Source organism: Lissotriton helveticus, chromosome 3_1 (genome assembly GCF_964261635.1).
Source record: "Lissotriton helveticus chromosome 3_1, aLisHel1.1, whole genome shotgun sequence".
NCBI classification, from domain to species: Eukaryota; Metazoa; Chordata; class Amphibia; order Caudata; family Salamandridae; genus Lissotriton; species Lissotriton helveticus.
In genome coordinates, this window is record NC_136061.1 from 1,274,613,790 (window position 1) to 1,274,757,968 (window position 144,179).

General features: G+C 45.1%; 1 pseudogene; it reads left to right on the forward strand.

Annotated features, from left to right (window-relative positions):
- The first annotated feature begins 20,208 nt into the window (after nt 1-20,208).
- LOC144824241 (large ribosomal subunit protein uL14 pseudogene) lies at nt 20,209-63,728 on the forward strand (annotated as a pseudogene).
- The last annotated feature ends 80,451 nt before the right edge of the window (nt 63,729-144,179 follow it).

Consider the following 144,179-nt stretch of genomic DNA (forward strand, 5'->3'; position numbering starts at 1 on the left):
AGGCTTACTTTTGCACATCTTTCACTCCATCACCAGCAAGGTTTTCCAAATATTTAATGATTTTCTTTTAATCTTCTTCTTTAAGCACATCTATGAATTCATCGAACGTTTCAATCCATGCAGCCCACCCGGCACCAATGTTCTGGTTCTCCGCTATGTTGAATGGCGGTGGTGGTTTCAGAAACACAGCAGCATCGTACTTTGCGCTCCCTTCTGTCACCATTGAGAGCACGTGCTGTTCAGAAAGCGTCTTTGAATGAAGCAGGCTTGCAACCTCTCCACAGTACACCCCCTTTGCTTGAGCCTGTTATCTCATCCGATTCTGAGGTCGTATAGCACTTCACTCACTTGTGCTGGTACGTACATTTCTGTTTTAGTACCTGGTTGTCACTGTCTTTAGTGTTTGCTTCGTATGGATGATGGCTGTGTGTTATGGGATGGCACAGGCTATCTCCTTTCAGCCTTACCAGAGGGTTCTGGTGGACTTTTTAAATGTGCTCCTCTGCAGGGCCTTCAACTTCTTCAATGACTGTGTATAGGCTGAAGCGGGGCTTTGACTCCACATACACCAACCGCAGACTTATTTGCATCGATTTGGGGCGCATGTGGCATGCACGAGCAGTTTGCTGTACCATTGAAAACTCTGAAGAAGGGCAGACTTGTTTCTTTGGAGCATGGATTGCTTACTTGTCACTAGTTGTAGGGTCTTCCCCAGCCCTTGAGCTTGCAAATCAACATGCCACACACAGAGCTCTGCAACAGACGTCTTTATTCCTCAACGTACGATCAAACACTCCACACGTATTACATCATAACGTGAATAACCACACCTTAACACCTCCCGACATACTACGTAATTCCTGTTTGGAGTCCGCCTAGAACTGCGAGAGTCCTTGTGCTGATAATATCACAGAATCTACATCTCTCCCTTTGTTAAATAAAAAGTACAGAACACATTAGCATCATGTTTCCTAAATGAGACACTAAGGCGCTCAATCTGGTGTGCCAGATTGGGTGGTAGACGATAGTTGAGATGCACCTTGATTGGGCACCGATTGTAGGAGGATGGATATCTGACTATGGTTACCACAGATTTTTTGCCTAGTGTTTAGCTGGTTTTCGACTTAGTTGGCCTGGGATCCTGCTAATCAGGGCCCCAGGCTATCTGCTCTCTCTATAAAATGGACTCCATGTACCTTAGGTACATACCTAATTGGATATTGGGTCACCTTGTGAGCCCCTGTATAGTGTACCATAGGTACCCAGGGCATAGGTGCATCCAAGGCCTACCAGGGGCTGCAGCATGAATTATGCCACCCCTGGCTGGCCATCCAAATTGACAGAACTGGCTGATCACTCAGCTGGGGCAAGGTTGTGTAATCACCCCTTGCTTAGATATAGTATTCCTATATCTAACCTTATATCTAGACAAATATACACCTATAAGTCACTCCTATGGCAGGCCTTAACAATCCTGGAGGCAGAGTGCTTGGTTTTATGTGAGATGAGGCTCTAGCATGAGCTGAGCCTGTCTGCAACTTTCGGAACCATGTCCTTATAGCTGTTCTAGGATATAGCCACACCATATACTCTTAAGTGCATTATGAACCTCGCGGTTAAATGCTAACTCTGGTTTGGCTTCATCAAAACATGTCGTGTAAGGTGTCATGCGCTTTGGAATACTACCCCCTTGCCAGTTCTGGTGATGGGGGTAGCATTCCACCCTTCTAGAGGGAGAAGACATGTTGTTCCTGTTAAGTTAACCAGAGCCTTAGCATCACAAAATGGATGCTGCTGCCACAGATACAAGTCTGACCTCCTGCTGCTGGGAGTCCTTCCAGCGAGGAAGGCTTGGACAATAGGTTTCCTGTCTTGGGAAGTGCTAGCACCACCCCAGACAGGCCATAGTGTATTGGGGCAGGGAGGACTGAATGAAATGAGACACTGCATGGGGCACACAAGGTGTCCCATGCATAGCCCGGTTCAAACCAGTTGCTGGGGCACTCCAGCCCCAGATCTGGTGCGAAACTGGACACAGGGAAAGGGGTGTAAGCACCCCCTTCCCTAGTCCCACCCATAGGAGGGACCTAGCAGGTAACCCAGCCCCTTAGATTGGTATAAAGGTAGGAGCTGAGTCAAGAGACTTTAGAATTATCCTGAACTGAAACTTGAAATGAAACTCTGGACCTTCAACATTCTATTGCAACTAGAAGACTGAGGAATCTCCCTTGTGGTCAAGGAGTGACCACCCTGTACCTACAGGCACCATTTAGAGATCTGCAGTTTACTTTGTCAATGCTCCTGCCGGAGCCCGAGCACAGAGTCCATCGAGTTCCAGACTTTCAGACTTCTTTGACCCTGATCCACAGCCCCAGCAAAGCTGAGACCCGTGGAGGCGACGCGAGACGTGGGACCGGCCATCTTGAAAAGCCTGCTCTTTGCTACTTGTGCAGCTTCTGAGGAATCCTTGAAGTTGTGCATTGGGGATTGAGAAGCCTCAGCCCCGAGCACCTTTTGCACCGACGCACAGCCCTTCACACTCCACGAGTGCCGCGTGGGGCCTGCTGGTGTTTTTGTGCTTGGTGCGTCTGTCCGGTTACTTGCTCGTTGGCTAGTGGCCTCTGTGACAATGAACCTTTGAATCTACACCACTGGCCTGGTTGCTCCAGGCTGCCCCCTGCTTCCCTGAAAAGGAGAAGCCCCCCAGACCTTGCTGGTCTGCAACAGAAGCCATCTTTGATTCCTGCATGGGTTGCCTTTGCCAAAGCTTGTTGACTCCAATCCGGAAGCCGGCACTGCCGACAGTGAGAGCTTTTGTGGGACAGTTTGTATCCAGCTCCTGGTCATCGTTGACACCTCCTGGTCCACGTGGCTGCAAAGACAAGCTTCATGACATCACCTGATTGCTTCACGACATCGCCTGGTTCCTTCCTGGTTCCTTCCTGGTCACTGGCTAGTGATCCAGACTATGTCCCCTCTGCTTTCAGGTACTCTTCATCCTCGATCCGCCCTTGGATCCAACCGGACACTTCTCTCCTGGTCGCTTGTAGCATCTTTTTACAGGTCTCCATAGGAATCAGCGACGAAACCCGACACTTTGACACCTATGCACCCGGCTCCTGTGGGTGAGGTAACGCGAGTACTTCAGTGCTCCTGTGGGTATTGACTATCCTAGTGTCCTAGTTTTAAGTAGCTTTTTCCTAGTCCATCCGGAAGTGTCCTAAAAGAACTAGTTTCCAATTCTTTCATTCCCATTGTATCCCTATGGTAACTCGCGTGTGTGAATAGACACTGCACACGCATCCCGTGGGCCTCCTGCTTCCTAACTCTTGGTAGTACAGCGTAGCCCCAGCGATTCCCTAGGCCCTAGGCCTACTCCCTGTTCGTGACGTGGTTCTTATACCACTATTTTAATACATGGTTTTACGTGCCCCTAGGACCCAACTGTATTTTGTGCAACTTATTGTATGAAAATTAAGTATCTTGTTATGTGCTTGTGCCTCTGACCTCATAAAGAGTTCAGAGGGTTGTGTTAGTAATAAATACATATATATTTTATATATAACCTGTGTGGTGTCCTTTCATTTGGTATTCAAGGGGTTAAACATGGTAAAACAGCTTGCTTCACATGCTCTCTGAAGTTTTAGCCTAAGACTGCTTGTCCATGCTACCTCTAGGATAGCTGGTCTATAAGGTTGACTTTACAACCATCACCATAAGGGTTGTTTGAACTGGTGCAAGGTGCTCACAAGAATAGCGAACATCATATACCTGGCCAACTTCTCACACCGATGACATACGCTCAGATGTTTGATCTGGACATTCAGGTGGGGTCGCCTCACTTGTGATCTCAGGAGCTGACAAAGATTGAGGTAGGTGTTTTAAAGTTTGACAATTCCCGTGTGTTGGACTTTCTGGGACGATACACTGTCACCATGTGACAACCCTAAACGGGTCAACAGCAAATAGAGTGTCCACTTTCCGCTACTGTTTTTGTTTGACCAGTACCCAGTCCCCTTTATCGAAGACTGTTTCCTAAGTGTGTCGTTGCTGATCAGCATATATTTTCCTTTTGCACGTTCGAGCATAAAGTAATTAGTTATGTTACAAGTCACAGGAAAACAGCCAGGAAGGGTAGCAAAGGTAGAGACACTGCTCCAGGACTTTGATTTTTGTATACACCAATACCTCTCAGGGATTTCCAACATGTACATAGGACTACATAACATAAACAGCACACAGCATGTAGTGTATGGTGTCAGCAGTATTACATACTAGAATACCCCAAGATTTCGCATCACTCTAGGCTACATAAGTGCTTGATTCACAGCGTGGTTCCCAGAAGAGCTCCAGGTGGAGAATGGGTAGAGAAGGTGTAAGCCATGAGGAGCGATAATCTGGAAAACAGGAGAGGCTAGAGATTATAGTAGTTTAAAAGTAGTAGTAGGATTAAGCAAAAGTGAAGAACCCAGAGAGGAGAAACAAAACAGCGAAGGAAATCTGATGCTAGAAAAGGAACTTGAATGCAGAGATACAGCCCAGCAAGATGAAGGCAGTGTGTAAATAAAGCACCCATAGCCGGCATCTGCCTGTGTGAGGAGGCTGTATACCATTTAGGAATGAGGAACCACATATTTCAACCCAATGGAAGACCCACTATATTTAAGTAACAAAAACGCTGATCTGAGTTGGAGCAGTCACCATTGCCGCACACAGAGGTTCTTATCGACTCAGTGTCCAGCCAATGGATTCCACAGGCACCATGTGCTCTGCCTGTGCTGTGGCCTTCCTGCATTCCACCGGTCCCGATCATTCAACAATCTGTCAAGCAGGACTAGATAGATACAGTTTGCTTCTTTTTCTATTATGTTGGGCTTATGTGTTGTTCAGGAAGTCATTAAATGAAGCCAAGGTAGCAACTCATTTTCCAAGAATTAAAAATCAAAAGAATTCCTCTCATGTGTATGATCAAACAACAGTTCACTTATTAATTGTGAATGCTCCTCTGTAAAGTGTCTTTATGAAAAGGTGGGACGATTCGCTGGTATAAGGTTTTAACCAGGGCTTAATTTGAGCCTGTGGTTGCAGTTGGGTCCGACAGGCACCCGTTTTTGGGGATGGTACTTAATTTTCTTCATTAGTCTTTGACCCAGAGCAAGAGAGAGAGAAACAAAAGAAGAAGAAAGGACGGGGAAAAGAAAGGCGGCTAATCATTAATGTTGACTCATTAATGTTCTTCTTCGGTTTCGGCTTCTGGGGCGGGCTCGTTCACCTCTTAGATGAGTGCTTCTGGAATTCTAACAGTCCCTACAGGACGTGGTGGGGGTGGAGGAGGAGAACACAGAGGTATCAATGGTAGAGTGAGCCTGCAACAAGCAACTATCGAACACAGGGAGGATTGCCCAGGGGGAAGTCCAGGGTAAATGCACAGCAACAAGACTGGTAACATTGGAGTTGCAGAAGGGCCCCCATAAATCAACTTTTGAATTTCACGATAGCCAAGGAGAAATAGGAAACACGTCTATAACCACACAGAATTGGCATTCGTGTGTTTTTAGCGCTCGGACTCCTCCCCAGTGAAACTGGGAGGAGTTTCGAGAACTAATGTTAAAGGAGAAAAAAAAGAAGTATCTCCTAGGGCCTTGGTGAGAGGAATTCCACACATTCCTTAGCGTTTTCTGTCATCTGGTCAGTGATTCGTCTTCCCTGTGCTGTGTATGTAGTAGCCTTGAAGTGATAGGCTGTAAGTAATTTACGCGTGCCCGATGTGGCATTTTGTGTGCGAGAACGAGCATGGCAGAGTGATTAATCTTAATTACGAGCTGTCAGAGTGCCCGTGTAATGCAAGCCAGATGGTGCGAGCGCGTACACCATTGCATGCAACAGAACAGTGACACGGTAAGCTCGCAGATGTCCTCCCTCTCTCCTCAGCGCCCCTCCCACCCCCTCTGAGTCGGGAAGCATGGCCTGTGTGTACTGGGTGTACGCAGGGGCGACGAGGGACCCCCCCCCCCCACGTCCTCCTTTTCAAATTCCTTTCTAGCTGAGCGGAGCCTGCGACTGCGGACTGCGAGCATGAGCTGCTCCTCCCGGCCCCAGCCCCTCCTCTCCTGTGAACTCTGGAGTCTGCAGATTGCACCGGCGGCCGTCCCCAGCAACTTTAAAGGTGAGTGTTGTGTCCTCATGAAACGTAACTGGTGCTCTGTAAAGCGCTCTGATACCCGATTCGGGTCAAGTTAGCGCTATTTAAAACTCGGCAAAAAAAAAACGGACGTCAGTGATTTCTTGTAGAGAAGCGAAGACTTCACACGAAAACCTACAAGCCACTGCAGAACTCCAGTCCTGGTGGAGAAACTCTGCACCCTCCTCCCCACAACAGACACACCCGGTCTTCCTTCAGCCCCAGTCTATGTATTAGGGAGTCCAATATACACTGAGTGTGGCCGTAGTAGATTAGACGCCACTGACTGCTTGGGCGGGAGCACATCCGTTTGTGGACAGCAATGGGCCAATATTTCATCTGTCAAGGGACCTAAACCTGCCCCCACGCTGATGCTGCGGAGTTACCTCTAAATGCATTTTGGGTTTTGCCGCCTTGTATAATAGGGTAATACAGTTTCTGTAGAATGCGTTGTTTACAGCAATTTTTAAAGGTTCCTGTGAGGTTCGGTGTCAGTTGTGTGCTCGCCGTGTGGAGCGAGTGAAGTGAGCACGCCCAACTCCTATATTTCGAGGGGCCGAATGAAATCCATTGCAGCGCTATCTCTACCTCTATTATTCCCCGAACTCGTGCCAACCGAGAGTGTCGTACCTCTTGGGGTTCCATTACAGCGCAGCAAGAATCTACTAAATGCAGTATTCTCTAATGACTCGAGGCGTGCATTCCTCCCCGGGGCCAAGGTAATTAATTTTATAGAACCTTGTTACGCTGTAACGCTTTAATAACATGCCGGTAGTTTCATGCATTTGGGGCGCCCTGGGCAAATGTATTTATGGGGTCCTTGTGCGGAAAGTTGGAGTTCTGATAGTTTCAAGATTTATCAAGTTCTTTGCAGAAACAGAAGTGTGAAATCGAGCCGGAGGGAAGTGTGCAGGCCCACCCAGTTGGAAAATATTTCTTGGCAACAGGAATTTTTATTGCATTTATATTCTAATGAGAAACAGATTTTTACCTTGTAATGTGACAGAGGTAGCTGCACTTTTCTGAGAGGAATAGAATTCGGGCCTTGTTCACATTGAAAACGGAATAAATCCCTTCTGCCTGGAACAAAGTAAACGTTTCAGAGCGATATTTGTCTTTTATTAATAAGCGCTGGTGGGCAGATAGTTATCCAGGCCCTGTGTGTTTCATCATTTGCGCTTCATTCACAGATTAATGATCGGAGTGGGCATTTCAGCTGCATTTGAATTCCATTTGATTATGTACATATAATGTGCATTTAGGCGACTTTTAACAAATCTCTGTTGGTAGGTTCATTTGCTAATTGTGTCGCTTGTGTGCCTTTTGGTTTGTATGTCTTGCACTTATTTTGTGCTCTTTGGAGTTTATTTAATTTACTTGTATATCTGTTAACTAGTTTCTGTCTCCTCTTTGGTATTATGTAGTACGTTTGAGTTTTTGGTGCATGGGTGTTGTCATTTGGGTAGATGTGTACAGTTTCGTTTGTACGTATAGCATTTATTGTGTTTGCTGCTTATCTTTATATTACAGACGGTACATGTGTGTATGTTTGTGCCAGTTGTCCTTTATACCATTTAATATGTATGTGACATTTAGCGTGTTGGAGTGTGTGACGATTTCTTTATTGGGCCTGCCGTTAGTTTTTAATTTTATGTCCACGCTCTGCTTGCTGCTGAGTGTGTGTGTGTGTGGTATTTCGAGTAGAGTAGTGAGTAGTGAGTAGTGAGTAGAGTAGTGAGTAGTGAGTAGAGTAGTGAGTAGAGTAGTGAGTAGAGTAGTGAGTAGTGAGTAGAGTAGTGAGTAGTGAGTAGAGTAGTGAGTAGTGAGTAAAGTAAAGTAAAGTCCACATTTGTAAAGCGCACAAGCACCCGTAAGGGTCTCTAGGCGCTGGGGGCCGTAGGGGAGATTAAGCGAGCTATTGCCCAGAGTCACATGGTGCTGGGCTAACCTGCCGCCGGAGCCGGGGATCGAACCGTGGTCCCCAGATTCCAGCGTCAGTCGCCCTGGCCGCGGCGCCACACCTAGAGTAGTGAGTAGTGAGTAGAGTAGTGAGTAGAGTAGTGAGTAGAGTAGTGAGTAGAGTAGTGAGTAGTGAGTGCAGAGTAGTGAGTAGTGAGTGCAGAGTAGTGAGTAGTGAGTGCAGAGTAGTGAGTGCAGAGTAGTGAGTAGTGAGTAGAGTAGTGAGTAGTGAGTAGAGTAGTGAGTAGTGAGTAGAGTAGTGAGTAGAGTAGTGAGTAGAGTAGTGACTAGTGAGTAGAGTAGTGAGTAGAGTAGTGAGTAGAGTAGTGAGTAGAGTAGTGAGTAGAGTAGTGAGTAGTGAGTGCAGAGTAGTGAGTAGTGAGTGCAGAGTAGTGAGTAGTGAGTGCAGAGTAGTGAGTGCAGAGTAGTGAATAGTGAGTAGAGTAGTGAGTAGTGAGTGCAGAGTAGTGAGTAGTGAGTGCAGAGTAGTGAGTAGTGAGTGCAGAGTAGTGAGTGCAGAGTAGTGAGTAGTGAGTGCAGAGTAGTGAGTAGTGAGTGCAGAGTAGTGAGTGCAGAGTAGTGAGTAGTGAGTAGTGAGTGCAGAGTAGTGAGTAGTGAGTGCAGAGTAGTGAGTAGTGAGTAGTGAGTAGTGAGTAGTGAGTAGAGTAGTGAGTAGTGAGTAGAGTAGTGAGTAGTGAGTAGAGTAGTGAGTAGTGAGTAGTGAGTAGAGTAGTGACTAGTGAGTAGAGTAGTGAGTAGAGTAGTGAGTAGAGTAGTGAGTAGTGAGTGCAGAGTAGTGAGTGCAGAGTAGTGAGTAGTGAGTGCAGAGTAGTGAGTGCAGAGTAGTGAATAGTGAGTGCAGAGTAGTGAGTGCAGAGTAGTGAGTAGTGAGTGCAGAGTAGTGAATAGTGAGTAGAGTAGTGAATAGTGAGTAGAGTAGTGAGTAGTGAGTAGAGTAGTGAATAGTGAGTAGAGTAGTGAGTAGAGTAGTGAGTAGTGAGTGCAGAGTAGTGAGTAGTGAGTGCAGAGTAGTGAGTAGTGAGTGCAGAGTAGTGAGTGCAGAGTAGTGAATAGTGAGTAGAGTAGTGAGTAGTGAGTGCAGAGTAGGGAGTAGTGTGTGCAGAGTAGTGAGTAGTGAGTGCAGAGTAGTGAATAGTGAGTAGAGTAGTGAGTAGTGAGTGCAGAGTAGTGAGTGCAGAGTAGTGAATAGTGAGTAGAGTAGTGAGTAGTGAGTGCAGAGTAGTGAGTGCAGAGTAGTGAGTAGTGAGTGCAGAGTAGTGAGTAGTGAGTGCAGAGTAGTGAGTAGTGAGTGCAGAGTAGTGAGTAGTGAGTGCAGAGTAGTGAATAGTGAGTAGAGTAGTGAATAGTGAGTAGAGTAGTGAGTAGTGAGTAGAGTAGTGAATAGTGAGTAGAGTAGTGAGTAGAGTAGTGAGTAGAGTAGTGAGTAGAGTAGTGAGTAGTGAGTAGAGTAGTGAGTAGAGTAGTTAGTAGTGAGTACAGTAGTGACTAGTGAGTACAGTAGTGAGTAGAGTAGTGAGTAGAGTAGTGAGTAGAGTAGTGAGTAGAGTAGTGAGTGCAGAGTAGTGAGTAGTGAGTGCAGAGTAGTGAGTAGTGAGTGCAGAGTAGTGAGTGCAGAGTAGTGAATAGTGAGTAGAGTAGTGAGTAGTGAGTGCAGAGTAGGGAGTAGTGTGTGCAGAGTAGTGAGTAGTGAGTGCAGAGTAGTGAGTAGTGAGTGCAGAGTAGTGAGTAGTGAGTGCAGAGTAGTGAATAGTGAGTAGAGTAGTGAGTAGTGAGTGCAGAGTAGTGAGTGCAGAGTAGTGAGTAGTGAGTGCAGAGTAGTGAGTAGTGAGTGCAGAGTAGTGAGTAGTGAGTGCAGAGTAGTGAGTAGTGAGTGCAGAGTAGTGAGTGCAGAGTAGTGAGTAGTGAGTAGTGAGTGCAGAGTAGTGAGTAGTGAGTGCAGAGTAGTGAGTAGTGAGTAGTGAGTAGTGAGTAGTGAGTAGTGAGTAGAGTAGTGAGTAGTGAGTAGAGTAGTGAGTAGTGAGTAGAGTAGTGAGTAGTGAGTAGAGTAGTGACTAGTGAGTAGAGTAGTGAGTAGAGTAGTGAGTAGAGTAGTGAGTAGAGTAGTGAGTAGTGAGTGCAGAGTAGTGAGTAGTGAGTGCAGAGTAGTGAGTAGTGAGTGCAGAGTAGTGAGTAGTGAGTGCAGAGTAGTGAATAGTGAGTAGAGTAGTGAATAGTGAGTAGAGTAGTGAGTAGTGAGTAGAGTAGTGAATAGTGAGTAGAGTAGTGAGTAGTGAATAGAGTAGTGAATAGTGAGTAGAGTAGTGAGTAGAGTAGTGAGTAGAGTAGTGAGTAGAGTAGTGAGTAGAGTAGTGAGTAGAGTAGTGAGTAGAGTAGTGAGTGCAGAGTAGAGTAGTGAGTAGGACATCACAGGCAGCAGCTGTGCAAGCTTCTTACACTCACAAGGAGACCACAGGCAGCTGAGGTGCAATCTTCTCACACTCACAAGAACGACATCACAGGCAGCAGCAGTGCAAGCTTCTTACACTCACAAGAAGGACATCACAGGCAGCACCAGTGCAAAGTTCTTACACTCACAAGGAGACATGCCAGCAGAGGTGCAAGCTTCTCACACTCAGAAGAAGGACATCACAGGCAGTAACGGTGCAATATTCTCACACTCACAAGGAGATCACTGGCAGTACACACCACATGAACACACTCCACAACACATAGCAACAATACATTGGCATTTATAATGCCATTAGCTCAAACTCAAATAAATCCGAGCCCGATTGCATTTCTAATGCTTGTTTTATATGGCTTTTGCTGCTTATAAGTGAGTAATAACAATCTTGTGCATGTCCTGAAATATCTGTACTAGACCTTTGTCGAAGAACAGACCTATTAGGGCCAGTGAAAGAAAACATTCAAAAGTAAACATCCAAAGGTGAAAACCTTAAGTGAAGTAGAAAGGAAACATTTTTAGTACTAAATCGTTTTTATTGACGGCGTATAATGCAGAGAACAACATTGAGGTGCCTACAACCCAGTGGGCCGGCTAAGCATAGACTGGATATACATATCATGTTACAATACAAATATGAGTTCCGATTGTTAAACACAGCAAGCCGCCTACAACCCAACGGGGCCGGCCGCGTCTGAAAGACTGTAGCAAGCAGTAACCGCTGTTAAAGGCTTTCAATAAAGCAGTTGAGAAGCAAGGCGGCTCTGGAGCTGCGTGAAGTTCCCCGGCCTATTACAATGTGCCTGGAAACATTTTTAGAGAGCCATGTAGGAAGTTATTGTCCTTAAAATTAGCTACCAAATCGCTTTTGATTATTACATCACTACCTTTTGTATTCGTTGGATGTTTAGTATGTATGTGAAAAATATAAATATATGTTGGAAATTCAAACTGGGGGCAGAATCGTGAATGATAAATGAACTATATGAGTTGTCCGGTGACCCATAGGTAGGGAGTAATTTATTGTTCTCTCTGCAGGACTTATTTTGGATCTTTTCCTACACATCTTGCGTTTTGCTTGTTCATAAGGGAAATGATCAGCAGAAATTACTGTCCTTGTTAGTATCAACCGCAGATTTAAAAAACCTGTAGAAGTAAACAATCTGTGGTGTGGACAATAACTGAAGGAACCTAAGCCCACTATCTTGTAGCAAAGGCATGATATAAAGCTTTTTATGAATGTCACAAAATCGCTGAAAAAGTAAAAAAGGCTAAAATGTTTGGATAGATTATCAGTCATAGGGGCATAAATCTTACACATTCGTTACAAAAAAAGTGGGGCAGATTCAGTAAATGATGTGCTCTGCCGATTTAAAATATGGCCTGCAGATAACATTCAAAAGAATGATCCACTAGCTTTCAGTAAGGTTCCAATTCAATTCAATATACTCTATTCGAATACACGTTTTACTCGTAAATGTGCAGTGCAAAGCATTTAAATACATACAATAAAAGATTTAAAAAGGTTAAAAACAAATACGTATAAAAGCATCCAATGGTTAAAATTACACCACCCCAGCAAAAGTGCATAAAAGAAACACAGAGTCCGCAGTTAAAGACCATACTGGTGACCTATGGAGTGTTCATTGTGCAACGGGCCCTGACAGCTGCTTTTAAAAATGCACCCAAAGGAATAGCTTCCTCCTCATCCACCGAGTTAAAAAAAATATTCCGTGCATCCCTCAAGTTCTTAATGCATCCTTTCCTTAGGAAGGGAATCAGCAAGTGCTTTGGGTATATAACATGAAAACCACAGAAAAATGTTAAGTGCAACATTGTTTGACCTGAGTTTCCATCACAGGGACGTGGTAAAAATCGAGACCAGTGTTAAAGCCCATTATGAAGCACAGCAACTATTTCACTGTGCCAGCCCTATACCAGAACAGGAGGCTCCTTTCCCATCAACCCCTAACTCTAGTCAGATACCCTGTGATTTTTTCCGCGGGTGCTGCTACCATGTAGATTGCCATGCCTGCCTTATGGCTCACCAAACGCATTCTCTCTGAAGCAGTCTGATCATATAAAGCCTTACGTAACTGTTTTTTATTGATGTGTAAATTATTGATTGCGTCAATATAGACTTGTACTAAGTTGACAGAGCGGATGCTAGAAGCGATGCTGGCAAGCCATGGAATCTCAGTGCCCTTTTCACAACTAAGGCAATCCAGGGTTATATCCCTGGTTAAACAGGCCTCCTATTTTTCCTGATAGATAGCCGTAATAGAATGGATCATGCTGCGGGCGACCCCCATCCAGGCTGCCATATAGTGCACTGTCCTGTGCATCCATAGTAGCCTGTGCGGCCACGAGGCGCCACCTGCCATCTTGGCGTCTTTCCCTGGCCCTCACTTGGAATCTACCTGCAATACCTGGGCCGCTCCGGGCAACTTCCCGTGGCACAACAGAGAATGAGCCCTGCTGCCGAAGACTGCAACAGACCCTGTGGGTTCAGGGACCCAGCACAACATGACGGCTCATCGTCCCATGCTGCCCACAATAGACTTCGCATCAAACTCAGTAGGGCTCAACTTGCCACCCCTGGCCCATCCCTCTGGCCCAAAAGACATTCTAGATTTGACCAGGCACAGCTCCCTACTGCACCCAAACGGCCCAAATCCTGGTGACTTGGCAGATCCTTGGAGGTCCATGATGGAGGGAGAGATTCTGAGATGTTTCGGAAGGTAGTTCCAGGTCATCCTCAGAAAGGAAATTACTGAACTAGGCCTGGTGGATGAATGCTGTCACTTACACCCGATTGCCAGAGACTACTCCTACTACTCCCTTGTACACTATTCATATTCTTGAATCAATCACCTGCTTATGTCTCACTCGCTTCTGCAATGCATGGGCTCCGTGGCGATGTTATACATCTCTATATCAGACCACGTCGATATGAAGCTGGCCTGGTCACTGGACCTCGCCCCTCTGGGGTCAGACGCAATGGCGTCTGAAACCCAACATCTTTTGAGACCCATTTGTAAGAAATTGGGTTGTTGGTTGACTGGGAGTGAGCCCTTGTCACGCAGCAACCACAATCCTGGTCAGGGTGAGGCACACGCTAACCCTAAATTAACCCGTGCTCTGCCCTCTGGTAGCTTGGCACAGAGCATTCAGGCTTAACTTAGAGGCAATGTGTAAAGTTTTTGTGCAGTGCTTCACACAGTTATGTTATGAAATGCTTTATTCGATTTTGTTTTTTAAAATCATAAAAGCGTACAAAAAAAGACAATCATTGAAAATAAATATGTACATTCAAGACTAACATAACTTCAATTTCAAAGAAGACATGACCCCATCCTCAGAATTCAGTAGTGTAACATATTATTCAAGGGGTTTGTCCCTATCTGGAGTGAAGATACACGGGTTTGTCCTTTAAGATGAGTAGACTCAAAAGTTACGACAGTTGTACAATGGATCAAATCTGTTGGAAACAAAAAGACTAATACCACTGGGTACCTGGACTTCCCCCCCCAACGCGTGGTGGTAGGCTATTGTAGGTCCCAACCGGGGGATATTTGGCATACAGGGATAAAAATCAAATAGATCCCAAATATGTATTGGGCCATCCCCTTCTTGGGGCGGACAAGATCTTAAGTATGGTGCGATGTTCCGGTCCTGAATCTAACCAGTACCAAGTCCCCTGAAATGTTTTTTGGTAGTGGACCCAACCAGCCCACCCTTCTCACACTCAGGATTCCGCCGTCTTTGTCCGGTGGTAGGGGTCTATTTCTTCCCATCCAGAATATAACTTTGTTCAATAGGTCCTGCTGTCTTTCAGCTTTTCCCATCGCAAGTGCTGGTACTCCTGAGAGGACGGACACCATATGGCGCGGCTTCTGGCGGGAGATGTATGTGTGGTACTTTGCGTACTGTCTTGACCTCTGAGGGCCTTGGTATAACAGATTTGAAAGGAGCTTTGGAAGTAGTTGAATCAGGGATTTTAGGGGAATGTAGAGTGACTTGCATGCTTTTGTGGATGGCAGTTGGCTTAGCTGATAGGAGAGTGGTAGATGGCTGGGGTCGGTTTGATGTTACTGAATTATCGATGGGTTTCAAGATAGCCGTGATTTTATTCTCTAGACCCAAGAGCCTTTCTCCTATGGCGTTGATTTTTTCTGTTAGTGGGGAAATGATGGTTTTAACAAGCTGTTCAATCTGAGTCAGTAGAGGGATCTGGGAATAAGATATTGATTCATCCAGTTTGACATCAGTCTCCATGGTGATAGGGAGATTATGAACAGACCGTGCGGGACTTACAGATGGTTTATGGAATTTGGATTGAGTCCTTTCGGCATTGTCCTCATCATGCTTTCTTTTGACGGGTAATAGCCATAGAAGTACAGAGGCTTGTGTATTAACTTTGTTCAATAAAAAGGGGGATTCCTGTGTACTGCCTTTAGTATTTATAGTACCGGTACCTTTGGCAAGAGAGGGTGCATCCAAACTGACATACTTTGTTTTGCATAGACTGTTTAGTTCATCCCACAGGGACAGAATATGCACTCCAGGAGAGTTTAATGGAGCAGATAACGTACTAGATGGAGAGTAACAAGGACAGTTTATGTCTATCACATGAGCAATAGACAGAGAGCTTGTGGTAATCGTTTGGTGCATTTGCGCAGCTGAGCTTGTTCCCCCCGTGCAGGGCATGATCAGAGTGGAGATAGTAATTTTACAGAAGAAAATCAAAATAATGTGTGTACACTATATCTCCTTTAGCAGAAGATACAAGCGGGGAGGCCCGTCCCGTCCTAATCGGTCCTCTGAGGGCCTCAGAGGGCCCGCCCTTTGCCCGGGCTTAGCCCGGCGCTCCCGCGCGCTCCCGCGCGCTCCCGCGCGCTCCCGCGACGCGGGACTGCTGAGGGACTTAGTAGCGCCTCCTGGCGTGGAAGTTAGGTCTCGCGGCTTCCTGCCGCAAGGCAGGCTGGGGATTGTAGTCTCCCCCGCTCGGCGGCCGCAGCACGATGTCAGGGGCTGCGGCGGCGGGGGGAGACAGGTGGCAGGGTCCCGCTGGGAAATAGAGGTGATGCAAGCCACACCGGGCTTCTCTGGTCCGATTTCAAACGGCCGCCCGCTCCCCTGGGACTGCTGAGGGACTTAGTAGCGCCTCCTGGCGCGGAAGTTAGGTCTCGCGGCTTCCTGCCGCAAGGCAGGCTGGGGATTGTAGTCTCCCCCGCTCGGCGGCCGCAGCACGATGTCAGGGGCTGCGGCGGCGGGGGGAGACAGGTGGCAGGGTCCCGCTGGGAAATAGAGGTGATGCAAGCCACACCGGGCTTCTCTGGTCCGATTTCAAACGGCCGCCCACACAGTAATAAAGTGCAAACACCGCACAAAATGGTTTCCACACCAAGTTAGAAAAATAGCTCTTTCAGTAGAACCGGAGTTATGCAATTTAAAAGATTTTAGTGAAAATAGTGCCAAAAAGCACAAAGCACCAACTGTGGATATCTGGTTGTGCCTGGCTGGGACAACGTCACAAATTCAGGCCAACCACAATGGAGAGCGAGCTGGCTACAGGGACCCAGTTAGGCCCGCTGAACAAAGTACCTTAAATCCTGGTTTGCGGAGTGTTAACAAGGATTCCTGTCGAAGATGCGTTGTGCAGCTGAAGCAATGCATCGGTTCCAAGATGCGGCGAGGCTGCAATGCGAGGACCTGCATCATCACTGAGGATCCCTTCAATGGGGTTAGTGATGCGAAGTCCGGCACCGAGGTTGCAATAAACAGTCGGGAGGAGAGGTCTCAGTTCCGCTGGATTCACAGAGGCAGGCGCAGTACCTTGTGCCCACTTCCAAGTGTCCAGGAGAGGGGTGGCACCACTTAGCAGGGTAGACTTACAAATAGCCGAGTCCAGGTGAGAGTACAAGGTTGTTGGAAGCCTGTTGTGTCCCTGAGGCTTCAGATCAGGACTCAGGATGCCAGCTAACCAGAACTAGCACTTGGAGTCACTCTGGGTTCCAGGTTCAAGAGATGCAAGTCCAGTCTTTCTCACCCAGGCATAAGGCAGCAGGCCAGCACAGCAGGGCATCAGTCCTTTAGATCGGCAGTCCAGGAATGTGGCAGTCCTTTCAGCAGCACAGCAGTCCTTCTTCCTGGCAGAGGTTCCACAGGTCCAGCAATGTACTAAAGTGGTGGTGTCTGAGGTCCAGTATTTATACCCAGTTGTGCCTTTGAAGTAGGGAGAAGCTTCTAGAAGCATGCCTTTTCCAGACTAACTACTGGGGGCATGCAGCCCTTTATGTGGAAACATGACACAGCCTATTCAAATGTAAGTGGGGCTAGGCCTTGCTTCTCCCTCCCATCCTGCCAGTGATGGTCCAATCAGTCATGCCTAAGCTCCCCATTGTGTGTGACTGCCTAGGAGGAATACACATAGCCCAGTTGTCTACTATACAAACTCATGTTACCCAGAGACAGGCTGCAGGTTCCAAATGGCTACGGCAAGAAAATGCCAACTTTCTAAAAGTGTAATGCACAAAAGGCCAACCCAGTATACCCTTGTGGACTTAGGTATCTATGATTAAGTAAGGTAAGATGCCCACAAGGGACTAATTTGGAGTAAAATAAAAGTACTTAGATTATTTAGCAATGTCCTAAAATGACATCCGGCACTCAATTATTTACACTTCTTATAATAATAAGAAGGTAAATAAATCAAATGCTTTTACAGATTGTATTAAAATCAAACAAATAAGGAATGAAGGCGTTCAAAGTAAATGATGTCATATAGTACATTGACAATGTGAATGTCCATCTTAGCATTAAGACCCTGGGGGGGGGGGGAGATGGGCTATACATCAACGTTTCGATCTCATACAGTAAATTTCCATGAGATCATCATCAGGACTTTAACGTTTTTGCCAAGATGTAAATAGGACCCGACTCTAAACAATAAAAAAGGATCAAACCTATCATAAGTCAAACACAAATGCTTGTTTGCAGCATTATACACCTGTCATGGATGGAGCAGCAAGGAAAACCTGCTATTGCATTCCTAAAAGCTATGAAGAAAGAAACCATCATGAAAATAAATTTAAAACTGATTAAAACAACATGCAACTTGGAGGAAGTTCCCTTTTTTTTCTTTTTTTTCCCTTTAGTTTTTTCTTCCCCTTCCCCACACCCCCCCCTTCCCACCACCCCAAAACTCCCTCCCCTGAACCCTCCCCCTTTACCCCTCTCCCCCTTGCGTAGGCATTCAGACTCTACCAGAGTCTGTGTGATGTAGTTGCTGCACTTCTACTGAGCTACCGCTTCCCAACATGAAAAGACTAGTGGAAATTAAGCAAAAAAAATATATATAAACCATGACCAAAGTGGCCTCTTATATCTTACACAACATCTACGTAAATCTCAGCACATGCCTAACAATTATTACGAAAATACCCACATATGTGTTACATAATGCAATCAATCATGGTTAAATGTTGTTCTTTTCCTAAGCATGTACAGGTTATTACTAGCAGCACCTATACATTTTCCTAAGATTATCTAAGATAGTTCATCAAGATAGGCTTTTGCTTCCATTTCAGACTGAAAAAACTTTGTCTGACCACCATGTACAATTTTGAGTTTAGCGGGATTGTTCAAGAATGCCAGGGCTCCCTTATCTTGGAATGGTTTAATCAATAGGCGCAACCGCCATCGTCTTTCCACGGTTGCGTGAAAAAAATCGGGCCTTGAAAAAAATTAAAAATCCCTGAAAGATAATTTGCGATCAGGTCTCGCTTTCTCAGACACCACCTGCCGTAGCAAAAAATTTCCAAAGTATACTAAAATAGCACGGGGGTACACCCCTGGTTTCGGTGGTAGGTTGAATGGGACTCGATGGGCCCGTTGTATCTCCACATCCCAATTCCAGTTTTGAACTTCAGGCATAGATTCACTAAGAAGTTTAATAATGAAAGCTCGCATATTCTCCCCCTCCATCTTCTCCGGAACTCCTAAAATACGCAAGTTATTGCGCCGCTGCCTATTTTCGAAGTCCTCAAGCTTCCATTTGATATCCATGAGCTCTGCCTCCTGCAGCTTAATTTTCTCAGAGTTCTCAGAGGAGTCTTTTTCAGCCGACATCACCCTCACTTCCATTTCTGTGACTCTTTCGCCTATATGATTACAAGTTTTTGAAAGCTTCTTGACAACCCCTTGCATTTTGCGCAAAGCTGCCCGAGATCTTTTGCTATCCAGAGCGATCTCTTCTTTATGTGCTGCTATAGCCTGTAAAATAGTCTCAACCGCCATGGGAGGCATCTCCGAGATGCCAGAGCTGGCACCATGGCTGGCATCAGGGCGCTCTTTGGCTAGACCACAGTGCATGACTCTAGACCCTACTTTAGTCTTGGCTTTAACAGTATTAACATTCTGTCTTCCTTCCCCATAACTATCTTCTGAGGAATTAGGAAGAGGTTCCGACTCCTCGTCCTCCTCCTCCTCCGTAGACTCATAGCTCTCCGACCATTCCCCCACGACATCAGCTCCAACCTCTCCGGTCTCGTCAGAAAAGGAATAAAACTCACTAAGGTCTTTTTCACCCTCCGGGAGCTGAGCGGTTTGTAGCAAGCTTGCATTAGTTATTAGCACATTGATACATTCATTTACTGCAGTCCGCCCCGGGGAGCTGCCAGGATGCATAAGTGGGGGTATGGACAATAGTTCTTCTGAGGCAGCTGAGTGTGGAGTAGGTGGTGTAGATATGGTCTGGTTTGTAGCTAACGCAGCCTCCGTAGTCAAATTACCTAGCTCACTTTGTACCCCTAATATGTTTCCACCAGGGCCTGTGAACGACATAGCGCGCCCCTCCACACCTCGGATCTCGCCAGCTTCTAGCCCCTCTGCCAACTCGCTAGATTGTAAAAGTTCAGAAGTCTCAATGATAGTCAAATTGCTAGTGATAACCATATCTGTGGGGTGGAGGTTGGTGGCAGCACATGGGGGATCAGATGCTCCATTGTTTAAGCCCATAATGTTATTTGTTTGAGACATGGAGAGAGCTGAGGAGCCCTCGACCACTAAGCTGTTCTGACCATCATTTGAAGGTGTAGTTAATAGTAACTCAGCCTCAACCTGAGGACTAGCCTGGGCCAGTTGTTTCTTCAAAAATAAATCAAGTACTGTGACCCCCCCCGTAGTACTTAGCTTTCTTCGTGAGGCGAGGACCTCCTGTCTTGGAGTATTGTTCATGGGCATAGTCGCTTGTAGCTTCTTCGCTTTGCTTCTCACCGTTTTGGCCGAGATGCTGTCAGACTCTTCCCCGTCCAATGAGCCCTCTCGTTGTTGCCTTTCCGCCTCCTTGCGTAGCACTCTGGCTGCCTTCGCGACCCGTGCTCTGGTCGCGGCGGCTGAAGCAATCTACGGTGGCATTGCTGGTATTTTCGGAGAGCTCCGCGGATTTCTCCGCACACACGGTTGTATTCGCAAAGCAAAGCTGCCACACACTACAAAGCCGGAGTTCTGTAGCGACGGCTGCACCGCCTGAGATATCCACCGAAGCACGGTTACTGCAGCAGGCTGGAGTCTGTTTGAAGCGTTGCTGTGAGGGAGAGCCATGGACCTCCGCGTATGCCCAGGTAAGTTCAGACGTCTTTCGCGGCTTTCCCTGTGTTTTCTATACTGTAGTAACCCCTGTACCATAACGCCATGTAGATAAAGAGCAAAGAGCAAAAAGCGGGAATACAGATTAGGCGTAGACACAGGTTAAAAAATGCACAATTTTCCTCAACTTCCACGATTCTCAGCGATCAGCCAGCATCCATCATCGTTCAGCGATAGTTGGTAGTCGGCAGTCAGCAGTCATTTACAAGCTCTATTCAATCGAAAAATGAGCGATATAAACTTGGGTCATCTCCGGTCTGGTCACAGTGAAGCGGAGCTCAGTGAAGTGCTGCAGTCTGGTCTAGCGCTAGACCGCCATCTTGCCTCCACTTGGAGGAAGTTCCCAAGGAGAAAGAAAAAAAAAAAAGGGGTGTGCCCAGACAAGAAACTTTGAAAAAAGGGGTTTGGGCGGGAGGGTGTCAAACCTTTCCCAAGTAAAATCAAAATACCTCATGAGAAAGACTGAGGAACTTCTGATGATGTGGTGTTGAATATTTATTTCTACACATGAGTCTATATGATATATTAACAGAGGAACAAGTGAAATCAATCATAATGGTGCTTACTTAGGTGCTCTCTCTTAGGACTAAAAAGCAGTCACTTACTGAGATAAACTAAATAGCGAATGGGCTCCTAAATCATAGGAGTGGTTCAACGAAACAACATCGATGTAAAAAATATCGATGTAAAAAATATTGAGTAAAAAATATATACAACAAAAATATCGACTCCTATACTTAAACAGGTGAGTACAAAAATATTGTATCAAAAATATCAATTTTAAAAATATGTACGTTAAAAATATTCATTTAAATATATGTATAAAATAAAATACTATATATCAAATATATTAAATATTATTTTTAACAAAAAAATGTAATATACATTTTTACAAAATTTTACGAATAAACTTAATAAAAACCTACACAATCATAATAATTTATTTATATATATTTACTTTAAAATAATTAATGAACTATTATCTTTAATTTATTTTAAAACATTAAAATTATATAAAAATATAATATATATATATAAAAAATTAAAATATAAAAATAACATTCTAGATTAAATTAAAACGTTAAACTATAAATAAATATGTAAACTTAAATTGCCCAAGTGCAACAGTAGAAAAAGGGTTGGATAGCAAAATAATTAAATGTTCTATTCCAACTCGAGTGAGTGCAACAGTAGGGAAAGTGTTGGATAGCGGAGGGGTAAAAATTACTATTCCCACTCCAAACAGTGCAACAGTAGGGAAAGTGTTGGATAGAGGAGGGGAAAAATTACTATTCCTAATCCAGTGACTACAACAGAAGGGAAAGTGTTGGCTAGTGGAGTGGTAAAAATTGCTATTCCCACTCCAGTAAGAGCAACAGTAGGGAAAGTGTTGAATAGCGGAGGGGTAAAAATTACTATTCCCACTCCAGTGAGTGCAACAGTAGGGAAAACGCTGGATAGCGAAGGGGTAAAAATTACTATTTCAACTCCCGTAAGAGCAACAGTAGGGAAAGTGTTGGATAGCGGAGGGGTAAAAATTACTATTCCCACTCCAATTAGTGCAACAGTAGGATAAGTGTTGGATAGCGGAGAGGCAACAATTACTATTCCCACTCCAGTGAGTACAACAGTAGGGAAAGTGTTGGATAGCCGAGGGGTAAAAATTGCTATTCCAACTCTAGTGAGTGCAACAGTAGGGAAAGTGTTGGATAGCAGAGGGGGGACATTTACTATTCCCACTCCAAACAGTGCAACAGTAGGGAAAATATCGGATAGCGGAGGGGTAACAATTAGTATTCCCACTCCACTCAATGCAACCGTAGGATAGGTGTTGGATAGCGGAGGGGTAAATATTTGTGAGTGCAACAGTTGGGAAAGTGTTGGATAGCGGAGGGGTAAAAATTACTATTTCCACTCCAGAGAGTGCAACAGTAGGGAAAATGCTGGATAGCAGAGAGGTAAAAATTACTATTCCAACTCCAGTGAGTGCAACAGTAGGGAAAGTGCAGGATAGCGGAGGGGTAAACATTACTCTTCCAACTCCAGTAAGAGCAACTGTCGGGAAAATGTTGGATAGCGGAGGGGTAATTATTACTATTCCCACTCTAATGTGTGCAACAGTAGGATAAGTGTTGAATAGCGGAGAGGCAAAAATTACTATTCCCACTCCAGTGTGTACCACAGTAGGTAAAGTGCTGGATAGCTAAGGGGTAAAAAATACTATTCCAACTGCAATAAATGCAAGAGTAAGGAAAGTGTTGGATAGCAGAGGGGTAACATTTACTATTCCCACTCCAGTGAGAGCAACAGTAGGGAAAGTGTTGGATAGCAGAGGGGCAAAAAATACTATTCCCACTCCATAGAGTGCAACAGCAGGGAAAATGTTCGATAGTGGAGGGGTAAACATTAGTATTCCCACTCCACTCAATGCAACAGTAGGATAAGTGTTGGATAGCGGAGGGGTAAAAAAATATATTCCCACTCCAGTGAGTGCAACAGTATTGAAAGTGTTGGATAGCTGAGAGGTAAAAAATTCCCACTCCAGGGAGTGCAACAGTAGGGAAAATCTGGATAGCGGAGGGGTAAAAATGACTATTCCCACTCCAGTGAATGCCACAGTAGGGAAAGTGTTGGATAACGGAGAAAAAAAAATACTATTCACACTCAAAAACTTAGAAAAAAAATCTATTAAAAATGTAAAAAATAATATTTCAAACAATTAAAAATAACACATATTGTAATACTAATTTCTTATAACAAAAGCCTACAAATATTATATAAATAAAATAATAAATACATTTACAAATAAATCATTCTTTTAAACTAGAAATGATTTACAAACCAAAAGTTTAATCAAACATAAATGTATTTATTTATTTCCTACCCTATAACACCACACCAATAACAAAACACTTCAACATTTTTCATTAAATGTATTTACATAATTAACGTAATTAATAATGAATTAAAAAATATTATTAATAAAAAATAAATAAACAATAATTGACTACACACACTTTAACACTACAATATCCACAACACACACCTGAATTAAACTATGAAATAATAAAACACAATTAAAACTTATTGTATTTTTATTTGTTTATTTATTTTCTCTGTGGCAAATCCATCATGGCCGACTTAATTCTCCCCCTCCTTTTTCCGATTTGAGCACCTGCGGGGTTTCTTAATATTGACATCTTTTGGGTTCTTAGTTATTTGTTTCACATTCAGTGATAGTATTTACAGTACTTTTTTAGGGCTTTATATTTTTATTCTTTTCTTATTTTTATCTCTTTCTTTTATTCCGGTATGTTTATGTAAGATTCAATATGGCCGACAGCTTTGGCTTTGGCACACATTGATATTGCTGTCTAGCTTTTCAATCGCGTTTTCCAACATGGCCAACAGCTTTTGCAGATCGACGGAGTCAGATCCCGCTCTAGCCTTTACCAGAGAGCGCATGTGCCCCGCATTTCCGGATGTAGATCCCGGGAACTTTTTTTATTTATAGGGCTTGGACACCCTCAGTCTGTCCATTGGCAGGATCTGTGGGGGAAATATTTTTTGCGGCACGGTCGACCAGCATTGGAAGTAAGTACTATTCTTTCTGACCTACCGCACTCTCTCACCTCCTGCTTTCCTTTATCAGTTATTGGTAGTCCCCTAAATTACTTGTTATTGTTTGTTCTGATCCCCTCTAGATTACTGTTATTTACTTTGGCACTTTTTTGCATTGTCGTTCCTGAGGCCTTTTTAGGGATGATTCCTGGATAAAAATCAATACAGGTATTCTGTTGTATCAAGACCTTTTGATGTTACTCTTTATTTGTCTCTACATATAGTTTTTGATATTTGCTTCATTTGTTTTTTGCCTGTAGATACCTTGGTCCCTAGTGACACCATGGAGATATCTCCAGTTCAGCAATTTTAAATGACTGAATGCTGAAGCGAGTTTTTATTGGATTAGCTGTGATTGTGAGTATTGGCTCACGTTTCCCCTATGTCCTTCTTTATGCATCTGTTGCAACAGGCTCTTTTTATAGCCCATGGTTCTGTTTTATTTTCTGCACAGATATGTTTTCCTGTTTGGACACACCCCTCCCTGTTCTTCTGTAATTCCAGTGTGGCCCCAGTTTTAGACTTTTAGATCCTTTCCTTCATAGATATGTGCTTTTTCTTATTTGTCCATATTTTTTCTGCTCTGTTGTTTGTCAGTTACCATTTTTTATTTTTTACCGTTACATATATCTTATCTCTTTGTTTTCCATGTTCTCAGATATCTCAGCTGTACCTTCATGTTGCATGCTCTTTATGCCATTCTCCTCATGTCCCTTGCTATATATTGACGCTTAGGCTCATATTCCTGATCTATTTTCCTCTGGGTGACTATGTCTGTCTTCAGTCTTTGGGTTTTTAAGGTTGTTTGATTTGGATTTATGCAAGTGGTCTTTGTCCATGATTTTGCATTTTTTGGGTGTTCCACCTTTATTTATTGGTGTTTGTTTCATTTTCGACTAGATTCGAGTTTCTTTCTCATGTTGACTAGTCTAGCAGTTCTTATCTTTTTTTATCTCATGTGTTGCCTATTTGTCCCCACTGACGGTTTTTATAGCCTTGCACATACACTATACATTGTGTATCTTGATTGTTGATGGCTTTCACCTGGCTAAAAACAAAAATGATGAAGTCTGCGCCCTGATGAAGGAAGTCTCAAGCAGTAGCATTTCCGAAACACGCGTCGGCTCTTTCTCACCTTTGTCGTTATATTTGTGATGTTTTGGTTATGCACTTTCGGTATAATGTTTCTCTTTTTGTCTTGTTATGTAAGTTTTCTAGTTTTGCATTGATGCATTTATGTCATTTAGTTATGGTTTATTTGTTAGCTAGTTGGTCCTTTGTATAGAGTTGTCAATTTTTTCTCCTTTCGAGAACTTGTTCTGTCTTGCAAATCATTTGCCTGTTGTACATATGAATGTTGTTATTTATTGTGTATTCACATTTAGTCACTAAAAATATTTATGGATTTGTTTTTTACACAAATAGTAATGAATTAAAAAAAATATGATGAATAAATAACTGTGATTCCAGTTATTCTGTGGGTGACATTATTACATATGAGCTACTGCCCATTCAAATTTAAGATAGTGGGGGTATTCATTCACGTTTCTCATTGTACTTTTCCTGCTTGGAATGTCCTCCAGTACTAGATTTTTATTTTTATTTTAAAGGTTTTATATAGTGCTGGCTAGACCTGGCGGTATCAGAGCACTTTACATGAGTATCAGACCATAATTGCAGGTTACATCATTACAAAGGTTACACAGTTATTAGAGCCTGGCAACATAGTGACAAGTACGGTCGAGACAAACAAAAAGGACATATACGTAAGGGAAAAATCAGGCAAGGGGAGAGATTCAGGGGCGGGGGTAAGAGCAGGGGAAGTAGACAGAGAATGGAGGAGGGGAAGAGGAGGGGAGGGTGAGAGACACAGCATGGAAAGAGGAGGGGGAGGGTGACGGGGACACAAACTGTTAGACGAGTCAGAGCTGCGTCCAAAGTCCACTAAGCTGTGATCCCAGGGGAAGTGGTATTATTACCCCATCTCTGTTGCGAGAGGCTCCCTATATGCAGTGGACTCTCTCAGAGGGGTCGCGGAGACTCCAAGGCCTACATCCTGGACCCTTTCTCAAAAAGGGGAGAGGGAGAGCTTTGGCAAGGGGTGCCATACCATACCCCAACAGTGAGTGGCTCCCTAGGTGCTGTGGACTCTCACAGCGGGTTCGCAGAGACTCCAGAGTATAAATATTGGATCTTTCCCCAACAAGGGGAGAAGGAGTGCTTGGTCAAAGGGCACAAAAGGACAGGGGGCTAGGTGGTGTAGCGGTCAAGGGGAAAGTTTCAGGTGAGAGGGGATAGGAGCAAAGGAAGTAAGACAAAGAAAGAAAGAGTGCTAAATCGGAACCGATAGATAGATAGGAGACAAGGAAAAAGCAGAGTTACAGAAATACGATGGGGGAGTGAGCGAGACAGGGAAACAGGGAGAAAAACTGTGCCCAAAGTCCGGCTGGGTAGGTGATGGTCCGGGGATGAACCAAGGCTGATCTCCTCAATAGATAAACAGAGCTAGTGTTCTCAGGGCCCCTCTTATGTTTCTTTGCTATAGTTCCCGGCACGTTGCCGTGAGGGTTGTAGGTTCTCTGGTCTTTGGAGCAAGATACTTCTTTCTGTCTTCACTTTGGTTGTGTTTGTCTGTTTTATTTTTCTATTTCTGGTGTCACTTAATCCTTTCGACCTATCTGTACTTATTGGAGCTCATAACTCCTAGTTCCATTTCTCCAGGTTTTCAGTGGGTGGTTCCCATTATGGGGAGCATAAAAACTTTAGGGTTCACAGATGACGACTTTACTAGATTTCTTGGACAAAATTCTTCCTCAGATCGTCCTTTCTCTCTTAATAAAGGGATTAATGATGTGTGGTTAAAACTTCTCAATCTAAAAAAAAAAGGCTAGGAGAACTGAATCTCATGCTGAATTTATGATTGAATATCTCAAAGCAGGAGTTATTCCTAATGGCCTGAGGATAAGGAATATCCCAGGCCTATTTGTTGAGATTCGTACATTTTTAGAAAGATGGTCCCTTAGAGCTAATAGGTGTTCCAGGGACCTTTTGGTGCTTATTATTGAGACCGCCAGAGAGGTTGTTGCCACCCTCCTTAAAGAAATATCTGAGATTGAAGAAGCGTTAAAGAAAAACAATCCCATAGAGGATGCAAAGAAAAAACTTGATGAAGTCAATCTGGAGCTGAATTCTTTCAGTGACTACCTCATGAAGAAAAAAACGGACAAATTGAGAAAAGATATTCGTTATTTCTCCGAGGAGAAAGTGTATCCTTACCTGGGTGCCCAATATTATTTCTCTAGGGACCCATCTCAGCAAGGAGACCACCAACATTGGTCCAATAGAAGGATAATCACCTTTTCAGAAACGTCCGAATCAGACAACGAAGGAGGATCTAGCACCTCTGAGGGATTTGTTAACAGACATGCACCATTCGAGGACCCCCAATGGTATATTAGTTTTTTAGCCAATCGCTGGGGGACTACCTGAGTCAGGTTCAGACCACAGGAGAGGGGTCGCTACCAGCACACAGAGAATCACCCTCAGTATCTGCAAACAAGGAGGAACCAATACTGGAGGGAGTAACACAACTGGCCCATACTGATCCCATTCCTATTTTGAATTTGTCTAAGAAATCTTTGGATGAATCTACCATCAATTTACTTTCTTGTGGACTGTTGTTTGTACCTAGTACCTTTTTTTAACTAATTTGAATGGGACACGCTGATTCTCGGACTGACTGCCGTGAGGGGAACGGCTCCATTATATTCACTGCTTAGACCTTACCTGCTCTCCTTGGGGGCCAACCGCTTCGCTGCGAAGCACCGCACCGCCGTGAGGGGAACAGCTAGGCGGGTGCAGCCTACAACATCCAGCAGGCTTTGCAGGGCACACACTGAGGACATCACCAGACGTCACCAGAGGGCGCCGGAGGTCCTCTTTGGCAGTGCAGCCCTCCCGCAGCGCGGGACTTGCGCGGGCATGCCCGGGCCAAGGGTGGGCCCGTCCATGCCCGTCAGAGCCCGATAGAGGCTGGGCTGGGCCCCCCTCTAACACCTCCTAAATGGGTAAGCGCAAATATGTGGGTAATAGGGAGCTGGAGGGTTTAAAGGCAAAATTTCCTAGAAAGACTCATTCTAAGACTCCCTCAATTATCTCATATTTGACGTCTGCTGTGGGAGAACTAAACAAAGAGATTGCTAACGCAGAAAAGGAGATGGGGCTGGGGCTAGGTACAAGTAAAACTTGCGGTGAGGGGATTCCGCCTACTGATCATCATGTATCTGCCCCTGTACCTTTGGAACCGGTGACCTTGATCAAAACCTCAAATACAAGGTGAGTAGCTCAAGCTCCCAAATCTATTAGGTCCGAGACTGGTGCTGGGAGACTTCACCCTGTATTACGGACCGTCCCACAATGTGTTTATCTGGGGCCCCTGAGGGGAAAAGGGGTCTCAATAGGGAAATTGGAAAGTGACAAAAATCTGTTAAAAAAGGTCCCTCTAAATCGAGTTTTAAGCTTGATGAGAATATTGAACTGACTCTATGGACTTTAATAGAGGAGATCTTTAGCGAACGGTTTGAGTCTATATTAACTGGTATTGCCAAAGATATCATTGATACTCTTAACACTTGTGTTGGTGACCTCAAGAAAAAATGTGAGAGGCTTGATTCCTTTTTAATGGAAATATACCATGGAAGCTGTTCGCAATGAAGGTTTGCTGTCTAATCCCACTTTAGTGAGGGTTATTAATTCTTCAGAGAAACACCTGGGTTATTAACTATATCCATCCTAAGGGGGTAGGGTTAATCCTAACCTGGAGGGGGAAGCAGGGGGTAATCAAAAACCAGTAAACCCTTGCAAAGTATTCATAGCTCTGTCAATTTACTATCCTCTGGTCTGGCAGTGACAGACATTGAGAAATATGCACCCCAAAGTGCTAAGGCAAACTATAATGGTGATAGAATCAATCTCCCCCCGAAGCAACCCCTTTGGTTGCGGTTTTAGTTGGAGTTCCTCCTATGAGGGATCCCGAAGGTGAAACCACGTTGGCCCTTATTCGAAAGACAAAACATTGGTGTGCTCAAAATTGCTCGGGCCGACCTGGGATTTCGTCACATATTATGATTGCAAGGAGGGTGGCTTGGGTTGGAAATGGTCCCAAAGAAGTATCCGGTGACTGTATCATAGTCAATTTCGATAAACAGGATGTTGCAGATAGGTTGTTCTGGGTCTCCTCCCCGTAATTGGAGACGACATTAGGGCACCCTCTTTGGGTTTCTTTTACCCTCCTCCAAAAACCTCTATAAGAGATGGAGTTGGAGTAAGAGGCACGGATTCTTGGAGTGGTCCCAACCCAATAATAAGTAACACTACCAGAGGCTGCGCTAAGCCAGTCTCAGAGAACAATATGAGGGAAGTATATGCACCGTCATATCTGGCCTACTGTCCGCCCCGGTTGGGTGAGGGGGATTTATCACTTTCAAACAGTTTTTTACCCCTAGCACAACTGGATGAAAATGATTGACTGGTTGACAAGGAGGGTGATGGTGTTGCCTCTTCTCCGAGGTCCTGTTATTATTAATGCTCGAGGCAAAACTTTACAAAACTGAAATATCTTTAGTTGGAATATTGCGGGATTAAGGTAAAAAAGAACTGACCCTTTATGGCAGGATTTTATTAAATCCCATGACATAATAGTGCTACAGGAAACATGGGATACAGAGGCAAACTTTTGGGTGGATGTGTATAGGTCTTTTTTCCAACCTGCTCGCCCTCCTGTAGCAGGAAGAGCAATAGGAGGGCTAATGTTCCTGCTTTCTCTCAGAATAGAGGGTACCCTTAAAATGGTAGAGGCTGATTCCCCAAACTGTTTAGCGGTAGAGGTAACCCTACCTAGCCGTTCAAAATTATTATTGGTAAATCTGTATAATTCTGTAGAATCGGACTTCAGGAATCAACACTTGTGTTTTCTTAAATCCTTTTTAGACGATTACAGGTTAAAACAGTCCACGTCTTATTATATCTTATTAATGGGCAATTTTAATATACACCCCTGTGACTTAAACTGTCTTATAAATGATCCTCTTGGACACAATAACTCGGAAATACCGCATTTTGAACATTCACCCCATGGGGAGCCCTTGGAGGATCTTCTGGCCGATTCAGACCTCTTTAAACCCGGCTTTTTTAGCCAGTCTGAGCAGTGTCCCACTTTTAAACACAGAAATAAAGACACTATTATTGACTACATATTTCTGTCCTCCAGGTGGCCACATAAAGTAGTTTCTTACGATGCCAGGTTGTCACCATATAGTGATCACAATCCAGTTATTTTAGTATTGGATGGTGGGTCTGGCATTCTGGGCCTGGGCGGGGGTAATTGTTAAGCAAAAAGTTGGGTAAAATGTGACCAGGGGAGGAGGCTTAAATGGTCTAAAGTAACCCCCGATACGTTCTTTGCAGATTTGTGTGCAAAGGCTGAAGTGAATCTTGCTTTGTCTATTGACGCCTCTAACCCATAGGTCCTGATCCGCAAAGCTTTTGAGGGTATATGTAGCCAGATTGCTGCAGATTTTAGGATTAGCACAAAGCCGAAAAGGCCTCAGGGTACTAGATTGTTTGATAATACTTGCTTGAGAGTCCATCGACTACTAATCTTAGCATTGAAAAGTGTCCCACTAGATAGGGTCTTCGTGGGGAGCTTACGTAAGCAGTATAAGCGAGCGGTGCATGCTCGGAAAACAGAAATCAAATCCGAGGCCTGGAATGCTCTTTTATCAGTAGATATCTTGAAAGACAGTGCAAAATTTTGGTCCATTATTAATGCCCCATTTTTTTCTTCCACTGAGAATGACGTGCAGGAATACAACATAACAGAGGCTCAGTGGCTAGTGCATTTTGGGGCAGTTTATAAGTCCACTAGCTCACTGACCCCCTCTGCCAGCCTTCCTTCGCAATTGGGAATAGACCCTTTTGTGTTCAGAGAGTCTGATACTGAGAAAGCTATAAAGGAGACCGCTGGGAATTAAGCCCCAGGTCCCGATTGTGTTCCGGGCGGACCTTTATAAATGCGACCCTAAATTTTGGTCCAAAATATTGACTAATGTTTTCAATGCCTCTGGTTCGCAGGGGTTTTCGACTTCCTGGAGTCAATCCATCATTATTCCCATTTTTAAGAAAGGTCAGAGAGCGGACCCTCAATGCTATAGACCCATATCGCTGATTGATTCAGCGGTTAAGATTCTTGGAAAAGTGGTCTTAGCTAAGATTTCTGACTGGATAAATGAAAACAAGATTTTATCAAACCTGCAGTATGGCTTCAGGCATGGAAGAGATACTATGGACCAGTGCCTCAACTTACATTTATTAATTGGCAAGTATACTGTGGCCAAAGTGGGCATATTGCACATGGCTTTCATGGACTTATACTCAGCCTTTGACCTGGTTAACAGGTCTAGGCTGTGGAGTATACTGCTAGAAATTGGCCTGGAGCCATGTCTAGTTCACTTCCTAGCCGATCTTCACCGGGACCTGTACGCGGCAGTTAGGACTTCCCAGGACAGCAGATGTACCAGATCCTTTAAGTCGGATCGGGGCGTTCGCCAAGGGTGTATATTGGCACCTTTATTGTTCACTCTCTATATTAAGCTCTTGACAAATCCTTGATGGAGACCAGTCTGGACAACCCGCGTGTAGGAGAACATTTAATACCTGTTCTCCTATACGCGGATGATGCCGTCCTTATAGCGCGTACTGCGTTGGGTCTCCAGAAACTTCTGGATGCTTTTGGGTCCTATATGCAGTCCTTAGATCTGGTCGTGAACAACGGGAAGTCGCACACAATGTCTATTGGTAAAAATACCAGGAAAGTGAAGTCATTCTTGTGTTATGGTGAGGAAGTGTCCAGGGTTACTTCTTTTACTTATCTTGGCGTACTACTCGATGATAAAGGTTCCTGGGTCACCCAAGATAAAGTAAAGAGACTGGCTGTTAGCAGGTCAACAGCAGCCTTCTCAAGGTTTGTTCAACGCCTGGGGACCAAGCCATTCGCGGCAATTCTGAAAATATATAGTTCAAAGTGCCTGGCTATTGCCTCATATGGTTCCTCCATTTGGGGTTTTAAACAACAGATAGGGATTCAGACAGTCGAAAATAGATTCCTTCGAAGCCTTTTGTCTGTCCCTCATTCAACAACTACTTACGGAATTCATCAGGAAATGGGGCAGGGCTCTGTCTCAGATATTTTGAGCTTAGCTCCACTTCTGTGCTGGGTCAAAACATGGTTTAACCCAGAATTGATATTGAATCAGTTGATTCTCCGAGATATTATCAATCTGGATAAAGCCAATAGAATTAAGTAGCTGACATATTTAAAAATGTGTTTCTTAAATTAGGCTGGCCAGAATTATTTGAGTTTCCTGATAGGATCTGTAAGGAAGATTTAAAGTGGGTCAAAATAAATTTTTTGAACACAGTAATGATGGAAAGGGAAGAGCGGGAGTTGCAGAAACCTTCAGCAAGGGATCATTGTCTGACTAAAACCACCATGTCAATTGAACCTTACCCGATAACGGTATCTAAACCTTTTCACCGTTGGCTGCTGACAAGATTCCGTTTCAATTTGATCCACTTGGTTTTGGATGATTTCCAGGGGTGGTGTAAGCCAGAGGAGGCTGAACCCTGCCATTGTGATAATTTTTCTATACAGAATACGTTACATTTTATGATGTTCTGTGATTGTTACAATGTTATTAGGAGGAAGTCCATAATGCCATTATTGAAGGGTAAGGGTTTTGTACAAGTCAGACTGGCCTTACTCTATCTCCAAATGTTGAGCAACCCCTGGGATACCTTTAAAGTTGCTTGTTTTCTTGATGCTGCTGTCTGTTTGAGCAACAAAAGATATCTTGGTTCAGACAGTGCATCATTCGCATTGGCAACGTTTTATGGATTAACAACTCGGATACTCGCCTTTTTTAATTTTTACAGATTTAGTGTACCTTGTGATGATTTTAATGTTTTTTTAAAGGATGTGTTGTTGTCTTTGTATTTGTATGTATGTACTTTTATGATTTTAACAAAAATTGAATAAAGTGGATCGATTGATTGAACTAATTTGAACTAAACAGAGATATTCAATCGTTCTTCCGTAAAATTAGAATTCTTCTCAGGACAAGACATCATGCCTAGTAACAACAAAACAGGTTTCCACTCTACCTCTGTATTTACACCCACGTTGGACTAAGTGGGGCCGGAAGTAGGTATTTTTGAGAAAGTAGTATATTCTAAAATACAAAATATGACCACATTTGTCCCAAGACTTTCATTCAATCTTAATTATGACGAATATGAAGCCCTTAAAAAGGTGTCTATGGACCACACTCCTACCATCAAACCTAGTTACAGGGGGGGTGGGATCGTGGTTTTAGACAGTATTGAACATAAAGAACAAATACTGACAATGCTCAATGTTCCAGAGCATTACTGCCGCGTCACTACGTACCCCTATGAAAAAATTCAAACTGAGATACTTGAGGTTACCCAGAAGCAGGGCCGGACTGGGAAAGTGCTCGGCCGCTCCCTCTCCCCCCTTGGGGGGGGGGGGTTGGAGGTGCCGCCGAGTGCTTTGATAGGGCTGGTTTTTGGCCAATGTTGTTGCAGGGACGATTTTGCAGCTATGCTGCAAAAACGGCCCCTGTAACAAAATCGGACCCAGGGGCTCAAAACCGCCCCCACCCTTGCGGCGCACCGGGGGATTGCCCGGTGCCCGCTGTGGCCAGTCCAGGCCTGCCCAGAAGGCCTTGGAGTGTGGCTCCATTTGCAAACAGGAATTTGAATATCTCAATAAATCTTTCTTCAAGATTCCAGTTCTATACATGGTCCCTAAAACACATTAAAACACCCTTACACCCCCCTTTAGGCCTATCCTGTCCACTATAAGCTCCTTACGGAGCCTCAATCTAAATATATGGATGCGTTTCTGCTACCATTATTCCTTAAACTTCTAGCCTATCTCCGAGACACGGGCTATTTGATTAGCAAAATTGAGGGCCTCAACTTCAATGCCAACATTGATATACTGGTCTCAATGGACATTTAAGCTTTGTATACTAACATTCCTCAATGTGGGGCAATGGAGGCAGTCAAAAGTGCCCTCCAAGAACAAGATTGTCATCTTGACAACTTATTTATTCTGGAATGTTTAGCCATTGTGCTAAAAGAAAACTTTTTCGAATTTGACAGAACCATCTATAAGCAGGTCCGAGGCATCAGCATGGGCGCTGCCTGTGCGCCCAATCTAGCTAATACCTACATGGACTGTTTTGAGAACAGATTAATCTATAATGAGGTAGCCCAATTCTATGAAAATATTTTCCATTGGCACTGATTTATAGATGACATCATCTTCATTTGGAAAGGCCCCAAAGAGCAACTTATGGAGTTTTTGTCCTGGATCAACTTGTGTTACCCTCATTTGAGATTTAGTCCTAACATCAGTAAAACTAAAATTGAATTATTGGAAGTATGGATTCAGGTTACTAATCAAATCATTGAGGTGGCTTTAAATACCAAACCCACCGCTCGTAATACTCTTTTGTATTATGAAAGTTATGATCCTCAGAGCCAAAAGAATAGCATACCTTTTAGCCAATTCTTGATGCTCCGTAGAAATTGTATTAGCATCAGTGACTTTGAATTTCATGCCTCCCAGTTTAAAATAAAGTTTCTTAATAGAGGCTACCCTCACAGATTGGTCAAAGAATCCTACAAAAGGGCTAAATATTTCAACAGAGAAGCTCTTCTCTGTTCCAACAAGAAGAAAGAAGATACCAAATTGGTAATGGTTACAACCCACTCTAATTTTAATGATAAACTTCGGCAAATCATTAACTCGCAATGGCACATTTTGAACACAGAAAAAACTGTTGAACTCTTGAAAAAGCTCTCTTTGAGTTCCGGCGGAGCAAAAACCTTAAAAACTTGTTGGTCAGAGCTTCTGTAACGCAAAGTAGTGGTTTTGTTCAGAAATCCATTACAGGGTTTAACCCTATATGTGGGACACACAGATGTGGTAATTGTCAGGCATGTGATGCAGCCATCGTCACCTCTGAACTTGAATGGGGAAAGTAAAAATTCCCCCTAAAGGAGTTGACCAACTGTTGTATGGCCAGTGTTATATACCTCGTCCTTTGTCCCTGCAATAGAGGCTATGTTGGTGAAACCAGCAGAGAGTTTAAAATACGTTTCAGCAAACACAAATCCTCTATCCGCAACCAAAGGGCAGGAGCACCATTGGTTGCTCATTGGCTGAAAAAACAATATAATGTCAATGAACTAAAATGGTTCATTTTGGAACGGGTGCACAAACTGAAAGATGGCAACATGGATGCACAGAGGCTGAAAAGAGAAGTCTTCTGGATTTGTACCCTTCAGATTTCAAGCACTGGCCTTAATGAATGCCTCTCCTGGGAAAATGCCATTATTTAATTAGGGTAGGCGTTCCACACCCTGTCACCATTGTTGTTGTTTCCCCCCCCCCCAGGCTATTTTAGGGGGACCGTAGATTGTGTCTTGATTGTTTCATTTCTATTTTTATGTTTATAGTTTTTGGCTTCTACGATTCTTCCTTTTTACTGATCCCACCGGTCATTTTATTGTCTTTTTATTTGTTTATTTGTTTTCTCGGTGGCCATTCCATCATGCCGACTTAATTTCCCCCCTCCTTTTTCTGATTTGAGCACCTGCTGGGTTTCTTAATATTGACATCTTTTGGGTTCTTGGATATTTGTTTCACATTCAGTGATAGTATTTACAGTACTTTTTTAGGGCCTTAAATTTTTAATATTTTCTTATTTTTGTCTCTTTCTCTTATTCCGGTATGTTTATGTAAAATTCAATATGGCCGACAGCTTTGGCTTTGGCACGCTTTGAGATCGCTGTCTAGCTTTTCAAGCGCAGTTTCCAACATGGCCGACAGCTTTTGCTGATCGACGGAGTCAGGTCCCTCTCTAGCCTTTACCAGCGAGCGCATGTGCCCCGAATTTCCGGATGTAGATCCCTGGGAACTTTTTGTATTTATAGGGCTTGAACACCCTCAGTCTTTCCATCGACAGGATCCGTGGGGGAGATATTTTTGGCAGCACGGTCGACCAGCATAAGAAGTAAATACTATTCTTTCTGACCTACCAGACTCTCTCACCTCCTGATTTCCTTTATTGGTTGTTGTTAGTCCCCTAAATGACTTGCTATTTTTTGTTCCTATGCCTCTAGATTACGGTTATTTACTTTGGCACTTCGTTGCAATCTCGTTCCTGGGGCCTTTTTGGGGATGATTCCTGGAAGAAAAAAAACTACAGGTATTCTGTTGTATCAAGACCTTTTGATGTTACTCTTTATTTGTCCCTACATATAGTCTTTGATACTTGCTTTGTTCGTTTTTTGCCTGTAGATACCTTGGTCCCTAGTAACACCATGGAGATATCTCCAGTTCAGCAATTTTAAATGACTGAATGCTGAAGCGAGTTTTATTGGATTAGCTGTGATTGTGAATATTGGCTCACGTTTCCCCCATGTCCTTCTTTCTGCATCCGTTGCAACAGGCTCTTTTTATAGCACATGGTTCTGTTTTATTTTCTGCACAGATATGAGTTCCTGTTTCGACACACACCTCCCTGTTCTTCTGTAATTCCAGTGTGGCCCCAGTTTTAGGCCTTTGGATCCTTTCCTTCATACGTAGGTGCTTTTTTTTATTTGTCCATCATTTTTTTGCTCAATTGTTTGTCAGTTACCATCTTTAGTTTTTTATCGTCACATATATCTTACCTCTTTGTTTTCCATGTTCTCAGGTATCTCAGCTCTGGGTGCTATTCCAGTGTACCATCATGTTGCATGCTCTTTATGCCATTCTCCTCATGTCCCTTGCTATATATTGACGCTTAGGCTCAAATACCTAATCTATTTTCCTCTGGGTGACTGTCTGTCTTCACTCTTTGGGTTTTTAAGGTTGTTTTATTTGGATTTATGCAGGTGGACTTTGTCCACTATTATGCACTTTTTGGGTGATCCACCTTTATGTATTGGTGTTGGTTTCCTTTTCGATTAGATTCAAGTTTCTTGCTCTTGTTGACTAGTCTAGCAGTTCTTATCTTTTTATCTCATGTGTTGCCTATTTGTCCCCACAGACAGTTTTTATAGCTCTGCCTGTACACCATACATTTTGTATATTGATTGTTGATGGCTTTCACCTGGCCACAAACCAAAATGATGAAGTCTGCGCCCTGATGAAGTAAGTCTCAAGCAGTGGCAATTCCGAAACGTGCGTCGGTATCTTTCTCACCTTTATCCTTATATTTGTGATATGTGATGTTTTCGTTATGCCTTTTCTGTATAATGTTTCTCTTTTTTGTCTTGTTATGTAAGTATTCTAGTTTCGCATTGATGCATATATGTCATTTAGTTATGGTACATTTGTTAGTTAGTTGGTACTTTGCATAGGGTCGTCATTTTTCCTCCTTTCTAGGGCTTGTTCTGTCTTGCGATCATTTGCTTGTTGTACATATGAATGTTGTTATTTATTGTGTATTCACATTTATTCACTAAAAATATTTATGGAAAAATTGTTTTACAAAAAAGTAATGAATTTTAAAACATATGATGAATAAATAACTGTGATTCCAGTTATTCTGTGGGTGACATTATTATATATGGAGCTACTGCCCATTCAAATGTAAGATAGTGGGGGTATTCATTCACGTTTCTCATTGTACTTTTCCTGGCTTGGGAATTTACCCCAGAACTAGTGTTCTCTGGGCCCCTCGTATGTTTCTTTGCTACAGAACACTCTTACACACATACCCACACAGCACCCTAATGAGGTGCTACGGGTACCCAGCCGGTCAATGGATAACACCCTGCATTCTCCATGGTCCCAGCCTCCCTCTACCCTCTGGTTCGCCTAGATTGCCCTACATCCCTGGATGGAAGATAACCAGTCCCGCTTCCCAGATACTAGGCCGTAAATGGCCGAAGTCACTTAGTCTGGGTCCTCGGGAAGCAGATGGGGATATGTAGCAAGTTTTAATTAGGAATTAGGACGTAAACAAGGGGAGTTTAGCAGCCACTCAGGAAGTTCACCCAAAGGTTCTCAAAACACAATAGAGTCACAGAGTCTCTTGACTCACTTCCGAACTGTCTCAGAAGCGTTCCTTCAACCCAGTCAATCTCACTCACTACTAACTGCAACCAAGATGTCTTCAGGAGGGGCCAGGTGTGGAGGGGGCAGTTGGTCTACCGAGATGAGAGTCAAAAAGGAACAACCGATGAATGGGAGTAACACAGGGTAGCCTCTCCGTATGATGAGGCACCATGAGCGATACACAATGGTTAGGGTCGTGCCCTGACAATCCAGGCACAGTGGCTGATACATGAAGATGTGGGTCACCCTAGACACTTCAGGTCTCCAAAACGAAGAGTTGCAAATTCCGTACCTCCCTGGAAAGGAGGCACAACGTCCGGTGCACAATGATACAAGTTGCACCAGACTAGATTGGTCAAACACATATAGGAAACATCATTAGGCTGCCTTATTGAAATCCATTATTGCAGCCCGAAGTAACGTCAACTACTTCCCCATGTTAGCATATGGGAAGAGCAAGCCTCATAGGTAGTGGAAACACACAGAGGTACTTCTCCCTTCCTGGGTGCACATGCACTAGTGCGCACACAGACCTGCATTGGCAGGTCGGACACATAGTCCCTAGCACCAGGTTTGCAAGTGCACCTGCCCGAGTCTTCAATAGCAGACGGGACAGGGGTTTAACTAAAACGGTGTCAGTGCGGACACACCAGCCTGCGATGGTAGGTGGCACACACAGTCAGGGGCACCATCAGTGCGGGTGCGCACCTACCGCAGTGTGCAATGGTAGGCTGGTCATGAGTTTACCACGATAGACACTCACCGGCCGACAATGACCGACAGGGCCCATGTTTGAGCATATCAAGTCAATGCCACTTCCCAACACAGATAGGAAAGGAGCACGCACTTTCACACTGTATTTACAGGGGGCAACATAAGGGATTCAGCAAAACCCAGGAGAAAAGAGCCACAAGTATCTGGTCCAACACATCCACACACACTAAAGCAAATTACATGACTTTACCTCAGGGGAGTGAAACCATGCATCTCCAATAAGCTGTTACTACTCCCGCTTGGGGAAGATTGGCTGTACTGAGGAACAGTGTCTTAACCTGTATATGACCATTTGTAAATATACTGTTGCTGCTAGGGGGGCAATCCATCTGGCATTTATGGACTTGTCCACAGCGTTCGACCTAGTCAATAGGTCGAAACTGTGGACAATACTTTTGGAGATGGGTTTGGACCCTGCTTTGGTTAACTTCCTGGCCTATTTGCACAGTGATCTGACCGCCTCAGTGCGTATGTCATCCGATGGTAAATGCACTGCTGGGTTTAGATCAGCCAGAGGGGTAAGACAAGGGTGCATTTTTGCACCCATGTTATTTTCACTGTATATAAATTCACTGTATTCAGCTCTATCAACAGTCACACCGGATATACCTAGTATGGGTGGGTCCCCTCTGCCCCTACTGATGTATGCCGATGATACGGTCCTCATTGCCAGAACCCCCAATGGACTACAGTTACTCCTTGACACTTTTGGGGCCTTTATGCAGAAATTGGATCTGGTTGTTAACATGGAAAAGTCCCACGTTATGTCAATTGGGAAAGGCAAGGATAATACAAAAATCTTGAGATGTAACGGTGTGACATTGTCTAAAGTAAAGACATTTACTTACCTCGGTGTAATTTTTGATAATTTAGTCACCTGGACCCCCCAGATTGCTAACAAAGCGATAGCTGTACGAAGATCTTTTGCAGCCATACTAAGTTTCGCCAAGAGGTTGGGAGGGAAACCTATTGAAGCCATTCTTTCCCTATATAGAGCAAAAACTCTGGCTCTGGCCAGATATGGGGCCGGGATTTGGGGTTATAAGAACTTAGCCCCAATTCAAAAAGAGGAGAACAGATCTATGCGTTCTCTATTGGGTTTACCACAGTCCACTCCTTCGTTCTCTGCCCACTTGGAATTGGGGCAAGGTCATATTGAGGATCTCCTTAACTTGGCTCCACTATTGCTATGGGTGAAAGTATGGCTGAACCCTACTCTGTCATTGAATCGAAAAATTATCACCGACTGCATGGGGAGAGATAGAGCAATGGACATTAAATGGCTGAAACATATTAAATTCTTAGCTACACAATTAGGTCGTCCAGAATTGTACTGTAACCCTGAAAGACTCAGTAAAGATGATGTTAAATGGATGAAAGCCCAATTTTTAAACCATAGAAATACTAACCGGGAAGCTATGGAAATTGAAAAAATTACAGTAAGGGCTCACTATATGGTAATTTCTATCTTGACCATCCAGCCATACTTAACTGTAGTCAATAGACCATATCATCGTTGGCTATTGACGAAATTCCGGTTTAATCAGATGCATCTTCTTTTGGGTGAATACCTGAAATGGAATAAGCCAAGGGACAATGCCCCGTGTAAATGTGATGCCTTTAATGACCAAGACTTGACGCACTTTGTATTTTTCTGTCCCTTTTTTGTCGAAGGGAGGAAAAAATATATTTTACCACTACTGAGGGACAAGGGATTTATGCAAGTGAAACCCGCGTTGTTGTTTTTACAGGTTATGGAGACCCCTATTGTAATGTTTGGGGTTGCCAACTTTCTAGTAGCGGCGTTGCGTGCCAAACGTAAAAGATTGTTGAACACCACAATGATGGAATGTGTTTTGGAGTAGCTAAAGTTTGGTCTGATTAATTTTTACCATCATGAGCGGTTCATTTTCATTTTTTCCCTGCTTGTTCACACCGTCAATAAGAAGTAACAAGATAATGAAATTAGTTATATAATCAATCTGATGGTTTACAGGGTATTATAAATTTTAAACTGTGCCTGATTACCTCCCACACAACTGTTTCAACTGTTTTTAACTGCTTTTTAACAATTGTTTGTGACTTTTAATGTTTTATCTGTGAATTTATGTTGATTATTTATAAATATGTGTGTAGCATACTTTTATGATTTTAATTAATCGAATAAAGTATTTTTGACTCTGACTCTACAGGGGGCAACATAAGGGATTCAGCAAAACCCAGGAGAAAAGAGCCACAAGTATCTGGTCCAACACATCCACACACACTAAAGCAAATTACATGACTTTACCTCAGGGGAGTGAAACCATGCATCTCCAATAAGCTGTTACTACTCCCGCTTGGGGAAGATTGGCCTTCCCTAACTTCAAATATTATTGTCGGCACACCTCTGATTTATTTCAGAATAGACAAGTTGGGAATCTGAAAAAATGGCTGCACAGGTACCGCTTGAATGTATATCGGTCAGTATGGGACCTGGCATGGCTGCAGAAACAGCCATGCCCACCTGAACCATCCTCGAGTTTTGGGACCATGTGGCCACTAAGAAGGGACTCAACCTTTACCTCACCTAACACCCCCCCTCTTTTGCAACCCAGATATCTCACTGGGCTTTGGCCCCAGAGCATTGGTGCATTGTCAGAGGAGGGTTGTAGGATGCCGTAGGGACCTATTGCAGGGCTCCCTTATCAAATCCTTTGAGCAATGGAAACACAACTATCAGATCCCGAAGACCTCCTGCCTCCAATGCTGTCAATTGCTGCATTGGGCCTCGTACCCCCCGAACATCCAGGCAGCAATGTGTACACTAACTGCCTTTAGCAGGGCTGGTCTGGTTTTTTAATGGCACCAAAGCATTAATTTCACTTGTTAAAGATTGCAGGAATCTGTTAGCATGAGCTGAAAGCCATTTTGTACTTTGCAGCCATTTTAGTTAGCCATGTGCTTACTCCCTCTGCCAGAACCTTGCACATGCTCAGACAGGCCTAGCTAGTAGAATGCACCTGCTCCTAGTATAGAACTGTCAGGCTATTCTTGCTGATGTAAGGAGGAATGTCTCTCCTCCCACTTTGTTGAGCAAGCACATTTTGTATAGCCATATTAGTCAGTAACCTTGTATGTGCCAGGACCTCCCCTTGGTTTTATGCTGACTATGTAACCTATGCATATATAAGGCCCCTGTTCTCTGTACTCCTTAGAATGCTTCCTTCAGTGGCCAGAGGGTACTGTGTGATGCAATCTCCCTCATCTGAGGTCAATAAATGCATTATATTTATATTACAGCTTCTGTGGCAATCTCTTCTTTGTTGGTTAAAAGGACCAGGTATAGCAGTGAACCCCTTAGGAGGCTTATATTTTTTCAAATGGAGCCCGAAACTTGGACCTCATCAGACAAGCGGCTATCCAAGGGAGTGGTCTTGACAGGAGACAGGAATCTACTGAGGAGGACAGGACAGGACTCTACTAAGGAGGTACCCTGCGCACTGAGATTCTCTATCTCTGCAGCCCAGCATATTTCTGGTCTTCCTGATTTGATCCTCCAAATGTTTACCGCTCCTGACTGAGAACCCTTTTGGCGTGAGTATTCTAAAACGGCTGTTAGGTCACTCAGAACGTGTTGGTGAGAGGTTGGAGATTTGTGCTCGGTAAGGTCGTTTGCTGTGACGCTTTTTGGATTTGGAATTGTATGGAAATTGGCCAATATTTGGAATTTGGATATATATGAATTACAATTTATATAGACAGGTAATGAGGAGACTTTTTTCTACTTTTTATAAAACGTGCACGGCACACATTGAGATAAGTGCTACTTTGTGTATGATATTGTATATGCTGCAATATTTTTGGCATGCTTGTTCTTAGCACACATCATAGAAAGTATTGCTTTGTTTTGGAGGTACCAGTATGGAACTAGAATGGAATCAGCCGGCTCCCCTAGAGGGATACTTAAATAGGTTTAGGTATAAAAACATATTTCTTCCTTGGTGACTACATACCCCATGGAATTAAATATGTACATAAAAAAGGAACCTGATTTGTGCACTTTAAACTTTTTTAAGTAGTGATATGCAGAGCACGTTCTGAGTGTTCTGCCAGCCAAAACTAGCAAATTTGGTGTATTTTGGCTTCTTGAACATGGAACAGTCTTTGGGCTGTTTTTTTGCTGTCTTTTGGGCTACTTTTGAGAAACATTCCTTGTAAATATGACTTACAATTAGTATTTACAAATGGTTTGGTTTCAGTACAGTTTGTGGGCTGTATTGGTTCTGTCCTAAGTGTTGATTTGTGGGTTAATTATGTGTTTAAATGTCTACGTGGTTTGTGATTTGACATCGGTGGTGCTTGTGTGAGTAAGTAGCGATTGCGTTTTTGTATAAGAATGGCTAGCCTTAAGCACGCTGTATTGTGTGTTCTGAGTATATGACCCCCTTCTGTAAATGTCTGGAATGAGCTCAATGTGTTTGTTTCTTTTTTGTCATTATTCTGTTATGAAAAATGTCCTTTAATTAATTATACGTTAAATAAAAAATCCAGAAATGACTTTTGTAACATATGGTAAATAGCTGCATGCTACCAATGAAATTGACAAAGTAAGACACTATAGATAAGTGCAAATTGCCACAATGCTACAGATAAAATTAGAATTCACATTCAATAGGATTAAAATACACCTCATACAGAGGAAGAAAAACGAAATTGTGTGCTTTGCGATAATTAGGACTAAAATGCAAAATGGTACTGCATTTTCCTTAGATACATTGTATTAGATATTAAAAGGTATTCACATCATCGGAGTGAATTGGTTGTTGCTGAACTAAACATGACATTATCAAAACGATTTTGACTCTCTTGAAATGTCAGACTTTTAAATAGACTGTCACCGTGCTTACATTTCAACACTAGAAAAAATCTTTCCAACAGCTGTGTTTTAGCTGTCTCACTGAGAAGAAGCTGTTTGACACAACAAATGGGGATTACACTCTGTCAGGACATTACAAATACAGAAAAAGGTTTTTATCTCCTGAGAAAGGCGTGAGAATTTGACGCCTGCTAGTCGCAGCAACAGCTGCGTCAATAGTACATGTCTATTCCTGACCGCAAGCCACAAAGAAACTGCTGAGTCAACTAGATTTTAAGTTAGGGTAAACCTGGTATAAACCCTTAAACCCTGCATTACAGACTAATCTTAAAAGTTACAGAAAACAGTTTCTTCATTTAGGATAACAGAAATAAAAAATTGAAAGTAGGGATTTTCCTTTCTTTTTTTTTTCACAACAGATTTTATTGAATAAATCAAGCAAGGCAATCAATGTGGCACCCCACAATCAGGGGAAACCACCAAGCATTTGGATACATTATATATTGCAGGATCTAAGTCCGATCTAGAATCATTGCAAAACATATATATTAGAAACTACCCCCCACCCCATCCCCACCCCAAACTCCCACCACCCGCAGCCCATCCCACCCCGTTACCCCTCCCTAACCCTGTGCACGTGTGAAGAGGAAACCATGTTGTGTGAGCATAATGTGTCAGGCATGGCGCAAGTCACAGGCCCATGCAAAGGAGGAAGTCTAGAGCTCCTCCTCAGGTTCGACTGGGGGATCCAGTGGCAAGTCCCTATATTCAGCCCACTTTTTCCATATCTTAAAGTGCTTGGGATTTTCCTTTCTTAATGCCTTTTTACATAAGCACATCCGTGGTTTTGATGTTAAATTATAACTGTCCTTTACAAAGTTGCGCATAATTTTCATGTTTCATGTAAGGCTTCTGTGCTTAGGGTTATAAATTAATACATATTAAGGCAAGAAGGAATAAGGCTTGTTTTCATATGTGCATCCATCAACAGGTTTGGTGTTATTAGAAATAATAATAATAAAATAGGGGAATTTTAACGATATGAAAAAAAAAATGTTCATTAAAAATAAGTGCACTAAAAAGTTTTTTGATCTCTGTATTGCCTAATTATCATACTGTGAACTCCTAGCATCAAAGTTGAATTTAAGCAGCGTTTTACCGCAATGGGGGTAACTAAAATGGAAAATGTCACTTTACCCAGGCGTACAAAACTCATTTTTATAAGAGTGAACCTTATACAGTTCTGATCCCCCATCTCTGGGATATGTAGAGGACATTCTCGGGATGACTAAAATGCCAAAACATTGTAGGTTATTCCTATTTAAGTGCCCCAAACACCAACGTCTAAATTGGACAAAATTCACTGTTTAAAAGCAGTTCTGCCACTCAGAGCAGCTTTCAAACTGATCTTAGGCTTCAGTAAATGCACACATTTAAGTATGACACAAATAGCTGACCTCTATACTGCTAGAAAAGCACACCGCACACTGCACACAAATGAAAGTAAATATAAAAAACCAGCAGAAGTTATTAAGCGTACATCTAAATTACTGGCAAACAGGAATGGAATAGGACTGCTTTCCAGCTATCGGTCTCCAGGGTCACTTTGAATTGGAAAAACCGCATGGAAAGCCTTGCACACAAATAGAACAGCTGGTAAGGGTTAAAGGTCGAGTTCTGCATTTAGCAGCCTAGCAGGGCTCGGAGCAAGGTTTGCTTTGACACTTCGGCCTCTGAAACTTTTTGAAAGACGAGATGGCAGCGCAGGGAGAGAAAGAAAAGTTTTGCTTATTATTTTTGGCAAAAGTAAGTTTTTGTGCACTCATATGAACAGAAGGAAATATAATGGTATATGTGAGCTCTAATCAGGAGAATAGCTTTTCCATGTACATAGCACTAATGCTTTTAGTTTGAAGATTACTGTGCATGGGTTGAGATAAGGAGGCAATGGGATTTCGTTTGAATTCATGTGCCCTCATGTTACAACTAGTACACTTGCTAAAGGAATTGGTGGTGGTTATTAATGTTTTCTAGATAGCTACATGGGTAAACAATGTTTACCGCGAATTTTTCTCCCCGCAAGGAATCACAACGCAGTTGTTACAACGACCATGTTGTGATTCCGCATACCATTACTCCGCAAGTCGGAACACCGACTTGCGGAGGGGGGGAGGTATTAGATTTAAAATCCAACACCTTCCCTAGTGTCCGCAATGACTGGAGTTGGAATAGTAAATTATACTATTCCAACAACCAGCGTCACACTCCGCAAGTCGTTCTTCCGACTTACGGAGTAATGGTATGCGGAATCACAATGCGGTCGTTGTAACGACTGCGTTGTGATTCCCTGCGGGGAGAAATACCGCGGCAATACGTCACACATTCGGCTACATGTGCTATATACCTCCTACAAGTGTATTTGTACCTAGCTGCCACAAATAGAAGTAGATAGTGTCGATAGAAGTGGAACCTGTTTCAGGTTTTCTAATGTCGAAATAGGGGAAGGAGGCTAGCTCCTCTACAAATTAAGGGTAGGCAAATTTATGTTTTCTCTCTCTTTTTCTCAATCTCTTTTGAGCCTGTCTAAGCTGTCTGTGAAACAACCATGAGACATTTAATTGGCTATTCAGTAATACTGTTTTAAAAATTGTTCGCATTAATAAAATGAATAAATATATATATGCTATGTTACTGCCCATCCTGTCTGATGAAATTATGAAAAGGATGAGTAGTCTAGATTGCTGTTCCCTTATTTGACCTTTAAGGGGAACAAGATGTGGGTAGTTTTTGTTCTAAAATTCTCAGGTGGTAACACCATTATTATTAGCTAGTCTGTGTAAATAAACTGACAGTCCTTATTAGAGCTGATGTTGCATAGTTTGGATCGTGAAAAGTAGAATGCAGGAAAGACGCCCCTGTGAGCCTTAGCAAACATTTTTGAAAGGAAAATATTGTTTTATAGAAGTTTGTTTGTCACAACATGTTCTGCTGGAGAAATTTATGTACCCACTATGTTGAAGTTTTTTTTAGTTCTTTATGTAATAAGAATCCCTGTGTAAATTAGCAGTTTTAGATTTATCTGCTGCACCTATAACATGAGAGCATGGTCCTAAGCTTACAATGTAGGTGTTTTTATTGAGAGAAATCATTTTAGAAGTGCCTGCAGTCCTGTACAGGTATTGCAAAGTCTATGAGTAAAAGTGTAGAACATTTCCTTTTTTCTTGACGATTTTTAGATAAATAATATTGGAATAGACAGATGTAAGGATTTAGAGTATGTCTGTATTGTTTTTCTCTTTTCCTCAGAATTTAGTAAATGAACACAGACTTCCTTAGCTGCTTCAAATAGAGTAATAGGTCCAGGTTTTTTTTACTCTCAGATAGATGAAGTGGGTTTTCTGTGTCTTGCTAATATATGGGGTGTCCCACGACTGGGAAGTATTCTGAGACTATCTTCTCCGTTGATAGATTATTTCTGTGCCTTGTCTAAAGACCTTTTGTTCTGCCCACCAATAGATATTTACTGCCTTACAACCATTGCCAGAGGGGCACAGACATCAGATACAGCCTGGGGAGTCAGCACCAGTCCAGCTTGAAGCTAAGGTGAAGGTAAACAGCACAGGCGTTGCTGGCAACTAGTAGTTCAGTGAAGGCGGAAGCACTGGGATGGGACGTGTGTACCCCTGCCACTGTCTTGGGCGAAAGACGGGGTCACAAATCAGAAAGGAGAAATCGTGGATCAAGTTTTTAATGCCCAGCTGAGAGTCACAGACCGACCAGAATGGCGAGGAATGTTTTTATTGCTTGAGGTGACCCCTTTTGAAACGAGGGTTGCTTCAGAGATCCCAACATCAGGCCTCTGAATCCTGGTCCCAAAGTGAATGCAAGTTTGCACCTTTGTGTGTTGATCAAGAGTGCCTGGGCATACTGGATCATTTGTGGCCCCAACAAAGGAGCAGTGCGCCAGCAGAGCAATACAGAAGTTAGGGAAGGACTTGAGTCCAGGGTACAGGTGCTGTGTTTCTGGTGCGTGTTAGATTGATGTGAAGAAAACTGGTACACTGACGGAGACACTGGACAGGATAGTTGAGGGCATTTGCCCTGGGGGGGTGATTGCCCTATCCTGAAAGAAAGACTTCTTTTCCTTCTTAAAATGGGCTGTGATTCCTGATTTGCGAGTTGTGCAGCTCCACCGTGGGAACAACAAGAGCCTGCCTGTGAGGCTCAAATGGACACAGAGAGAAGACTCCCCTCTGGCTGGTTGTACAGCAGCTTCAATTTCCCAAGGACTTCTTTTTGTTAGTAATGCGACTTTGCCCTCCTCCTAAAAATATATTGATTGACACTCTAGCCCTTATAAAAGGAATACTGGAAAATTCTATTGAAATGTTCTTTACATACAATTGGACTAAATGGTTCTAGGATTTGCTTTTTGCTTAGGGCTAGAAAAATTGATAATTCTGTTTGTGATGATAGTCATTAATCTCTCCTGCTATCTGTATGACCCAATGCTTTGTTCCCTTTGTACTCCTGCTTATACCTTATATATACCCGCTTAATGAAATGTTTAGAATAAAAATGCCCACCTAGCAATGGATTAGGATATTGATAAATTTATGAGAATAAATGTGCAAAATATTTTCTATGTTCTTATTAGATCATAGGAATGTCTTTAGCTCATGCTTAATGGACCATCTGTTAAAGATTGCAGGAATCTGTTAGCATGAGCTGAAAGCCAGTTTGTACTTGGCAGCCATTTTAGTTGGCCATGTGCTTGCCATGTGCTTTCTCCCTCTTCCAGAGCCTTGCACATGCTCAGAAAGGCCTAGCTAGTAGAATGCACCTGCTCCTAGTGTAGAACTGTCAGGCTATTCTTGCTGATGTGAGGAGAAATGTCTCTCCTCCCACTTTGTTGAGCAAGCACATTTTGAATAGCCATATTAGTCAGTAAGTATTCTTGTATGTGCCAGGACCTCCCCTTGGTTTTATGATGACTATGTAACCTATAAGATGCAATACCAATCGATTAACATCGATCTTTGGGGGCCTGTGTTAGCACGAGTACTTTGGGCTTGCTGCGCAGAAGGGTTGTTGCCTACGTGGGGCGAGTCTATTATTGTACCAATCTTTAAAAAAGGAGACTGCCTCAGCCCAGCATGTTACAGACCCATTGCTTTGCTTTATTCTCTCGTTAATGGTGATAGGGCAAATTATTTTAAAAAGACTACAGGACTGGGCAGATTCACAAAATATTTAGTCTGATTTGCAATATGGCTTCTGCACGGGGATTGGGACAATAGAACAGAGCCTCAATCTAAATATGCTAATCGGAAAGTATGTTGATATTAAAATGGGAAATTTAAGCTTAGCATCTGTCAACTGATCATCAGCTTTTGATTGTGTTATACACGCTAAGCTCTGCCAAAAAAATGAAAGAAATGGGGGTGGAGGCACAAGTTATCAGGGTATTGAGGGATTTATACTCAGGATGCAAATCCAGGGTCAGATTCGGTAAAAGGGGAGAATGCACTAAAGCATTTAGCATGGAGAGAGGGGTGAGACAGGGTTGTGTTATGGGCCCCTTACTGTTTTCATTATATATTAACAGTGTAGGACATCTATTAAAGATCTACCACAAATTGGAACGTGCCCTGTCTTGGCCCTCCTCTACGCAGACGATGCCGTCCTTATGGCTCGTACACCCCTAGCTCTTCAGGCCCTGCTGTCGAATTTCGCAGAATATATGAAGGGCCTTGGACTCCTAATTAATCTAGGGAAAACATTCATCATGAAATGTGGTAGGACAAGCAAAAAGTGTAGAGACTTAAGAATAGATGATACTACCATTGGCTTTACCAGCACCTTCAGTTACTTGGGGATTTTATTTGATAGAGATGGCCTCTGGAACAAATCCATCGCTAATAGGAAACTACAATTTAGTAAATCCTGCATGGCCCTTGGGAACTTTATGAAACGTTTGGGTACAAATCCCCCTGAGGTGATGATGAAAATGTATAAAGCCAAATGCCTCAGTATAGCTACGTATGGGACAGGACTGTGGGGCACAGAAACTGTGCAGACATTCAAACGGTGGAAAATGAGTTTTTTAGATACCTACTTGCTATCCCTAAAAGCATATCAGTTTATGTTTGCCATGCCAAATTGGGGCACAACATGTCAGTGATGTAATTAAATTACAACCGATTCTCCTTTGGCACAAGATTTGGACATCGGAATACACAGTGCTTAATCGAGCAAATACTGAGGAATGTCTTAAACTAAGTTTACACTTAAGAATCTCATGGTTAGCCTTTGTTCAACATTTCATTAGCGACATGGGCTACCCTGGGTACTTCAAAAGACCGGAAACATTACATACAATTAGCAGCAAGGCCCTGAAAGAGAATGGTATGAGGCTCTTAGACGATGTTCGATGGCTACTTGAAGCCCCCAAACCAAGTGTATTAAAGAATCAATAATTTAACTATTTTTAACATGCAACCATATCTTATATCAGTATTGAACTGCTGGCATAGATTTGTTTTGACCCGTCTACAACCAGATATATTTCATTGACTAGTCAGCTTCCCAAATATGAATGACTGGTCAGTAAATTTGATTAATTGTCCGTGTGACAACATGATGCCACAGGGCACTATCCATGGGGTCCTCTTATGTAAGTTTTATAGCCACCTACTGAAAAGATATATTTAATCGACAATCAAACCTCACTGTTTTACCCAATTTCGCCAGGCATACTTATATTTGCAATCATTGCCCACCTTAGAAATATGCTGTAGAATGTCGTCATTTCTATTGTCAGCACTTTATATCAGAAAGAGTATGGTATTAACCGTATGACTGGACTATACCACGCATTGAAACACTTTTATATTTTTAGGAAACCTGATATAAGTAACTAATGGAAATAAGGTCCCGACCAAGATTGTGCAATATACTCTTTTTTATATATATTTAATTTGAGTAGAATTGTGCAATATTTTGTATCCTTCTATTTTAACTAGATCAGATTAGTGCACATGCTGTCTGTACTAACTGGAGGGCATGAGGGACCAGGCCCTATAACATTATCGTTCCACTGTCTACTTCCACGTTCAACCATACGTTTCAGCATAGACACATGGTATGAGAGATAACTCTTTTGTGCTGTTCCTTTATTTTCTCCAGTATTTGACGATTTGGGCACTTCTATTAACATGTATGCAGTTTATGATTGCAAAACACACAAGATGATGGACGGAATGTTGCACAATGTTAAAAAATTCACCCCCAGTCACAGATCTGGGTTTAATCCATCGTTATTTTGCTCACCAAGCCACCCCAGTTCAGACATGGCCATATGCAAATCAGTCTTGACCCTGTTCCTCATGGGAACAGTCCAGCCCGAACTGCCAAGCCATGTCTTCCCTGGACAGGAATCAAGCATCCTAGGACCGGTTTCTGGCTATCAGCCATCTTCAGCCAGGATAGCTTGACTCCAGTGGCTTAGTGAGCATGGGACCCACGTCTGGGCATACCCTTCCCACATAGGGTGAACAGCAAAACACACAAGATGAGGGACAGAATGTTGCACAATGGCAAAACATTCACCACCAGTCACAGATATGGGTTTAATCCATTGTTATTTTGCTCACCAAGCCATTTCTGAACTGGGGTGCTGTGGTGAGCAATAAAACGAAGGATTTAGGCTCAGATCTCTGTACTGGGGTGAATGTATGACATTTTTCAGCATTCTGTCCATCAACTGTTATTTTTGCATTTGTCACCCCGAGTATATATATATATGTATATGGCTGATTTGCATTTGGCCATGTCTGAACTGGGGTGGTGTGGTGAGCAAAAAAACGATGGATTTAGGCCCAGATCTCTGTACTGGGGTGAATGTATGACATTGTTCTGCATTCTGTCCACCAACTGTTGTTTTTGCATTTGTCAACCCGAGTGGAACGGGTATGCTCAGACTTGAGTCCCGTGCTCGCCACACCACTGAGTCAATCTATCCCGGCTGATTACGGCTGATAGCCAGAAACCGGTCCTAGGATGCTTGATTCCGATCCAGGGAAGACATGGCTTGGCAGTTCGGGCTGGACTGTTCCCATGAGGCACAGGGTCAAGGCTGATTTCCATATGGCCATGTCTGAACTGGGGTGGTGAGGTGAGCAAAAAAACGTTGGATGTAGGCCCAGATCTCTGGACTGGGGTGAATGTATGACATTGTTCTGCATTCTGTCCATGAACTGTTTTTTTTTTTTTTTTTATTTATTTAGAAAGTTTTATATAGCGCGAATGTGACCCTTGGGTATCAGAGCGCTTCACAGATACATATACATGAGGTAGATTAGCAATACAATTCACGTAGCATTACCATATAGGGAATGAGGTAGATAGTTATAGTTCCATATAGTAGGAGTAACATACTGCTACAGTTCACATAGCATTACCATATAGGATTGAGGTAGGTAATTATAACTCTAAATAGTAAGCGTATCACATTGATAAGAGGTAGATTCGGCATATGTCAAACACGAGATATATTTTGACTATGTACATTGGTTTGTTACAATTAGGCTAGTATTAACCAGAAATATATTCTGACTATGTACACTAGTTCGTTAAAAAAAAATTTAGTACTAACACCGGGATTACACAGTGCTATATTTTTCAACCTGCGTCTATCCCCCAAGTTGTCATAAATGTTATAAATGTTATTCAATATCCTACTATATTGAATTCCTGTATAAACCGTTCTGACTTGGCTTTGTTTGTGCAATCTTCTTCTAGTTCTAAGCGAGTGTAGCGCCTCTAGGTTGTTTCCGCTTACTGGACATTGTTTCTTGTTTCCATTCGATGATCCGTTTTGGCATCTTTCAGTTGCGGTGGCGGTGAAGTCCGTACTTGACTAAGTAAGGAACTTACTCATTAGGAAGATCTTAGCTTCCTTTTTGAATGAAGATATGTTAGTAATTTTCCTGATATTCGGAGGGAGTGAGTTCCAGACTCTGGGGGCTGCCCCAGAGAACGCTCTGACGTATGTTTTCTTCTTCCTGAAGATGGGGGGCCTCAGCAGCAGCTCCTTGGCACTTCTGGCAGGTCTGCAACCTCCAGAGATCTCAACCTTCTGGGCCAGTTAACTCGGTGTTTTGTAATGGAGTGCTTTGTGGGTGATACATGCCATTTTAAATTGGATTCTGGCTTCATATGGTAGCCAGTTTAACGCTTTTAGGTGTGGTGAAATATGGTCGAATTTCCTCGAACCGGTAATGAGCCTTGCAGCTGCATTGAGGCATGCTTTTAGTGGTGCCGTGGACATTTTTGGTAGACCTGCTAAGGTTGTACATCCGTATTCAATCCTTGAGATAACTAAAGATTGTATTGCCAGTTTGAGATCTGCAGACGAGATGAAGGGTTTCACTTTCCTTAAGTAGTTCAGATGAAAGCGTGCATTTTTTGCCATTAATTTGATGTGTGCTTTCATGTCTAGATTCTTATCCAATGTGACTCCTAATGATTTGGCTGAGTCCACTAGCGTAGGGGTGCAGTTTAGTGCTGAGATCATTTTGGTCCATTCTATCGCCTCTGTATTGTTCTTTGGCGGTGTAATTAATAGGAATTCAGTTTTTTGTGCATTCAGCTTCAGGTGATTACTGGTTAACCAATAAATTGTCTTTTTTAAAGCCTCATTGATTAACTTGATGTCCTCTAGAGATGCTACTTTGATGTAAATCTGCGTGTCGTCCGCGTACATGTGGTAGGATATGTTTGCGTCTCGGAGGATTTCTGTCAAAGGTTCAACGTATGGGTTAAAGAGTGAAGGAGATAGTGTAGATCCTTGAGGGACCCCGATCGAGTTTGGACAAGAGAGGGATAATGACTGGTTGACCAAGAAAAAACTGTTGTTTTTGCATTTGTCACCCCAAGTGGGACGGGTTTGTTCAGACGTGAGTCCCGTGCTCGCCACACCACTGGAGTCAAGCTATCCTGGCTGATGACGGCTGAGAGCCAGAAACCGGTCCTAGGATGCTTGATTCAGATCCAAGGAAGACATGGCTTGGCAGTTTGGGCTGGACTGTCCCCATGAGGCACAGGGTCAAGGCTGATTTGCATATGGCCATGTCTGAACTGGGGTGGTGAGCAAAAAAACAATAGATTTAGGCCCAGATCTCTGTACTGGGGTGAATGTATGACATTGTTCTGCATTCTGTCCATCAACTGTTGTTTTTGCATTTGCACTTTATAATCGGGCATTTTCTTTTCCAATATATATGCACTTTACATACTGTTGTGGGAACGTTTGCCACAGAATTAATCTAATCCCTTCACAGTGGGCGAACGTTTACAACTAAGTAGGATGTGCTTATAAATATAATACCAGCCGACAATTGGTCATTTTAAGCTCCAATAATGTGTGTGTGTATTTTAACCATTTATTATTGATCTTTATGTTGGGAAAAGTACTGTATAGTGATTTTTGATCTGTGTGATGCTTTTGTGGATGTATTTTATACTTCCGAATACAGACTTTCTATCTGAACCTCAACATCCCAGGTGCCCTGCTTAGTCACCTCAAGACCTTGGCACCATTCCAAGAAACACCTAACTCAATTCGATACTTGGGCCTCAGCATCAGGGCCGGACTGGGAACAGCAACCTGCCCTGGCAGATTGCTGCTCGACCGGCCCTGGGAGCAGGGGGTTGGGTGCTAGCAAGAAGCATTGCTCCATCTTTTGTTACAGGGGGCTGATATAGCCCCCAGTGACAAAACGGGCCTCTACCCCTTCGGCTTACTGGGGAAATGCCCAGTGCCCGCTGCGGACAGTCCTGACCTGCTCACCACTAAACCCCACTTTGAGGACTGGACTTAATCCAACTTTTCGGATCTACAACACACTCTCCAGAAGGACCTCATAAAACAAAAACCCCTCTACATTCCTGGTTAGGCCCTATAAGCGTTATCAAAATGAACGCGCTTTCCCGGGTACTCTACCTGTTTCAGTCCCTGCCAACCTTGATACCTGAGACTGGAATCCACACGCTCCAAAGCAAATTACACGACATTATCTGGGGTGGGGAGGAGTGAAACCATGCATGTTCGACAAGCTGTTACTGCTCCCGTCTGCTAAGGGAGGAATGACCTGCTCTAACGTGATCAAATATTATTGGGTGGCAAAACTCCAATTTATTTCGGAATAGGCAGCTAAGAATCTGAACAAAACATGGCTACTCATGGAAGGCACGGTGGCGAGTCGGTCGATATGTGATCTGGCATGGCTGCAGAAACAGCATCCTCACAACAGTGCATACATAGCCAGGCCCCCCAGACCATCCTCGAGAATTGGGATCTTGTGGACACTAAGAAGGGACTCACAATCTTTTCCTTACCTAACACCCCCCAACTCCGCGAACCTAGATTTCTCACATCCCCTTGACTACAGAGCCATTGGGACCTGGGTGGAGGGGTATTGAAGAATGCTTCACGACCTATTTCCGGTCCCCTTATCAAATCCTTTGAGCAGTAGAATCACGACTATCAGATCCCGGGGACCACCCACCTGCCAATACTGTCAATTGAGGTACTGGGCCTCGTATCCCCCAAACATCCAGGTAGCAATGCACAGTCACTGCCTTAAAGAGGTTGGTCTGGTCTTTCAATGGCCCCAAGGGACTCACTTCGCGCACCTGACCTACACCGCAATACAGGTCTCTAAACCCTGCACCGCACATGTATTCCAGTCCTGCTAGGAGAAGAACCTACTCTACACATTTACAGACAAACAATAGTATGGACTCTGGAGAGAAATCCCCAAAACCCACAAAAGCATCCTGCACAGAGAATTGGCCCTGAAAATAATGTTCAATTAGTACCTGACCCTCTACAGGTTATCCCTTATGTATCCCGACACCCCTAAGAGATGCTGGCAGTGCCACAAGGATACAGTCACTTTCTTACACGTCTGGTGGTCCTGCTCTAAAGGTCCAGACATACTGGAAGGATACCCTTGGACATATTAAGGGGGTCTTGGAATACCCCATTACACCAGACCCTGTTACCCTGATCATGAAACCTACAACCCTAGAGGGCATAAACACAGACGGACAGCGCACATGTGCCATATGACTGGGGTGACCAAACAGCTCCTTGCACTGTATTAGAAATGGAAGGAACCCCCCCACTTGCTTCATGGTTTCAAAAACTCTACAGATTCTGGCAATGGAACACTTATCTAACAAGCTCACTTACCCAGAGAAGAGATTATTCTGCCGATGGCGCCCACTGCTCACTTCTATCTCTTGCCCCACCTGCCAGCAGCCAAAACAATGGAAAATAAAATGATAATAAACCCTTGTTTATTATCATTTTATTTTTGCACTGGAGCTGGGGCTTGGGGCGGGGCGAGGGGATGACAGGCTTGTGGAGGAGTGTTTTGCATTGCTATTCAGTGCGCATGATGGTTTAGCCGACCGTCTCAGGCCGGCCAAACCGTCATGCCCACTGAAGCTCTATCCAACCCGAGCTGCGGTGCCGGGTTGGAGAGAGAAGGCACAGGCTCCCAGTCTATTTGGGAGCACAAATCATCAGACTCAGGCCAATCCTGATGCTGCTTTTATCTGCATGAAAGCAGTGTCAGGGTTGGTAGCAGTGGACTCTGGCAGGCTGTGCCTGCAGTGGAGAGGGGCGTGGTACGGCAGGTAAGTGTTTTTAAAATGTGTTTGATGTGTTTCTGTCAGCTGTCCATCCCCAGTCTTCCCCTCGCACCCCCTGCCTCTCCACTCTATCCGCACACCGGCCGCTACTGCCACCTAGACGCTGCCCACCTTAGAGACCGACTCCACAGCCGCATCAACACATTGGTAAAGCTATGGTGTAATATGACCTTGTATGCTGCACATTTCTGTTGTACTTGATAAACCAATAAAGATATTCCTGTAAAAAACAGATGGCACAACATGTCTCGATTAACCAAAATAAACTGGGGTGACCCATCATAAAACTACTTCCTTTGCACATTTTAACCAAGGGATTTTATACCAATAGCCAAGAAAAAGGCAGTCTTCATTTCCCGGTTCAGTTTAGCTGCTGGGTTACTCTAATCAGAGATCCAAAGAAAAATCTATGCAATTTGTTTGAGCTCTTCAACCTACTCAATTCCCACTTGTCTTATAAAATAGCTAAAGGAGTAGATTGTAGCAAGTTTAACAAACTCTTTAACATGCAAATTCTCAGCTCTCAGAAGGCAGGTTACATTGGAAAAGTGACCGATTTGTGCTCCATATGTCATGGAAAGAATACATCTCATGCTGTAAAGCGTTAACATCTGTGCCAAAGGTCTATGACCTAATCTATCTACAAAACTGAAGACAGCACCCTAAGTCTGCTTGGCACAAATGTGTCTATTATTCAAGAAGTTTGCGCACCTCAGCTTACAATAAAAGAGCAATACACAATGAAATTGAAAAGCCTTCACCTCACTAACCAAAGTGTTACCCATAGACAAATTTCTAGGTTTTAAATTTTTAGGATGACGTGAGATTACATGAGCTTTGTTAAATTAGTCACGAGGTCAATCTCCTTCCTATACACCACATCCTTTGAAATCATCTCTCGAAGGTCTTATGACGTTCTAAACTGAAGGAAGCCATTTTCTGCATACAAGAGCACTTTAATAAGTTTCTTACAAATTCTGGATTTATCGCTATTAGTTCTATCCAAAGCTCTCCCATGACGATTAAAGTAAAGTGCGAACAGTAGGTGAGCACCTAAAGAAGCATATTGTGCAATTAGCAAATACAATTTAAGCTCTATGGTGCCTAATCCCTGGCTGAAACTGTATTGAGTTTCAACAAAATTATCATTATTTTCTCCCCATCACTGCAGGCACATCAGAAGTACTCTTTAAAAGTCTTATAGATTAATGTATCAGCAATATTAGGCTGTGATACTTATACTCGTCCCTGCTACCCATGTTAAAGAGTGAAACAATAATAGCTGTGTGCCAAGAATCTATAATTGAAAACTATGAAGCATTATTACATAGTCTAGTCAAAGGGAGGACCCAGATATTGAAAATGAATCAAAAAATATCCATCAAGACCCACACCAGGTCTAAGGGTCTTCTTACTGGCGCTAGCCATTAATTCTGCAATAACCTACTCTACTGAGAACATTAAAGAAAATCCTTAGAGGAAAAGGTCGAAAAACTTAGACAAGTGATATTAGAGTCAAAAAGAGAAGTAAATAGTTGTCGCTAAGTTTCAGCGGAGATGTTAGCTTTCAATACCCTGATAGCATCCGGGGCAATTGGTAAGTTTTTTGTACAATCTTCCAGAAGTCTTGGGAGTTTTTGTAGACAGAAGCTTCAATTTTTAATTTAATTCTCTTCTCCGATTCATAAGGCAGGCTTTAAAGGTCTTCCTACAATTTAGCACTACATCCCAAATTCTAGCTGAATGTTGAGGGCAATAGGAAACGCTTTAACGGTCTCTCCATATATTACCTACATTTGAAAAAGGTTTAAGAGGCTGAGCCCTCAGAGAAGAGGAAATGCATCCAGTGAGTGCTTTCAAGGATTCTAAAGTGGCTGAAAAATCTGCATCCTCATTCAAACAGCTGGCTTTTAGATAACGAAGTAAGGATCAACCTTTTGGTAATTCAGAAAATGGTCGATCTTGTCCCGTTTTAGGCAAAAACCCTGATGGGTGACCTTTTGTCTTCATGGGAAAACTAGCTTAAAAAACTCAAAGGGAAGAGGGGACTGAAAGCTAACATCGGATGATTGTGGTCACTCAAACTAAAATGATTTACCTTGCAGTGATCTATCCTTCACTTGAAATCAGTTCAGCTAAAAAGATAATCTGTTATTCTTTGGCATCTTTACCATTGTAACAGGGAAACAACTCCTATATGTACGTACAACAACAACAAAAGTGGGTATTGGCCAAATTAAACATAGCAATTATATCTATCAAAGTGGCCCCTTGTTGATCTGTAAACTCTTTTTTATGGTGGTGTCAATGGAGAAGAAGTGTTCATATTTGTAAAAATTGCAAATATGGAAGCACTACCCTCCCAGGCCTTCGTAGATCCACAACAGCCCTGTTAAGGGCATCCCTTAACCTTTCTGCAAGACAGTCTAAAAAAAAGGGACAACCACATCGCCACTGACTTTGAGCCCTTAACTGGCTCCATTATGAATCAAGAATTCAACTTAAAATTGCATTTATGATGCACAAAGCTCTGCACTTCAACACCCCAAGTTATCTCACCAATAAGCTGAAACTGTCTGGAGGCTCAAGATCCTCTAGAAGTAATAGCACCCTACTGCTAAAGCCACAGCGTTTTGTGAGGAAGAAAATCTACAATAGAGCTTTCTCTGGCACCGACTCCAGAATCTGGAACTCTCTACCCCCTGAAATAAGATTGATCCCCTCCACTACCTCATTAAGAAAAAAGTCAAACTTTTATTTATGAACACATTTCTTGAATAGATCATCAGACTTCTGTTTCATTAGCTTATTGTTATCTTAACTCATATGTACCTTTACTATGCTTATTGATTTGTATGTCTTTGCCTCATTTACTTGTAAAGCGCTCTCATACCCACATGGGTCAAGTTCACGCTATATAAATGTTTTCAAATTAAAATAAATAAATAAATAAAGTAACGTAAGGCAAAATTACACTGACTCCCTGGTTTTGTATTAAAATCATCTGCAAATAAAGTCTTCGTTCTAATACCAGGAAAGAGATGGTGATTAAGGTGTTGCTCAGGAAGTATGATAAATGTATAAAGGTATAAAGTGAGGAAATTATGGTCATCAAATGAACTATTATAAAAGTTAATGATCAAGGGCCATGTCCCTTTGATAGGTTGAGCGTACCAACAGTGCAAGCTGCCTGGTTGCAAAACACATATTGTGGGCTTACCAAGAACATACAGGAGCTTGCAGCCTGCCTAATGCTTAACATTGGTTGGTTTTACTGTCCCGCGTATATGCTTGTTTTGTATTTGATCGTGTTCCTAGTTTCAACTTGTCCATCATGTGTATGCTTGTCTTTCCCGCGCAGCAACGCCTCTTAACCAGCTCTTTGAATGGCTTGCTGCCATGCTTCCTTTGCTCTTTTTCAGGGGAATACTTTTTCTTTCTGTTCTAGCACTCCATGAGAATCCATGTGTTTCCAGCTGTCTCCCTTGTATGCTTATCGTAACCATCCCACATCCTGCTGCTCTCTCTCGTCTCCTCCCCACCACTGCTGCTCTTCGCTTCACCAACCTCCTCCCGCTGCTCCACCCACAAGCTTTCTCTTCTTCATGGTTGTCAGTTCCAGCAGCTGCAGTTTTCTGCCAGGCTGGGGGACCTGACAATTAGCATTAAACAACAAAGAAGAACCCGAGACAATGAAAGGACAGCCAACATCTCACATTGCAATCAGTTCTCGGGTCTCTTTGTTGTACTTTGTCAGCTGTTTGAGGAGCCTGCTACGAAATCATCAAGCAAGGGAGTCTTGTTAGTTAATCAGTGTTTTGAACCAAAATGACGATGCAATTTATTTAATAGGTTTTGGTTATCGTGGGAATAATAAAAAAACGGTGGTAACAAAGTAATGTCCATTTTCTATAAAAGAGAGCAATATGCCAGGTCACACTGGGGAACATGCATCAAAGGAAATTGCATTCGCAAATGGTGCGAATCGCAAAATTCGGCCGTTTGCGAATGCAATTCCCATTTTTGATATGCATTATCTTTTTTGTAATTTTCGCAATTTAAGAAATTGCAAAATTGCGATTTCTTAAATTGCGATTGCATTTAAGGAATCTCAAATTGAGATTCCTCAAATGCAATGCATCAAACATTTAAAATTTGCGAATTCCCAAATAAGAGGAGCAAATTACCATGAAGTTGACCTTCATGGTAATTTGCGAAAACTTTGAAAAATGCACTAAAGTGCATTTTTCAAAGTTCCATTTTACACACACACATGCCCTTGGGGCATGTGAGTGTGCAAAATGTACTTCTAAGCAGATTTCAGGGGTGCAACAGGGTGTCCTTTGGACACCCCTGCACCCTTGAAATTGCATTCTTAATTTGCGAATTTCTAATGGTGAATTGCAAATTAAGAATGTCTTTCCATTCATTCCTATGGGCCTCTAGGCCCATAGGAATGGATGGGGAGGTATTCCTTAATTGCGATTCTCAATTAGAGAATCGCAATTAAGGAATTTTAAGAAATCGCAATTTTTTCTGCAATTTCATAATACATTGCAGTTTGCAATTCCTTAATTGCGATTCCTTATTTTTCGCAACTAGGGAATCGCAAAATGCAATATTGATGCATGTGCCAGACTGACATTATAAATTATACTCACAAGACTTCCCTTGGGGCAGACACGCAATAAATGCTTCATCTAAAATTCGATAAAAGCAGTAACTGAAAACAGCGCTTTGCTTCAGGAAACACCGACATGTTATTTCATACATTTAGTATCTGTGGATCCCAAAACATAATATACACATGAAAACTATATTGTTAGCAAAGGAAAGCATTACACCTCCTGAAAGGAAGCTTTAGAAGCAATCAGTAAGAAATTGTAATTTTTAGCCATGACAAGTCCAAATGTAAAATAATTCTAAAGCTCTTCACAGCATTTATATCTTCTTGAAAACTACTAGCATCTCCTAAAAGCAGACGGGCTAGCTCAGTCGGGTAATAGGTCACCCCTGAAAAGATTATACTGGGCCAGTCACAAGTTCCAATCCCAGCAAAGCCTCTTCTGATCTCTGATCTCTATAAAGTGAGTGTTATTGAAGTCTAAAATTATTACATACATGGCAGAGTAAAACAAATAATGACTACTATGTAAGTGTAAGGGGTCCACCACGTTTATTTTGCCCAATTTTTTTTATCATTGTTACAATTTGGTTGAAGTGATGATATGAAGACGGCAACAGTGCTGCATGCTGTAAGTTTCCATTTTCCATCTATCATTGTTTACAATATTTTGTTGCTACTATTCTAGTTCTCTGCTTCTAATTTTAGTAACCATGCTAAGCATCACGATACACATTTCTTTCAAGTTTAAATTACAACATGCCCTCATCTGGTTGTGCTAAAAGTTTTTTATTTTTTGCAAGAGCCGTAACTCTTGCAAAAATGACAGACCGCTACAGCAGCTATGGAACTCGGTTAATATCCCAGATATTATATACAGATTTATGTTCACCAATACAAATCCTTTCTATGTCGGGCCTACCAGACAGGGCAAGCTGACTGAATGTGAAAGGCCTATTGTGTACTTTCAGGGGGCTGAGAGCCCGCCCATTTTTAGGTCTCGGCATCGAGACCTATTGTCGCCGAGTTCGCTCTCAAGGGAGACAGAGGGGTGCACGAGCCTACCAGGGTCTGTGGACGCGTTTACGCTATAAACGGTGCGCGCACACACAGCGTACTTAGGCCGGCCGAAGGCACACACATGTGCATACACACATACACACACACACGCACACATGAACGCGCACACACACACGCACGCACGCACACACACACATACAGAGACCCCCCCCCCTCCACTCACCGCATTGGCACCACTCCGGACTGCTGCAGGCTCCGTGGTGGCTCTCCCTCATGCATTGGAGCCACGGGCTTCAGAATACGGAAGTCCCACCCCACAACGGCATGACATTCCCGAACTTCCGGTACATCTCATCGCAGCTTGTTTGTGTTTCCTCTTTCTATCCAATGGCGGTGTTCCAGTGGTAGTGACGTCGCTGTAAACATCCAGCGCTGGTGAAAGGCTTGTGCTGTCGCTGTGAGGTGGTCAGCAGGCGAGACCTCCTCGTTGAGCTCTGTGGGGCCATGGCACCCATGGCTGGGGTTATCCGACGGCTGGATGAGACAGTTGTGAACCGCATCGACGGCTGGATGAGACAGTTGTGAACCGCATCGCCGCTGGAGAAGTGATCCAGAGACCAGCCAATGCCATTAAGGAGATGCTGGAGAACTGGTGCGAGAAAGCGGGGAGTTGTGGTTCAAAGCAATCCTTGGCGGGGCTGTATAAATCCAAGTCAGCACACGTGCTGCATGTGGGTGGGGGTTGATTTTTTTATGTGTTCCTGTCAGAATATGGAAACATGATCATTGAGGCTGGATTTTGCTACGTGCGCGTGTGCGTCCTATATCGTATCTTGCTAATGCTGTGTGTACGTGGAAAGTTGGATACTTATCTTGGCCCCTGGAGGTGGGGAACTGTAGGTCTTGTGGAAATTGTTAATCGTTTTATACGTCGTGTAGTTAAATGAGATGTTCTAAATGATGGCCGCGATGAAGCTAAAGTTGTTTTCTCTCGAAGCAAGCACCTACTATTAAAATATGGGAATGAGAAATGCTGATGAAAACTACCTATTGACTTAATGTGCTATCTACTGCCATCTCCTGCGGGAGGGACACGAATGTTGCAATTAATGGCGTGAGCTGCTAGGGAAGGGCATCTGCCATCTCCACAAGCCCATATGTTTACGGAACGCTGCAGCCAGAGATGAAAAGCAGCTTACCGATGACGTGGTGGTTCATCGGGTGCGAAGTTTAGCATCTCACTTGGGCTCCCTGTGGGAGCCGTGATCAACTGTGCAGATAACACAGGGGCGAAGATCCTGTACATCATCTCTGTTAAAGGAATAAAGGGTCGCCTGAACAGATTGCCAGCTGCTGGTGATGGTGACATGGTGATGGCCACAGTGAAGAAAGGAAAACCAGAACTCAGAAAAAAGGTGCATCCGGCGGTGGTGATACGGCAGCGGAAATCATATCTGAGGAAAGATGGCATATTCCTATATTTTGAAGACAATGCAGGGGTGATAGTAAATAACAAAGGAGGAATGAAAGGTTCTGCAATCACGGGCCCTGTTGCAAAGGAATGTGCGGATCTTTGGCCGAGGATAGCCTCCAACGCTGGCAGCATTGCATAAACTTTGCCTTCCTGCTTGTAAAAATAAAAAGTGGTTCCACCAACTCCTTAGCATTGGTGTTTTTTGTTTTTTTTACAATGCTAATTGAGTACTGACCAAACAGGGACATCTCTCTGATAGCATCTGACATTGTCACGCCCATTGGATTACTTCTCAGCTGTATCATTAAATGAAGGCCCCAAGGATGGATGAATGAAATGTAAAAAAGCACACGGCTACCCGAAGGAGAAATTTCTTTAAAGTTTTGATTGTTGTGCTCCTGTTCATTACTATACATAAAATCAACTTGCCCAAGATGTACCCTACAAGGATGTTGTAAGCAGGCTTCCCTCTAATTGTTTTTCTAGTGGTTTTCTCAGCTTTGTGCAGAATCTGACTGGCAGGCAGGAGTATGGGACCTATTCACAAACGTACATTTTATTGTGAATTTAACTTTACAACCAAATATCCTATACCAACCAGCCAGGAATTCACAAAGATTTTTGATGGGCATACGCCTTGTGATGGTTATGGAGCTCTGTGCCGCAAGTGCGCAATCTCTGAACCTGTAATACCACTAAAAGGTTGGGGATTCGGGGCATTCGTTCCCATTCCAAACAGTTGTTTGCGTTAGCGGCCACAAACGAGTACTTTTATGGTAATTCTTCACAAGCTCCTAACATTTCGCTTGTGGACCCGGACAGGGATGTAATTTCCCTTAGACGGGGACTTCCATAAATCCCTTTCCAGGATTGAAAGGGAAATGGACACCCCCCACGATTAGTGTGTGTGTAGGGAAATGGGTTTCTCCATGGGGAAAAATAATATCTCTAGAGCAAAAAATGTATATTTGTGCCCGGTATTCAATCCACCTCTCCCCAGCTGAGTTCCCCACCACTGAAAACTTAGCTGAGGGGATGGTATTCTAATTGAAAAATCTCGAGTTTCTTTGGAATCAAACTGGAAACCTGTGCCAGGTGAGGTGTAAAACATCTTCTGAGATGCTTTGCACGTTACAAGATTCGGTGATGCATCTACATCAGCAACAAAAGATAGTGGGATCCTGTTCTCCATTGTAATACCATGTTGTGCCTGCTTGTATTCAGTAAGATTTTAAAGCTGGCACATAATTTCTTGGTGCTGCTACTACCTCCTATTGACATTGACACATAACAAAATCAATGCTGATCATTTGTTTGCTACCAACATCTTGGACATTCGGAAAGCTTCACTGACCATGCATTCTGCCCATTACTTTTCATTGGCATTGTGGTTTGTAGTTCACATTTGCTTGCTTTCTATTTGCTCGGTCTATTTGCTTTAGGCTGTTCCGTTTGAGTTTATCTCTTCTGTTCCCAAAGCCTATTTGCTGTATTCTTTCACCAGTATTGGCATTAAGTGTAATGTCCATACAGCCAGACGCTGTTTTGAACGAATCCCTTTTACTAGGGGTACTATGACCGGTCTCCATGTGTCAGAGCGTTTTCTTTGGATATATGAACGTGTGCGTATGAATGGGATATATATGTGCACTGAGACTGTCATATTTACTTGGGGTTCTGATCGTGTATCAAGAGGGAGAGAGAGGACCAGCTAGCTAGTCTGTATCCCCAATTTATATAGACTTTAATCAAAAGGAGACTAGCTAAAGTATGAGGGAGGTTAAACGAGATTTAGTATTAAAATCTAAATGACTCAGTCTTGTTTTGTCAAGGGATAGTGACACCTAGTAGGTGTGCTCATGAAGCCCTCACCCACCAACCTAGTTGGTGGCATGCTTCATCATCGGGCCCACCCAGTGACACCTAGAAACAACAAGAAATTCAGTTATGCCAAAGTGTATCCGTACTCAGAGGAAAACTACACACCACCAACCAAGGACACCAACATGTCCAATTCCTCAGGTGATGATAGTTCTATCTCCAGTGACTCCAGCAGCGGATCACAAAAACGAGGAGGAGGTGGAAGAGGACGAAGAGGACGAAGAGGACAACGTTGGCCTAACACCTGGCAAGGAGGACAACAAAGCCAATTTTATGGCTTCCCACCTAACTTCGGTCACATACAGAACCCCTACTACGGTTTCCCCACAATGTACCCCCCAGGACCAATGCCGCTATTTGCAGGCAACCAGGGCCCACACATTCCTTTTTTAGGACAGGGCCGAAGGGTGCGGGGCCGCCGAAGACCATTCCAACACAACACACAGGTCCACTGGGCCGAAGAAGAGAACCCAGTCAGCTTGAACACGCGCCAAAAAGCAAAAGAAGCAACACCGGGACCGAGCAAACAGTGAACGCCACCGCCCAGCCATCACTGGTATTCAACTTGTCCAGTACCCCGCTATCTGACAAAGAGCAGTCAGTCCTGGAAAAAGGACTGTCATTTGTGCCAACCACCAGACTCGACAAATTCAAACTACATGTCGAACTGGCACAATTTTTCAGAAAACTCAAATTGAAATCGTTCTTTGAAAAACCCACCCCAGAAAGTGACCAACCTCACAAGAACCCCAACATCACGGGTCTCAGAATCAAGTCAACTTTTGTCCCACCACCTTCCACCATCCCTGCCGCAATCACAACATTTGAACAGGCAGTATACCATGACATTGAGAACCTTAACCCGACCAATCACTTCAACAATTTGTCTTGGGATGATAGACAAACCATACAACGCCTACAAAATAACCCCACTCTGATCATCAAACCGGCTGACAAGGGGGGAGGCATTGTGCTACTGGACAAAGCAGACTATGACACTGAATGTCGCAGACTCCTCAGCGACAACAGGAACTATCGCAGGCTGGAACAGGATCCTACAGACAATCTACGAGCGACTATCCTTGCACTTGTCAAGAGGGCAGCAGATGCGGAACATATCTCCAAACCTATGCCCTGAACACACCAGGACCCCGTACTTCTACACTGTACCCAAAGTACATAAAGGCAAAATCCCACCACCTGGCAGACCGATTGTATCGGGCATAAACTCCCTACTGGAACCATTATCACGTTACTGCGACTTTTTCTTAAATCCTTTGGTGCAAAAAACACCTACATACATAAAGGATACTAAGCACCTATTACAGGTCATAAACAATGTGGATTTTGACCCTGACACCCAATTACTAGTAGGGTTAGACGTGGAGAGCCTATATACCAGTCTCCCCAGTATGCCACCTTGAAAGTTCTCCATGACATCTTAGAAGAATCCCCTTGGCCCTACCACACTCCAAGGAGCTTCATACTGGCATGTGCCACCCTGGCCCTCAAAGAAAATTATTTCGAGTATGAGGGCACATTTTATCTACAAACAAACGGGACATCCATGGGCAGTGTTTTTGCTCCGAGCGTGGCAGGACTATATGTACACCATTTTGAATGCACCAACATCTCTGTGGAAACCAACCCGTTCAGCCATCACATCCTGAAATGGCACAGGTACATTGATGACATTTTGGTCATCTGGCAAGGCTCTCAGAATGACTTGGACAAATTCATGACCTGGCTCAACACCAGGGATCCATATCTGAATTTCACTAGCACAGCAAGCAACCATCAACTACCTTTCTTAGACCTAGAAATCACAGCCAAAGATGGGACCCTCATCACTACCACATACTACAAACCAACAGCAAGGAACTCATTGCTCCTTTACACGAGCTTTCACCCTCGCCCTCTGAAAGAAAATCTACCATTCGGTCAGTTTCTCCGTATACGCAGAAACTGCACCAACGCCAGTGATTATAAATCACAATCAGCAGACCTAGCCACTAAACTGGAAAGCCGTGGCTACCCGAAAGCCATTATTCGAAAAACACAGAAAAGGGCGAGAAACCAAAACCGTGATGCACTCCTTGAAACCATCACAAAGGAGGATCAGGAACAACCATTTAACCTGCGTCACAACCTACAATACAGCATCCAACGAGGTAGCAAAGATTATTAAAAAACATTGGAGAATAATCAACTCCGGGCAGAGGAATTGGGACGCACCAAGATTTGCGTTCAAGAGGTGCAACAATCTTAAAGATCAACTGGTGAGCACCCGACCGAGATTACCACCAAAACCACCTGAAAATACAATCCTCAATGCATGGGGCATGCCCAAGATCACTGGACATTACCCCTGCAACGACTGCAGTGTGTGTCACCTCACAACCCATACCAAAACTCTGAATCTTGAACCCAATAAGATCTGGACTCAACGGAACCACACTAACTGCAACTCACGCATCTTGATATATCTCCTCACATGCACGTGTGGCCTCCGGTATGTGGGGATGACAACACGCAAAGTCAAAACCAGAATAACCGAGCATCGCAGTACTATACGATGCAAGAAAAACATCAGTAGACTGACTAATCACTTTATAACCCACTGCCACACACCCAATGACCTCAGCTGGACAGTCATTGAACAAATCCCAGAAAGCATCATTGACAACGATAAGAAACTCCTCAGTAAAGAACAGCGATGGATATATCGCCTTTCAACTGCCACTGATGGTCTGAACGATGCCATTCCGTGGAATTCCTTAACATCCCTATAACCAAGGGGCATGGTTGCCCACTTGACACTGGAATCCCCCTTGTAAAACATCTCCTTTGAGATAGAGCCTTCTAGTTCTGAGAAATGGGACTATGGATCCCCTCCCATGCTTATGACCCCTCTGTAAATTACCCTGGCACCTCAATTTAAGGATAGCCTCACAATGGCACTTTGTCCATTTTATTTCGTTTTTTCTTATTTTCCCCACTGTTTTATCAAAACTGTATCAGGGCACAGACATTCCGATGCCTTTCTACAAGGTCTAATGCCCCTCTGCATTACAAAACTGCGGAGATCGGTCTGCACAGGCGCGCTAGTACTTCGCGCATACACACTCTAATGCGCACGTGCGAAGACACTACCGTTCGCACATGCGCTCTGAGAGCGAGATCCACCGCGCCGGCGCACACGCTGGCCACAACCCTGCCGACATGCGCGCATAGTCGCGAGCACTCCTCACGCACCTGGGCATTATTACGACTCGGTAGCTCGAGTCTGTTTACCATTTCCCTAACCATACAGGTGCGCACAATTAGCCAATCGACTACAGTATAAAACCCAGCAGCACTGGCCATTCCTTACCGGTTCTGCGAAGGAGGCACTACAGGTCCAAGGCAGGCTCTGGCCAGTAATCCTGTGTGTATGACGAAATACCATCTCTACTACGGGTAAGCGCTACTACTTTTCTTTCCCTACAGGTCTCCTAACCCCAGTGGCAAAACCTTTTCTTTCCTCATAGGACCAACCCCTTGCCACTTCAAAAACCTTGAAGCAAAACTCCTTAAAACTAGCGTAAGAAAGTATTCCTGCGCTTTCTTCTTTTTTCATTACCACTGCTTTCACTTATTGCTGTGAACACCGTCTTTTTAGTCACCCCACCAACGGAATTCAAGTGCGATCCTCACAATAATGGTACCACCAGTATCATTACACCCTAGCCGCTTATAGCCTGCACCCTCAACGCTATAAAGTCGGCAGTTATGAGTATATATGCAATACTTTCTAGTGACTCTCTTTTTCCCATGTCTGTTTTGTCCTTGTCCTTACATGTTACATGTACAGGTGTTCTTGAGAAGGGAATCCACCTCTCACACATAGATACACTTTAGGATGTGTAGACACATAGTCTGTATCACACATCCACTAGTTTTAATTGCGCACACCTTTTATCTGTCCTGAAGAAAGCCAGCATATTCATAAGGCACTGGCTGAAACATGTTGACCCATCAAGGACGTGGGAGGTCGTAACTCGCCTCTAACGTCCCACAGCCTTATTTTTAACCGCTGACGGTGGCCCAGGTATTAAAGTTTATTCACCTTCGGGTACTGGGACCTCCGCCAAGCCGTTTTAAATTCACATTCAAAGCACCCCTCACCGCACACACAGCGACATACCTGCTCCGCTGTAATCAGGCGTCGTAGCACACCCGGGACACGCTAGGTGTCACTGGGTGGGCCCGATGATGAAGCATGCCACCAACTAGGTTGGTGGGTGAGGGCTTCATGAGCACACCTACTAGGTGTCACTATCCCTTGACAAAACAAGACTGAGTCATTTAGATTTTAATACTAAATCTCGTTTAACCTCCCTCATACTTTAGCTAGTCTCCTTTTGATTAAAGTCTATATGTACTTGGGGCACAGGGCATACCTTTAATCACATGTGCCACTGTTACATGTATAACAAAAATAGGAAACCTTTTTCTGCAATTTAAATTTCTCCACCCTAAAATAATGGCTCTATTTTCCACTCAAAGATATGAAACAGTATCAAGAAATTAAACTAAATTTAACTTTGTTTATGTGGATTCCATAAAACGGCATTTCGAGTATCTCCCATTTCCAAGTGTCACTTTTACAAACTCCAAGCATCTTGCGAGCAGTGACCTGTAGACACGCTGCCATATTTATAACATAGAAATACATTTGTTTAAATGGGAGGAATTCTAAGTGATACTTAAGAAAATAAATCTAAGCAGTATTTTGGCTTCAGTTGGAGAAAGACAGTAATACTTAATGTTTGATAGAAAGTTTTCTTCACTTACATTTTTTTTTTCAAATGGGAGAAATGTATTTTAGTTAGAGGTATGGCACAGTGTTTACTAGCCACTGGGAGCAAAAGGCCTGATGCTTGTAAGACATGGGAACTGGGAGAAAATCAAGCCTGCTAGGTGGCCCCCGCCCTCTCTTGTGAAGCCCCCGGACCTGCACTGAGCATACTGTGCTGTGGAGCCCCGAGCTTTGGCGGTGAGGTGGCGGCTTGGTAGGGTGGGGTGTTGGGGGCGAGTGGATAGTTATTTGCTTTCCGCCCACTCACGGGCCATGGATTTGGCACTCAGTGGGGCCGCAGCAGCTTGCCTGATGCGTGGACTCCGTGTGGGGCTGAGACTTACCACAGGAAGTGTGATGGTGTGGGCGATCCTGCCCGTGTTGGAATCCTGCTTCTGGACTGCAGTGGACACATTGGCTCCTCTGTAGAATGGGGGCTCCATGAGGTTCCGCCTGCTGAGTAACAGTGTATGGGGGCCTTTCACCTGGACTATATATCCATCTGACACACTCCATATGAAACAGGGTCCAATGATACCTGACCCCATCATGGCTGAAAATGATGACTTCTTCCCCCCTGCTGAACTTTGACTTACTCTTCCCGTCCAGGACTGCGCCTACCCTTATGCGAACATCTGCAATTCTTTCTTTCCTCCCCGCTCTACTCCTCTCCACTTACCTGCTACTGACCTCTGCCCTCACCTTGTCCTGGCCCTAGCCCCCACCCTGCTTACCCGTGAATTTTCCCTTGGCATGTGTGATCTAGCTATTTTGCCTGATGCCCTATGGAGCTACCTGGTTTAGCTATAGGGGAGAAAGGTCAGGGATTCCATCCTTGGACGTCACCTACCCAGTCGGTCTTCAGACAGACTTCCTTTCATCTGTCCTGTCATCTCTTCCCGCATCCTCGCTCCTTCTCTCCTCTCTCAATATTTTGAGAGTGAACTATTTTGTCTGAGGCCCGATGGAGCTACCTGGTTTAGCTATAGGGGAGATGGGCCGTGGACTCTCTCCTTGGTCGTCACCTACCCAGTCGGCCTTTAGACTGACTTCGTCTCTCCATGTTGTATATCCCCTTTCTTCCCTTTTCTCACCCTCCCCTCTACGCTCCATTATTTTGCCCTCCATGCTCGTTTTATGTTTCCCTTGAGACCTAGCTATTTGGCCAAAGCCCAGTGGAGCTACCTGATAGCTATAGAGGAGATGGGTTTTGGGACTCCCCCTCGACCTTCACCTACTCAGCCGGACTTTGGGCAGACCTTCCTCCGTCTTTCTGCTGTATCTCCCCTTTACCCTTACCCCTTCCCCTCTATACTCCACTTATCTTGTTCTCTATGCTCTTGTAATTGTTTTTCTAGCAACTGTTGTATATTGAAACTGATATAATCTTGTAATTTTGTTGAACCTCATGTAAAGCGCTCTGATACCTCCTGGTCTAGCCAGCGCTATATAAAACTCTTTAAATAAAAAAAAAAAATTCTACAACTATTGTTTACATGCATTTACAACACCTTTACACCACTTCTAACTGTCACTACACTTATGCAGTATTTGATTACAATAGTAGGATTATGGCACCAGTCCAGTCAATAGAAATAATGTCTACAAATCAACATTGACAAAGGGCGTTTTTAGCTCCAAATCAAAGTTAAAGCACCTCCTCATCAGGACAGATATGTTTGTTTTAAATTCCACTAATGCAGGGCTTTAAGCGGGATAAAAAAGTATGCCTGTGTGAGGGGAGGGGGCTGTAATAAGGGCGTGGCTTCCGCAAGTATACAAACATTCTGTGATTCCTATAGTGTGTCTCTAGATCGGTATTTTGGTTCCTCTGAGCTTTCTTTGATTGCATTGTTATTGCATTAAATATAACACAGCAACTGACTATTGGCTTTGTCAATGGCGGTTAGCTGTGTAAGATAAATGAGTAGCAAGTGGCTTTGTTGTAAATAATATTGAAAATGTTTAAATTCTGCGTTAGTGAGACTGTGAATTAAACGTTACTGAGACCTGTGGAAGAGTTAGCGGTCTTTAGAGTGTCCCAATCACTCCTGATGTATTTACTGTTGGACATGTATGCATTTTTAGGGCACGCGAAGCGAGCCCTTTTGATGGGGTTTCAGAAATGGACCTGGAAATTCCACACAGCTCGTGTGTGTTATTTCCAAGGTCCATTTTGATTGGGCTTTTCGTGCGTGCTGTTTTTTAACAGAACACGCAATAGGCCATAGACGGTAGCATAGCTCCACCTATGGCCTATTGGTGTCTGTTACGCGCACCAAAACCCATATGTCTTCAATTATCACGGCCGTGACGGCCGCAATAATGGAAGACATATGCTCGCAGTGGATCCATTTCACGACAAAGCTCTCCCTCTCAGCGCTTCTTCTCCGTGTCTCCACTTTCTCTGCCCGTCTTGTTTTATTTGTAAGAAGCTAGCTGTTCATGTTGGTCTTTGATTTGTGTGAGTTATACTTTTGGCAGACCTGAACTATTTTCATTGTTGCTTTGTTGAAAGAGGTTTATTTCTCAAACCTTGATGCTTGGATCTGTGTTATCTGCAGGTTTTATATGTATTCATTGTTCATGGGCGTTGAATGTTTTTTTGCATACTTTATTCACAGGATCCAATTAAAAGAGCTAACGTTTTTGAAGTGAAGCACACGCAGGGAATAGACAAAAGAAAACGATCTGGTACTACTGCGCCCAACTGTACTTTTGTTAGCCACACCCCAGCCTCTTTGGTCCGTGGCCTGCCCTCTTTTCATCTTTGCTGTATTGTCCATCCCCCCATTAGGCTCTCCGTCAGCTCCTATTAATCAGAGCAGTAAGGAGGCATATTGCGGTGGGGATTGAAAATAGCTCCGAGGGGTAATTAATAGCGCCCGGTTTCTCTCCAGTTGTTTGTCACGAGGCGCTGATGCACGCGTTTGTTGAAATACCTGGGAAACCTCCTCTCGCCCTCCGGCTCTGCCCCTCCCCCTCTTTACCGGTAATAATGACTCACCTTTACACTGGTGCGTGCACCAGAATCGATATCATACGTGGTGGGCAACAGAACAAAGAAACATTTATTCAGGTAAAACTCAGAGGGATTTCCACAGGGAAAAACTGCCTCCAACTTTGCCCTCCAACTTCACACTCCAACTCCAACTCACAACGTCAACTCCACCCTCCAACTCCACCCTCCAACTCCAACTCCACCCTCCAACTCAAACTCCACCCTCCAACTCCACCCTCCAACTCAAACTCCACTCTACAACACCACTCTACAACTCCACTCTACAACTCCACTCTACAACTCCACCCTTCAACTCCACCCTTCAACTCCACCCTTCAACTCCACCCTTCAACTCCACCCATCAACTCCACCCTTCAACTCCACCCATCAACTCCACCCTTTAACTCCACCCATCAACTCCACCCATCAACTCCACCCATCAACTCCACCCATCAACTCCACTCATCAACTCCACCCATCAACTCTACCCTCCAACTCCACCCTCCACTCTACTACTCACTATTACTCACTCTACTATTCACTCTCTACTACTCTCTACTCACACTCTACTAATCACTCTCTATCTACAACTCTACTACTCTACTCACCACTACTCTCTACTTCTCTACTACTCATTCTCTACTACTCTCTACTCTCAAATCACTATACTACTCGCTCTATCTACTACTAACTCTACTACAACTATTCACTACTCACATTTGCGAGAGATTAAGCTATTGTCATTGTAAATGGCAATGCCATTTATTTATCTGTTTTCAAAAACAACACATAGAGAAAAAATTGCCATTTACAATGCCAACAGCTCTAACTTTTGCAAAGGCGAGACCGTTGCATTGTAAATGCTTGTTTACCATTGGTTGGCTTTAATGCCACTTGTTAGCTTGCTTTTCATTTGTTGCCTTGTGTGGGCCTGCTTCCTCTTCTGTGTTTGTTGCTCCCATGGAGCATTGGCTCTTAATTTGTAACCTTTCACCACTTACTTTTCGTGGAATACATTATTCTCTTCGGTTAAGCACTCCATGAGAGTGCATGTGTTTACCAGCTGTCTCCCTTTTGTACTTCTCTTCTCCCTTCTCCACCGCGTTCCATGTTCCTCTCTCTCATCCCGTGTGCTTCTATCCTACCCCTCTATATTGTGCTCGCCCTTGGGAGCTTCTCCCTCGGGTTGCTGTCGCGTTAATGTGTTTCTCTCTAGAGCAGAGGTCTTCAACATTTTGAAGGTTGAGCCCCCCCCAGCTGAATTTTTTAAAATGTCGGGTCCCCCCCACCACCTGACAGAAATTTCTGGAATCTGGTACACTACATAATCGACCGCCACCCGCATATCCCGGGCCATATCCGGCAAATAATGTTCAAAACAATGAGTGTTTCCTCCTTCTCCATGAATTCCCTCACTACCACTCACCAACAATGCACCTCATCTCTCTATAGCACCTTTCTGGCAAACATATATATTTTTTATAGTGCTACTCATAGTTTCATCATACTCAGGGGCATATGTACAAGCCCCTATAGACACCACACCGTCACTTTTTACGACGTAGTGGTGGCGATAGGGGCATTGCCGTATTTACAAGGCAGAGTTCAGCCACTTAACTTGGCTTAACACTGCCTTGTAAATAAGGCCTCCTTTCATGCTATGCTTAGCGTGAAAGGGTGGGCAGTGAGTGTTGCGGTGGGCGTTCCACTGCAACAGGCACTGATTTTGATGTTGTGCCCTATTTACAAGGGCAGCATAAAAGTGAGGCAGCGTTAAAATTAAGAACAGGGAAAACCTGGTCTTAAGCTGGCGAAACTAGGAGAAATACATTATTTCTCCTCATTTTTGCTTCATCCATGTGTGATGCCTTGTGCAGCACAATTGGAAAAAGCAAAATGCCTTGTATTTGTAATCTTTTTTTAAAAAAAATCCATTTTGTGATTTCTGTGTGTGCTGCATTAAGCAGCACACAGGGAAGCGGGACAAATGGCATTTAAAGATTGTTTATGTACAGGAAGGTCCCCCTCCTGTACATAAACAATTTTTTCCCTGCACCCAGACACCCTTGCACTATGGTGCAATGGTGTCTGCGTTGGCACTACACTGCTAAGTGTAGCGCCAGCGCAGGGGTAACGCAAGGCTGCACCATATTGTTGTAAATATGGTGCAGCCTTCCGTTTCTGAAGTGGTGGAGAGAGACCTTAACCCATGACTTCTAACGCCTCACTCCGCAACTTCCTTGAACATATGCCCCTCAGTTCTTTGATATGCATAGTACACCTTTTTTGTAGCAGGCACATTAACCCTCTGTGCTGTGAGGGTGGCAGGAGTGTTCATGTGAGTGCACAGTGAGTTATGCGACAGTGTGAGAGTAGGGTAAGTGGAGTGACTGCAGGACGAGTGAGGTGACCATATGAATTTGGGTGTGCATGTTAGTGCAGAGTGGGACTAATGAATGTATGGTTAGTGATGGGCTTGTTTAAGTGAGATTGCAGATTGAGCAGTGAGGGGACAGGTGAGCGAAGTGTCACATGAGTGCAGGGTGTGTAGTGTGTTTGTGTGGTTGCAGGTTGAGGTACAGGGAAAACCGCGCAAGTGCATTGTGAGAGCAGAGTGATCACTGAGTGAAGGGTGAATGGTGTAAGTGCATGGGGGTCAGTGTGAGGGAATTGTGATCGCTGTGAGTGCAAGGTGAGCATGAAAGTGAAGGGCAAGAATGAGGAGCAAGTTGTCTGAATGCAGGGTGCATTCCCAGACACTTGCAGTAACTCAGCATGCTATTGATGGCAGTGCAGGGTTTCAGATATGTTAAACTATTGCTATTGCAATTATGGCATTAACCAGGGATCGAGGGTGGAGGAAATAAATACTGGGCTAATCTTGCAATAAACTTCCAGTTTTATGATTAGGGTTGTCAGCTCATTATTCTGATGTCCCAGGTGGTACAAAAATAAGCAGTCACCTAAAGCTCTATTTTCAGCACTTATCTGTGCATACTCTGAACTGCAAATATAAATAGAAAGCACTTTAAATTGTGTTTTAGGGCTGCCTGAATGATGTGACTGATAATAAAAGATAATAAAGTCAGAAAAGTCACATCCTAAATGAATACATACTTCTTTAGAACCCATATTTAGTGTCAGGAGAAGCAATTTGCCGGCTGTTTAAACACCTGACTGGGATTTGTCTTTTGGCAATTTAAAACACTTTTAGCCCTGTGATCATTGCGCTCCTGCTGGTGTAATTTAAAAAGCAACATTGTTGCCTTTCTGGGAAGAGCTGTCCCTCCCTGGACGGGGTTACTGCAGTGGGAGGCAGGAAACCTTTTCTGCTAAAACTGAAAGCAAGTAGCATACATTCATTTCATCTGCAGTGTGAGGCAAGGAGTCTCCACTGCTATGAAATCGTTGCTTTCAGTTTTGGCAAAGGGGGCTCCTTCCCTCCCACTGCAGCTAAAGCATTTCAGCTGTAGGAATTAATCAGGATAGCCCCCCCCCCCAAACCCCGTGTGTGGCAGCCAGATGAGACAGCTTCCTGGCACACACACAGCCCACCCAAGTATTTCACAGGTCTTTAAAGGACCTTGTTCTTGTTAATGAGGCTTTGATAGTTTTCACCCCTTCTTAGGGGCCCTGCAGCTCCACTCTGCCATTTGTTTGAAGAATCAGTAGAGGACAAAGGTGAGATTTTAGGGTGGAGCGGCGCCCCCCCCTGAGACAGTGTCTCGCCCCCCCAGGGAGGCGCGCCCCACAGATTGAAGATTTTCCCTTGTGACCTGTTCCCTTTTACTTCCAGCGCTCACCATCACCCTTTTGCTGCCCCTCACCACCCCCATGCTTTTGTAAATATTTTTTTTTTTCAGGGGACCAAGCACCATAGTGCTGACAGCCCATTTGCTTCTGCCCCATTTCTAGTTCCTTTTTTATTTAACAATGCATCTCGGATGGTAAATGTAAACAAATGATGTCCCAAAAGCAAGACCGCTTGGCGTTTCCAATGCTTGTTTTTGATTAAGCCCTAACGTTTGAAGATTCTCTGAGTTGGTGCTTTTTTTTTTGTAAACATTTTTATTAGAGATTGTATACAACATGCAGGTCTCTGTAACCCAGCGATAGCTGCAGGACATGTAAGCTTCAACAGGTAGAGTACAATCCAGTTTTCTTCGTAAATGAGGATCAAACAAATAGAGAAGTATAAACCATCAATGTAACCTCAACCCTCCCGCTCCCCCAACTCCCTTCCCCCCCAACCTCCCCCTCCCCCAAACCCCCCCCACCCCATCACACGGTCTCCGTCCCTCGTCTCCACTTCCTTACAAATAATCTGTGCCAAGTGCATGCACCCGTGTCCAATGACCTATCATATGTCTACCAGGGGGTCCTGATCAGTAGGGGGTTCGAGCCACAGACCCCTAAAGCCCTCCCATCACTTCCAAATTTTAAGGTGTTTCCATGGGCAGCCCCGGGCAACAAAAATCGGCCGTTTCAGCCCCATGCAGAAATCGAGCCCCCTCTTCTACGCTAAACTGTAGGGGCTCGCGTATTTTTCCAGTCTCTGGCCAGGTCCCTCTTAGCCAGAGTAAGGCCCAACAACAGCAAATGTCTCTTGTAGATATTCCCCCCCCCCAACACATGAAGGAGGCCTAGCTGTGGCGTAAAGGGGGAGTTCCCATCCCAGGACCTCAGACAGACAGTCCCACACCCCTCTCCAAAACCGAACCAGTACCGGACAGCTCCACACCGTATGTAAAAATGTACCAACCTCAAGCCCACAACGTAAACAGTCCGGGGACGCTCTCAGACCAATCCGCCATAGGCGCTGTCTAGTGAAATATACCCTATGGGTGTATTTAAACTGTATAAGCAGGAGACGTATCGAAATGGCGGCACCCCAGGGCCACGCCAATGCCTCCCTCCAATCATCTTTCTCTAACTCACCATCATCCACCTCCCAGGACTCCCGTAGCTTCTGTAAGGAGGGGGAACAAAGAATAACTAAGGACTGGTATATCTGGGATATCTTCTTGGTCCCCAGGTCTCCCATGAACACCTTGGCCTCTAGGGGGCTAAAATCGGGGAGCGATTCCAACCCATCCAGGTACGGGGTGAGGGCATGACGAAACTGGAGGTACTTAAAGAACTGAGAGCGGGGCATGCCAAACTCCTGGCTCAACTCCTGGACGGACTTAAGGGTCACCCCCGACAGTACATCCCAAGTGTGGAGATTCCAATACTATCCCACCGCCCAAATCCCTGTAGAGCTGCCAGATCAGGGAATCGACCATTACGCCAGAGGGGAGTCTCACCTGTCAATGTGTTCCACCAACCCATTCGCCGCAAGGCCTGCCTCCAAATTTGAAACACTAACTGCGTGCCAGGTGGTAGTGTCTTCCGGATCTGTGTTGCATATAGTATAGTGTGTAGAGTACGTGTCCCCATTAGGAAGCGCTCTAGAGCGTACGCCGGGTCTCCCCTGTTGCCGTACCACCAATCATTTAAAACGAGGAGCTGGGATGCCTGATAGTATGATAGGATATCAGAGGTCGCTAAACCACCGCAGTAGGAGGACAAAAAGCAAGTACGCACCGCAACTCGAACTGCGCCCCCAGCCCAGAGGAACTGTCCCAATACCGTGTTCACCTGTCGAAACCAGTGAGAGGGAATTGGCTAGGGGTGATTCTGCAGCTGATACAGCAGCCGGGAAGGGCCACCATTTTAAATATGGCCGACCTGCCATATATGGTCAGTGGCATGCGGGTCCACGTTTTGATGTCTGATCGAGCTCCCTCCCACACTGGCACTACATTCCGCTCCCAGGATTCCGCTGGGATCTCGGAGATGAACACCCCCAAGTATTTAATAACTCCCACCGCTACCTGTAACGCCGAAGCCCAGTCCCCTGCCTGCGAGTGCCCCTCCCAACTCCCAGAGGGTGGATTTGCGGTGGTTCATGTAGAGCTTCGAAATCTCGCCAAAAATCTGCATGATTTCCATGATACGCGGACCTGACCGGTTAATGTGCGTCAGAAAAAATAGGACGTCATCCGCGTACAACGCAATTCTGTCGGACAGGTCCCGATCCCACTCGAACCCCCTCAACTGTGCATCCATGCGCACCCATGCAGCCAACGGCTCCATGGCCAGGGCAAAGAGGTAGGGCGAAAAGGGACAACCCTGCCGGGTGCCCCGCCCGATGGTGAATCTGGAAGAGTGAGCCCCCACCACCCTGACCGAGGCCGTCAGGTCAGTATACATCAGCCGTATATATGACAGGAAGTGAGGACCCAAATTAAGCCGTGGCAAAAGGGCAAAGAGGTAGACCCAGCTCAGCGAGTCAAATGTCCTGTCCATATCGGCCAACAGGATCGCCGCCGGCACCCCCGTATTCCAAACCGCTGCTACTGCCATGTGCGCTCTCCGAATGTTATACCTGGTCGCCCTCTGGGGCATAAAGCCGGTCTGGTCGGGGTGGATAAGGTCGGCCACATGGGGCAGGAGTCGATTGGCCAGCGCTTTGGCTAAAATCTTTGCTTCGACATTCAGCAGGGAGATTGGGCGATATGATGCATGTTGCTCTGGGAGTCGGCCCAGCTTGTGGAAGACAAGCACTTCTGCATGTCTCCAGTCGGGGGGAGGCTACCCCGCTCCCTAGTTTCTTCCACTACCGCTCTATAGTGGACTCCGAGCTGTACATGGTACTTCCTGTAGAATTCGCTAGTTAACCCGTTGGGCCCTGGTGCTTTACCCGTGTTAAGTTCGCCCAATGCTGTGCCCAGTTCCTCCACTGTCAATGGGAGTTCCAGACGGTCCCGCACCGCATCCAAAACCGCGCGGGGTGGCAGGTCAGCTAAGAATTTGTCCTCTACGTCAGCGGGGAGACATTTATTCGGGGCATATAGATCGGCGTAATAGGCGGCAAAGCCTTCCGCCAAGGCTCTGAGATCTGTAACTGGGGACCCCTCGTCGTACAGTATCCGAGGCAGAGTATTGGCCCGGAACGTGCCCTGACAGAGCCGATGAACCATCGTCCCGGATTTATCTCCCCATTGGTAAATCCGGCTGCGCGTGGCAAGCCATATCTGTTTGGCTTCGTCCATCAGCATGGACGCATACGATTGCTGCGCCAGGAGGAGCTGCCCCGCCTCGTTCGCCCCATCTCCCGGTCCTCCCTGCGTTTCTTCCGCGTAGCTGTGCACCATGCTATGTCTACCCCTCTAAGTGTTGGCTTCATAGCCTCCCATACCGTACTGACTTCCGACACAGACCCCACGTTATCAGTCAGGAAGTGGGTGATGGCTTCGCCCATATGTTTCTGATAGTCCGGCTGTTGTAGGTGCCACACTGAGGGACGCCGCCTGAATGGCTACCGCCCTGTATCCAAACAAACATCCAATGCAGTGGGGGAATGGTCCAAAAGCCCGCGTGGCAGGATATCCGCGGTCTCCACTCTATTGATTGCTACTCCCGGGACAAATATGTAATCTAACCTAGAAAAGGATTTATGGACTGCGGATAAGTAAGTGTATCCCCACTCGTTACCATGTAGGTGTCGCCAAGTAGCCACCCAATTAAGCCCCTGTGCCATGTCATTAAGTTTAGTGGAGGGGCCAACCACCCCTCCGCCCCTGGGGCGGAACCTATCCATGTGACTGTCCATAACATCATTCCAGTCCCTCCAATGACTGCCAGCGCTTCGGGAATATCTGCCCAGATTACAAACAGCTTTTCGACCAGGGACCACTGCAGGGGAGGCGGAGCGTAGACACTTCCTAAGACCAGCGGCTCCTCACCCACCATACCTTTGATAATTATGTAGCAACCCACTGAACTGAGTGGACATACGGGATCCTGCGATGTACGAGAATGGCCATCCCCAGGAACCCCTAGTAAAGCCTGCATGAAACACCTGTTGGTAGCCATAGCGCTGTAAGCATAACGTTTTTGTGCCCAGTAGGTGGGTTTCTTGGAGCGGGATAAACAGAATGGAGAGCAAGGGTTTTATAAGGGGTGAGTCCCTACCCCTGAGGTATAATCAAATAAACAACGAGGACTGGCCCACTGTGTTAGAGTGATGGAATCTAGTTAGTGTTCCATGTCACCTGTGAATGTAGCTGTGTCAGCTGGGCACAAGCAGTCTTTGTTTAAAAACCCCTCACACACCAACCTGGTTGGTGTCATGCTTCATCATCGGGGTCCAACCAGGCAGCAGAGTGCCGCCTGGTTGTGCTCTAACGCCTGACTACAGCGGAGCAGGTGTCGTGCAATAGTGTGAAGTGAATGAAAAGTGGAAACCTTGCAGCGCGGTCTGTGTTTGTGAGAAGAGCGAGGAAACTGATTGGGGCTGATTTGAAAACCCCTCGGGAGGACTTGTGCATCCAGTGATCCTGTGAACTTGTGCCATCACCTCTCGTGTTTCCCGCTTCGCGGGAAACGCTCGCAGGAACAAAGACATTAGGGAGAATTTCGGGAAAGGACTACGAGTACCAGGAGGCTCAGCGGAGCTGTGACAACCACCCGCCACGCCCAGCATAGAGCACCAGGTGATTTAAATCACCACTGGACCGGCGCATCGCGGGAAACCTTGCAGCGCGGTCTGTGTTTGTGAGAAGAGCGAGGAAATTGATTGGGGCTGATTTGAAAACCCCTCGGGAGGATTTGTGCATCCAGTGATCCTGTGAACTTGTGCCATCACCTCTCGTGTTTCCCGCTTCGCGGGAAACGCTCGCAGGAACAAAGACATTGGGGAGAATTTCGGGAAAGGACTACGAGTCCCAGGAGGCTCAGCGGAGCTGTGACAACCACCCGCCACGCCCAGCATAGAGCACCAGGTGATTTAAATCACCACTGGACCCGCGCATCACCCTTTTTCATTTGACTATACTATGAGCTAAGTAGAGTGGGTATTATTTGCTGCAAGCTCTAGTACCTATTGTCCGTATGAACATTGGTTGGCAAATTGCTCCTGTGCTCCAAGCTGTACGATAGTGTTTATTTGCTTTAGTAGATTGTGTTTAGATTGACTTGGGCACACTATCTATAAATGGCGACACCACCTACGAAAGACAGGCACTTGCTGTTAGGGGGGGTTAACCAGCGAATAATGGATGACTTTTTGCTTAGGCTGTATGTGGGGACAGATAAGGAAATTGCTTTGGCTGAGCGAAGGGCGGATAGACGCCGTTCGATTGAAAGTATTAAAAATAGGAGAACACCCATAGGCTCACCAAAGCTCTTAATCTCCCCAATTCGTAGTATTTCCCCCGTCAAGGTGGTTAATGAGGTAACCCTAAATAATATTAGTATTCCACTACTTCTACAAGACAATACCCCTCCCCCAGTCGTAGCCAGTAGTCTGAGTATAAATGATCTACATTTGAATAGTAGTCTGATTGTTGACACTGATCCCTTGCTGGATATATTGTCTACGCAAGTGGTCTCACCCATTATAGTAAAGGGACCAGGGAAAACACAGAAAACATATAGAGCCCAAGGTCCACCCCCTAAAAGAAGGAAAAAGAGGGGGGATTCTTTGTCTACAAAGAAGGTGCCTGTAAAAAATGGGGGCACTTGTATCAAACCGACCCCTAACACACCAGCATCCGCAACAAACCTGTCGGAAAAACATACACCCGTTCAGTCAAATGATCCAGCTAGCTTAAATTTGTTGAGCTGCATAGAGAAATTATTAAGTTCATTTACGCTGCCACTAGTTGAAAGATTGAAGGGTTTAACTAGCCAAATGGAGAAGCTAGGAAAAGATTTAGGGGACATTAAAGCAGCTATTACAAATTCCCCCAATAAGGAACTAATGTATAACCCCCCTGTATCTGTATCAATTACAGCTGCCCAGAAGGGTACCAAAACCACGTCCTTACCCAAACCTAAACCCCGCAAAATATTAAATATTAACTCTGAATCATTAAAAAGTGGGAATAGGGCTAAGAATACACAAGTAGGTGCAATCTCGGACACTCTACGTAAAGGACCTATATTACAGGCAGCCACTAAAACACACATTGCAAAACCCGCAAATACAAATATCTCAAAACCCACAGAGCATCAAACAAGTATCAGGACACTTCCAGCTAGGAGACTCAGAGTGGAGCTGCCACCTGAGGCGGCGCCATTTGTTGTAGTCCTGACCGGGGTACCAGTGTTGGTAGATCGACATGTGGAAGATCAACGCGGGCTAAAAAACAAAGTAATACATTGGCTGAGGCAGAATTGCCCTCTTCCACCACATATAAATGGGACAATACTCAATGTTAGACGCTTACCTTGGCTGGGGAAAAGAATCAGGGACTTAGAGGGCGATATTGTCATCACAAATTTGCAAGATGACAGGGTTGTTAGGTATATTATGAATGAGTTCCCACAAAATACAGGCAACACTATCACTATTTGTGATTTAACCTATTTTTATCCAAGAGCAGTAGTTGCCCCGATACCTAACCGTATACCATGGTCCTATCAACAGAATAACCATGCAGCAGCCTTTTCTAGACATCAGGACATGGGCCACGGGTATTTTACCCAGAGACAGGATGACTATCTTAGACCCAATTATTATAACCCTCAGGACACCCAAATAACTCCACCATATCGCCCCGGAAACTTAGACTTTTGGCTAACCTCACGGAGGCAGGATGATTATTTAAGACGACCTGTGCCCCAGCAAGGTGACTTTTACTGGCTTACCTTCAACCACTTTGCAGCATTAGCTGATATGGAGGGTGTTGACTGACTTAGCTCAGGGAATTCAGAAGAGATTGTAGATAATTTTGTTCCTGGAAAGGACCCTTGTACAATAATTGCTGATCCAACTATCACCTGTAAGGCCTATGTCTCCCTTTTAAACCCTAAAGATCCCCTAAAAACAGCGCATGCCAGCATGGCCACAGATAAGGGGCAACTAGCTGACGTACATGCTTCAGTTAGGGATGGCATAAGGGCCAAGGTGGACAACGAGGTAGTGAGAATGGTGTCCTGGAACATTGCTGGCCTGGCCGCTAAAATTAATAATGAAGAATGGTGCCAGTTCATACACCAATTCTCTATAATTTGTCTACAGGAAACCTGGGCTGTTGACAACCAGTCCTTACATGTACAAGGATACAAACTCTTTTCTGTCCCAGCAAGGAAATCCAGATCGGGCAGGGCAATGGGTGGGCTAGCTATATATGTGGATTTGAACCTCCCTGGCGCATGGTCAACTATTGATTGCCACTCTCACGATATCCAAGAGGTGCGGCTCATGGGTAAAGGATTTAATTTTACCATACTGAATGTGTATAACAATGTGGCAGGAGGGGGGTGTAATGTTTTAATACGGGACTTGGAGAATAGATTTTCTCCTCATCCCACCCGTAAAATCCATACACATACTTCAAATAGTATTATTGTAGGGGACTTTAATTGTCACCTTTGCCTGGCTCTTTTTCCAATAGACTCAATATGGTCGCGATGTCCAAAGGACAATGGGGCTCATTTTGAGCACTCTGAAGTAGGGGAAGCCTTAACAAAATTTATATTAAACCAGGATCTGGTTCATATCCTAGATATGGTGCCCATATCAAAGGATGAGTCTCTGCCACCCACCTTTAAGGGGAGAGGATGCTTCTCGTATATTGACGATATTATCATCACAAGGACTATGATTGATTGAAAAAGCTTTATTCGAGTTACAAACTCATAAAAGCACAACATACATTTTAAAATTCATACATTTAAAACACATTACAAATAAATTAATATGCAAATATAAAAAATACATTTTAATCAAGTGTGCAAGCTTTAACAAAAAATTTAAAATTCCTATAAATTTTAGTTCATATTAAAAGATAGAACTTTCCGCCTGATGGACCATGCCCACCCCAAGTACTTTGCTGTTCCCAGCACAATGGGCATGTCGGTGGAGGTACAAATAATTCTCAGCCCTTCAACACCACTGGATACCCCAAGATTTCTACAGATTGGAGCCAGCCATACTCTCCTTGGGTTTACATATGCCTCGCACAAAAATAAAAAGTGGGCTACGCTTTCATTCGGAGCACCACACGCCGGGAAACATAGGGTGTTAGTGCTCCTCCACCTACCCGTCAGTGACCTCAGGGGGAGAGAACCTGACCTTAACTGGAAAAATAGTTTCCTGTCTATCCGGACACTAATAGTGTCCCAATACTTTTCTAGGACAGGTCTTGTTTTTATTTCCAGGAATCTACCCCCCATTGTTTCTGGTTTTGTACGCCTCCAAAGCCTTTCTTCTACATAATCCCAATAGATCTGTTTGATGGTACCTTTACTTGGAAAAACTTCCCCAGAGGGATTCTCCCAAAGGGGAGTAAGACCAAGCTCCCCAAGAACGACCCTGAGTGATTTCAGCCATGATATTTTGTGGAATGTATCTGATTTTATTACGGCTAAGAATCCATCAGCATAATGTCGGATCTCCGGGGTCGTCCATAGCCGTCTCCAATAAAGGATGGGCCTCAGACGAGCACGGTCACTGACCGATCTCCTCCCTAAATCTAGGTCAAGCGGGATTAGTGGCGCACTCTGTGGGAGACCCGTAATTCCCCTCAGGAACCTGTTCTCGGATAGTTGTAGAGTGGGAAGCCTATCAAAACCCCATACTTCTGCCCCATACAGGGCTGCCCCTAAAACTTTGGCATCATAAACCATAATGACCGGTTTTATAGGCCTAGTTTTTGATTTGGCTTGCTCTACCCGAAGTGCCCCTGCAATCTGCTGGTGTCTAAGTACAGCCTTTTCTATATGGCGTGACCAACCTGGCTTACTCGATAGCTCTACCCCGAGATAAGTAAAAACATTTACTACCTCGAGCTCGATATTATTCAGAGATACCCTTGGTTGCGGTCGACGCCTTTGTGAGAAAACCATCAGTTTTGTTTTGCCAGCATTAACTTCAAGGCCGTGCTCCCTGCAAAAGATGTCAAAAATATTTAAGGCACGCTGCAGTCCCGCTGGGGTTTTGGACACAATTAGAGTGTCGTCAGCGAACATCAAGATTGGGACCTTGATGCCCGCTAACGAAGGTGCATCCACACCTGCAACCAACATCCTGTCCACAATACCATTAATAAATAGGGAGAAAAGCAGGGGTGCCATTGCACATCCTTGCCGTACTCCCCGCTCGACGGGAAAGTTAGCAGTAGATTCCCCATTCCTCCCCCATTGTACTTTGGCAAAATTGCACTCGTGGAGTCGCATAATTAAGGTGAGCAATTCGGGTGGAACCCCTATCCCTTTCAGAACTACCCAAAGCTTGCTCCTTGGGACCAGGTCGAAGGCAGCCCTCAGGTCTACAAATGCGACATATAGGCTGCCTTCGCCCAGTTGTACCGTCCCCCATCTCAACATAGTAAATCGGAATATTTGATCTACCGTGCTGGTAGCCCTCCTAAAGCCTGCCTGGTAGGGGGAAAGAGCATTATTCTCTTCTACCCAGTCCATAAGTTTGTTGGTCACCATCTTCCCCACCACTTTTTGGACTGTGGCAATTAAGCTTATCGGCCTATAATTTGCCGGGCACGACCGATCACCCTTCTTATAAATCGGTATAATTATTGCCCCCTTCCATATTTCTGGGATTACTGCCCCTTTGGCTAATGCATTTCCCAGCAGGGTCACATACCTAGCCCACCGTACCTTGTCATTCTTGAATATATCAGAGGGTATCCCGTCCAAACCTGGTGCCTTTCCCCCTTGCAAAGATGAGATTACCAATTCCACTTCCTTATTTGAAAACAAGTTTTCTTTACAAAATACAACTGGAATTGGTTCTAATCCCACCATCCCCCTATTATCAGCGTATTGTAGTTTGAAATACTCGACCCATGATGCCTCATTGACATTATTATCTGGGTTATTAGGGGTGCCACCTCGACCCCACTTAACGATTTTCCAGAAAAGTCTGGAATCCCTTGCCCCAGAGGCTTCCAACAACTCGTCCCAGTATTCTTCATCCCACTTCTTCTTGGCCTGGCGGTTGCTATCATTATAGTATTTCCTGGCTAAGCTGATCGAAACCTTGTCCCTACTTCTAATTGCCCTACCCAGCTGTAACCTAGCTAACCTACACTGCTTGTTAAACCACCTAGCCATTTTAAGTGGGGGTTTCCTATTTACATTGTTCAATTTCATAAAATGAGGTTTTAAAAGGGAGAAGAACTTATCATGTATGGCTGTCATTGAAGCAGACCCTGGTATTACAGGATTTGCTAGTTCCATGGCTGCAATTGCATTGTCCACCTCCAAACTTATATAGTCCATGGTTGCCACATTTGCCAGCACATTTGGCCATTTAACTCTGCGCATGTCATTACCCATAACAAGTACTGCTTCGCTGCTTGGCTCTTGGTTGACCGGCGTAGCCGACCACCAAGTGTGGGTGACACAAAGGGGATTATGGTCACTTTCTAATATACCCTTTATTTCCATATCGTTTATCCCATACCATAGATTAAAACTACAGATGACATAGTCTATTCTACTCTGACAATAGCCATTGTCAAATGTACACTTACCTCCCTGGTCGCTCACTGTCCTTCCATTAAGGGCCCTCAACCCATGTTCAAAACATATCGCATTTAATAGCAATATGTCTTTTGTCCACCGTTTAACTGGTGTAAGATCTAAAAGCGGAACGCCCCATTGGACATCCTCCTCTTGTCCAATCGGGTTTTCCGTGTTTTCCAGTGGTTCGAAGGTCCTATTGAGGTCGCCAGCCACGACCACTCTATTTCCCAGGGAATATGACTCAAGGAAGGTGGATAAGGCCTCAATGGTAGGGGAATTCCCAGCATTGGTACCCCTAGCATAGATATTATATATATCAATCACGCCCCCCTTGACAGATGATATTCTTAACAATTGTATATCCTTACAACCCAGATCAAGCATTTTTATTTTGACTTGTAAGTCTTGCTTGATCCAAGCTGTTAAGCCTCCCATGGGTCTACCCCTAGGGCCTCTGCTTGCTGGGATACAAAAGTTTAGATAGCCTGGGAGAAAGATCGGGTCACAAGCCCATGTCTCCTGGAATAAACACATTTCGAACCCGTTGACAAAATCTATCCAACTTTGTGACAATAGTTTAGTTCCTAGCCCCGCAATATTCCATGAGAACATTCTCCCTGGGCCAGTGCCATTACATATCCCCACATCAGTAACTGGCATAGGCAAAGAATTAGTCAAACCCTCACAATTACATGCCTCAGCTACAACAGTATCCACACAGTTGGCACTAGTTCTCTGGTCAACATCAATATTTTGTACGGGTCTTGTGTCGCCCCCCAATGTTTCCCTACTCACCCCACCATTCACCCTACAATTCACCTTTTCCCCGTTAATAATCACTTTTATTGGGTTTGCTATTACATCCATAATTGATGTCGCTGGTTGCTCGATTATATCTTCCAAACCCATCTTGTCCGTAGATTCAGTGAAAGCAGCCAATTTCCGTCACCATCCCCGCCACAAATTTCCCTGCCCATCATGAGAGTTGTAAACTTGGCCATAACAGGCATTTGGTTGTGGAAAAGGGACATTGAAGGGGGTGGTCTCTACCTGAGGGGGGAAGCTCAATTTCCCTAGGTCATTATTACCAACAAAATAGCTGTCAACTTGTCTTGGATAGAAAAAAGTGAGATCCACAATGCCAATCCCACCACTACTGGTACTCCAGCCTGGCCTCGTAATCATTCCTACCACCCTAGGATCCTGGAAGTTAACGATAATACATTCACCCCCTAGGTTTTTCGGGGTACAACCTATCCAGTTGACCCTTCTTACCCCAATAATCAGGCCATCCGCTTCCCCGGACAATGGTCTATAGAGCCTTAACCAGTACATGACCTTATTTTTTAACATCTGGTAAGTTTCTCTTTGCCCTGCCAATAATGGGGGTACATTGGTAAGAATAGCCACATAAGGATAGGAGTCCGGAGTAAGATTTATTGGTGGTAGGCTAGTTGGAGGTTTTCTCACACAGGGTATTGGTCGATTTTGTTCTGGGACAACAAGGCGTGGTAGTGGAGCATCCTTTAGTATCAGGGAGGCCTTTTTTCCCCCAGAAATATTAGTACCACCACCTACAGGGCCATCCCTGTTTGCAATTTGTGGAACATGGGACTTATTTGTTCTAACACTATTACTACAGGACTTTCCGTCATTACCAATCAAAGGAACCAAGGGAGATATCAGAGTACTTGATGGGGGTTGGATAGCCTTGCTTACAGGAATGACATTTTTTGTGCATTCCTTATTACCTTTGCCAAACATAGTATTTTTCTTTGCTTTCTCAGAATTACTTATGTTTGAGTTAGTTGGCAAAGCGGTGTTAGTCTTACTAATTTGTCCCTTCTCCCGATTATCAGTTGCAATATTAGTGACGGGAGGGCTTAATTCATCCGAGGGGACAACTACATCTCGCTCGGCTATTTGTTGTTGGTTTCTATGTTCACCCGCTTTGAGACAAGACTTAATTAAAGATTTGGTCGAAAAAAAATAATCTAAACTAGCCTGTTCTAGATGGTTCAGCTGATTGGCTAGTTTTTTTTGCCTGTCTTCAAGGGGATTCAAAAGAGATCGTATTAATTTTTCCGACTCCAAGAATAGTTGCGACTTAGACAGTAGTGTCCCAGGAGATGCTATAAGTATTGGATCTCCATCTAGGGGATCTAAACCAGGTGGTAGTGGTTCCCCGGGGGACACTATTATAATAGGATCTAAGCCTGGTGGAACAGCTTCACCCTCGCTCATTACTAGCCCCATGGGATTATTTCCTGCGATATCACACGGTTGTGTTACTGCCCCTGTTTTCCTGTATTTTTTGGGAGGTTTCATAACATTACTTTTCTTTGCAACTACACTCCTTTTCCTTTTGATGCAAGGTTTAGCCTTTGCAGAATGTTTTAAAGCAATAGGTTGTGGTGTAGACTGTTGTTGAGTTGGTGGATTGGCAAGAACACTAGGGGAGATTGTACGCAAAGTAGAGATTACTAATTCCAAAGGAGAAGCAGGCAATGACTCTGTTGTTGTGGGAGAAGGGTGCAGAATTTCCTGTGCAACAGGCAACATAATGGACGACAAAGGGGTGACCAATGCCGGAAAACTTGGGCTTATACGTTTGTCGGCAGGAATTTTTAAAAGCTCAATGGACAACCTACGTCCCGCACGTCTTTCTGACAGGGCAATTTCCCTATCGATGTCCTGCGGCAGCCTTTTAAAATAGGTATCTAAGGGGCCCATAACAGCAGTCCCTGTCTCATTCAGAGAAAGCGATAAAGTAGAGGTGCTAGTAGAGCACGCCATACGCACAGACTTTTGAACCTAGATGAGTTAACAACAGGTTATATCAACAGCACTCCCACAGTTGGCAGAAAATAAATTACCACATCAGTATATATCCGTCTTATCAGGGGGGTAGCCCGGCCTGGCCTCCTTTGGCCCCTGACGGCCACAGACGGTCCCGCCCTTGTCCCGGGCTTCTCCCGGGCGCGCTCCTGCGCGCTCCCGCGCAGCGGCACCTACCACTCCTAATATGGGGAGGAGGTGTTCAGGGGCGGGACAAACAGGGAGAGCGACCAGGTGCAGGTGATGACAGCGCAGGGACTCCTGGGCAATGGAGTCCCTGTACCTCACCTGGCGCTCGCAGCCCTGTTGTCCGCCTCCAGTCCAGAGAGTTGGTCCACGGAAAAGCGAAGCAGCCGCCCAGGCACAGGGGCGAAGCGGGACCCGCGCAGCGGGTACCGCGAGGTCTCCAGGAAAGAGGAAGCAGTCTTCAGAGGGCACACCGACACGCAGAGGGCTCTCCCGCCTCCAGCCAGCAAACAGCAAGTGTATCCCACTGGACGTTGGCTCACAAGCACCTTTAACTCGGCGCTCAGGGGTGGGACAAACAGGGAGAGCGACCAGGTGCAGGTGATGACAGCGCAGGGACTCCTGGGCAATGGAGTCCCTGTACCTCACCTGGCGCTCGCAGCCCTGTTGTCCGCCTCCAGTCCAGAGAGTTGGTCCACGGAAAAGCGAAGCAGCCGCCCAGGCACAGGGGCGAAGCGGGACCCGCGCAGCGGGTACCGCGAGGTCTCCAGGAAAGAGGAAGCAGTCTTCAGAGGGCACACCGACACGCAGAGGGCTCTGCCGCCTCCAGCCAGCAAACAGCAAGTGTATCCCACTGGACGTTGGCTCACAAGCACCTTTAACTCGGCGCTCAGGGGCGGGACAAACAAGGAGAGCGACCAGGTGCAGGTGATGACAGCGCAGGGACTCCTGGGCAATGGAGTCCCTGTACCTCACCTGGCGCTCGCAGCCCTGTTGTCCGCCTCCAGTCCAGAGAGTTGGTCCACGGAAAAGCGAAGCAGCCGCCCAGGCACAGGGGCGAAGCGGGACCCGCGCAGCGGGTACCGCGAGGTCTCCAGGAAAGAGGAAGCAGTCTTCAGAGGGCACACCGACACACCGACACGCAGAGGGCTCTCCCGCCTCCAGCCAGCAAACAGCAAGTGTATCCCTAAGGACTATGATAAATAGAGTATCTAGGGCAGACATAGAATGGAATCCATTCAGTGACCATAATCCCTTGACGCTGGATATATTATACCAGCCCTCCTCAACTAGGGAGAAGTTTGTAGCGGTTGCTGTGAAGGTTACTGATCAGGGTAGACGCCTAAGGTGGTCTAAGATTAATGGGCAAAGGTTTTATGAATCACTTATCGAGAAAGGGAAAACACTCATTGAGACGTGCTTAGATGAGAATATAGAAGGGAACCAGTTACTTACAGTATTTGAGCAACTAGTACACTTGGTGAATGGGTTGTTAAGGTCGAGAGCCCCAACAAAAGTGATTCATAGCCAGCCGAGATGGTTCGATCGAGATTGGTCCAAAGCCCTGAGGGATCTTAAAGACAGTATTAAAGCAAAACCCAGGGATACTAATCAGGTTAAGTCCTGCAGGAAAAAATACAAAAGCGAGCTGAGTAGAAGGAAAAAGGTTTTACAAGCAGAAGGTTGGGCGGACCTGAGAGAAGCGGGGGAAAAGAGGGACATGACTGAATTCTGGAAAATTATTAACAGACCTACATTCCAGGATGATTGTGCCCCGAAAATAGGAAGAAATATTACACCCGATATGTGGATTACCCACTATAGGGGCCTATATAACCACGAGACAGATATCCAGGATGACAATGGGAATACAGCTCAAGTCCAGCCCGTGGTTTTCTCCTTAAAGGAAATTATGGTTGGGATCGAGGGGTTATCAAAAAATAAAGCACCAGGTCCAGATGGTATTCCTCCTGATCTGTTTCTTAGTTCAGTGGATTTATGGGCCCCCATATTGACGAGAGTTATTAATATTGCAATCCGCAGTGGTCTACCGCCTTCTTGGTCCACGGCCACTATCGTCCCTATTTTTAAAAAGGGTAATAGGGACGACCCACAATGTTATCGCCCCATTTCACTAATTGACGTCTCTGCTAAAATTCTAGGAAGGGGGATATTAAACCGGCTGTCCGAGTGGACAGAAACCAATAATATCATCTCAGACGTGCAGTACGGTTTTAGGAGGGGTCGTTCTACGAGTGACCAATGTGTGAACCTCTACATGCTAGTAGCTAAATACACCATGGCTAGTGATGAATCCATCTATTTGGGGTTTATGGACTTGGCTGCCGCCTTTGATCATGTTAATAGAGGGAAGCTCTGGAATATGATGATTTCCTTGGGGATAGAGCCTGGTCTCATTAACATTTTGAGGGAATTGCATAGCAATACATCTGCACAAGTCAGGTATAATACCGATGGAGAATGCACAGACCCCTTAGAATGTAATAGTGGGGTCCGCCAGGGTTGTATGCTGGTGCCCTTTTTATTTTCTCTTTATATCAACAACCTTGAACAGTATCTTCTACAGTTGGGAGCCGACTGTCCACGCGTAGGGCTGCGACATATCCCTGTGTTATTGTATGCGGACGACGCAGTCCTACTCGGGCGTACACCAAAGAGTCTGCAGGTTTTAATTGATGGGTTTGTTTCTTTTATGGGTTCTTTAGACCTTTCTGTTAATCTAAGTAAATCTTATGTTTTAACGGCGGGGAAAAAACCCTCTAAGAAATGTGCTTTAACAATAGGGAGTCATAAGGTTGAGAAAGTTGAGTCATTTTCATATTTAGGCGTTCTGTTTGATGGACTATTAAATTTTAATGCCCTGATAGAGGAGCGCAGTCGTAAACTGATTATGGCCAATGGAGCAATAGCCGGTTATAGTAGAAGGTTGGGGAGATGGTGCCCCGAACAGGTAATGATCCTATATAACTCAATATAGTGACTTGCCTGACTCCGTGTGAGGTGGCCGCTCCACCCTCCCTCCTGGATCCATAGCGCTGCTTGTGGTATCGTAGCGCTGCTCCCCCACCTCTGGCATAATTGATTTTGCACTAATTAGATCTGCACCCGCTCTGTCTGCGTAGCGCTCAGCATTACTCTGCTTGAAGTGTGATTTGTACGTGAATTGTGTTTTATACGCATTATTTAGCCTGATTTGCATATAGCATCTAGGAAAGCTGCGCACTGCTTTCACTTAACTGAAACTGTTACTGTGCCCGTGTTCCAGCGCCAGCTCGCATTTCCCGGTCCTGCTGTTTATCTCCCCGTCCATTTTGTTGTGCCTGCAGCCCGTCCCTCCCCCTTCGCTCCCGCCTCCCAGCTCCCCCTCCCACGCTCCGCCCCCTCCACTATCCATTAAAGGCTGATGACCCAACGCGCAGCGTCCACGCGCTGCAGCCGCGCCGAAGGTGCGCCAAAGGTAAGCCCGTCTACGCCCGTCCGCGCCTGGACCGCACCCAGCGCCAGACCCCCTGGTCCACGCAATGCCCAGCCCTCCCGCATTACTTACGACGCCTCCACCCTCCTAGCCCTTAATCCCGGTCGACTCTCCAACTGCACCCAAGCCGCTCCTGGACACACCCATAGACCCTTCACCTGCCACTCCTGCAAATTTACCTGCGTCAAATCCCAAACCAAATCCACAAACACCAAACAGAAAGCCAACACCAACCACCTAAATTGCATCCTTCTCAACACCCGCTCGATTCACAAACATGCCATCGACCTTTGGAATCTACTCGACACCATCTCGCCGGACATCGCCTTCCTAACAGAAACATGGATGAATGCCTCTTCAGCTCCAGACATCACCATAGCCATCCCGGACGGCTACAAGATCATCCGTAAGGACCGCCCTATCCAAACAGGAGGAGGCATCGCCATCGTCCACAAGAACACCATCCGCGTCTCAACCAGCTCAGACGACAACCTCGCCATCGCCGAACACCTTCACTTTCAGATCCACACCGACCCCAAGACAACACTTAGGGGCACCCTCCTCTACAGGCCACCAGGACCCCGTACAAAATTCAGCGAAGACATCACTGACTTTATCACCCCACACGCCCTCCCTTCAGAAGAATACATTCTACTGGGTGACCTCAATTTCCATCTGGAAAAGAGCAACGACAGTAACACCACCACCCTTCTGGACAATCTCGCCAATCTCGGACTCAAACAACTTGTTAACACCCCCACACACTATGCAGGACACACACTCGACCCTATCTTCACTTCCAGCAAGCACATCTCCTTCACTCATACTACACCCCTCCACTGGACGGACCACAGCTGCATCCACTTTATTTACAACAAGACCTCGACCCTCAACCACCCTCAACCAACTCTGCGAAGAAATTGGAACAAAATAACCATCGACCAGATCTCAACATCGCTTCTTCAAAAACCCCCTGCCTATTCAACGAACGCTAACGAAGCCGCCATCAACCTCACACAATGGTTAACCCAAACCGCCGACAATTTAGCACCCTTGAAAAAACATCAAACCAAGCAAGGCAGCAAGAACGCCCCCTGGTTCAACGATGACCTTAAGAAATCCAAGAAGCTCTGTCGTTCCCTTGAGAATACTTGGAAAACAGAACCAAACACTATCACCCAAGCCGCCTTCAAAAACGCCACCCGCAAACACCACCAACTAATCCGAACAGCCAAGAAATCAGCACTCAAAGACCGACTAGACAACAACGCCCACAACAGCAAGGAACTTTTCAACATCATCAAAGAATTCACCAACCCCACCGCCAGCTCTAACGACATCACCCCCTCTCAAGCCATCTGCGACTCCCTTGCCTCATTCTTTCATGACAAAATCGCCGACATCCATAACAGCTTTGACAACACACCTGCAAACCAATCCACCCCTCCCACCTCCGAACCGTTACCTCCTCCGAATATCCTTCTCGAATGGAACCCAATCACCACAGAAGAGACCATTCGCCTGATGAACTCCATCCACTCAGGATCCCCTACAGACCCATGTCCCCATCACATCTTCAACAAAGCAGACTCCACTATCGCACCCCATCTCCGAGACGTCATCAACTGCTCCCTCAACTCCACCACATTCCCAGATAGCTGGAAACACGCCGAACTCAGCGCCCTCCTGAAGAAACCCACAGCTGACCCCACCGAACTCAAAAACTACCGCCCCATCTCGCTCCTCCCATTCCCTGCCAAAGTCATTGAGAAAGCCATTAACAATCAGCTCGCCACCTTCCTCGAAACTAACAAATCACTCGACTCCTCACAGTCTGGCTTCCGAGCCAAACACAGCACCGAGACCGCCCTCATCGCAGCAACAGACGACATTCGAACACTTCTGGACAACGGAGACACAGTCACCCTTATCCTCCTTGACCTCTCCGCAGCCTTCGACACAGTCTGCCATAGCACCCTGATACAACACCTCAGAAACATCGGAATACAAGGGAAAGCATTGGACTGGATCATTTCGTTCCTCGCTGGAAGAACTCAGAGAGTCCGCCTCCCCCCTTTTAAGTCTGAGGCCACCGAAGTCATCTGCGGCGTCCCGCAAGGATCCTCACTCAGCCCCACCCTCTTCAACGTCTACATGAGCCCCCTCGCGACCATCGCACGTCAACACAACCTCAACATCATCTCCTACGCTGACGACACTCAGCTGATCCTCTCACTCACCAAAGACCCAACGACCGCCAAAACCAACCTACACGAAGGGATGAAAGAAGTAGCCGAGTGGATGAAGCACAGCCGTCTGAAACTGAACTCGGACAAAACGGAAGTCCTCATCTTAGGCTCATCCCCTTCCGCCTGGGACGACTCTTGGTGGCCAACGGCCCTAGGAAAAGCCCCCATACCGACGGACCACGCACGGAACCTGGGCATCATCCTGGACTCCTCACTCTCGATGACCAGACAAGTCAACGCCGTCTCATCTTCATGCTTCAACATCCTACGCATGCTCAAAAAAACATTCCACTGGATCCCCACCGAAACAAGAAAAACGGTCACCCACGCACTGGTTACTAGCCGTCTGGACTACGGAAACACGCTCTACGCAGGATCCACCGCGAAACTACAGAAAAAACTCCAACGCATCCAAAATGCTTCAGCCAGACTCATACTAGACATCCCCCGCACAGACCACATTTCCGCCCACCTGAAAGACCTTCACTGGCTCCCCGTCAACAAGAGAATAACGTTCCGTCTCCTCACCCACGCACACAAAGCCCTATACGATCTCGGACCTGACTGTCTCAACACACGCCTTTCCTTTTACACCCCCACCCGCCAGCTGCGTTCGTCCAACCAAGCCCTCGCCGCTGTTCCGCGCATCCACAAAGCCACCATGGGAGGAAGATCCTTCTCCTACTTAGCGGCCAAGACCTGGAATTCCCTTCCCATCCACCTCCGCCTTACTCAAAACCACCTAGCCTTCAGAAAACAACTTAAAACATGGATATTCGATAAGTAAACCCCCCCCCCTTCCTCAAGCGCCTTGAGACCCTATGGGTATGTAGTGAGCTATATAAATTCTGACTTGACTTGACTTGAATATGTTGCTCTAAAGTGACCTATGGGGCAGAGGTGTGGGGCTTTACAAATGTTGGTCATCTGCAGCGGGAGGAGAATAAACATCTACGATCCAATCTGAAAGTCCCACACAGTGTAACTGCTTCAATAGTACACAGAGAGTTAGGGATCGTCTATCTTGAAGACCTGATAAAGGTTAAGCTAATTTTAGCGTGGCTCAAGATCTGGACGAATCAAGAAGGGTCCCTAAGCAGGGAAATATTGAAGGATTGTTTGGGCAGAGACAAATGGTCACGAATCCCGTGGTTCAGTTACGTAAAATCTGTATTGGTAACCTTGGGCCTAGGGAATCTTTTTAATGACCCAACTGCGATCATCCCCCAGCAAAAAACAACTGTAAAAGAGGCGTTCTTTGCGCACAGAGCCGAACAAAGAGTAGAACAAGAATTGGCTAAAACCACGGTGGGCGCATACAACCTTGTAAAGATAACAGAAGGAATGGAGCCCTATTTATATTTGCTACATAATGCACAGGAAAGGTTCTTTATGACCCGTTTTAGGCTCAATTTTTTACCTTATTTATTGGGATCACCACTAGGGTACCTACCTACTATTGAGCAGAGGGGAACCTGCGGCTGCGACAATAGGTCTCCGCAGGATTCCCTTCATTTTGTATTAATATGCCCATTTTATTCAGAACCCAGACGCAGATTTTTGGTAGATATTTTAAAAAGATCAAATATTAAAGGTGCAAAAGATGCCTTGATTTTTTTACAACAAGCTGCGGACCAACTAACATTGTGCTGTATAATTAATTTTATCAAAGTAGCTGTACGATTAAGAGTAACTAGAGGAGGGGGGCCGATGACGATGAAAACTCAATGGTTGGTTAATGGATCATAATGTTTATTAATTTTATGGAGATTTTGTTGCTGTATTCATATTGGGCTATATGCTAATTTGATTGATTGTTTTTAAAGAAATGAATTCAATGCATAATGACTGTTTGCACTTTTATGGTGATTTTTAATCATCGAATAAAGAATTAAAATGAAAAAAATTAATGAAAAGTGAATGTTAAAATGCACCTCTGGGAATCCTTGCCTGGTAATTTATTCGTGGCGGCCCAAGGTGTCAATTAAAAGCTATGTGTTGCAACTAGTAGTAAAAAAATTATGATTACTAAGTTGACTTAGTCACGGTCTACATGTTTCAGTCCCTGTGGAGTCTGAGCGGGACTTTCTTCAGGACCAGGGTGAGTGAGTGGCAAAAAGGAGGGCCACGTGTTTAAATCTCCTACACACTCGCTAAGGTTTGTGGAAAAAAGGTGGTGGAAGGTGCGGCTGTGGGTTACAGGCACCTTCGGGGAAGCGAAAAAATCATCGCTATTTAGGAAGATCCAGAGATTCGGGGCACAGTGGGGGAGCCACTCCTGTTACTATTTGTGGATGTAGAGTGCTCCTCTGTAAACCTATTCTTTAGTCCTCCGTGGCCCGGCTGGTCTTGGAGCATCAGCACATCCGCACCAGCCCTCTTTGCCTGCCGCAGTACTGCCCCCCTCTTAACCTTGTCCAGGACTCCCCGCACATTCCAGCTGAGGACCCTAAGGGAGCCGTTGGACCTATAAGCTCTAGTCTCCGTACCTGCCATCGGGGAACATCACGGGTGAAAGCCCAGACTTTGGGCCCAGCCAGTGCACACAAGTCAACATTCCAGACCTCTCCGAGACCATGCGACCCCTCCCCCCCATTGAGCCTCGCCCCAAAACTCTAACAACCCCCCTTCCCCCCTCCCCCACCCCTCACCCCATACCTCAGAAACGTAGAAGTATCTGTCGCGGTATAGCGGGCACCCGGCCCTCAACGGGAGGCTCACTCCAATGGATCCCCATAAACCTCTCCCCCAACCTCTCAACCACCCTCAACCAACCCGCCTGTCGGGGACCTCCCGGCCTGAACATCCCCCGATCCCTCCACGCCCCCTGATTCTCCATACTATATATAAGTCTGCCCCGCAAGAGCCACTCGCCCATACTGTCAAGCTGGAGAAAGAAACAACAGAGAGAAAAACCATATCAATACACTCATGCATAGTGGAATGTTCAGACATGTACTAAGCTTCGTTCCCATGGTGTGTCCCCCATAGACCTCAAGTTCCTTCGGCTCGGCTGTCAGGGGCCCCTTTTCCCTTCTTTGATGCACTCTCCGATGCGGAGCGCTGCAGGGACCTGGACCTCCAATTACCCTTCCGCCGAGCCCCTCGGGAGGCCTGTGACTGCGGCCCGCTCTGGGAAGAGTCCGACTCCAGCCCTGGAGGTGTATGCACTCTTACTGTCACTGTCTCGTCTGTCCATTTGAACACCTCCTCAGGGGTGTCGAAAAAGTGGGTGCGGGACTGGAACACCACCCGCAGGCGGGCTGGGTACAGCAAGTCGTAGGGAAGTTTGAACTCCCGCAGGTGAGCCTTGGCCGCAGTAAGTGAATGTCACTGCTGCTGCACCATACGGGTGTAGTCCGGGAAAATTAGGATTCGATGGATCTCGTAGAGCTGCGGCTCCTTTGCTCTGGCCAATTTCAAGAGAGTGTCCCTGTCTTGGTAGTTCAAGAGTTTAGCGATCACCGGCCTTGGACGCGCCCCCACCGGCGGCTTTTGCATGAGGGCCCTGTGCTCCCGCTCAATCACAAAGCAGCGGGAAAGTGAGTCTGGGGGGAGCTAGCCCTCCATCCACTGTGTCAAGAAGCCTTCCATGTTGCCTTTCTCACATCCTTTGGGCAGTCCCACAAAGCGCAGGTTGTTCCGCCTCGCACGTCCCTCCCCATCTTCCACTCCAAGCCCTTCTGAACGGACTCCATGGGGGCCACTTTGCGCTTCAGGCTGTCAACGTAATCCTCTACCCCGGTGATACGTGTTTTGGCTTCTGTGATGCGGGACACGACATTCCACAGGTTCTGGCGCAATAGTGTAACATCTGACCCCACGGCTCCTATCTTTGCATCTAGCACATCCTGGGACTGAGTTATGGCTGCCATGAGCGCCGCGTTGTCCGGCCCAGCATCCTGGTGGCCGCCCTTTGCCCCTGCACTGCTACTGGGACCCGTGAACTTATCAATGGGGCCTTGCTTGGGAGGCCCCACACCTCTGCCACCTCGTGTCATGGCCTCCGAATGCTAGAGACGGCCCCCCGGAGGGCCAGCCGCCGTCCCCGCTGCGTGCTCCGCTCTGTGATCGCTGATGGCACCTGCACGCGTCGGGCCCCTGTCTGGACCGGACCCACACACAGGTTCAATGCCCCCGGTCTCTGCCGGCAGGCCCTCCGCCGGGGGCCAGCAAGTTCCTCTCAGGGGGCGGGTCTCCAGCACACTCCGGCTCACCACCTCGGCCCGATCCGACCGCCGAATGGGTGCGTGGTTGACCCCTTGTCGCCCTGTATGCCGGTATTGGCCCAGTAAGCGTCCCCAGAGAAGTGGGCCCGGACCTCCCCGCTGCCTCCTGAGTATCACACTGCCGGGGGCCGCCTGTCCAATAGATGTCGCCTCCTCGGCCTATTCGCGCCAGTCCGGTGAACCCAGTGTCGGACAGTCTTTCCTTCTGCTAGCCCCCAGCTAGCCACAGGCCTCAAGACCCAGTGCGCACTCCGGGTGGGCACCTACGGGTCCCCCTCCGTCAACACGACCCGACCTGGCCGCCGCAACAGCCACCCCTGGCTCGATGTAGGTGCGCAGTGCCACTGGGCCCTCCGGTGCACCCTCCACTGAGTACCACACGCCTCCTTACTGTCCGCCCCACCGGGGCCTGCTGCGTCCAGCGGAGGTCACAATCCAGGCCGATGTCTGTGACTGCTCCCAGGAGGCACGCCAAAATTGAGCCCCCGGCTTCACTTTCCGGTTTAGGCCTCACCGCCCCGTCTCATCACTGGGGTGAATATCCGCCGTATTCCCGGGGGTCCCACCGTCTCTGGAGACCAAAGGGGATCCGGTTTGCTCTACCGGCAGCCTGCGCCAGTCCCGCCAAGTCAGGGACTGGCACCGCTTGCCCCTCGCTGTCTGCGCCGCCTCCGTGCTCTTCGCCGGGACCGTGAAAATCGAGGTCCCCGGCTTCTCCTCACGGCGCAGGCCCCACAGCACGGGGCCTCGTCCTTCTGCCTCCAGCGCACTAATCAGGCCTGAATTGCGCACGGGGGCCGCTACCAATGCCCGGTGCTGAATTTTCCCCTTTGTGGTGTTCTTGGGCGGGGGGAACAGGATAAATCGGCGGATAGTGGTCTGGCGGGACGGAGCTTCGCTAGGCTGCGTCCTCCATGATGGCTCTCTTGGCCATGCCCCCCTGAGTTGGTGCTTTTGACTGTAATCTCAATTGCTAATTAAATAACCTCCACTCAATATAATTTAGCCACCTTTCACCCTGCCTGAGATGCAAGGAATTGCAAGGACATGAAATCACTGATAATCATCTAGGTAAAAATTCTCAACAGCCCACAATTCTGGATAGAGAAACACATTAAGCCCTGCCTTCATATATTGGCGGATGGTCCGTTCTTCTGCCAAGATGAAGGAGTGAATAACTCCGTCGCTCTGGTGAAGGGACTGCCCAGCCAGATTTATAAATGACCGTCAATATGGAGGCCATTTATAAAACATTGGCAAGGACCGACATCAAGGTGGTTCATGTCAATGAATTTTTCTGTTTGGTACAGTGCTCCGTCAGAGGACAGAGCCTTGCACCAAACAGATTTCTTTTCATATTTTGAAATAGTAAATCTTGAAATGACTTTTTCTTTTTGTAAATAAAAAACACAATGGGTGTCCTCGCCGGTGGTGAGGAAAGCATTTACCAGCTTTCACTCCCCCTTCCTACCCGGGTTTACTGGTGGTGACGGGCTGTGAAAACTGACCTGTCATTCCAGCCATCTTAGGGGCCGATTATGATGGCGGTTTTCCCGCATCCTCTGGGCCGGCGGAAGCCACCGCCGGCCCGGAGGATGCGGGAAAACCGCTGCGGACTGAAAAAGACCCCCCGCCAGATTAGGATGGCTGGGGGATCGTTTTTCAGTCCGCAGCTTTTCCGCCGCGGTCGCCTCCCGTCCGCGGCAGAAAAGCACTAACATGGCTGGCGGTGCCTATCAGACACCGCCAGCCATATTAGGATGTCTGGAGTAACATGCCTTTACACGGCGGCATTTCTGCCGTGCAAAGGCATATGGATTTTTGTTTGGGGGCCAGTTGCAGGCCCCAGGGGTGAAGGGGGGGGTGGGGAGTGCACATGGGGGGTACCTATGGTACCCCCCTGCCTGTGCGTGCACACAGCGGCAGGCACCGCGCGGTGCCTGCCGCTTTGTGCATGCAAATGCACAACATTCATTTTTAACATTGCGGCGGGTGCTGCTTCAAGCAGCACCCGCCGCAATGTTACAAATACAGGATGTGACCGCCGGGGTGGCGGTAACATCCTAATTTGCACGGAGGGACTGCCGCTGCCCCTGTGGACGATCCCTCCTACTCTATGGTGGCGGACGGACTCAGGTCCGTCCGCCATCATAATCGTCCCCTAAATTAGGTGGGCTGAGTGACAGGTCAGCCTCAGACGGCCCTTACTCTGCAGGGCTGTTGGAGGGGATTCATTAGGGTGGAGGTGGAGTAGTCTCAGCTGTGATTAACCCTAAATGTTGGTGGACTGCATTTTTTTGGCAGTAAGGATACTCTGTCACAATTGAGTACCCTTACCACCAAGAATTAAATCGGCCGCTAATTCGTTTAATACAATACTGAGCAAGGAAACACTTTAAGAATTACTTAATAGCTTAACTCTCTAGTCATGAAGGAGACCCAGAACTTGGATGTGTATGTGTGGGGTGTGTGGGGTGGCAGTGTGTGTGTGTGTGTGATGGCACATGGAGTTAGGTATAGAAAATCTACACTTATCTATCTACACTTACCTTCACTATATTTTTGTTATTCTTTCTACAACATTTTTGGAATCATGATAATTATGACATGATCTTCTGTTAGTGTACCATAGAGTCTTAGCTTCACATCAATATAAACTAAAATATGTATATTGTCAAAGGACCTAAATGTAGATTTAAGGAGAAAAATCTATACTTATCTATGTGTATTTACCTTGAAAAAATACTGCAGTTGATATTTTTGTCAATCAATATTAAAACAATAATCTTGTACTACACTTCTTCAATGGACTACATGCTTATGTGCAGAGACCTATTCCAGGATAAGAGCACGACTCTGTTCAATCAGGCACATCACCAACACTCTTCCTGCAATGAACATAAAGCAATTTAGCACTCTTCCAACCAAACAGTTTGCAAGGATATAGCCTGCTACCCATCCACTAATCCATTTAATCTCCTCATCAGGGTAGGAATGGCTATTTAAATACAATTAAAACACAATTTTAATACAACTAAATAGTTCCAAGAACAATATTCTGGCAACAGATATCACCTTGTTTATTTAATTAACATGGTGCTGCTACATCTCGCTGTTTATTTAAGATCTTACAGGTCTCTGTTTAATGTGGGACATTCACAACTGAATGTTTATGTTCATGCCTTGAGTTCAGCTGCTACTGGAATGTTCTTGGGATCGGTTGTGCCCTTATTACAGGAATCTCTTCCTTCAAGAGTTTACTAAGCATTTATTTGGAAAGGAAGGAAGTTTCAATGGCATCAAGGATAGGGTGCTCTCTTTAAACTGGCACTGAGACGGTAAAAGTGGACCGACAATTCCATATGCCACACACTGTGGCCATCAGGTAAGAGTTTGGGTGGGGCCATAAAAATCCCCATGACGTTTGTCAGAGCCAAAGGAGCCGAGATTTGACAAGGGCACTGGGCACGTGTTCACTCAACTGACCTGACAGTGATTGGGCCGCCACACGCCCGGTTGGTATTGTTTGAGGTTTTTGCATGCGAATACACTGCAAAAGGAACTAGTCACATGCAGACCGCTGGGTGTCATGTTGTTTCGCTCCTGGAGCCCAGGCGCAAGTACACCAGCCGGGCTCGATCATAGTGACCACAGCCTTCAACCATAGCATCCTCGCATGGGGGGTCGGCCAATGCAACTGTTGTTTGGGGTCTCGATCTGTCTAAAGGAAACATAATATAGCGATAGTGGAAATGTAATGAAGGAAAGGGACTCGCCTCTTCCACAACAATATTCAAATGTACACTAAATGTTAATTGTAAGCGTGTAAGAGCACAGCGCTGGTTTCGAATGCAGATAGGTTGTATCAATGCTGTATTATATATGCTGATTGGAACATTTTTGCACACTGATTGGGTGTCTTAGGGTATATCTCCTGAAAGCTGATTGGCTCTAGAACAAAATAGACATTCTGTGTACTAATTGGCTGTCAGCTGTTTGTATGTTTCCTCGCAGCAACCTATACACTACAGGAGTGAATGGAAATTTCTTCTAGTTGTTCTGGAATTCGGACTGACTGCAGGGACTACTTTTTTTACATTGGTTTATTTGTTTATGAAAATTCTTGATCCTACATATTAATTGTGATTTTTTCATAGCCCTTTCCTGAGCTAACTGTTTGCTCAGTAAGAGAATTTCTTAAATTTCTTCATAAAAGTGCAAGAGTGCAATTAACATCTGTATTGCAACCACCTACTTTTCTTTCTTCACTTGGTGAGCCGATTATGCCATGGGAAGATAGACGTGAAGCATTTCAGACATATTTGGAGGTGACTGCAGGTGTTGTACTTGTAGCAAAAAGGAAGTTAGTTATGCTTAAGTACATTACTCAGTACAGTGTTCAGATCATCTGACGCCGCGCTGGCAAAAGTGCCCGTTATAAAAAAGAACGCCCCTGGGTGGCTCTTCCTTCAGCTTTCGGGCATCCAAATTGTGGAACACTCTACCGCTTGACTTGTGTGACGAACCCACAGAGAAAACTTTCAGAAGAAAACTCAAACTTTGGCTATTCAGGCTTTAAGATTGTACCTGTTCCTTAATCTCACTCGCCAGGCAGGTTTAAAGATTTAAAGGATGAAATTACCCAATATTTAATCATACTTCAAATCATAAAATGCAAAAGAAGTTATTAAATATGAGACAGCCTTCTTTAGAAAAGTTAATTTCTGATGCAAAACATATAGAAGATACATCAAGCTATGTGGAGGAGTTGAGTTGTGTGAAAAAGTGAGAAAAATAAAATGGCTTACCTTGAATCCCACATCTGACAAGCTTAAGGATATTAGGACTGAAAAGACAAGATCTACAGGATACAGTGACAAGAGATGTACTGCCCAGTAACCAAAGTGAAATGTTACAAAGACAAGAAAAGAGGGCATTTTATAACAGTATGCAAATGTGAAAATGCTGAAATCAAAGTAGTGTGAAATCATTGCGTGTTGAACAGTACAAAAACACACAGCATTTTGATGAAGAAGTATTGTTTGTATGTGATGTGTTGAGTGTTCCTGAGGAAAGAAATGTTGATGAGCTGTATTGTCCACCAAAATGTCATATGGGTGTCTGTGGAACCACAATTTCAAACTGGGTGGACCCATGTTGGTCATATACATTAATTGATAAAGATACATGGGGAAGTTGGGTGAATGTGGTCTGATGCAAAGCAATATGCAATGAGAAGAATATTGAGGTGGAATGTTAGCCATCATGGGTTATTTTGAAGCCAAGTTAGCTCTTAAGAATAGGTGCACCTTGGCCAAACTATATGTGGTAGAGAAGGGTAGAGTGCTATTAGGTTGGAGAGAACAGCATGTATTAGGCATAACATTGGATCCCAATTGGAAAGAGCTAGTGTTAAGAATTGAAATGAATGTGTTGGATGCAGTGCATAGGTTTCCTAGATTATTTGTAAAACAATTGGGATGTTTCACAAAATTATATTAAAAGGAGGTGCGTGCCCATCTGTTCATAAGGTGCACAATCTACCCAGGGAACTGAGAGTTCTTTTGAAGGAGGAATTAGACAGCATGTGTAAGGAAAACATAACTGAGCCTATTGAGGCATCGGAATGGCTGATCCCGGTTGTCACAGTACGCAAACTCAATGGCAAGATTAGGATATGTGTAGATCTGAGATGCCTGAATAATAGAATCTGGGCGGGTTGCCATCCTTTGCCTAATCTTAATGAACTATTTTCGGGAGTGAAAGGAAGGCAATATTTTTCCACCACAGACTTAACTACTGTATACCAAATCCAATTACATCGAGAATCTAGACACTAAATGCCATTTATCACACCAGAGAATGCGTTTTGTTTCATTTGGATGGAATTTGGTTTAGCCTTCACATCAGTGGTTTTTCAACGCATCATGTAGACATTGTTTGGTGATGTGGAGCAAGGAAGGTTTTTCCAAGATTATGTTTTAGTCTGGGGAGCGACCAGGAAGGACCACAATGTTTTATCTGGTATTAAGAAACATTTTGAAGATTTTCCAAAATTCTAGTCTTACTGTGGAAATTGATAGGTGCACATTTACTGGACAAGAGATGGAATATATGGGACACGCTTTATTATTCAATAGAATCAAGCCAAAACTAAAATTGTTGAGGTCCATGGAGGAGGCTCTCTCAAGATAAGAACCACTTAAGGACTTTCCTTGGAATGGCAGAGTACTATGGCACATGTGTGGATGACTTCTCAGTTTGGGCGAAACCAAAGAAAGGAATGATGAGGAAGGGTCAAAAGTATGAATGGTAACAACCATACCAAGAAGCTTTCAGTGTTAATACAAGATGTACATAAATGCAGTGGAGTTGAAGCCATTTGTTATCAATGGTCCCACCATTATTGTAACAGATGCTAGTATATACAGTTTAGGTACTGTGTTGATACAGTCAAAAGATGGGCATGAAAGAGTGGTGGCATTTGCTTTTCGGACGTTGAAGGGTGCTGAAGTAAATTACTCCACCAGAGAAAATGAGGCTTTGCCTTGTTGGTGGGGTGTCCAACATTTCAGGAGTTTCGTATGAGGTATAGAACTAAGAACAAATCATAAACAGTTGGTAGAGTTGTTCACCAAAACAAAGGGGGGACAAGCAACACCACACATTGTAAAGTGGTTGTTTAGATTAAAAGAATATTTGTTTACTACAAAACATGTGCCTGGCACAAAAAACTTGACTGCTAATTGCTTATCCTGTGGATAGAGAGGCAAATAAGGTGGAAGATCGGTGCCTGGTGGAGGATGTTGAACATGCTAGTTTACATGCAACATCAGAACAGGTGTGGAAAAATGAGCTGAATAAGGATGTAACATTCCAGAAAGTAATTCAAGTATTACCAAAACATTGGATTAGAGAACAGAATAACATAGCTGAGTTATCTAGCTACAAATCAGTATGGTAAGAGAGATTTCAAAATTGAGTTTTGAAAAGAGGTGAAAAGCTTTTTATTCCTTTGAAGCTGTAAGGAAAATTGTTGGATTTATTACATGAGAGGCACTGTGGAATCTCTGCAATGAAGTTGAAGGTGAGTGGAGATTATTTATGGCCAAGAGTGGCATGAAAGACAGTGAGTGCTTTGTACATATAGTGACAAATCCCCTAGTACAAAGGAAACTCCTGTCGTACCTATTAAGCTTCCCAAACTTATTTTTGGACAGTATGGAGTGGTACACAAAAGAACAGAAAACTATCATCCTCAAGATGATGGTTTTATTGAGTGATTTAAACGTGTTTTGGGTGAAAATATGTAATTGGTGGTGCAAAATGGTCTTATTTGAAGGGAAAAGTCGTTGAACTACAGAAAAACTCAGTAACAGAGGTGTCACCATTTGTATTATTGAAAGGTTGCACACCATGTATTGTGGCTGTTCCAGCATTTCATGAGCAAACAGAAAGTCTGTGAGGTGGATGACAGGTTACTGTGAGAAAAAGAGAGTGAAGCAAGGAAAATAATACAGTGATGGAAGTCAAACAATGTATCCATTACTCAAACTGTATGAATTAGTATGCGTAAAAAAGTCTGCTGGAGTAAAATAGAGGAGTCCAAGTGTTCCACTCGAAAGTGGCAACAGGCTATGGGAAAATACACTGTAATTTTGGAAGATGGGAAAAAGTGGGAATGTGCGGAATGTTTGAAATGTGGGTAGCTGGAAAGGGTAAGGATGGGGATGGAAATTAGCAGTCGAAGGAGATAATGTCAAAGGGTTCTATCATAAAATTAGAATATTATATGTAATATTAAACAGCATAAATTGTTAACCAAAACCAAAACGATCGCCACTAAAGATGTACACATAGTGCATTAGGATTTGCACATAACTATAAAAGGCCAATATAAATGGTATTTTAAGGTTTTTAACATCACCTGTGTATTTTTAACTGACCATAGTATGTTATGTATACCTTTGGATATGTAATCTATAATGCTGCTTTAATGTTTGCTATACTTGTATGGATGTTTTTATGCATTCGAATAAAGACTACTTGACTTGACTTGACCTAGAATGGAGTTTTTGGCATGTAAATACTAAATATTTTCATTTTTCTTTTTTTATTGCAATTTTATAAAGGAAGGGGGTGTGGTACATCCTGCTGTATTTGTAAGATCTTGCACATGCTTGTGTAGAGTTGAATATTGAGAAAATATTTAAATTGAATGCTCGAGTTCAGTTGCTGCCGAGTAACCCATGGGCTGTGTCCTCATTTCCTGGAATAAATCTCTTCCTTTAAGAATTGCCTCAGTCATTTCTTTGGGAAGGAAGGATGTTTTAGGGAGGTTTTAGGAGACATTACAAAGTCAGTTGAGGATGTCCTACGTCTAGTAGTTGACACTAGGCAGTATTTCAAATGAAATGTGCCTCTACTCTAGAGCTTGGCAAGGCTATGTTTAGAATTATTCAAACTCCTTCTTATCTAGAGTTGGGCACTGGCGTCAGTTTTTGCAAAATTGGTTTGCCTTTCCTCTTGAGTTAGGCAATAGGCCATGGTTGGAATGCTTGTTCCTTGACTCATCATGGATGTAGAAAGAAGCATTGTGATGGTGCTTTGAAAGCCTGATCTCATGTCTCTTGAACTGGGCAATGAGGTGGTGTTTGCACCTCTAACTTTAGAGATTAGCACTGTGTTTGTTTGTCAAATATTAATTCCACTACCTCTAAGCACTGGGTAGTGTTTAGGATGCGGTGTGCAGTATCCAGACTTGGGCCCTGGGCAGTATTTGGTAAGCTTGTCCCTCTACCTTTTGAAGTGAGTACTGAGCACTACCTGGAATACATGCATTAACACCTTTAGAGCTGAGCACTGGGGCATTGTGTGCCTTCCTCTGAATATAGACTGCAGAAAATATTTGGAATGGCTGTCCAGACTGTAGAGTTGGATACTCCTAAATTTGAGTCGGTGGTTGCAGGTGGGGCCCACTGACAGTCAATTTTGGGGACCAGTACTTAATCCTCTACAAAATAAGTGCTGGAGCTGGGCAGTATTTGCAGTCCCAGTATTTCTAGAGTTGATCAATGTGGCCAATCTAGAAGTTTTTGTCACCTGGTTCTAAAACAGGCCAAGGGGCTGGTTCATGAAATACCCCTTGTCCTCAATATACAGTTGAACAGAGAAGAAGTGCCTAGAATACTTGTTCCCATGACTCTGCAGGTGGATATTTTGGCAGTGTCCGTATTACTTGTTACCCTAGTTCTAAAGTTGAGAACTAGGCAGTGTTTAAAGCTCAGCATTGTAAACATGATTTGAATGACTGTATTTATTTTGCGTTGCAATGAATAGCATTTGCAATTGTTTCAGGGTGCTACGGAGGGGACAGTGGGCAGGCAATACTCAACAATATCTCTGTTACGGAGACAACAGATCTGTGTTCTAAGCGAAACACTCCCAGAAGATTGCTATGCAGTCCGAACATATCCTAAATATATTACGCTGCGCTGGTAGACCTCCGTGAACAAGTAGGTTTTCATTACTTTCCTGATTAGGAGAAAATCTTCCAGTATATACTGTGGAGGGGTGGGGGGGCCGAGTGGGTTCTTGCCGTTCCGAATCCCTTGTATTTGACAGGTAGGGTGGGCAGCAGGTTCAGGGGGGCGGACCTTCGGTCTGGTCTGCTAATATGTTTTCAAGCACTTGTGGGTTTCTCTAGCTCTAATATTCTCTAATACTGGGCCCTGAGACGTGTCAAAATGTTTGTTCTGACTCTAGAGCTAGGCGCTGATGTGGTGTGTGTGTAGAATGGATGTTTCTCTGTTTCTAGATTGTTAACTGGGGTAATATTTAACGTTAGGTTTGCTTGTTTATCTACCACAAAAATAGTCTAATGTGTGGTGTTTTAAATGCATTTTACCCTGGTGCTAAGCTGGGCACTAGAACAGTGTTAGAAACGCGGTTGTCTTGACTGTAGAGGGGAGCCCGTTGCACTTCCCATAATATAAAACACCGCAGTGAAGGATGGAGAGGCAGATGGAGAAGTGTGATGAGCACGCCCTGCTGCTGACGTCAGGCTGCTCTGCCCGTGCTTGTAGAATCAATCTAGCTTTCCAGGACTGTGCCTGCCCCGGGAGCCCCGTGGTGGAGGGGGGAAGGTGGGGGTAGGGGGAGCTGGCTGCTTTCTCCAGTGACGGCCTCCAGACACTCTCCCAGCAATTAATCTCGGTCATGACTTTCAAAGAGCAAATCTGCGAGCCTAGATCTCATTAGCACCAGAAATACAACATAAGCAGGGCCGGGCAGACACCCTCCCTCTGGCTATATGCAGTCTCGGGTGTTTATGATTCTGTGCAAGTAGGTCCTTCTGCAGGAGTGGGAACATCTGCAAAACAGAGCTCCCGGTAGTATAACGCTTCTCCGGTAGCCACGGGAGCGTGTATCCGTTATTCCACAGCCAACGGTGAGAGAGCCGTAGCATTGGCAGCCCGGAAAGCACTGTCTACAGTAACAGCTGAGAGCGGGGCACCGGGCAGGGGCTGGAGCGGGCAGAGGGTTGGGGAACTGGAAGGAAAAGCAACGACGAAACACCAAGAGGCCAAATTTATGTTTCTGCCCATTCCAAGGGAAATTTAGACAGTTGGCAGTGTCGACAAACCGCACGTCTCAATTTTCTTTCTACATTTTCTGTTTAGTTACTTCTTTGCTCTCTTTGTGTTTACTTCTCACTCATCCAGTTCCGCCTCTTTGTCTTGCTTTCCTCCTTCCTTACTTGATTCTATTTCTCTTCCTCCTCTCTCTCACTCACTTTTTGTTTCAGCATTTTTCTTAACCCTGCCATCTCATTCTGTGTCTTCATGACTTTCTTCCCTTTTTCTCCCTTTTCTGCCAGTTCTCCACGCAAGCATCTTTATTTCTTTCTCTAATCTCTACCTCTCCATCTTCCTTCTTTGCCTCTTCTCTTAGTTCCTTGTCTGCCTTTGGTCTTGTTAGAGATAGGCTCAACCAGAAAAAGATCAAGCTCTTGCCTAGAGTAAGTTCCTACTGAGAGTTTGGAAAAACTTTGGGGCTCCTTTACAAGCCCAGTGTGCCGCCAGAACATCACTTTTAATGACGCTTCACTGGCGCACACTGCAGAGCTACATCTTGGAGGCCACGTAATAATAACAATGTAATAACTCCTTATTGCTTAATTACTTAAAATCATTGCCATCACAACAACTTCACATTGCAATCATAATAACTAGATTAATCATTAAAAAATTCCTTTTCAAAGACATATTCCCAGCAAATACTATAAAAACTATCCAATATATACAATTTTAAAACTTATCAAAAGGATAAGATCCTTTCACATAACATCAATAATTACAAGATAATATTGCACATTTTATATTTTAAAAGTGACGTGTATGGCATACTTTTCCTTACACATATCCAAAAAGAAATCTGTGAGACCAAAATTTTCTCAGGTACATTTCATGCATAAATTAGATTTCAACGCTCTAATGTACATTTATTGTCTTAACCATCATATTAAGGTGATAATAAAGTGCATCATTTTACTATTAATTGCTAATATGCAATTATTGCACTAACCATCACATTAAGTCAAACATAAAGTACGTCAATTTACAATAGTAGTGACACGTCTGTTTTTAGGATCCCTTATAACATTATTATTAAGTGATAATACCTGTGTGCCAGTTAGTACATAGATTACGAGGCCACGTAAAGCCACCCTGCATGGCATTTCATGGCCTCATAGATATAGTGCGAGGCAACACATTGCAAGTCACTGCGTTGCCTCACACTGTGATAGGGAGGCATGTCATGGGAGTTACAGTGGGTTTTCCCACGTAACACCCATGGTATTTGACACATTTCCAGATTTACAACATGCTGTAAACCTGGGAATGTGTTGAAAGCCTACTCTTCCCCAGGGGTGGCATAACAATTATTTTTGTGAAGGAAGGTGCCCTTCCTGCACAAAAACAACCTAATTTCAAAGCAGGCAACCTTGCACTAAGTGCGGGGATGCCTTCGTTGGTGCTAGGCAGCCATTTATGCCAGTTGTGTGCCAGTGCATTGTAAGAGGACAGGAATACACTGTATCTCATAGATAAGGTACATTCCTGCCCTTTTTTTGACACAGGGTAGCACTAGAAAATGATGTGCTGCCCTGCATCAAATTGTTGTAAATAAGCCCTCTGTCACATGGCTTGATCTCAAGCTCACTGATGATTTTCATGAGTCAGGACAGATGTCGGCCCTGCAAGAGAAAAGACAGCCCAGTGCAAGCAGATGTCAGCTATCCGTTACCTATTCCATGTGCAGCATAAATGGCACTGATGTTTATGGCATCCCCTCAAAGATTATTTGCTCAAGTTCCACCTCTTGGGTCACCACTGGAAGCTCCATCACCAAAGCATTGGTTGTCCCATAGTGGATGGAACCATGAAAAAGAAGAAGTTAGAGCAGATTTTTCTATCTATAGCAGGAGAACCAATCATGAAGGGGAATTGTTTGCAGTTTTTGGCATCATGAACTATCGAGCAAGCAGCTTCTTGGACTCTGACAAATCATGGTAAACCCGGGACGCATACTCAGGATGCCACTTTGCCACAAGGCCAAAGGTAATATAATCCTAGTCATCCTCCAAATTAGTACAGGCATCCATCCCATCAGAAGCTGACTATTGTAACCTTTTTGGCACCTAGTGTGTAGTGCACAAAGTTTAAAGGTGCTGAGCACACGTTCACTGAAAGGGAAGTTTGTTTTTCACCAGTGTCCTTCAAAATAGTATTGCGATTTGCCTGAGATACTTCTAAACTGAGAAAGCACCTGATTGTCTTGGCCTTCACTTCTACCAGATGTTTCCTGGTCTACGCACATCACATCTCTACAATGTCCTGCATTGGCTGTAATTCATAAAAAACGTTTAAGACCTTCTGAACATTGCAGATTAGCTTTACAGGTTTTCCCCACTGCAGATCCAATAGATTTTTCCTGCTTCTAGTGCTTTTAAAAAAAATTGTTCCCAATACACTGGTTTTGATGTCCCATAATACATTTATAAGTATTTGAATTGTACCAATTTTCTTTGTACCTCCACTTTCCTAGAAGCTGCTTTGATGCTTGGCTGCTCAGTGCTGGAAAAGGTCTGTAATTTGGGTCAAACTGGATTATTTCTCATTTCTTTTTTACTTTAGGTACTGAGTTCAACTCAGGTCGGAAATCAATGAATTTGGGAGGAGCGGAAAATCTGATATGTGGTGGCTCAGCGTTCCGATTTAGATAGGGATTAAAAAGTACACACCACATAATTAAAACATATGACCAAGTGATAACTACTGAGGTAAATTCTTGGCAGTTAGAGTGAGGAGCCAAAATGATGAATCTTCTACCAGACAATGGCTTTAAAACAATGCAACAGGACAAAGTTCCTCATCTGAAGAAATCAAAGGCCCATATAGCCCCACCTTATAAACTACCCTATGACATCAAGTTTCTTCAGTTTTATTTTTTTTGTTAAATTTCATGATTGTGTCTCACAAAATATATTCTTTATCACTCATGATCTGCCAAACTAGGAGATAGGCTGGCCACGGCAGACTCCTGCCAGGCCAAATCAATGGTCTGGTGCTAGCCCTGTTCTAAGTTTTAATTCATAAATGAGCCAGGCACTGGCTTCTCTCCTTGTCCTTTGTGCAATGTTTAAACAGGAAAGTAATGCAAAAAACAGTAGAGGGACCCTGAGAACCTAATGTTGATAAAGGCAAGGGGAACAACCCACCAGGGAGAATTAAATATTCAACAACATGAAAAGGGGCATCCCCAATATATAAAAAAGGACACAAAAGTTCCAAGTTTAAAGCCAACCAAAAACACCCACAGAACAGCTGTTTTACTTTTCAGAATTTATTTTTAAAGTCATTTTAAATAATACTCACATTATGACAAGCACAGAAAAATTCATTTTGATCAACTTGGAACTTTTGTGTCCTTTTTATGTATTGGGGATGCCCCTTTTCATGTTGTTGAATATTTAACAGGAAAGTAAACGAGCTACATCTTACCAATGGAATGAGAGCGGCTCCAACACAGCACGTGTATGAATATAATCAAAATTGTGTTTCTCCTCCTACTGAACTTGCAGTTTTTAACATGTTATCTGGAGAGCTATTTACATGATGGGTCTTTCAATGGCTTGAGTTATGCGTTGGCTCTTAAGGACAGGCCAATTGCTTGGATCTCTCAACGAATTTGGAGACTTGCCCCCCACTAATGTAGGAATACTGTCCTCTGTGTGATCCTTTGGGGAAAGTGGATCCTTGAATGGAGCAGAGCATTAGAGAGGGACATAGCCCTACAGAATGGCTGTGCTTTGGTTCCTCAGCACTGCATAAGCAGCCACACCTCCTCGCCTCAACAGTATTGACAAATGTATCTGGGGTTGCTTCGTATTAAGTTAAACGTTTCCTGACCACTCAATGGATTATGACACACGCATAAACAAACAAAAGCAGGAAACAATTCTGCTTAGGTATTTCCATCCCCTTAGTGTTCATCATGTGATAATGTCTCTTCATATTCCGGCAGTGTGATGGGTGTGGAAACCCTGTTACACAGGTGGCAACATGGGAACTATCATGTTTGCTCTCATACCCTTTAATACATTTTTTGTCTCTGCGTAGGTGTATTACGGAATCTTTAGCATATCTTTTCTCTATAAGAATGCTTAAATTATTGTTTTGGAAATGCTTAATTTGGCATTGAATTCAAAGCTGATGACAAAAATACCATGGTAGGCTGTCTGCTCTAGTTCTGTGTGTAAATGACCACTCTTATAGTATACCAGTATGGGAACAGAATAAACCACTGCATTGCAGCACATCTGATGACCTACACTGTGATGGGAAGAATGGGGTTTGGCTATTCCAAGTTTTTGATTGTTAAGTCACGTCTAAGAGCGGTAACCAAAACACAGTTTGGATGTAGACGTGTAATTATTTAAACCCTTAAGTGCTGCGCACGTTAAGCAGACGTCGCGTGCACTACCTCGGTAGTACTGCGCACGTCCGTGGAACGTCACGGCCCTGCCCGCGCAATAGAACGTTCCGCACCAGCGCGGAACGTTCAGCGCAGCGGAGGGGTTAATCATCCTCATAACCTGCGATTGAGAAGGAGAATCTTTTATAAGATACACTTCTTCCACTATTTTCAACTAAAGGATGATGTCCTTGGCATGAGTTTTATGGGCATAAGCATATTACCTGACCTATAAAGTGGTGCCCTCTCTGTTGATGCCAGAATAACCAGTTTGACACCATGGTCAAACAAGCATTTGCAATGCAATAGGTCTCGCATTAGGAAAGTTTGAGTTATTGGTATTGTTAATGACAAATTTTGTATTTATGTGTTGGTTTTAAAAATAGCTAAATTAATAGCTTTGTCATTTACAATTCCAATATTTTTAACTTTCGCAAATGTGACACCTATAGCATTTGTAATGCAATATGTGTTGTATTTACGTGACTTAGATGTATTGATATTACAAATAACAATGGCTTTTCATTTTTCTTAATAATTAATACTTAAATAAAAGTTCTTGTAATCTATAATGGCAATAGCTTAAATTTTTGTAAATAACTTTTGTGAAGATTATGTGCAGTGTATTTTATTCTGACGAAAATCCAGGAACAGAAGTTAAATATTAACATATTTTTGTGACATTTGTAATAAAGCTTGAAATATTGAGAGAACATATTTGAACCAGTTGTTGTTGAATGGTTGCACAGAATGATGCTGTGGTGGCGATGAGTGATGTTGTGGTGGCGACGAGTGATGCTGTGGCGTTCAGTGATGCTGTGGTAGCGCATAGTGATGTTGTTGTGCCCCTGAGTGATGCTGTGGTGATGTGATAGATAGAGTGAGTGCGATAGATAGATAGAGGGAGGGTGATAGATAGAGGGAGGGCGATAGATAGATAGACTGAGTGCGCTAGATAGATACAGGGAGTGCGATAGATAGATACAGGGAGTGCGATAGATAGATACAGGGAGTGCGATAGATAGATACAGGGAGTGCTATAGATAGATACAGGGAGTGCGATAGATAGTTAGATAGATATACTATTGGCGATCTATAGATAGACTGAGGGCAATAGATCGAGTGCTGGTGATAAATAGATTGAGATGAGAGTGATAGCTAGATAGATTGAGTGAGGCTGATAGATAGATAGATAGATAGATAGATAGATAGATAGATAGATAGATAGATAGATAGATAGATAGATAGATAGACTGATGGTGATAGATAGATATAGTGAGGGCGATAGAGTGAGGGTGATAGATAGAGTGAGGGCGATAGATAGATAGATAGATAGATAGATAGATAGATAGATAGATAGATAGATAGATAGATAGATAGATAGATAGACTGATGGTGATAGATAGATATAGTGAGGGCGATAGAGTGAGGGTGATAGATAGAGTGAGGGCGATAGATATAGCAAAAGATAGATTTAGTGCGATAGATAGATAGATAGATAGATAGATAGATAGATAGATAGATAGATAGATAGATAGATAGATAGATGGTTGTTGTGAGTGTGGTTATGTGTGGTTGTGTGTGTGGTTGTGTGTGTTGTGTTTGAGTTTGTGTGTATTGTTGTTTTGTTTTGATTTGGGTTGTGTGTGTGGTTGTGGGTTTGTGTGCGTGGGTGTGTGTTTTAGTGTGTTTGTGTGTGGTTGTGGGTTTGTGTGCGTGGTTGTGTGTTTTAGTGTGTTTGTGTGTGGTTGTGTGTTTTTGTAGTTGTCTTCTTGTGTTTGTGTGTTTGTTGTTGTGCGCATGTTGTTGTGTGCATGTGTTTGTGTGCGTGTGGTTGTGTGCGTGTTGTTGTGTGTGTTGTGTGTGTTGTGTGTGTGTGTGGTTGTGTGTGTGTGTGGTTGTGTGTGTATTTGTGTGTGTGTGTGTAGTTGTGTATGTGTTGTGTGTGTGTGGTGTTGTCTGTGTGGTTGTGTGTGGGTGTGTGTGGTTGTGTGTGTGTGTGTGTGGTGTATGTGTGTGGTGTTGTGTGTGTGTGTGTTGTGGTGGATGTGTGGGCATGTGTGTGTGTTGGTGTGTGGGTGTGTGTGGGTGTGGGTGTGTTTAGGGGTAGTGTGTGTGTGGTTGTGTGTGTTTGTGGAGTTGTGTGTGTTGTGTGGTTGTGTGTGTATTGGGTGTTGTGTTTTAGGGGGTATTTGTGTGTGTGTGGTGCTGTGTGGGTGGGTGTGTGGGGGTGTTGTGTGTAGGGTTTGTGTGTGTGGTGTTGTGTGTGTGTGGTGTTGTGTATGGGTTCTGTGTGTGTTTGTGTGTTTTTGTGTGTGTGTGTGTGCTTGTGTGTGTGGGGGGGTTTGTTTGTGGCGTTGTGTGTGTTTGTGTGTGGTGTTGTATGTGTGTGTGGGGAGTTGTGTGTGTGTTTGAGTGTTTGGGGGGTGTTGTGTGTGTGTTGGCAGGTTGTATGTGTGTGGGGGTATTGTGTGTGTGGGAGGGGTTTGTGTGTTTCAGGGGTGTTGTGTGTTTGGTGGGGTTGTGTGTGTGTGGTGTTGTGTGTGTGGGGGCGTGGGGTGTGTGTGTGTGGTGTTGTGTGTGTGTTTGTGTTTGTGGTTGTGTGTGTTGTTGTGGCATTATGTGTGTGGTGGTGTAGTTGTGTGTGTAGTTGAGTGTGATTGTGTTTCCCTTATTGATGGGTGGTGGTGTCCCTAAGTGAGGTTAGGGTGTGCCTAAGTAATGCGGTTTTTGCCATGAGTGTTGCCCCAGAGTGATGTTTGTTGTGAAAGTGATTTGTATAAGGTGACTGTGAATGTCAGCATGTTTACATAAATAAGTAGAAACTATTCTTGTTGCGTCAATTAAATTTTTTTTTAAAGCGTATTGTAAGTAAACAAATGTAAAGCACATGAGAAATGCTTGCATATCAAAACATAAGAAGGACTATTTGTCCGTAAATTATGGGGCATGTAAGTAAATGTAAAATGCGGACTACGTGGTCAGAGAGGAGCCAGTGAGAACGCGCGCGAAGCTAAAAGTAAAGTCGAGTGACCATATGGACAGGGAGGGGGCGGGCTGTCTGCAACTCGAGCGAGCCTAGGGAGGAGGGGGTGGTCTGCCTACTAAGTGTCATGCATGTGGCAACAGAGAGAGAGCGTGGCGGGCGCCCCGCCGAAAGGATGCAGGATTAAAGGAGGAGTAATGTCTAGTTTGGGCTCTCCTGGCTCCGCTGGTCTGTTTACTTCTAACACTTGTTAATTGGCCCATTGTAAGGGAACAGCATGGAAGTGGCGCTCTCGGCATGCCTGCTCCCCAAAGCACACTTTGTGTTTCATTTACTTTTAAGACCCAAACACAAAAAAAACAAGGTGAAAGTACTCACGATGTACAGTAGCGGTAATAAAAGCAATTTTTTTTCTATAGAATGTAGTTAGCTGCTGCTTTTGTGGGCCACATGATTAATGCACAAAGTGAAAGGTTTCACGATGTGTGGTAATGATACAAAACAAGCATTTACAATGCAATGGTTTCGCCTTTGGAAAAGTTATAGCTATTGGCATTGTAAATGACAACATTTGTATTTATGTGTTGGTTTTGAAAACAGATAAATCAAGCATTTACAATGCAACGGTCTCGCCTTTGAAAAAGTTAGAGCTATTGGCATTGTAAATGACAACATTTTTATTTGTGTTGGTTTTGAAAATAGATAAATAAATGGCACTGTCATTTACAATGCCAATAGCTTAATCTCTCGCAAATGCCACACACAAACACACAGACCCACACAGAGTCCCACACACATACATACCTACAGAGCCACACGCAGAGCCACACACACACACAGAGCCACACACTTCCAGTAGTCGGTGGGCAGCGTGGAGCAAACCAGCACCCAGCCCGACAGGGCCAGCAGCAAGGCCACGATCTCCCCCGCCATGCTGGCCATGGTCACCGGTGAGGGTCACAGGGCACAGGTGTCAGAGCTGAGGGCACGGGTGAGGGCAGAGGGCACAGGGGTAAGAGCTGAGGGCAGAGGGGTGAGTGGTGAGGGCAGAGGGGTGAGAGCTGAGGGCAGAGGGGTGAGAGCTGAGGGCAGAGGGGTGAGAGCTGAGGGCAGAGGTAAGAGCTGAGGGCACAGGAGTCAGAAGTGAGTGCCTAGGAAGAGCTGAATTTATATAACAAAACGAAGGCCAATGCTGAGAAACCCAACTATCAAATGATAATTAACCACAACAGCTGTTAACGAATCAAACAAGAACAGCCTGCTCATAGTATAGCATCATGTGAGATTTATTCTCTTTCGTAGAATTTTTTACTTTTTTCAGCACAATATTTTTAGTGCATGGGAATACAAAGAATTTATATACAATATATACAAACATAAACATCAATTACAAAGAACATTTTATACATTACATACACACACTTGGCCAGTCAATCATACAAAAAGCATTCATACAAATGGTACAAAAACAATCTGTCCACGTATTGGTAACAAATAAATCGAAAAAATCCTTTCGTGATTGTCAATTTAAAGAGTCTGTATAATTCACAGATTTATCAGAGAATCTCTTGTAACTAATAAAAGGACTAGTATCACATCAGTAATACACCAAATACGGGACAGGGCTGGTCGACGCGTTTCGAACCCCTGTTTGTTGTCGGGGTTCTCCTCAGGACCGGGTGGGTTCTGAAAAAATGACAAAAGCTTGCTTAGGATTGCTTACTACAGAAAGAAAAAAGAGCCCAGTTCCAGAATAACCATAGCTGCTCCCTACCTTGAGATGGTTGTCATAAACTGCTATTCAATTGTCTGAAAAGTAGGTGTCCAAACTGCAGTTTTAGTTTTGTATCCCACAAAGGAAGTGTTCACGGGGACTGTGAAACGAAGAATACATACATGAGCTGTATTTAATCATGCATACCAACCCACACTCACTCTGATGGTTCTGACTAAGGGGCGTCATGCTTACCCGCTGCTAAGACGGCTTCTAGCTCGCCGGCATCTCCACATATGTTTTGGTCAGTCTCTCCTTAGCTGTAAAACATACAGGGGAGAGTCTTACATGCTGAGCGTCTTGGTAATGCTAAGCGAGTTAGAGACTTGCGGAACGTCCCTCGGGCTACCGGCAGTACATGCCGCTTGGATGCGAAACATACAGCGGAGAGTCTAACATGCTGCGGGTCTTGATAATGCTTAGCGCGTTCGAGACCTGCGGAGTGTCACTCGGGCGCATGACAGTACATACCGCTTGAAGGCGAAGAAGTCCGTCCTTAGCTCCGGTTTAGTCGAATGGGTCGTCCGGACTGATTGTGCCTCTGGGAACAATACTTCCTGGTTCCCGGGTGATCATGGGACTTGTAGTTTAGTCTCTCTACACCAAAAATGGTTTGGTGGATGCAAAAGCCGTACTGGATGGCAGTCCATTCTGATAAAAGAAACAGGGCAAAATTCAAGCAAAATTAAACAGTCGGCTTATACATTTCTGAGATCTCATTTAACCCCCTAATGGCTGTGTTGAACTTCATTATTAACATTGCCTCACGTTGTGACAATTTTGCTTCCAAGTCACCGCCTCTTGGATCTTTTTCGATTTTGGAAAGCACGGTCCATTTTAAATCACTTTTCACATGTTTATGTTTTGACCAGTGATTCACTAGTGGGGCATTTTCAACTCCTCTGTGTATTCGTGATTTATGCTGTGTTATTCGATGCCTTACTTCTTGTGTTGTCTTCCCGATGTATAGTAAAGGGCAAGGGCAGATGATCGCATATACGACATTTTTTGTTTTACAATTCGTAAAAACGTCGTGCTTCCAAAAAATGTTTTCAAACGTAAACACAGAGTCTTCAATGGTTTCGTTGCAACAAGTGCATGTTCCACATTTGTGGTGCCCTTTTGGTGGAGGGAAACCAAATATGCTTTGTACTGTTGGAGCTTTCAAAACTGGTAAAGCCGCCCTTACGACATGGTTGGCTACGCTCTTCTCTTTCTTATATGCGAAGAGCGGGGGTGCAGAAAAATCCTCGTGGAGGTTTTTGAGTAAATGCCAATTTGACATTATGAGTTTCTTCTGTTGATTGGCAGCTGGGCAAAACGTAGTTACGCACACCATCCTTTTAAGGTCCTGTTTGGTTTTTTTCTCCAATAAGGTCTCTCGTGGAGTCCACCAGGCTCGTTTCAGGGAGTTTTTGAGTAATTTTTTGGGGTACCCTCTTTGGATAAGGCGATTTTTCAAGTGGTCAGCGTGTTTGAAGTACTCTTCCTTCCCCGAACAATTACGACGGATCCTTAGGAATTGTCCATAGGGTAGGTTTTGTCTGAGACTGCGTGGGTGGTTACTGTTAAAATGCAGTGATTTGTTCCTGTCTGAGGGCTTGCGGAATAAGGTTGTATTCAGGCCTTCTCCGTTTGAATCTACTTTGACGTCCAAAAAAGTAATGGATTCCTTAGATGCTGTCATAGAGAACTTGATGTCACATGTTCTCGAGTTTAACCAGCAGACGAATTGGTTCAGGTCCTCGTGTCCTCCTGTCCATATAAGGAACACATCATCTTTGTACCGCATATAGTTGGAAATGCAGTTGCCAAAAGGGTTGTCATTGTATATAAATTTGTCTTCGAAAAGTCCCATGAACATAATGGCTAGCTCTGGAGCAAAGGGGCAACCCATCGCCACCCCTTTTATCTGGTAGAAAAACTCTGCATCAAAGGTGAAAAAAATTTTTTGTAGTGCAAAGCGAGCAAGATCGAGGATAAAATCAGTGGGCACTCTAACTGGTTTTTCTCTTTTCTCCAGAAATACCGTCAGCGTTTCCAATGCTTGTTCTTGCGGTATTTGGGTGTATAAAGACACCACGTCCAGTGTAACAAGAAGCTGTTTATTCTGATCGAAGCTGATGGTAGATATTCGATTTAGAAATGCAGTGGTGTCTTGAAGGTGAGCAGGAATGGTCTGAATGAAAGGTTTCAAAAAGAAATCGATATATTTCGCTATAGGTTCAAAGAGTGAATCACATCCAGAAATTATTGGGCGGCCTGGGGGGTTGTTCTCATCCTTGTGCAATTTAGGGAGCACATAGAACACTGGTGTTCTTGGATTTTTGTTTTGTAAGAACAGCAGTTCTTTAGGTCCTACAAATCCATCATCAAAGCCTCTTTGAATCACATCAAACAGTTGGTTTTTTATTTCTGATGTTGGGTCTTTCCCAATGCGCCTATAGCAGTTCTGGTCATCAAGTTGGCGGTGTACTTCTTGTTTGTATTTGTTGATGTCCCAAATTACCACGGCTCCGCCTTTGTCCGCCTGCTTGACTACAATGGTACTGTCATTTTTTACAGTCATCAATGCTTCTTTCTCGGCTTTAGATAAATTGTACTTCACAAATGTCTTTTTCTTTTCAATTGAGGATATTCCGGACAGAACAGTTCGTTCAAACGTTATAACCTCCTTAGGGATTTTGGGTCCTTTTGGGCAAAAGGTTGATTTTCTTTTTAGGCCTGTCGCTTCCTCTTGAGAGTTGTCAATTGCATCATGAAAAAATGTTTTAAGACGAATCTTTCGGCAGAATTCTAGTGTCTCAAGTTTCATTTTGACGAAATCCGTTGGTCTGGATGGCACGAAATTAAGTCCCTTAGTCAGAACGGATCTTTCAGCTACTGTGAGCGTCCTGTCTGAAAGATTATAGATTGGTGAATTATCTAATTCTTGTAGAATTTCTGCCGTGTTCTCATTTCCCATGGTTGGGTGTAGCGTACTCGGCCTCTGGTTTTTTGTTGGCCCCGTCCTAAAAAAGGTTGTTGGTTTTGTGGTTGTTGTTGATATTGGTCTGCTCGATTCCCTGTACTATTTTGGGGTGGTCGGTTGGTATTATCTGATTCACTTCCTGATGATGAAGTAGTATCTGAGAAAGTCAGAAATTTACGACGTGATCGCCCCTGGTTATCCTGTAAGAACCGTCGTGAGTCAGAATGCGTGTAGAAATCCTTATTAAGATACGGGTAAATGGATTCTAATGAGAAGTTCTTTTTATCCAACTCGAATTTGTTTTTTTTTTGAGTGACTGTAAAATCCTTGAATTCCAGGATTTCCTTATCAATTTTTTCCAGGAGTGTCTTGGAATCTGTGATAAGCTGGTTTGACTCAATTTCTCTTTGTAACGTTGCTATTTCCTCCAATTCTTTGATTGATGTCCTGTGTGCAGTTTCAATGGTTAGGACCATAAGGTCCCTGCTGCACTTTGTTTCGATCCCGCTGAATCCCTTCTTATACACCGGGTCGTCAGTGAACACCACCGGTATGTTACGAATGACCAGTCCTGCTGGGATGGTGCCTGACCGAAGATGCTGGAGTAGAAAGTGACCATGCAGGTCTGTCCGGATTTGTTTTTTACGGAGACGAGTTAGTTTATCCGACTCATTCTGAGTATTAGCGGTAAGGCTTAGAGCTGCAGAGGCAAAAACTGGAGGGTCCCTAATCAAATTCTGTATGTGTTCCTCACTAAAAGCAAGTGTATCTTTTTCAGCCATAACACAAGAATTACACGTTTAAATAAAAACACAAAACAAGTGAATGGGAAAGATAAGTGAAGAAATAGTAAAACCCGACAGAATGGAGAAAGATCACCTCCTGTGTCACCATACACACTTGCCCCTACAATGGGCACGTCACGGACCTGTTATAACAAACACTAATACCCTGCGGTAGACATTCCCCTACCTATCAGGACCTCGCGAGCAGCCGCCCGCTAAATGATCAAAGAATCAAAAAAGGGTCTTGACTCCTACCTCAGCAAGGCTGAGTCCAACCAAATTTATATAACAAAACGAAGGCCAATGCTGAGAAACCCAACTATCAAATGATAATTAACCACAACAGCTGTTAACGAATCAAACAAGAACAGCCTGCTCATAGTATAGCATCATGTGAGATTTATTCTCTTTCGTAGAATTTTTTACTTTTTTCAGCACAATATTTTTAGTGCATGGGAATACAAAGAATTTATATACAATATATACAAACATAAACATCAATTACAAAGAACATTTTATACATTACATACACACACTTGGCCAGTCAATCATACAAAAAGCATTCATACAAATGGTACAAAAACAATCTGTCCACGTATTGGTAACAAATAAATCGAAAAAATCCTTTCGTGATTGTCAATTTAAAGAGTCTGTATAATTCACAGATTTATCAGAGAATCTCTTGTAACTAATAAAAGGACTAGTATCACATCAGTAATACACCAAATACGGGACAGGGCTGGTCGACGCGTTTCGAACCCCTGTTTGTTGTCGGGGTTCTCCTCAGGACCGGGTGGGTTCTGAAAAAATGACAAAAGCTTGCTTAGGATTGCTTACTACAGAAAGAAAAAAGAGCCCAGCTCCAGAATAACCATAGCTGCTCCCTACCTTGAGATGGTTGTCATAAACTGCTATTCAATTGTCTGAAAAGTAGGTGTCCAAACTGCAGTTTTAGTTTTGTATCCCACAAAGGAAGTGTTCACGGGGACTGTGAAACGAAGAATACATACATGAGCTGTATTTAATCATGCATACCAACCCACACTCACTCTGATGGTTCTGACTAAGGGGCGTCATGCTTACCCGCTGCTAAGACGGCTTCTAGCTCGCCGGCATCTCCACATATGTTTTGGTCAGTCTCTCCTTAGCTGTAAAACATACAGGGGAGAGTCTTACATGCTGAGCGTCTTGGTAATGCTAAGCGAGTTAGAGACTTGCGGAACGTCCCTCGGGCTACCGGCAGTACAAGCCGCTTGGATGCGAAACATACAGCGGAGAGTCTAACATGCTGCGCGTCTTGATAATGCTTAGCGCGTTCGAGACCTGCAGAGTGTCACTCGGGCGCATGACAGTACATACCGCTGGAAGGCGAAGGAGTCCGTCCTTAGCTCCGGTTTAGTCGAATGGGTCGTCCGGACTGATTGTGCCTGTGGGAACAATACTTCCTGGTTCCCGGGTGATCATGGGACTTGTAGTTTAGTCTCTCTACACCAAAAATGGTTTGGTGGATGCAAAAGCCGGACTGGATGGCAGTCCATTCTGATAAAAGAAACAGGGCAAAATTCAAGCAAAATTAAACAGTCGGCTTATAAATTTCTGAGATCTCATTTAACCCCCTAATGGCTGTGTTGAACTTCATTATTAACATTGCCTCACGTTGTGACAATTTTGCTTCCAAGTCACCGCCTCTTGGATCTTTTTCGATTTTGGAAAGCACGGTCCATTTTAAATCACTTTTCACATGTTTATGTTTTGACCAGTGATTCACTAGTGGGGCATTTTCAACTCCTCTGTGTATTCGTGATTTATGCTGCGTTATTCGATGCCTTACTTCTTGTGTTGTCTTCCCGATGTATAGTAAAGGGCAAGGGCAGATGATCGCATATACGACATTTTTTGTTTTACAATTCGTAAAAACGTCGTGCTTCCAAAAAATGTTTTCAAACGTAAACACAGAGTCTTCAATGGTTTCGTTGCAACAAGTGCATGTTCCACATTTGTGGTGCCCTTTTGGTGGAGGGAAACCAAATATGCTTTGTACTGTTGGAGCTTTCAAAACTGGTAAAGCCGCCCTTACGACATGGTTGGCTACGCTCTTCTCTTTCTTATATGCGAAGAGCGGGGGTGCAGAAAAATCCTCGTGGAGGTTTTTGAGTAAATGCCAATTTGACATTATGAGTTTCTTCTGTTGATTGGCAGCTGGGCAAAACGTAGTTACGCACACCATCCTTTTAAGGTCCTGTTTGGCCACGATCTCCCCCGCCATGCTGGCCATGGTCACCGGTGAGGGTCACAGGGCACAGGTGTCAGAGCTGAGGGCACGGGTGAGGGCAGAGGGCACAGGGGTAAGAGCTGAGGGCAGAGGGGTGAGTGGTGAGGGCAGAGGGGTGAGAGCTGAGGGCAGAGGGGTGAGAGCTGAGGGCAGAGGGGTGAGAGCTGAGGGCAGAGGTAAGAGCTGAGGGCACAGGAGTCAGAAGTGAGTGCCTAGGAAGAGCTGAAGGCACAGGGCAGGGTAAGAGCTGAGGGCAGAGGGGTAAGAGCTGAGGGCAGAGGGGTAAGAGCTGAGGGCTGAGGTGTAAGAGCTGAGGGCACAGGTAAGAGCTGCGGGCACAGGGGTAATAGCACACATCTCCCCCTCACTCGCCCCCCCGCACGAACAGTAGCTCAATAAAGTACAAGAACATAAAAGGAACACAAGAAACTGAATACATAACAGCCAAACTAAAGGAACATAACACTGAAACAATGAAAGTAAAATAGAACTTCATGAACCATGCATACACCGTACAGGAAATAAGCTTTGAGCTGAACACCACCATTCACACCCTCACACAGAGCAAATAGCAGCACACACAATCTGACACACCCCCTCACACAGGGAACTCAAGTACACACCCATAAAAGGCACACACAACCATAAATACCCTCAACACCAATACTCTGCATGGCCATCACACCCAGTAAAGTATGCACGTTCCATGCAAACAGGAGTACACACACTCTATGGAAAGAGAAAATAGGCTTTCGACGTGATGGAGTATGTACCTGCCACGCAAAGAGCACACAGGCATTCAACCCAGTGGAGTATGTACCCTCCAGCAAACAGGCATTCAATGCAGTGGAGTAATCACTATCCACGCAAACAGCATATGGGCATTAAAACCAGTGGAGTACTTACCGACCAAGCTAACCGCATATGGAACTTCAACCCAGTGGAGTATGCAGACTCCAAGCAAACAGGCATTCTGTTCAGTGGAGTATTTACCCGCCACGCAAACAGCACACAAGCATTCAACCCAGTGGACTACACACACACCCCACGCAAACAGCACATGGAATTTCAACCCTGTGGCTTACGCATCCTCCACACAAACAGGACGTCTGCATCAGAATACCCTGGGGCCCGCCCTCCCATCCATGTGGCCGACAAACAAAAGTATGCAAAAGGATGACATTTGGGCACAAACATCACACACCAAAGTGCACTCAACACCTCACACACTTTCTTCCCACGGACCCACACACTCTTACACGACACAGTAACACATTGCAAGTAACTCGGCACTCAAATTGCCAGTGAAGTACGTGTTAAATAATGCAGAAAATGAAACTGACATTTGCATTAAACGCCCATAAATGCCAAAGCCATCTAAAGCAGAATTAATTAATTAAAGACGTCCATGCATGTGCACAAACATTGGTAAACTTTGGCAATGGAGTTCATTCACCCCTCCCCCACCCGTCGCAGCGTCCCTTCCGAACCCCCACTGCTTTCTCTGTGGATGTAAAAGTGGCTGGGGCCAGCGTCTTGACAGATGACTGGGATAACGCTGCGGGGCTCACTGATAACCAGGCGTGAGGCGGCCAGGGGCGTAACAAAACCTGATGGGGCCCCCCTGCAAAGTACATGGAGGGGGGCCCCCACTCAGTGCTGACGCGCTATGAAGTGCCATGAAAGAGGCCTGTGAAAAATACATGCACAGGCTTAGAAATGCACAGTTTTTTTCGTCAATCATTCGCTACTCTCTAAAAGTTGTCTAGAAATTTTCATTAGTACAGATTTCAACAACCACCGTGTTATGTTTGTAATCCTGAGTGTTAACGCCTGATTTTGTTTTTCTCTAGACCAAGGACTCTTAACATATGATATCTATTAGTATTGATGACTAACAAGTAACTCTGACTCCTACATCTTTTAGACCTCATTGTCTTATGTAGCATTTCTTTTATGTTGATTGCACACACTTGTATGATTTATTGTCTTTGTATAATATGTGTGTGATGTAAAGCGGCTTTGTCACCCTACATGATAAGAAGCGCTAGTTGGCCTTAATGAAATCACAGGTAGTTACATCATATGACCTGTGACTCTGAATTTTCCGAGGAGATCATGTCAAATGACCTTAACTCTGGTGACATCACAATAAGTGACATAACTGAAGTGCCATTATTGCTGTGTGATTATATAACAGCGCAACACATACACTTCTTTTTTAGATAGCACATATATTAGGGTGGTGCATGATCTTTGAAAGTTGTGGGGCATAATATTAGCCCTGAATTGTAGTGACTGAGTGAAGCATGCAAGACATCTCCTGAGAAAATTCTGAAAAAATTGGGGTAAAATAGTGCATTTTAAAGGAAACTTTCACTTAACTTTGCTACAAAGCTATAGTCTCTGAAAGACATGTTAAATATCTAAGTCCGCAAATGATGTGCCAAGCCAATGGAACCAGACACTTCCCTGGAGTTGACATCATTTTTTCAAAATGTGCTATGGGTGCACCCACATATCAAAAAATACCTCAACTGTGCCAGGACCAGCATTTTGTGGTGGGTACCCTCTTTAGGACAAAAATTACAAACAATATACCAGTGCCAGAATTTTGCTTTTAATGCCAGCTCCAGATTGGACAGGGAGTACTTAATATCTGGATCTGATGGAGTTCAGTTTCACAGCTCCATGGCCTCCTCCAGATAACGAGGGCCTGTTGTCTCAACAGAATTGTCAAGTAATCTATCTGCACATTCAGCCACTAAGTCGTCTTGCATGGAACTTGAGAGTTTAGAGCACTCTTGCTTTTCTTTTCCTGAAATAGTTTTGAATGTTTTGTTCGCCCCTAAAAAGACTTCAGGCCAGATATACAACCCTATTTTGCATGTGCAAACGGGTTTGCGACCCGTTTGCGCATACAAAATACAGATGGCCATATACCAACCCTATTTAGCGAGTCACAATTTGTTCGCGACTCGCTAAAACGAATTAGCGACTTGCTATTGGGAACGGGTGTATCAAGGGCATCCCCTCCTAATTGCAAGTCAGAGCCCTATATAAGACTGGTTTCGACCGCAATTGCGGTCGCAAAACAGTCGCAGTTTACCACCCTTCTCAGATGGGTGGTAAAATACTCGCAAACGGGAAGGGGTCCCCTCCCCCTTTGTGTATGCAGGGGAAAATATTTACTAGGGGCAGGCAGTGGTCCTAGGAACCACTACCTGCCCTTAAAAAATGAAACGAAAACGCTTCATTTTCCTTTTTTAGGTCTCGTAGAACCAACACGCATGCGCTGTTCTCCAAGAGTATAGTAGGGCTTTCAAAAATGCTCCCAAAGTCTGCAGATCGGACACAGTGCATGTGCTTGGGCGCGCACACCATTTGTCCGCCTGCAGATTTGGGAGCAATTTTGCAGCCGCTTTGATGTTCTCAGTGAGCCGTGCGGCCACTGAGAACATCGAAGCGGCCGCAAAATGCTCACCATTTGTCACCCTCTCTCTTCCTGCTGGCTTTCCCCCCTCCCTTCTCGCCCAGTCCTTGTTTTATTTGAATCATAGCCCACGCACTCCCCTTCTACTATTTATTCTGTAACATCCCATTGCTCTCTCTACGTCTTATCTTTTTGTGTGTTCTCTCTTGCAGGCTTTCCCATACGAACGGCTTGCTCTTCCTCCTGTCATGCCTGTGCTCATGTCTAATTTATGCTCTTTTTTTCTGCATACTTGTGTCCTCTTGTTTGTTCTCTCTAGCTTCACCCTCATCACACTCTCCTAAAGAGTCTTCCTTCTCCCGCATGTGACCCTACTTGCACCCTCTCGGATCCATCTTCATTCTTTTCTGCTTTTCTCTGTTTCCGCCACACACTCCACTCCTTTGTGTCTCCTTTCTGGCCTCTTTCCTACTTAACTTTCCATCCTTTCTCCTTTAATCCCATTTCAACCTTCTCACAACCGCTTCGAGCACTGTTATCTTAACATTTGTGTTTCTCTCTGTCTTATGATGTGTGCCCTGCTACCATTTACTTCGGACCCTCACCCTCACACCTCCTCGCCCTCACACACCCTCACACCCTCTCACCCTCACACACCCTCACTCACCCTCACACCCTAACCCTCACACACCCTCACACACCCTCACTCACCCTCACACGCCCTCACCCTCACCCTCACACACCCTCACCCTCACACACCCTCACTCACCCTCATCCCCTCACCCTCTCAACCCTCTCACTCTCACCCTCACACACCCTCACTCACCCTCACCCCCTCACCCTCACAAACCCCCACCCTCACTCACCCTCACATCCCCTCACCCTCACCCTCCCTCACACCCTCACTCTCACACCCCCTCACCCTCACCCTCACACCCCCTCACCCTCACAACCCCTAACCCTCACACCCCCTCACACCCCCTCACCCTCACAGATCCCCTCAGCCTCACACACACCCTCACCCACACTCACCCTCTCACCCACCCTCACCCACCCTCTCACCCTCACACACCATCTCACCCTCACAGACCCTCTCACCCTCACACACCCTCTCACCCTCACCCTCACCCCCATCTCACCCCCTCACCCTCACGCCCCCTCACACCCCCTCACCCTCTCACCCCTCACCCTCACACCCTCACCCTCACACCCCCTAACCCTCACACCCCTCACCCTCACCCCCTCACACCCCCAAACCCCCTCCCCCTCACACACCCTCACCCTCACACCCCCTTACCCTCACCCTCACACACCCTTACCCTCACTCACCCTCACCCTCACACACCCTCACTTTCACTCACCCTCACCCCCCCTCTCATCCCCTCACCCTCAGTCCCCCTCACCCTCACGCCCCCTCACCCTCACACCCCCTCACCCTCACACCCTCACCCTCACCCCCCTTACCCTCACACCCCCTCACACCCTCACCCTCACACCCCCCTCACACACCCTCTCACCCTCACACACCCTCACCCTCACACCCCCTCACCCTCACACCCTCACACACCCTCACCCCTGTCACCCTCACTCCCCTCACCCTCACACCATCAAATCCCTCACACCCTCACCCTCACACCCTCACAACCCCACACCCTCACCCTCACACCCCCCTCACCCTCACACCCCTTCCTTTTTTAGGTCTCGTAGAACCAACACGCATGTGCTGTTCTCCAAGAGTATAGTAGGGCTTTCAAAAATGCTCCCAAAGTCTGCAGATCGGACACAGTGCATGTGCTTGGGCGCGCACACCATTTGTCCGCCTGCAGATTTGGGAGCAATTTTGCAGCCGCTTTGATGTTCTCAGTGAGCCGTGCGGCCACTGAGAACATCGAAGCGGCCGCAAAATGCTCACCATTTGTCACCCTCTCTCTTCCTGCTGGCTTTCCCCCCTCCCTTCTCGCCCAGTCCTTGTTTTATTTGAATCATAGCCCACGCACTCCCCTTCTACTATTTATTCTGTAACATTCCATTGCTCTCTCTACATCTTATCTTTTTGTGTGTTCTCTCTTGCAGGCTTTCCCATACGAACGGCTTGCTCTTCCTCCTGTCATGCCTGTGCTCATGTATAATTTATGCTCTTTTTTTCTGCATACTTGTGTCCTCTTGTTTGTTCTCTCTAGCTTCACCCTCATCACACTCTCCTAAAGAGTCTTCCTTCTCTCGCATGTGACCCTACTTGCACCCTCTCGGATCCATCTTCATTCTTTTCTGCTTTTCTCTGTTTCCGCCACACACTCCACTCCTTTGTGTCTCCTTTCTGGCCTCTTTCCTACTTAACTTTCCATCCTTTCTCCTTTAATCCCATTTCAACCTTCTCACAACTGCTTCGAGCACTGTTATCTTAACATTTGTGTTTCTCTCTGTCTTATGATGTGTGCCCTGCTACCATTTACTTCAGACCCTCACCCTCACACCTCCTCACCCTCACACACCCTCACACCCTCTCACCCTCACACACCCTCACTCACCCTCACACCCTAACCCTCACACACCCTCATACACCCTCACTCACCCTCACACGCCCTCACCCTCACCCTCACACACCCTCCCCCTCACACACCCTCACTCACCCTCACCCCCTCACCCTCTCAACCCTCTCACTCTCACATACCCTCACTCACCCTCACCCCCTCACCCTCACACACCCCCACCCTCACTCACCCTCACATCCCCTCACCCTCACCCTCCCTCACACCCTCACTCTCACACCCCCTCACCCTCACACCCCCTCACCCTCACAACCCCTAACCCTCACACCCCCTCACACCCCCTCACCCTCACATATCCCCTCAGCCTCACACACACCCTCACCCACACTCACCCTCTCACCCACCCTCACCCACCCTCTCACCCTCAAACACCATCTCAACCTCACACACCCTCTCACCCTCACACACCCTCTCACCCTCACCCTCACCCTCACACACCCTCTCCCCAACCCTCACCCATGCTCACCCTCACACCCCCCTCACCCTCACACCCCCTCACACCCTCACCCTCACACCCCCACACCCTCACACCCCCTCACCCTCACACACCCTCACTCACCCTCACCCTCACCCCATCTCACCCCCTCACCCTCACGCCCCCTCACACCCCCTCACCCTCTCACCCCTCACCCTCACCCTCACACCCCCTAACCCTCACACCCCTCACCCTCACCCCCTCACACCCCCAAACCCCCTCACCCTCACACCCCTCACACCCCCTTACCCTCACCCTCACACACCCTTACCCTCACTCACCCTCACCCTCACACACCCTCACTTTCATTCACCCTCACCCCCCTCTCATCCCCTCACCCTCAGTCCTGCTCACCCTCACGCCCCCTCACCCTCACACCCCCTCACCCTCACACCCTCACCCCCCTTACCCTCACACCCTCACCCTCACACCCCCCTCACACACCCTCTCACCCTCACACACCCTCACCCTCACACCCCCTCAACCTCACACCCTCACACACCCTCACCCCTGTCACCTCACACCCTCACCCCCCTTACCCTCACACCCTCACCCTCACACCCCCCTCACACACCCCCTCACCCTCACACACCCCTCACCCTCACACCCCCTCATCCTCACACACCCCAACCTCACACACCCTCACACACCCCCTTACCCTCACACACCCTCACCCTGACACCCCCTCCCCCCTCACTCCCCCTCACACCCCCTCACTCTCACACACCCCCTCACCCTCACACACCCTCACCCTCACACACCCTCACACCACTCACACTCACACCCCCTCACCCTCACACACCCTCACTCACCCTCACCCCCTCACACCCCCTCACCCTCACAACCCTCTCACCCTCATACACCCTCACTCACCCTCACCCTCACACCCCCTCACCCCCACACTCCCTCACCCTCACACCCTCTCACCCTCACACACCCTCACTCACCCTCACCCTCACCCACCCTCACACCCTCTTACACCCTTACACCCCCTCACCCTCACACCCCCTCACTCTCACACCCTCATACCCCCTCACCCTCACACCGTCACCCTCACACCCCCTCACACCCCCTCACCCTGACAACCCTCTTACCCTCACACCCCCTCACCCTCACACCCCCTCACTCACCCTCACTCACCCTCACACACCCTCACACACCTTCACACACCCTCACCAGCATAGCATAACAAAACATAGCATAGCATAACAAACCACAGCATTCCATAGCATAACAAAAAAAGCATAGGATAGCAAAATATAGCATAGCATAACAAAATAAAGCATAGGATAGCAAAACAAAACATAGCATAACAAAACAAAACATAGCATAGCAAAACACAACAAAGCATAGCATAGCATAGCATAAAAACACAACAAAACATAGCATAGCATAACAAAACAAAACATAGCATAACAAAACAAAAAATAGCATAACATAACAAAGCATAGCAAAACAAAACAAAGCATAGTATAACAAAACATAGCATGGCATAACAAAACACAACAAAACATAGCAGAACAAAACATAGCATAACATAATAAAACATAGCATAACATAGCAAAACACAACCAAAACATAGCATAGCATAACAAAACACAACAAAACATCGCATACATAAGAAAACATAAGAAAACATAGCATAGCAAAGCATAGCATAGCATAACAAAACATAACAAAACATAGCATAGCATAACAAAACACACCATAGCATAGCATAACAAAACAAAGCTTAGCATAGCATAACAAAACATAGCATAACAAAGCATAACATAGCATAACAAAACATACCATAGTATAGCAAAACAAAGCATAGCATAATAAAACAGAACATAACATGGCATAGCATAACAAAACATAGCATAGCATAACAAAGCATAGCATATCAAAACACAACAAAACATAGCATAGCATAACAAAACACAACAAAACATAGCATAGCATAACAAAACAAAGCATAGGATAGCAAAACTAAACATAGCATACCATAACAAAACAAAGCATAGCATAACAAAACACAACAACACATAGCATAAAAAAAATAGCAAAACACAACAAAACATAGCATAGCTTAACAAAATACAACAAAACATAGCATAGCAAAACAAACATATAATAGCATAGCAAAACATAGCATAGCATACACAACAAAACATAGCATAGCATAGCATAACAAAACATAGCATAGCAAAACAAAGCATAGCATAATAAAACACAACAAAACATAGCATAGCATAACAAAACATAGCATAGCATAACAAAGCATAGCATAGCAAAACATAAAATAGCATAAAAACATAGCATAGCATAACAGAACACAGCATAGCATAACAAATCAAAGCATAGGATAGCAAAACATAGCATAACAAAACAAAACATAGGATAGCAAAACAAAACACAGCATAGCATACATCATCACTCAGCACCACCACAGCATCACTCAGGGGCACCACAACATCACTATGCGCTACCACAGCATCACTGAACGCCACAGCATCACTCGTTCCCCATCATAACATCACTCGGCGTCACCACAGCATCAATCTGTGCAACCATTCAACAACAACTGGTTCAAATATGTTCTCTCAATGTTTCAAGCTTTAGTACAAATGTACAAAGATGTTAATATTTCACTTCTGTTCTTGGATTTTCGTCACAATAAAATACACTGAACATAATCTTCACAAAAGTTATTTACAAAAGTTTAAGCTATTGCCATTATAAATTACAATAACTTTTATTTAAGTATTAATAATTTAAAAAAATTAAAAGTCATTGTTATTTGTAATATCAATACATGTAAGTCACGTAAATACGACACATATTGCATTACAAATGCTATATGTGTCACATTTGCGAAAGTTATAACTTGTTGGATCCTGAAGAAAGCAAGGACAACTACGTCCCCCATTGCTGAAACATGTCGACCTGGTACCACATCTAGACAGCTATTTCTTAAACTGTCTTGACAAATTTTTAACGTTGGTAGAGCGAGTATCATCTGAATAAAATTGTTCATTACTCCCTCATCCAATTTTAAATGCACTTTTTACTATTCTTTTGTATTTGTTTTCTTTTGCACTGCACACTGTTGGTCACCTTACGATTTACTACTTACCTCTACAAGGAAGTGAAAGACCATACTACCCTCTATTTCAGTTAAAGGGACCATTTTACCATCTTGGTTACCTTTTTTCCTGAGAATAGTACATCTGGGTATATGCCTCAAAGGAATCCCAAATGATGAAGGGCGGTTCCGAGTGGTGACTGATGGGTACCTTTGACCATCTACCAGGGTGTCTTAGGTTACCATAATTCGCAGTTAGCTGGTAGGTTTTTTTGTGCTTCATGGTGACTTGCACTGTTAACTCATTATACTTACAGACCCTCTGGTACTTTTTTGTTGTTGTATACTCTGTGTATGTGCATATATGCTTTATGTCATTGTATTTTTCAGAGGATGTGCTTTAGCAGAAGATATTTAACCAAACCAGGATGCAGTAGCTGAAATTTGTGCAGAATAGTAAATCACTTTAAATAGACCATGTGATTATTAGGAGAGCTGTTTCTCTATGTAAAGTAATTGTTACTTGCAAACTATAAGGCAGTACAAAGTGTTATACCATATAAATGTTATTATACTCTGTTAATAATTTCTAATTTGACCTTTTCACTGCAGTAATAAATGTGTAAATGTACTTTATTTAGTACAACTGCTGTAAATAATGCTATTTGACCATATTTCCCATCATCCACCTGCACAGAAGTGGCATCACTGGATTTCCCATCATCATTCTGCACAGGAACTGACAGCACAGGATTTCTCATCATCCATCTGCACAGGAAGTGACATCACTTCCTACCTTCTCCCTACTTCAATTAACTCTTCAATGCATCCCATCACCTGGGTGTCACCAGCAAAGGGTGGACACAGACAAGGATATTGCTTGTTTGGGCCTGTTAGAGTCAGGAAGGGTCTTGGGATATAACCCCTTTTAAAACTGAAACCAACGAGGTAGGATATCATCCTGTGACTCACCCAGTATCCCATACTGCCAATCAACACAATCCCAAACAGGCACAGGCATTCACATAGCATGCCCAAAGACACATAGACCAACCTTGTACAAATTCCACTAACTACCACATGCTCCCAAACTTCAAAACAAACATTCCACTTCATGCTTAACATTGCTCGCTCTGCAGCACTCAATGCACCAGGCATTGAAGACCTCATCATATATCACAAGCTTGATGCCCTCTTGGTCACACAAACATGGTTCACACCCACGTCTTCACACATCCCAGATGTCCTTCTTCCCTCAGGCTACAGCAGCTATTGTGTGGACCACATAAATAAAAGGGTAGCCTCGCTCTCATCCTTAAGTCCTGTTCCTGCAGCCTAGGCTTGATGCCCTCTTCATCACAGAAACATGGTTCATGTCCAATCTTTGCACATCGTAGATGTCTTTCTTTCTTCGGTGCGCAGCATCTATCATGTGGACTGTGCACATATGATGGAAACAGGCCTTACTGTCATCCATTAAACAAACCTCCTGGTTCTGCACTGTGGGCAAGCAATAATACTCAACTTCATGGAACTGCTGACATGCCATGTCCTACTCTCTGCAACTTGGACCACCACCTTCCATCTTATCAACAAGCTTACCAAGCAAAACAAAGACTTCAATGATGAATTCTCAAATCTGCTCACTACCTCATCTATCCGGAATGACCCTCTTCAATCTGCTAGACGACACAATCTTAAAAAAACAAGAGACAACCTCTTCAACCCCATCAATACAATCAACAGGTGCAGTATGTCATGCAAATAACACACAGGGCTACATATTTGATCTTGTATTCCAAACATCACCAACCATTCAATTCAAATGACCCATACCACTGGACTAGACCAACCAGTTTACCATCTCTATCTTCCTGCTCAACACCCTACCAAAAACCAAGGGCAACACAAAATAGAAGACCAAGTCTTCAGATCCTTTAAAAAAATCTCCTTAGACAACCTAATGCTTAAACTCATCTCTCACACTATGAACTCCATGTCTGATGCCACCACCCTTCTGAACAAATTCACTTTCTTTTTAAAAAAAAGCTATGTGAACACCCATGCCCCAATTACAACACATGTATGCAAGACAAAGCCTTCAGCACCCTGATATTCTAAAGCTCTTACTGAAAATAAAGAATCCATCCGCAGACTAGAAAGAAATGGAAGTAAAACAGAACTCCTTAGGGCTTTTTGATATTGCAATCTATCTGTGCAACACACAGACAGCTGTCCACACCAGCCAAAGCAAAGCATTATACTAACACCATTGTTGAGGCCACCAACAGAAGCAGAGTGCTCTTCAAGATAATGAGTGCTAGGCAAACAAATGATGGACGGAATGCTGAATAAATCATACATTCACCCCCAGTCAAGAGATCTGAGTTAAATCCATTGTTCTTTTGCTCACTATGCCACCCCAGTTTGAACCCAGCCATATGCAAATCAGTCTTGGCCCTGTCCATTCCGTCCATCATTTGTTTGCGTAGCACTTTTCACCCTAAGTGGGATGGGTATGTGCAGTTAGATTACGGAGGAGTGTTTTAGGATCTTGATTTCCTGCCTAAACACTTAACCATCCTTCACTATTTTTAATCCTGACCCTAGAACCCACAAATAAAGTACCAACGGGTATCCAGGAGCCAGTTTTAATGAGCACTTTTTGTCTATCACTTACCCAGTCCTTGAGGACAACACATATTGGTGTGATCACTGTTTGTCACTTTTTGTGTTGATCTGTGTTTGTCTTTAGTGTGTTCTTTTGTTTCCCCCTCCCTATGCTCCGCCCCCTGCGTGGCTATGCGGGGGCGTATTGTAAGCAGACCCGATGATGAAGCATGTCACACACATTGTGTGTGAGTGAGGGCAGTTTTTTCAAATTACTTTGATTTTCTTTCAGCCCCTTGCTGTGTGTTTTATTGCTTGTTTTCTCCCCACCCCTCTATGTGATTATATGATTGTTTAGGGGGTTCGGGGTGGTGGAGTACACTAGTTGACCCTCTCCCCTCCTTGGTGTTTAATGCGTTTGTATTCACACACATGCTCACATCCTGAATCCTACCCTAATTTTGGGACAGATACACTTCAGGGAGGATTGCGATGAGGGGAGCCTTGTAGTCGCACACTATCAGAAAAAGACAAAGAAGGTCGCACCACACATGCCGATTAGTATCTGCAAGTGTCCTTTTTCAAGTGCTGCAACATACACAATTATAAACACTCATTTTCTCAATTCAATTCAATGACTTTATTTGGATAGAAACATATCCATAAAATAGCAATTCACATAACAGCTCATAAAATACACAAATTCACAATAATAATATAAAAACAGATTAGATAAAACATCATTCATAAAGTGCACATCATATTTCAAGCACACACAACAATTTCAAAAATGCCAAATCAGGGGGCCAGTTCATTGTCTTCCAAATTGAGGACATTCCTATATGCAGCATCAATGTGACACATGTAATACACGAGTTCCTCATGATCATAATAATAATTTAAAAACAAATTCAATAAAACGTTATTCAAAAAAGGCACATTGTTTTGCAGGCATGCACAGCGGTTTTCAAAAAAGGTGCCAACTCGAAAAACCAGCTCGTCATCTTCCAAATTAAAGATGTTCCTATATGTAGCTTCAAGGTGAACAGGCGAATTCTTTTTAAAATACTTACTTCATCAAAGGTGAACCTATTTGTGCGTCCCCATTTTCCTGTTGATGCCTTGCTATTGCAACTGTCTGTTATAAAATAACCGGCTCAAGGGGGAAACGAGCAGATGGTCGCGTGTAATGTTATGGCAGTGCCTGTAATGTTGCGATATGTGGGCGCGACCACCGTGGCCCACAACCAAAACTGCTTTGAGGCTCCACCCCCCCATGAGCGTGAGTTTGTTGGTCTGCCCCGACGTTGGTACGGTGGGCATGTGCTGTACCTAATAAAAAGCCCAGGGCCCTGGGCGTGGCAGGCAGTGTACTGACCACAATCACAGTTACGTGTGGTCTCCAGTTTGTCCAAGCTAGGCCTCGCACCAGAACACTACACTGGCGACGAGGTGGTCTCGCCACCCCATCGCGTGCCACACTCTGCCGCTCTGCCTCTTGCGGGCCGGCACCGGCGGACCCCCGCAGTGCAGCCCCTCGGCGTGCTCGGCTGACCCCTGCCGACGGAGAGCCCCGGCATCCCTGCAAAAAAGCCTCACCAGGCGGTGCCCAGCCACGCTACACCCACGCCCGGCCTCCGGGACTCACCGCTTGTCCCCAACGCCCAACAGGGCAGGTGCTTCCTGGGACGAGAGCCTGTCTCACTGTGGCCCCGCCGCTCCGCCCTGCCAGTCGGACTGGTGGCCTCAGGTGCGTGTCCGCGGGCCCAGCGCCTCAGCCGCGTGTTCCTCTGCACGCCCGCTCCCGTCTCCTGCTCGGCACCAGCCCTCGACGTCGTTGAGCCTACCACGTGCACCCGGCGTGCGCTTCCTCACGCTTCCCTCGTGCCACGCTGCGGACCCTGCTGTTCCCCACGCATCTCGCGTGCGGAGACCCTGCCGTTCCTCACGCATCTCGCGTGCAACGCTGCTAGGACATTTCACGGCCACCGGAAGTCAGCCCCAGCGTGCTCCTGTGCTCCTGACCCTCTGGCAAGCGGGCATTTCCGGCTAATGGACCCTCACGTTCCTCCCTATGGCTATGGCCACCGTGCCCCCACTGGAACCCTTCGCTGTCACTGGCACACCGCCGTCGCAAGCGGCTCGGTGGCGGAAATGGGTGGAACGCCTGGAAAACTACTTCGTGGCCGCGGACATCGCAGTTGAACGACGGCGGGCGATGCTCCTGCACCTAGGAGGGGAGGCGATCCACGACATTTCAAAGGACGTGGTGGAAGGAGGCCCGCCCCGGAACTACGCCACGCTACGCGACGCCATAACGGAATACTTCGAGCCATTCGCCAGCGCGGATTATGAGAGGTGTCTGCTCCGCCAGGCCCGCCAGCTCCCAGAAGAATCGGTGGACGTTTTCTATGCGAGACTAAAAAAGCTGGCCAGCACATGCACCCTCCCGGACGTCGACGACGAGATCCGTGCCCAGTTCATTCAAGGCTGTGCCTCCTCAAAACTGCGAGAAAGAGTCCTGGAAACGGACAACATGCCCATGCGCGACATCCTGGCGTTAGGGCGGTCCAATGAACTGTCAAAGGCCAGAGCCGCACATATGGAACCGAAACCCGCTGTTGCAGTCAAAATAGAACCAGTGTGCGCCATCAAATCCAGTGCCACTGACTCGCGCACGAGACAACCCCGGCGAGGGAGGCCAGGCCCGACTCCCTCCTCCCAAGACCGCCCCTGTGTGTGGTGCGGAGGAGCAACACCCCATAACGGAGTTTGCCCAGCACAAGGGAAGATCTGCAGCGCCTGTGGGAAGGCCAACCATTTTGCTAGCGTGTGCCTATCAACACAAAGGAAAAAGTTTAACGGGCCGGCCCGGAGAGTGAGACAGCTAGAACCACTGCCAAGCACCTCTGTCAACAGTGACATGGACGATGACGATGCGGACGCAGCCTCCGTTCATGTCGTACGAATGCTCAACACTCTGGCGGCCACACCATCCGTAGAACCCATGTGCACAGTAAACGTGTAGGATCAAGCTGTGGCTGCCCTAATCGACACCGGAGCGACGATCAACCTAATGGCGGCCAGCGTATACCGGACATTAGCCACTCCACCAGTGCTCCATCCCACGAGAGTACAGGTATACGCCTACGGCACCAGCCGCCCCCTACGTCTGTGTGGGGTCTTCCGGACAGCCTTGTCACATGACTCCAATCAACTACACACCAAAATCTACGTGTCACAAGAGGGATCCGGATTCCTACTAGGGTGCAGAACTGCCCAAGACCTGGGACTGATACACTTCGCACTCACCGTCCAATCTCGTGCTAGAACACACCTCACTATTCGAAGGGATTGGCTGTTTGAGAGGACCCGCCATCCACCTCCACATAGACCAATCGGTCGCCCCAGTGGCCCTTCGACACCGACGCATTGCGTTCCACCTACGACCCAAAGTGGAAGCGGAACTGAGAGTACTCGAGAGAGCCGGAATCATCGAAAGGGTGAGTGGGCCCACCCCATGGGTGTCGCCCATCGTGGTAGCCAAGAAACCCAAGCAACCCGATGCGGTGCGGATCTGCGTTGACATGCGCATCCCCAACCTCGCCATCAAGCGAGAGCGCCACCTGACGCCAACCATAGACGACATCATTGGAGAGTTATCAGGCTCAAAGTGGTTCTCGAAGATGGACCTGAGGTCAGGGTACCACCAAATCCCACTGCACCCTGACTCGCGCCCGATAACCACTTTCTCCACCCACGCAGGCCTGTGGAGATATACAAGGCTCAACTTTGGGATATCAAGCGCAGCAGAGGTGTTTCAGAACATCATTCAAAATGTCCTGCAAGGGCTGGACGGCGTGCTAAATGTGAGCAACGACATCTTGGTCCACGCGCCGACCCTGGATGAACACATCCGGCGCCTCCAAGTCGTCTTTGCCAGGCTGCAAGAGCGGGGTCTAACCCTCCACAGAGAGAAGTGCGAATTCTTGCGAAAAGACATTAGCTTCTTCGGCTACAGATTCTCCGACCAGAGTGTAGGACCAGACCCTGACAAGGTCAAGGACATCCATGAAGCTCCCGCCCCGACTTCAGTGACCGCTGTTCGCAGTTTTCTGGGAATGGTCACCTACTGCGGGCGTTTCATCAAAGATCTGTCAGACCTCACCGGCCCTCTCCGTGATCTCACGAAGTCCACAGCCACGTGGGAGTGGGGGCCAGAACAGCTAGAAGCCTTCCAGAGAACCAAGGCGGCACTCTCCGCAGACACGACCCTGGCCTACTTCGACCCTCGCAACGAATCGCAACTCGTGGTGGACGCCCGCCCGACAGGCCTGGGAGCCGTCCTGTCTCAACAACAAGCATGCGGGGAATGGGCCCCCGTCGCGTATGCGAGCAGAACCCTCACTGCAACGGAGCAGCGATACTCGCAGATCGAGAGGGAGGCCATCGCCATCTTGTGGGGGTGCCGGCATTTCCACATCTACTTGTACGGGCACCCGTTTGTGGTAATCACGGACCACAAACCCCTGGTTCCACTCTTCCAAGGATCCTCCTCACGGCCACCCACTCGCATCGAGAAGTGGGTGCTCCAATTTACCGTGGAGTATCGGCCAGGCACCCGAAACCCTGCCGACTACCTGTCGAGGCACGCCCGCCCAGTCACTGAAGCAGAAGCCACGGAAGCCGACGCCACAGAGGAATATGTCAGAATGATCGTTGAGCGATCCAGACCCCTGCCGATCTCCCTGGATGATGTGGTGCAAGCCACTAAGGACGACGACTGCCTACAAATCACCATCCAGGCCATCAAGTCAGGAAACTGGAAACCACTCCAGAGCCCAGCATCATTCCGTACCCCGGATGCCCAAGCGACGCTAAAAGCACTTCACCTGGTCCGAGGCGAACTATCTATCTCCCTGGAAGGATGTCTCCTGAGGGGCCCTCGCTTGGTACTGCCCGACAGTCTCACACAGCAAGCAGCCCTGTTGGCCCATGGCGCCCACCAGGGCATTGTAAAGTCAGAAAATCGCCTTCAGAGCAAGCTCTGGTTCCCAGGACTCGACACGAGAGTCGAGGAAGTCATCCAACGTTGTCCAGTGTGCCTAGCGACTAGCCTGCCCAACCCCCCCAGCGCCTGTGATCACAGAGGAAGGAGGGACCGACGGCTCCGTGGGTATGCGCCAGCGCAGACTTTGGCAGTCTTCCCGGTGGGAAGTACATGTTTGTGGTGGTTGATGATTTCTCAAGGTACCCTGAAATTGAGATACTGTCCTCCACCGCAGCCTCCGAGGTGATTCCCAAACTGGAGAAGATAATCGCGACCCATGGCCTCATGGAAGAACTGCGCACCGACAATGGACCCCCTTCAACAGCTGTGAACTATCAGAATACCTACAGTCACACCGCATCAAACACCGGAAAATAACTCCACGATGGCCTCAAGCCAATGGGGAAGTTGAGAGGCTGATGAGAACTCTGAACAAGACTATCCAGATTGCAATGACCGACGGCCAGAACCTAGAGCTGGCCCTCTACCAGTTCTTACGAGAATACAGGTTGACACCCCACTGCACCACAGGGATTCCCCCAAGCCGCCTATGTTTCAATAGGGCAGTTATGGACACGATCCC